Source organism: Elaeis guineensis, chromosome 6 (assembly GCF_000442705.2).
Source record: "Elaeis guineensis isolate ETL-2024a chromosome 6, EG11, whole genome shotgun sequence".
Taxonomy (NCBI): Eukaryota; Viridiplantae; Streptophyta; class Magnoliopsida; order Arecales; family Arecaceae; genus Elaeis; species Elaeis guineensis.
Window position 1 is genome coordinate 11770418 of NC_025998.2, and position 144179 is coordinate 11914596.

General features: G+C 39.7%; 9 protein-coding genes and 1 pseudogene across 15 annotated transcripts in view; 4 read left to right on the plus strand and 6 right to left on the minus strand.

Annotated features, from left to right (window-relative positions):
• The window catches only part of LOC105047252 (uncharacterized), a 31516-nt gene extending 24877 nt beyond the window's left edge, over positions 1-6639 (plus strand). The window contains exons 5-8 of one of the 2 annotated variants that reach the window (XM_073259181.1): positions 265-299; positions 3199-3284; positions 5379-5444; positions 6353-6639. In XM_073259181.1, coding sequence (XP_073115282.1) covers positions 265-299; positions 3199-3284; positions 5379-5444; positions 6353-6387 — 222 coding nt within the window. In that variant the 3' untranslated portion in view covers positions 6388-6639. The remainder of the gene's footprint in view (positions 1-264; positions 300-3198; positions 3285-5378; positions 5445-6352) is intronic. The other variant, XM_073259180.1, reaches the window with a different exon arrangement.
• A 2075-nt stretch (positions 6640-8714) lies between these two features.
• LOC105047251 (probable E3 ubiquitin-protein ligase ZFP1) lies at positions 8715-18574 on the plus strand. 3 transcript variants are annotated; one of them, XM_010926091.4, is made up of 8 exons: positions 8715-8924; positions 9056-9130; positions 13558-14183; positions 14349-14471; positions 14924-15279; positions 16582-16680; positions 16946-17110; positions 18232-18574. In XM_010926091.4, the coding sequence occupies exons 3-8, from the start codon at positions 13574-13576 to the stop codon at positions 18376-18378; spliced, it is 1500 nt and encodes a 499-aa protein (XP_010924393.1). In that variant the 5' UTR covers positions 8715-8924; positions 9056-9130; positions 13558-13573; the 3' UTR covers positions 18379-18574. The 3 variants fall into 3 exon arrangements, with proteins under 3 accessions (XP_010924393.1, XP_010924390.1, XP_073115283.1); XM_010926088.4 differs by having other exon boundaries at positions 13558-14471; XM_073259182.1 differs by lacking the exon at positions 9056-9130 and having other exon boundaries at positions 13558-14471.
• A 1419-nt stretch (positions 18575-19993) lies between these two features.
• On the minus strand, positions 19994-24345 carry LOC105047250 (ras-related protein RABA1f). Of its 2 annotated transcripts, XM_010926087.4 has the most exons (3): positions 23898-24345; positions 20410-20855; positions 19994-20148 (listed from the first exon to the last, which is right to left on the minus strand). In XM_010926087.4, exons 1-2 carry the CDS (start codon positions 24113-24115, stop codon positions 20423-20425), a joined length of 651 nt encoding a protein of 216 aa, XP_010924389.1. In that variant the 5' UTR covers positions 24116-24345; the 3' UTR covers positions 19994-20148; positions 20410-20422. The 2 variants fall into 2 exon arrangements, with proteins under 2 accessions (XP_010924389.1, XP_073115285.1); XM_073259184.1 differs by having other exon boundaries at positions 19994-20855.
• A 17652-nt stretch (positions 24346-41997) lies between these two features.
• LOC105047276 (WUSCHEL-related homeobox 9) lies at positions 41998-45907 on the minus strand. Of its 2 annotated transcripts, none has more exons than XM_029265374.2 (6): positions 45620-45907; positions 45363-45478; positions 44762-45139; positions 43407-44195; positions 42318-42523; positions 41998-42224 (listed from the first exon to the last, which is right to left on the minus strand). In XM_029265374.2, the coding sequence occupies exons 3-6, from the start codon at positions 44892-44894 to the stop codon at positions 42219-42221; spliced, it is 1134 nt and encodes a 377-aa protein (XP_029121207.1). In that variant the 5' UTR covers positions 44895-45139; positions 45363-45478; positions 45620-45907; the 3' UTR covers positions 41998-42218. The 2 variants fall into 2 exon arrangements, with proteins under 2 accessions (XP_029121207.1, XP_073116086.1); XM_073259985.1 differs by having other exon boundaries at positions 45363-45519.
• A 6144-nt stretch (positions 45908-52051) lies between these two features.
• Positions 52052-75677, minus strand: LOC105047249 (uncharacterized). The gene is given in 23 exon segments (XM_073259185.1): positions 52052-52393; positions 52475-52525; positions 55451-55534; positions 55630-55680; positions 55767-55853; positions 56076-56082; positions 58965-59007; positions 60358-60431; positions 62367-62491; positions 62573-62627; positions 66834-66897; positions 67092-67215; positions 68718-68740; positions 68743-68815; positions 69516-69650; positions 69752-69889; positions 70547-70719; positions 70826-70894; positions 74667-74699; positions 74702-74816; positions 74921-74995; positions 75248-75499; positions 75502-75677. Coding segments are annotated over 23 exon segments (2040 nt in total). The 5' UTR covers positions 75607-75677; the 3' UTR covers positions 52052-52309.
• Positions 75678-88847: 13170 nt separating this feature from the next.
• On the plus strand, positions 88848-90162 carry LOC105047248 (pathogenesis-related genes transcriptional activator PTI5). Its single transcript, XM_010926083.4, has one exon. It carries the CDS (start codon positions 89186-89188, stop codon positions 89723-89725), a length of 540 nt encoding a protein of 179 aa, XP_010924385.1. The 5' UTR covers positions 88848-89185; the 3' UTR covers positions 89726-90162.
• A 1170-nt stretch (positions 90163-91332) lies between these two features.
• On the plus strand, positions 91333-94469 carry LOC105047247 (glucosidase 2 subunit beta). 2 transcript variants are annotated; one of them, XM_010926081.3, is made up of 5 exons: positions 91333-91536; positions 91664-91783; positions 93584-93679; positions 93856-94041; positions 94126-94469. In XM_010926081.3, exons 1-5 carry the CDS (start codon positions 91440-91442, stop codon positions 94272-94274), a joined length of 648 nt encoding a protein of 215 aa, XP_010924383.1. In that variant the 5' UTR covers positions 91333-91439; the 3' UTR covers positions 94275-94469. The 2 variants fall into 2 exon arrangements, with proteins under 2 accessions (XP_010924383.1, XP_029121018.1); XM_029265185.2 differs by lacking the exon at positions 93584-93679.
• A 1172-nt stretch (positions 94470-95641) lies between these two features.
• On the minus strand, positions 95642-96418 carry LOC105047246 (ethylene-response factor C3-like). Its single transcript, XM_010926080.4, has one exon. The coding sequence runs from the start codon at positions 96416-96418 to the stop codon at positions 95642-95644; it is 777 nt and encodes a 258-aa protein (XP_010924382.1).
• An 18941-nt stretch (positions 96419-115359) lies between these two features.
• On the minus strand, positions 115360-117189 carry LOC140858676 (probable UDP-glucosyl transferase 73B6; annotated as a pseudogene).
• A 21679-nt stretch (positions 117190-138868) lies between these two features.
• On the minus strand, positions 138869-144173 carry LOC105036999 (scopoletin glucosyltransferase). The gene is made up of 2 exons (XM_073259187.1): positions 143832-144173; positions 138869-140221 (listed from the first exon to the last, which is right to left on the minus strand). Exons 1-2 carry the CDS (start codon positions 144171-144173, stop codon positions 139028-139030), a joined length of 1536 nt encoding a protein of 511 aa, XP_073115288.1. The 3' UTR covers positions 138869-139027.
• Positions 144174-144179: the final 6 nt, after the last annotated feature.

A 144179-nucleotide genomic window follows, 5' to 3' on the forward strand; every position in this document is an offset into this window, starting at 1 on the left:
TACCCAAACTAGTGTATTTCAGGCGGGTTGGCATATTTGGGTCAGAAATTGTGACTTCTGGACTCCATTCTATACATGGACATAATTTTTTAATAAAATCAATGTATAGTCAAAAATAATATTCTTGACATGCTGCCTATGGTTCCATTTATATGACACTTTTTGTTTTTGCCTATACATAAAGATGTATTTACAACAATTTTGGCACTAGTTAATCAATTCTATGTAAATCTGACATGTGCATATTTTTAAACTGACATGCAGTTGGAGAAGACAACTGAACTCTCAAGGCGTGAAAGGTGTGTTGAACATGCTACTTGTGTATCCATTTGAGGACTATTTCTTTCATGAAATCTGATAGTTATATCTGTCTATATAATTGGTGGATATAGATGTTCTTTTTTTCTCTGAGTTTTGTTTCTTTTATTTTGCTTTATTTAGTTATGTTTGATGTGGTTTGAGTATCAGTGCAATGTGGTAATGCTCAGTATGATATAGTTTCATACTTTAGTCCATAGCTAGTGATTACCAGTTGATATTGTAGAAGATTGTTGATATTAGTTGGAGTCTCTTTTGTTGAGTCAGGACATGCAATTCAAATATTAACTTAGGATTCATGTAAATGTTTTGAATTACAGAGTGAATTGGGCTTGAATGCCTTAGGTTAAAAGTCAAGTGGTCTAAGCATATCGGACAGGATACATAATATATTATTTGTTTTAAGGCTTTGTTTGTTGCTAAGAGAAAGTAAGAGAAGGTTAGGGGGATCTTAAAAGATTGAGGAGGAAATAAATGGTGGAAAACTTCTCTAACAGGCTTAAAATGTTTTCCCCTTTTTTGGCAGCGATTTTTGGAGAATTAGTAAAGAGCAAGCAGAGTATGATAACCAGCCTTACCCAACCAGTTACTCTAAAGCCTTTTCTACAATTTACTTTACTAAAGAAAAAAAAAAGAAAAAAAACTATAGAGATTTTTTTAATTTGCTTTCATCTTTATAAAAATTTTGATTACCATAGAGGGTCTATGAGGATAAACGTAGGTGGGCTAGTTTATAGGTCCACAACAACAATTGTTGGTTAGGTAACGAGAAGCAAGGATTTATGTATCATGTGCCAGTGGCAGGTTTTGCTGTGCTGTGCCCCTGCTTGGCAAGTATTGGCATGATAGCATTCTGGGCAGTGGCACTGAGCTGGTTTCATGCTACTGTTATATGTTGGAAAGGCACCAGCACATATGCATCACTACTGCTATACTGTGCCAATTGTCACTGAAATCCATGATAAGAAGTTCAAAAAGTTCAGTTTAAATGAATGATCAAGGTGAATTAGACTAAGCAACAATTACTGATGGATCATTACTAATAGACCTGTAACAAGTATTTTGAAGTAGCAGTCTCCAATGACGATGTTACATCGTAGGAATTACAAAACAATGCCTGATATTTTTTATTCTCTTGCAATTTATGGTGTAAGTATACCCAGTTCATATGTGGAGCGTTAAATGTATGCTAATCATGTATAGATTCTTCAATTTCCTTCATTCAGCTGTGAAATATCGTAATAGATGAATGAACTTCTAACTTGGAGAATTCTTAGTACTTCAGTCAACAAAAGCAGAAGAAAAATAAATGAAGCTTGCATATTAGGTGGCATACTCTTGAGAATTAAGAATAAGCTGTCACATAGTGCCCTTTTTAAGATAGCAAATGAGCCTGAAACACCTTTGTGGGAAAGTTGCCTCTGATAAGTGGAAATTGAGTGACTCTTTATAATATGGCTCCATAGCATAAAGGTACCGGAAAAAAGAAAAAACAATGGGAGAGCAAGGAACTGGATTGTAATTCTCTGTTCTTGGCTTTTTGTTTTTGAGACCTTATAATTTATTGGATTGTTTTCTCATATGTGATAAGCTTTATAAAAAATTGAAAATTGACAAAGTAAACAAAGGATGAAGATAAATTGATAAACTATACAACACTAAGACTTGCATGGCCCATCATAATGAATTACAATATAATCACCTGTCACTTGATACCTTGATCCTTTTGAAAGCTCTTTTGCATTACACCAGAAACCAAAATTGCAGCCTCTGACTCATGAAGAAAAAGAATAACATTAAAAGGAATGGAATTGAAAACCAGAAGCTAGAAAGAAGCCACCAAAAAGTTGAAGTGATCAGGTAATCTAGTACCATGTATTATGATAATTATTATCGGGTTTGGAATTTTGATTAATATCAAATTAGTACTAATGATGGGCTGAGTTAGTATGTAGCATGTGTGTCTTTAAACTTAAGAAAACAAGCTCTTCTATCAAAATTCATTCTTGCTCAGAAAAGTTTGACGTGTCTCCAAACCTTCCACTTCATTAACATCATCCTTTCCTCTATGGTAATGTACCATATCTTGATTCATCTTACACGTATGTATGATCAGAAATATGGCATAAGCTTCCAGTACTATTGAATTTACAGTAGTAATATAGATCAAAGAATGTAGAAAATTGTAACGAGTAAACCACGACATTTTTTTTTAAAATAGAAAAACAAACAACTGGGTAGAATCAAATATTGTAGATGAAAGAATAAGTTGGTTAGGTAGTGGAGCTTTACTGTTGAGAACAAAGATTTGATAGAGCTGCACCACAGAGATGGTCTCGAACTAAGCTAATGGAATCTCATAGAATAAGAAGGGAAAAATAGACTAAGCTTAATTCAAAAGATTATGTATAACTCTCATTCTACATTACGCATCCCTGGATATTAGAATGTGTTCATTTGTCTCCCATCCTTTTTTTCTGGAGAACAGTCATTGTCTGTTAAAATGCTGGAAATTGATTTTAGCTTTCAATCCTGCTTAGGTTTCATCAATTTACCAACATTAATAATTTTGCTTTGTGGTTTCCGACATGATTTTAGCAGTGAAGATAGTCTCTTAAAACTAGGCATCAAATGAATGGTTATTTCTTAAATATCTTTTTGAAAATTTGACATGAGCTTTCTTGAGCATTATGCATAATTGATGTACCCAAGGTTTGTGTTGTTTAACTTATTGATCCTGCCCTCACCTGATTAGGTGTGGGCTTCCACCCATACTAGGTCTCGAAAGAAAAAGGGGGGAAAAACACTGTATGACAGGCATGCTTTTTCATTTTCTTTTCCTTTAGCAATGTATACTTATGACCCCATTTTTGTTTATAGGGAGGAGATAGAGAAACAAAAAGCTCATGAGCGATACATGAGGCTGCAGGAGCAGGGAAAAACGGAACAAGCTAGAAAGGATCTAGGTAAAATTTAGAAAAGCTTGGCATAATTTTGTTTTCCTCTCTGCCTGGTGGTTATGTTGAAGGGCACAATTTGTCATGCTGATGGTGTGTCAATCTACTTGTTCTTTAATTGAAGATTACTTATTTAGGCAAATACAGGTATTGTGTTTCTACATCATGTTACCTAGCCATAAGCTGCAGCAATCACCACTTGCAGTCCTCTGTTTCATTATGTGTTCTTTCACAACGATCTGTGCTATTTGTTATTCATGCTACTTCAATTAAAATATCAAGTAATTATTTGTAATTTTAAAAGCAGACTGTGATGATAACTAGAAACCCGAGACATGGTCTCTAAGTCAACTAAGATGTAGACATCCTTGTATCCTTTGGTTGTTGTAGGTTTAGGTTGTAATGTAGTAGGATTCAATTTAAACTGGGTCTACTTTGGGAGTCTTATTCTAGAATGTGTTAGGTTTAGGTTATGTCAGGGTCGTAGCCTGTTACAAATATTTGTGTTGGGTTTGGATTGGGTTGCTTGAGTTATCAACTGAATGCCAACCTGACTTGAAATTCAGTTGGATGTTTTTCCAAACTAGGCTTGACCTGCAATGGGAGCATATCTGCCCACCTATCTGAAGTGTGGATTGGTTCAGACACTGGGGTTCGATTTGTCCTTATTCTCTCACACCTGAGGAAGACCTCAAGTATGAGAAGGTTTTGTCGGTAATTGGTTAAGGCGGATGATGATATGACAATATGTTAAGAATATGAAGACTTTGAGCAAGGTGATTTTATTTTTTTTATTGAGTTTTTTGATTGTTGGAAAGGAAGTGCTTCAAAGGGGAGTTCTACTATAGAAAGCAAATACCTCAAGAGTGTTTAAGGGTCCTGGAGTGCATGGCCTTCTTGGAAAATAAAATGTGGAGGGTGGGCAGCAGGCTACTCTGGGTGTGAGACGTGGATGGTAACAGATTGTCCTTATGGAGGTTTTGATGCAGTATCATGTTGGAGGCTTTAAAAGGCTATGAAATTGGTGGCACGGATGGATGTATGAGTTTCACATAAAAGCTGGTTAAATTTTCAGGCTTTTTGCATACTTTACGAGAGAGGAAATTTGAGAAGGTTGGTGGGCAAATGTAGATTATTGAACTGTTACTCAGATGATACAAGGTTGGTTTCACTTGGAAGTTCATGGGGAGAGAGTATAGGGAGCGGAAAGCTTTATTCCTCTAAATGTTGTCTTTGGCCACTTTACAGCAAATAAAGAGTAAAAAAGAAAGAAGAGAAGGATCAATAGACAAATGAAGATGGTTTTCTTGGCTCGTATCTTGAGTATCCTTAAGTATTCTAGCTGTAAAGAACAAAACTAATTGTTGATTATTGGGAGGAACTGGAGTATAGTCCAATTGCAGTTTATGAGGAAGCATGATTGTGGGTTTAGGATTGGTAGTCCACCGACAGAAATTCTGGCTGATCTCTGTTTATTGGATAAAATCAATACTGTTGTGGATTTACTACATTGTACTACTTCCTGAAATTTGTTTTGATGACTGCTTCATCTTGATATGCATACTGTGGTTGCTTCTTTCATCACTTTTTTGTATTCTACCTATGATGAGAAGTGATTTCAGAGTACGGCAGATAGTTTTGTTATTTTTAACTAATGGATCAAATCATAAAATATGCTATGCTATTTTTTACAATTTGTGACCGCTTATGAAGAGCCTTCAGTGCATCTTGTTTTTGAAGTATCATGGAATTGTTAGATTATGATCATTTGCATGAAATCGTGTTATAGATGTCATGGCCTTCATTTTGGCATAGTAATTTTATATGCTAGTTATGTCTAAAATGAGTGTTAAAGGCACACCATGCATGTATGCTCTCGTGCAGCATATGTTTATGTACCAGCACGCATGCCTGTGGTGTAAAGTGTGCGTGTCCTCCAGAACATCCTTGGTAGGTGCTATCTTGTAGTTCAAAGTCATTATTGTTATGCAGGCAACGCTAGTTTCTTGTTTTGGGTGACTAGAATATTTACTTACTACGTGACATTAATCATCTATGATGCATCATATCGTAAGGTTCTTATTAGCTTTAATCTTTTTGCAGAACGTCTAGCCTTAATACGACAACAAAGAGCCGAAGCTGCAAAAAAGCGAGAAGAGGAAAAGGCTGGTATGATGTCGTTTATTCCATCAGTTGTCTCATTGTAATGCACTTCAGGAATGTGGTTTTTGCTTCGATTAGTGCAATCTCACCTTGAATATCTAAATTATTCCATGATATTTTGGAAGTCATTACTGAAATTATAATCATGATCATTAGCAGTAAGCTTCTTCCCATCTATTTCGAACTGGCTTTACAATCCTTAAATTATTCAAGAGCTATCCCTAATGAACTGCAACATTTTTTAGTTCCTTCCTGAAGCAGTACCATGTGTCAAGTCTTGTACTCTTTTCAGAGACAGAGACTGACTTGCAAATTGCAGCTCTCTCATGGCCATGTTTTAAAAGATGGCTGCCTTTGCCACCTGAGCAGTCTGCTGAGTAACCTGCCTTAAAAGCATGATGGATGAAATTGATTTATAAATTAGTACTAGGTCACCGAGTTTATACTTTTTATTTACTTTCAATATCTTATTTGATAAGTTATCTTCATTTATTAGATTACAAGTATCCTTTTAGGTTTCTCCTTTTTATTATTGTTATTGTTATATTTTAAGTTATCATTTTTGGGCTGCCTTGATCTCAAGGACCTGCCTTGGTGCCCAACTAGCACCTCAGTGCTAGTTAGACTTGTCCGCTCATATGATACCTAGAGTCTTTTAAAATGCTGCTCATGGCCTACCAAGTATATTGTTCATCATTATCTTCTCTGTTCATTGAAGACTAAATCTTCTCGATTACACACCATTGTTATTTTAACTTTGGTGGTTTCCCTGTATTTACTTCAATAGTGTTATCCATGAAGTACGTCTTGTATGCAAGAATCTTTGTTGCAAACATATTTTTCTTGCTTAACACATACGCTTGCACATGCCCAAGTGCATCATATTGAGACTGATTGATCTTTTATGCTGCCAGCCAAGGAACAGAAGAAGGCCGAAGCTCGCAGGTGATTGCACCTTTGCTAAAGAAAGATGCTTGTCACCACAAAAATTTGCTTTTAGAGTCATCTGAACCATCTTTGTTTGTCAAGTGCAACATAAATCAGTATGCTTTATTTGACTTTCAATAACTATGCTTTTCCACGTGGGTCTCTCTCTATTATTTATTGAGAGCAGAAGAAACCGAAGTCAGTAATTAGTGCAGAAAGGGTAGTTGTTGAAAATGATATCAAAATATAATTGACCAGTAAGTTAAATTTGGAAGGTGCTGTCCTATGTGCTCTTGGTGATGCTTCACATGTTCTGTTAGAGAATTTAAATGTGTTCTCCTCTTATTAGACTTGTGAAAGCTGCGGCTAAACCAAGTTGTTTGCCTGTTGATCTTTGATCCATGGTCACTTTTTACAAAGGGTTTTAAATTTTAAGGCCCATCTCACAGGTTGTTCATGTAATTTGCTTGTAAACTGGAAAAAAATATTGATTGCACGTAGCTCTGAAAGCAGGCTGTTCGTTCAAACATCAATGGTGATCTTACACCAGGAAATAGTTTGTAATAGCTTCTCTTTGAAATAGATATGCGTCACATAAAAAAATTTAGCTGAAATAATTGTTTCTTACCGAAGTGAACATTGTTCTTGCTTAATTTTCTGACTACATCTGGCAGTGATGATAGAAGTACCCAATCCCTGTCGACCAGGTTGATCTTTTTATTTCTAAAATAACATCACGGAAGCATGATACATTTTGTCACATATTCTACGCTGGGATTCTCCTGCCTTGATGACGCGAGCATCATCAAGAGAAAGGATGTGACCCTTCAACAGCGGAGGACGTAAGGAGACATCATCATCATTAAATAACGCAATATTTTCTCCATTTATTTCTGTACCACGTCCCTACCACTTCTCCGCTTACCAACAAACCACGAGTTGGGTACGTTGCCTCCTCTAATTGGGACTCTCGTTCTGGACCCCAATTTCTCTTCCATGGTACCTTCTAGCCTCGCAAGCCACCGCATGCATGCGAGTATCCCAGGTACGAACTGACAAGGCAGATATGAGACGGTGATTTGCGTTACTGGGAACACCCGTCTTCTTTTTCTGAGACCAAATTAAATATGATACGAATGGCCGTGACATTACGTATTTATTTTTTCTTACATGTACGTCAATCTTCTTAAAACTAATTCATTGAATTACATAGACCTAATCCATTTGACTAAAATCGAGTTACATACTAATGATGCAAGCAAACAATTGAGGATCTGAAGATGAGAATTGGGTTCAGCTTATGGGTTATGCCTCTCCTCTTCGTCACATGCCTTTTTGAGGCATCCTTTTTCCCGTTTGTTTTCTCGTTTGAGCATCTCCATCATCTAATCTGAATCCATTCTTTTGAAAGATCAAATAGCCATATAAACAATTGCTACCTAGAGATGGTTGTTAGGGAATGTTCATAAAATGTTCCTTCTTAAAAAATGGCCCCCAGAGTGACGTGGATGTGCGAATTTTCATGTATGATTGTGCTATGCTGGAATGTTTTAACTAGAGCAAATCCATATGGTTATTAGCTAGAGAGTATAATTCACTATCTTTTGTGCAGGTATAAATCCGTGGGCTAGCAAGGTTACATTGTGCGTCCGGCAGCAAGGATTCATCCATCCCATTACTCACCCTTTAGCATCTTTGTATGGTTCAAATGAAAATAGAAACTATAAGTATACATTAAAAAATTTTGGTAAAAAAATCTAAATGGGTCTTAGCGTCCGATCTAGGGGAAAACAATCTCAAAAAAAAGTAGTTATCAAGATAGATATGCCATTAGCTCTCTTTTTTTACTTTGATATAATTTTTGAATTTTTTTTACTAAAAATACTTTTATCCAAAAAAAAAAAAAAGCCTTATGCCTTTGTTTTTCTAGATTTATCTTTTTGAAAAAAAAAATTGTTTGACAAGCATAAAATTTTATCCCTCTCCCCATCCACGCACCCTAACGTCCGTTAAACAGACCCATGAGATTTCTACCTCCCGGCATCCTCTTCCCGACCGTAATTCGATAAGCAATCACGACCGTCCATTCCAGCCCGACATGTGTCCTATCTCCATTGGTCCCATCCATGAACTGTTGTTTGGGTCGCTCCTGTCGTGACTCACGTTCCTCCCACCCGACGTGGCACCTACGGTTGTCACCACTGGCTTGTGTTAGAGTTATTATCCGAATAAAATTATATTATAGAAGTTTCCTGGAAAAATTATTTATTTATTTATTTTTGGTACAAAAAATTATTTATTTTTTAAGAATATTCCCCCTCTCTCTTAAAAAAATCGGTTACTTCCCTAATTTCTCTCTCATTTTTTCTTTTTAACACTTTGGCTCTCCCTCTCTATTTTATCCGCTCCTCCATGCCTCTATCTCTGGACCAATTTCGAGGGGATCTTGGGCTCTGTAAGATGCTTTGATTCCGCCTCTGGATTCTTTTCTTCTTCCGCTGCTCTAATGTTTCAGTGTCGGTTTGGGGGAATTCATCCCTCATTTTGGTTTTCCAGGAGGTGATAAGTTTTTCTTTATTATTATTATTTTTTTGTCTCGACTTTCTTTGCTTTCTGTGGATAAAAGGGAATCTTTCCACATGCATTTGGGGGGATTAGTAAAAGAATTCGAATTTTTTGTTTTTTTAAAGAAAGCGTTGGTTTTGAGATCAAAGAAGGTGTTTCTGGGTTGCGCTTGGGGCTCTTCGATTTTCGGATGATCGGAGGTATGCTTGCTGTTTCTTGAATTTCTATTTTTGTATCAATTTTTCGTCTGAAATTGTGTGTACATTTATGATTTTTAGACTTTTTATTTCAATTAGTGCTAATAATTGCGAAGATTGTGGCTCAAATTTCTTTCTTGTGATGAATCGGGTGGAATTAGTTGGGGGAATGTTGGAGAAGGATTAGGAGTAGTGAGTTTAGCAGAGGAAGTGATGGAATGAAAGGACCATGCCTTTTTAGTGACTTAAAAAAAAAAAAGTATATTGGGGAGGCTTTGAAGGCATGAGGTTTGGAAAAGCTCCCTGTGTTCGATGATATCATTTTCTTTTAAGCAACTCAACAGTCGAAGGGTTGTATTGATTTTTGGAGTAGAGGACATTAAGGAACAGTGGAACATATTATTGTCCAGCCAGGTTCTACTCTCCAAATTCTATTTTTGATCATCACAATAGACAGTGGGAAAGCCTCCATAATTTCTTTTTCCTTTATTCATACTCTTTTATCATTTGTTTGTTAATTATTCATTTATAACGGATACTTGAAACATGTCATTCACCATTGTCATCTTGTTTTCTTATAAAAGTTTGTGAGGCTGATTTTATGAAATTTCAGTTGTTTGCTACTATGTTCGACAATTTTGATCTTATTTTGAGCTGTCTGGTTTAACGCAGTGGTTACCAATTTGAAATTATTTCACTACACTAAACATCTGTTTAGTACCTGACCATATGACAATCCACACCTCATATTTATTCGCAGAATTTTACAGAATATCCACTGACTACTACTAGGTTTTACTTCCCCGCCTGCATATTCATATTCTATCCATGAATTTATGTTCTTAAGACTGTCATCTTGCTTATTAATTCACATGTTATGCAACCTTGTATGGTTGAACACGAGAAAGGCTGGATATCATTTTTGTGGTGCTTTTTTAATCCTTTGAACTTGTGCGGTCAGAAATTGAAGTTCTTGTTGCTTAACTTGTAAGAGCCTGAAAATAATTGAATCAGTAGTTTCTGTTGACAGAGGTAACTTATAAGCTCTAGATATGGGCAAAAAAAAGAAAAAAAATGATGAAAGATGAGTTCAACACTCTACGGTAGATTAGTGGGTGAATGCCGAGAAATCTTGCCTCTTGAGTTTGGTGTATCACAGAGGAAGTTCAGTAAGAATCCATGCACTAGGATTTGGAGTAATGTACAATTGAATGCATGACATCTTTACAAGCTAAGCTGCAAAAATGTGCAAAGTTGTTACTCAGAGGTCCAGTTGGTTAGGTTGCATTTTGATGGAGCACTTAAGGTGAATCCGTCACATAGAGGAAATAATCACATCTATGTAGCTGGGATCCCAGCTATGTTAGCTAGATTTTTTCTCACATTAGTTTTTAGCTCACCAATATGACAAATGCTTTTATATCAGAAAAAATGTGTCTGCATAACAAAAGGCATGCAAATAGTACCATATACTTCGTATCACTCATAGAACAGGTTTATCTATTATTAGACATCCATTGTGGTTGTATTATTGGGCCCTTAAGATGATGCACTCCAGTTTTTGAGTATTTAAAGATGGATCGACTGGATAATTGTATAGCATGAAAATCTCATCTTATCATGTATCTTAAAAGTACAAGCCATTTGTTGAGAACGAAGCGGAAAGGGCTTATGCAACATCTGATGATGGGAGAAAATAATAGAGGACTAAAACATTAGAATCTGAGAGCTCAAAAGATACATGGCTCACCATCTGTGTGGCTGCATCCATTTGTGAAGATATTCCCGAGAGTTTATTTCAGCGGCAAGCCACTAAATACTTAGAAAAAGTCATTGGTCCTTGATCTCATGTCATTTATGTTAGATGTGTGCCCCAGATGGCAGATCGGCTGACACTTTCCTGTACAAATCTAAGGACAAATTTGTAATTTTGACTATAAATGAATAAAAGGGTTATTCTTCTATCACATTGTGTACATTGTGTCTGTGATACATCTTTTGAGTTAGTGGGAATGTAAATTCATATTTTCAAGAGTTGAAAATTTAAGGCATGAATTTACATAACTAACTCATAAATTTCTCCTGACCATAGGATCATCACGAGGATGGTGATCGATCCGGAAGGTTGGTGTACGATCGCTTTCTTAGGGTAGATGAGTCTTGAGTCTACGGTGTGGAGACACCGGAGCGAGAGTACAGGTATTCGTTGAGAACGAGAGTACTGAGCGTGACCACCTCGAGCAGTCATAAGGAAGTCTACCTTCTCGTCAATGACTAGCTCGATGCTGCAGTTGTGTGTCTAGTTCTTTGACCTGAGGTGCATCGACGGTTCACCTTGAGTGTGTTATAGTTTGACTACACCATAACTCGGTCTCCTAGCCATTCGGAACCCTGAAGTGTATGTTGGCTGTAGCATATCCATTGTAGAACCAGATCGCACCAAGATGGGATCTATCAACCTCGGTAGATGGAGTACTCCTATGATGATCGAAAGATCGAGTCCTTAAGCCCATGGCCATGGCAGAGTGAAATAATGGAAAAGAGTTTTCCATTGGGTTTCACATCGGACTTGGATCGATCGATTGATTCATATGACTGATGTTGGGTTTGACGAGTTCACCTTAACCCTAATTCAGTCGGGATTCATGATAGAGGAACTCAATCACACAGGTAGCTGCACCAAGAGGTTCGTCTTCAGTTCTGATGGGTTACCATCATATACTGCTAGGTATCACTGGTGGATTTTGGAGCAATTAGAATGATTTTGATGATCGATCATTCTAATTGTCTGAATCAGAAGAGTTCTGGTCCATCGAAAGGAGTTTCAATGATGTCAATGATGAGATCACGACATGTCTCATTACCATACAGAATTGAACCTAACTGGGTCACACAAACAAGGGTTAGGATCTGGATGTCATCAATTGGGCTATCCCAATTGATTTGGATAAGATCCAATTAGGTTCAAAAAAATCGTGCTAGCACTCGATTGAGCCTAACTTTCTCCTCGTGTAATCTTTTCTGTCTCTACTAAGCCAAATGTGATCTGGCTCATCCAGAGAACTTGAGAAGGTTTCTCTCAGTCTAATTGAAGCTTGTCCAGCTCAGAAAAGGCTTATCTTAATTCATGAGATGAATTTAAGACAACACCTGCTAATTTCTAGCACCTACCAATTTCATTTTAGGACATCTGTCAAAAGTTGACATATGGGTCTTAAACTGAAGAAGATTCATTGGAGGATTTTTGTGGAGTGTCCACATGTCCAAACCACTTCAAATTGAGCACCATAATCAGATTATGGCGTGAGCTCAATTGGATTTAAGTGGGCGCCCCAAATGGATAAGAACCAAAGAGTCCTGATAAACTTGGACTCTTTGGCGCCACCTTATTTGTGCTTATCCAATGTTGGCGCCAACATAGGAGAGAGCATGGGAATTCTTATCTGATGTGATCAGATGACATCACTCCACCAATCAGAATTTTTTCAGAATTTATTGAAATTTTCTGAGTGGTCGAATGATGTGGCACTGCGCAGCATACAGGATCTATATAAATCCTGCTGCACCTAGGGTTTCATGATAGAACTTGTTTTATGCAAAAAACCCATTAGCTGCCGCCCCCTCCCCTCTTCTCCACATCCTCCCTGCTCTCCTTTCTCCCCTCTTCACGTCCAAGAAGTTGGACGTTCATCTGACAAAGGTACAAGACGTGGTGACGCCTGGAACAGAAGGCTGCAGGAAATCTTCGATAGGCTGCTGCTTCAACTTCAGAAGGAGTTCTGAAGTACTTCCAAATCAGATATTGATCTGATTTTTGGAGCGTAGAATCGCGAGGAGAAGACGTTCCAGATCCTACCCGAGTGGATACTGGTAGAGGCCAGGCGCTTGCGTGGCTACATGAAAACCTTAGGCAGTGCTGCGATCATCTACAGGGTAATTAGATTACCCTTGAGGTATGTCTATATTTTTATATTTTAGATTTAATTTTAGATTTTAAATATCAGATAATAAAATTAGATCTAATAGACATTAGATCTGAAATAGCGTAGGATAAAATTTTTTAATTTATTCCGTCCCAGATTTGATGAAATCTGGAAGATCCTACACAGGAAAAAGGCGGTTTTTTCTTCAATTTATTGTTATGGTGGATGAGATATTTGAGGGTGCTCTGTCACTTCTCTATCGTTTAACATTTTAGTTCTTTGCTATTGATTTTTCTGTGTATAACTGCATAGGCAATGGTTGTCTCATGGAAATCCATAATATGTGTTCATATTGTGTGTTGTCCCTTAAACTATGCATCATACTGTCTCTATATTATATGTGAGTCGCTGAAAACATGTTACAGTTTCCAAATTGATAATTATCTCCCAAATATTTTAATAAAGTTCATTAATTCTTGTTCCATTTAAATTTGTTTTTGTAAGCAGAGACTGATCTCCAGTGATGAAGGCCAATACTGATCATTGTTATATTGCACATATGGGACAGAGAAACACAATATTCATGCATCAAATGCTCGATCTGGAATCAGAACCAGGCTATAGTCATCTTCATCCTGATCACTGCATTCTTCCAGGCAACATTCTTCATTACCCAAGCCAGAATATACATCTTTCTCTCTCTGCTTCAGGAAATGTGGCAGGTCTTGATTGCCATCAATTTATAGACCAAAACAGAAGCATCTATCATGGAAACCAGTCTGGTAATACTCAGAGTCATCATCCAGGCCCAAATCTTGATGTTGGTGTTGTTGCTCATGCAAAGTTTTATCATCCCTGCATTTTACCTTCACCTTCCCCTGTCCCTCAGAATACTGCTTCTGCCAATCACCTGCCACCTTTCATCAATCATCAGGTTCTTGGGATTAGTGTGGATGAGCACAGTAGAAGTAATCATTTTTCTCAGAGTGTGAGAGGATCCTTCAAAAGGAAAAATACAGAAGCAATTCCAGGAAACTTTTACCATGCCAATGGATCTGCAAGCTCAAGTTTATCTTCAACATATCTCTCCCAAAATTCTGGACAGACACATTGGGAGGATTCATATAGATCTGGTATTAATCTGTCGGATTCCACAACTTTCAATCCACCATATTATCAAGTTAGTAGAACTTTACCAAGCCTAGAAGGATCTTTTACAAGTGTGAGGAACAGATCTAGTTCCATCAGCCTTCCGTCTGAAATTGCATTTGTACATCATCTTAACAATTTACTTCCAGGGAATCATATCGGCCAGTCCTTTTTTCCTGCCAGTAATGCATGGGTAGCTCCGGTTGGAAATAACATTTCTGATGGAGGATGTTCCAATTGGAACCACAGTTACACGATGCCTGGTTTACATGGTAAGCACTTTATTTTCAGGAAACTGCATCATAATCAATGAGTATTGCTGAACTATTCTTCATGAAGGCTTCAACTTCTAATATATAATTGGCAAGATCTGCTGTTTTGCCTGCCTAATTTTGTGTTACATTCAGAACCTTATTTTAATGTATTCCATAGTTTTGCTATGGGGTGGCTTGTATTTCATGTGCACTTTTATTCCATAGATTTCTTTAAGATTGTGTGGATGGGTGGGGTGGATGTGGGCTTTCTGTCTTTTTCTCATTGAACTGACAAGCTAACTGGTAATGAATAAGTTTTGAAAAAGTTTCTTGTGTTTTATTTAACTGATGAGCCAGATAATATAGAAGTGAAAAAAGAGGGAGATTTCCTAACAAATTTGTATAATTAAATCTGAAGCTTTCTCATATATAAAACTCTTTCCTAACCAGGATTTTCCTGCTTTTGATAGGTAGATCTGTCAGTTCAGGGGCTGTGGAGATGGCAAATATGAGCATGCACGGATACCAGGAAATCTCACCCAGTTTGCATCCTGCATCTTTACCTTATTTTCAACATGCACAACCTGCACAAAACATGCAAGTTCAGAGTCATAGTCATCATACAAGAATGCTGGCTTGTCCTTACCAGCATCCACTTAGCCATATGCAACCCAACAGTCCAAATCCTTCTAGTAACAGTCTCCATTCAGGTTCCAGATTACCATTCTTCCCATCAAATGTTGAACCAATCTATAGGCCTTCTGGGCAGCTAGTCGAGGCAACCTCAGCAGTCAGCCATGAAAATGAAAGGATGCTAACATCAGAGGTGAGTCTTCCCTTTCATTTTCCGCTTTCCTGTATTCAGCATTAGGCTGACATGGCATAAAATGCACATGGTTGCATCTAGTTATTAGCTCCAATATTTTGAAACACTTTCTTCAGTATTACAATAACGAAATTTGGAAGTGTGGAAGAGATTCAGCAGTTATTTCTCAAAGGCTTCCAAGAAATTGTCAGTGAACTGTCTGGTTTATAGGAAATCATGTTTCCTACACATTTTGTTATTTTTTCCGCACTTTGGTTGCCAAGTTTGTAATGGTTTTATTATCTCGTCTTTTTTATTTTTGGCTCTCTTTTCGGGAAGGATGATGACAAATACATATATAGTTTTTTATAGACTTGGCCAGTTGATTTCGAATGAAAAAGGAAATAGGAGGGTTAACTAGACAAAGACGAATGAACGCACCAAAATCTTGCTCATGGCGGGGATGATTCACATCCAAAAACGCTGGAATGGAAAGACTTCTTTCCCAGCGCTTAAATGCAGCAATAATGTTTTTTTTTTTTTTTTTCAGTTGTCTGGCATGTCTAGTGGTATAGAAGTATGAAAATTTTACTCTTATTGTTGCATATGTTCTAAAAGTTAGCTATATTTTATCTGGTTCCTGTTGGGATAGGATGTAAAGAAGTGATGCACAATTGTTTTGCCCTGTCAAATTCTGCCAGCTGAGATCTCAGGAAGTCAGTATTAGGATGTAGAGGCGACTTCTGAACAGCTACTTAATATTTCGTTTGTGGTATATATCAGAAAGGAAACAGAAGCAAGGTTCACTGCTGGTATGCTGCGTGATAAGGGAATGTGGAGGTGATGCTTGCCACTACTAAACAAAGGATGCTGTGACAGAGATTCCGAAATGTATATATGTTTGTCCAACTCTGAAACGAGTCCTTCAAGAATCAATGGAACAAGCGGAGAAAGTCATGCTATTTATTTATTTATTTATTGGGTCTTGAGGTGCAGGGGAATTACTGATATCAGGGAGTTACATGTTAAAGAAAGCACACCAATGATGAAATGAGTGCAACAAGCATATGTTTCCCAAAACTTGTTTGATTATTGCATATGTGGCCTCATGAGTTCATGACCTCTAGCAAACCCTGATTTGTGCAAGCTATGGTTCATATTGACTTTGCCGATATGCTATGTACATTGGAACCAGGCTCCTTACTGGATGGCTAACCTCTAGAATTACTGCTATACTTCATGCAACATTACTAAGCTCCACATTTAATTTTCTACCTCAAGGAATGGTGAAAACTTATTTGTATGCTTTTCTGGTTCATGTAGGATCGAGCTTTTGAGGAACTTTCAGGATTTTTTGGAGCAAGGAATATCATTGATGATCATCGAGATATGCAATTGGACATAGATGGCATGTCTTATGAGGTAATGAATCATGTGGTTTGTGGGGCTTCTAGCTTTGTTCTTGCACTTGTAATGAATTTAGTCTGAAATCGCACACTTCGAGTGAGTTGTTCTTACATCTGCAATGCTTTTACTTTTAGATGGTTGATAATGCATTTGAAGAGGTATCAAACCTTGCTTTCATTTCAAACACAGAGCTATAGCCAGTGTGCATTGCAGAATGACTGCAAACTTAGATTTATCACCAGTAGTTTTAGTAACATCTAATTCTCTCTAACCACTACAGGAACTTCTAGCCTTGGAGGAGCAGATTGGAGATGTCAACACCGGCTTAACAGATGAATTCATCTTAAAGAATCTGAAGACAATCATGCATGTTCCACAAATGTCCTCACTGCCAGACCAATCACTCAGATTTCCACCAGAGAATGAGGCTTGCATCATATGCCAGGTCCTTTTTCTTGATACACTCTAATATAGTTGCCTGTGGTGTAGATAACCAACAAGCTCTATCCTATGCATGTGGGGCCTTGTGAATCCATTAAGGCCTGTTTGGGAGAAATCCCGTGGGATCCAATGGGATCAGTTAAGGAAGAGGAGCCTGGAGAAGAAAGAGACTGGTGCCGGAGAGGGTAATCAACTTATCATGGGGGTCGCAGGGCACAATCCTGGTGGGATCAAAAAATACCTCATAGGGTGCCTTTTTTTTATCTCACAGGAATGGGGCACAAGGACCCCGTCCGGCTCTCTGCCATTTTTTTCTTCTCCAAAATCCCATTTCCCAACCAATCTCGCTAGATCTAATAGGAAGTTTGTGAACACGCCCTAAGGGCCTCTTTGGGAATTCCAGTTGGATTGGGCTGGATTTCCTATTGGATTCATGGAGAGGGCAGTCTATGTGGATAACCAATATAAACACGTAACTCTCTTTAGCCCAAATCCTATGGGAGGAAAAAAAAAGCGACCTCCATATGTCTGCAGTCCAACAGGTTTATAGATGGAATTCAGGCTAAAATTAGGATGGGCCTTTAGGGAAATATGGGCTAGGAAGGCCTACAGGCCCCGTTCCTGTAAGAAATCCAACCCAATCCTGCTGGATTTCCCAAACAAGCCCTCAACTAGGAGAACTCCCTATAGGAAGTTGATCTAGTCTTGGCCAAGGAGTCTATGGGCAATGTCAGACTTGACAACAAACTCACGAGGCCAGTTGGCGGGATGAGAGATTGACCTGACTTTAACTAGTGGCATGATAGGGAAATGCAACCATCTCTAATATGAAAATTGTTAGAGCTAATTGAACACTGCCTCCAGATCCTTAGTTTATATAATTGTAGCAGTTTGGGTGCCAATAAACCAGCTTTAGATGTTGAAATACACTACTGCACCAAATTAAACTGTAAGTATCCTAATGACAAGTTCACAACAGCTCAATGACACAGTGCTGTTCTGCATTATTCCAAATTAGCCATTTCTAAGGCCTTGGACATATTTGTACACCTCAGCATTTTTCCATCTCAGTATTGAGCAGCAGCAGCTGCTGCTGCTTCATGTGACAGTTTTTTGGTTTTGCAGGTGGAATACGAGGAAGAAGAGAGGATAGGAATACTGGATTGTGGTCATAACTACCACGCAGACTGCATAAAGCAATGGTTGTTGGTAAAGAACTTGTGCCCAATTTGCAAAGCATCAGCTTTGACCACAGATAAAATAGATGGATGATGAGGTTTGGAGCAGTATCAGTGATCTATATGCTTAAGAAACTCATTTATTTTGATTTCTGTAAATAGGGATGGTGGAAAGTTCTGCCCCTCACACCATTTAATGGCCCGCTTAGCCGAGAGGGTAAACTTTAATCCTTGCTATTCTGTAGAAACAAAATGAAATTATTTTGTCCAATCTCGGAATGTTTTTAGCATGACTGAAGTTTTATGGTTGGTGTTTAATGTGATCATTGCGGGTGAGACTGCTCTCAGTTCCTCCATAGCTTAATGGCGGGCCGTGAGAGACAGATGTATTGTCTGCCAACAGTTGATAATCTACTGAGAGGCAGCATTAGGGCGTTTTTTGGATGTGTTGGCAAAAATTACCATAGAATTTAAAAACCGTAGAAATAGTGTAATGCTGTTGGAGCCTTGGAGTATACCATGAAAAAGTTTTAACCACGGTTTGGTTTGCTAGTTGTTGTTTGGCCGACCGTCTTTTTAAGATATGTTCTTTCGGGTTCTCTCTCTCTCTCTCCTCTCTCTCTTCTTCTTCCACCATCCCAGATTGCCAGTAACTTATGAGAATATTGTGATACTCTGTGACTTCTGCTTATGCTTTAGATTCTCAGAAGAAATTTGATTTTACAAGTAGGTTTTTAATGGCAGAAAATAAAATAAAACTTTTCATCTTACTTGGCAAGGAAAAATCCAAATCCCCAATTCCTCATGTAGTTGTATCCATTCCACATCACGTCTTGGTTTGCGGTAGCAAGAAACTTGGCAAATAATGGTAGTAACAATTGCATAGAACCAAGAATTAATATACATAGAAGGTGAGAAGTAGTGATGAGAACTGATGATTTGGCCAAAACTAATATGCATAGAACCAAGAATGGTGAGAAATAGTGATAATAAGTGGGAAGTAGAGAGAGAGAGAGGAAGAAAAATGAGGAATGATACTGGAAGAGGAACAGGGCAATGCGAATAAGAGAGTTGGACAAAAGGTGAGAAACAAAGATGAGTAGGATGGGGAGTCGGGGAGAAGAGAGAGAGGGGAAGGGAAGAAACTGAGATTGGAGGAAAAGGATGGGGAGAGCGGATCCGGCCCTTGGGAGAAACAATTATTGAGAGAGAGAACAAGTCTAGATTACCAAACAAGAGTACTCTATACGAAGCAGGGGGGCTAAAGCTGGACAGAATTGGGAAGGATAAACTCTGGTAATATCTCAATATTTCACCAAACTTGGAAAAAGCTGCCTTCTTGAGAGTCTCAAGCCTCCTATCTCCCGCTTCAACGTCTTCCACAAACAAACCACAGTTCTATCCGACATTTTCCAGCTGCAATGGTTTGATCGATTAATACTTGTTCCGGTACCCTTCAAAATAATCATTTCCAACTGAATCTTATCAATAAACTGCCCACTACATTCAATCTATGAATCTATTGTCCCCCAAGTAAACCAGAGTTTACCCCATCGCTCAATATAAAGCAGCAGAAAAATAAAATATAAAAAACAAACTTCCAAAATCCGTATAACATGATCAGCTTTACCTGGAAAATGTAATGCTGGAGGGGAATCAAACTTTCAGTTTCTCAGGCTTATGCAACTTCAGAACTCAAAGAGAACATCTAGCAAGCAGCAAACCAAACTGAAGTTATCTGAAATGTGTAATTGTTTAATGGGCGATAAAAAGCCCGAGTGACCAACCAATCATTTAGCCACAGAAGAATTTTTTAATGGGTACAGAGTATTCCAAGAATCCAATGACTGTATCCAACAGAAGCCTGTATTAATCAAAAGCAATAAAATACATCAAATGAGAAACAATAGTCTGAATGCAACAAAATGACGAACCACAAAAATGAAATCCTGATCTCTAGCCATCTCTGGCAAAGTTTAAACCCTATCGAACCATGTAATCACCAGCAAAATTTGTGTGTGAGGACAAGCATCTTTTAAGTGCCATGCCAACAACATCCCCATACCAAGAGGCCTGGGGGCATGTGAAATTCTCCAGAGTTTTCCTAGGTCACAAGATCAATTACCTTGTTCGCAGACCTAAACTGAGCAGCAACCAACTTTCTTTACAGCAGATACATCGTCCTTGGTTCCCACATTAATGGTCTGGCCCTTAGGCAATGCTGCTGGGTCATCTCCTACTTCAAGTGCCTTCCTGCTGACCACACGATAGATCTGAGTGAGCACTTCAGTGAAGGCATTCTCCACATTCATTGACTCCAGAGCAGATGTCTCCATGAAGAAGGTGTTCTCCCTCTCAGCAAAACCCTTTGCATCTTCGGTTGAAACAGCTCTAAGGTGGCGCAGATCAGCTTTGTTCCCAACAAGCATTATTACAATATTGGAATCTGTGTGGTCCCTAAGTTCCTTTAACCATCTTTCCACATTCTCAAATGTGATATGACGAGTAACATCATACACAAGGAGTGCACCAACAGCTCCTCGATAATATGCACTTGTGATAGCTCGGTATCTATTGCAACAGGAATAAATGAAAAGAATTTGTTAATAAACTGCATATAGGCAGACGGTGCCAATATTTAGTAGTAACAAGGCAATATATTACACAAATGTGAGGATTGCCTGATAATGAAGGTAAATGGAAGAAGATTTAGATAATGCCAGTAAATTTTCCTACATAAAGAGAAACATGGCTCAGAACTTCACAACTTAATCAATCTCTTAAGTAGCATTAATTTGTGTTGGACATATTTGACACAATCCATAGAAAAATTCAATTTCAGCAAATCATCTGGAGATCATTTGCTTTTGCTACATGAGGCTAACCTAAAGTTTACATGGTATGCATCCATGCCCTTCATTCTGAAACACCCATTTGTTAAGTAATCTAAGCAATTCTTCTTTCTAGCCATCCCCATTTTTTCTCAAATGATGATATATCATGTTCATTGATCCATAGCTTCATATTATTTCACAGAAAAATCTGACTCCTTTATATTAGATAATCATGAAAACTGCTAGGGTAATTCTCCTCTTGATTGGGTGGGCCTCATAGATAAGCTTCAAGGGCATTTTCCATGTCTAGGTCTACCACATAAAAAATTAGGTCTTCAGGTTTTGCTTTCAAACCAACTCTTATGGTCTTGGATGGAAAATATTTAAATTATTTTCCTGATAAATTTCCTTGTTATTGTTTAACACTTCCGTGTGACTTCTTTCCATAAACTGCCTGAAATTCTGTTTTTATGAAGATCATGTTGAATCAGTTTTTCTAAACTGCTTAAAGATCCATCCAATACAATATTAGGTTTTGGAAAATAACAGAACTAGAAGCCAAAATAGAAGATGATACAGATAACTTTAGGTCTTATCGATATAAGACCTCAATAGTGTAGTATTTCAAGGATACATGATAAAAGATAAACTTAGCTCTTATCCATATGAAACCTCGATACTGCAGCATTTCCCGAATACAAATCAACTCAAATGTGAAAAGTGACAAAACAGATTGGTCAAAACATGTGCCTAACCTCTAACACATGACTAGTTTCTGTATGTTTCAATCCTGTCGTGCCAAACCCTTAAGCCTAGTTTGCATTGCAATTACACACCCAATTTGCATTCAGAAACAATTGTTTGTAATTAATAACAACTAATCATGATGCATCAAATAAAACTAACAATTCTATGCCGTCATCAACTAAATAACATAACCACACCAAATGAAACAGTTTAAGGAATATCTCATAGATCCTCTGTCATTTTCTTCGCTAATCTAATGGTTGAACTCAAAGATACATTTTAATCATCCAACTACATTAACTTAAATTTTCCAGTCACAGATGTTATATATCTTCTCTTTGGAATCTGTCATAGGTTAAAAATGTCATTCCTTCTTGGAGTATGTCCAATGTATCGATGTTCATCAGTCTCAGACATCAAGATTTTATGGTTCAACAGTTAATGAAGGAGAGGGAGAGACATGTAAAGAGTGCTATTGGAGTTAGTTAATTGATTATTATAAAAAAGGTAGAAGCATTAGCATGATTTTAAGTTTTCAACAATCCGAAACAAATTTTACATTGTAAAATATGATAGTTTAACATGAATAAAGTTTTCTAGTATATTTTTTCTCATTTTTTCTCCAGCACACTGAGATTTTATGTTTCCCTTTTTTTTTAAATGGAGTTATCTTATCTCGACAATTAGATGTTGGGTGCATGTATCATTTCTTTCTTTATGCATTACAACTAAAGATACATGCATCTTAATATATTTTTTAAAACCTAGATGAAGATGGAAGAGGGAACGAGCAAGGAATGATTAAATCAAAATACTTCACACTATGCAACATAAGAAAGAGATTTGGCAAGTATGACAATTGGAGAAAAGAATGTTCTCCCACTATCAGAGTCAAAATGAGACCAAGCCTTCATCATAAGCATACTGTAAGGTCAACATAATATTAAATCTTGTTATAAGTCAATGTCAGCCAACTTTAATGCATTTATTTGAAAGTTGCACACAAGTTGATGTGATGTAACAACAGGGATTACAAGCAAACAACTAGGATTTGATTTGATTTCGGCATCTAGATCATTTTAGTTTTCTTGTTTGAGGGAAAACTGCTTTGTTTTAAAATTATAACTAAGAAATCCTTCTAAATGATCACACCACATCACTTTGAGCACAATGTTAAGTTCTTGGTTACTATATTGAATATCCAGCCTGGAAGACAAGGTCAATTCAGGGAGGGGCCACGTTCCCAGCAAGCTATGTACTGGTTTTAGAATAACTGGAGTAATATTTAGATTCTATAGAACTATGTATGTATATTTTAGATATTGCGTTGAGACTGGCAGATTGCTTATTTTGCTAAGCATTCCTCATCTAAGGGTGTTATTGAGTTCAATGACAATAGAAAGAATTACAACTGGGATAAATTTCTTCAGAAATGATCAATGAGGCTGGTCATACTGAAGTAATTAACACCCTTTCCCTTTTCCACCTTTCCTTATCACTTTTTCTCTCTAAGTTGATCTAAGCTTGATACAATCACAAGTCAGCTATAGAACGTAAACACATCTAAGGAGAGGCTCCTATCATGTTATACCATCGTAATTCTCAAAGCAAGACAACATATCAGATCTGATTGCTATTTTTTTCCTGTCTCTCAAAGGAAAAGAATTGAGCAGAAAGAATTCCAAAACTAATTCCCTATTCCGTTATTCTGTAAGAAGCAACTTATTCAAGAGAATGCCAACAGATAGAAAACCAAACACAGAGCACCATCAATATCAAGAAAAACAGGGAAATTCAAACAAGAATCGATCCACAGCACCTTAAAATTCCGAGAAAACAGTAAGCAATTAATGGATCTGGCAAACAAAGCCACATCCGCGCCCGATCTGACGCCATAAAATCCAAAACCAATCAAACGAACCTATAAAAAAATATACGAATGGACAAAGAAGCTAACACCGAATCCGACGAGATTCAATCTAGATCGAGCAAAAGCAAGCAGGAGGAGATCGAAAGAGGTAAAAAATGGGACCTCTCTTGGCCGGCGGTGTCCCAAATCTGGGCCTTGATGACCTTATCTTCGACGTGGATGCTCCGGGTAGCGAACTCGACGCCGATGGTGGACTTGGACTCGAGGCTGAACTCATTCCTCGCAAACCTCGACAGCAGGTTCGATTTCCCCACCCCCGAGTCCCCGATCAGCACCACCTTGAAGAGGTAATCGTAGTCGTCGTCTGCCCTATACGCCATTCCTCCACCACCGCCGCCGCCGCCGCCGCTGCAGCCTTCTTCCGGCGAGCAGATCCGATCTCCCTCCGCCGCCCTTCGCTTGCCTCAGAAGAAGAAGGAATGGATCGTCAGCGTCGTGAGGATTCTTGGCATCGAGAGAGAGGAAGAGGAAGAGAAGATTCGAAGATTTGAGGGAGAGGAAAGAGATGGAAATAAAAGGCGCTCATGGAGTCACAGTTCGCCGTCTATGGGCGCAAAGTGCCTCGAAACGGATTTCGTTACGATGGTCCGCGGGGAACCCTGTATCTATTGGTTCTTCTCTCGTAGGATACTAGCGTCTGATTTCTGAGCGATCGGGTCCGTCGGATGCATCGATGCACGTTAACACGTACTCCTTGCGTGGTGGCTCTATAGAACTCAGAATTAGAAAGGTTTTCAAAGAAACTTACCTTTGGCATTGCTTCTAACATACTCTTTTTAATTGGTACCATATAGGATGCAAATTTTGTGATATTTTTATGCTCTTGAACTATTTCTCAAAAAAAAAAAAAAAGTGTTGATACTTTTAAGCGGGAAAAATTAAAAGCAGCGGTGCAAACACGCATCCAACCAAGCACTTAATTAACGGAGGAGTATTTTTCGGCATGGAGTTAAGAAATGAAGGATGTGCTGTAGCACACGGGTACATAAGAAAATGGGAAGTGGAAAGTAAAATATGATGGATATTTTTTCAGTGCCATAATAAAATTCAGGAGGTGTTTACGATCGGAATCAGGATAAGAAGAAAAATCAAAATAATTTGAAATCAAAATCAAAATGACTAAATCTCTTGAAATATTTGGTTCGTGATCGAAATTAGAATTGAAATCAGAATTAGAATAAAAATTTGAATCAATAAAAGAGAGTAGAGATTGATTTCTATATAAATTGAGCTATTTCTATTCTACTCCGAAATCGAAATCGGAATGGAACTCCTCTCAACCAAACGGTTGGAATGGAAGTTACCCATTCCGATTCCGATTCTGATTCCAGACCCCCATTTATTCCAACCAAACACTTTCTTAGTGCAAAAAATTTATAGTTTCTATATTCTTGATGTATGCATCTTTTGGCGTACGCGCGCGCGCACACACGAGTACAACAATATTGTTGGTGCAAAAATCCGCTTGCGCCGGAGAAGCTGGAGTCGAGGAAGTCGCGGTCGCCGCCGGGACCTGCAAAGGAAGTCTAAACCAGAGGTGGGGTTGCTCCGGCAAGACCCTCCGACGCTTAAGTCAGTTCTCTGCCTCAACAAGAATGGAGTGCTCGAACGGAGAATTTAGCAGAGTTTTTAGATGAAAGATGAGAGCTTATGGAATAACATATTTGGGGTTTCCCTTTTATAGACGGAGAGGGCAACAGATTGATAGCGACGTCTGTAACTGTCTGGTCGTGGGCCGCCCAGAGTCAGGAGGAATTTATTGCGGAGAGTAGTGGAGTGGGGTCGTGGCTATTGCCGTGGCTTGCCACGCGGGATCAGTTACGGGGAGTGGAGCGGCGTCCGCTGTCGTGACTCATCTGGGCGTAGTGGAATCGCACAGGATCCACCGCAGGGAGTGGAGCAGAATCATGGCCGTTAATACAGCCTGTCAGGGAGTAATGGGGTCGCGTAGGGTCCGCCGCAGGGAGTGGAGCAGTGTTATCTGTTATTGTGGCCCGCCATGGGGTCCAACTTGTCGGTCGGAGCTTGGTTGGAGTCGGTAGCGAGGTCCGGCACCCGTAGAAGTCCGGACGAAGTCTACTTGCAGTTGGGGTCGTGGGCAGAGTCCGGCTGTCTGCAGCGTTGGTGTCGGGGACGGAACTCGGCTCCCGTAGGAGACCGGGCGGAGTCCTCTCAGAGTTGATGTGGCGGACGGAGTCCGTCTCCCGTAGAAGTTCGGGCGGAGTCCTTCTGCAGTTGAAGTTGGTGATGGAGCTCGGCTCCCGTAGGAGTCCGGGCGGAGTCCTCCTGCAATTAAGTCAGGTGCGGAGTCCGGGCGGATCTTACCGGCAGTTGAAGTTGGCGATGGAGCTCGGCTCCCGTAGGAGTCCGGGCGGAGTCCCTCTTGAGGTTGGAGTCGTGGCGGAGCCCGGCTCCCGTAGGAGTCCGGACGGAGTCCCCCTGGAGTTGATGTTGCGATCGGAGCCCGGTTCCCGTAGGAGTCTGGGCGGAGTCCTCCTGCAATTAAAGTCAGGTGCGGAGTCCGGCTCCCGTAGGAGTCCGGGGGATCTTACCGGCAGTTGAAGTTGGCGATGGAGCTCGGCTCCCGTAGGAGTCCGGACGGAGTCCCTCTTGAGGTTGGAGTCATGGGCGGAGCCCGGCTCCCGTAGGAGTCCGGGCGGAGTCCCCCTGGATTGATGTTGCGATCGGAGCCCGGTTCCCGTAGGAGTCCGGGCAGAGTCCTCCTGCAATTAAAGTCAGGTGCGGAGTCCGGCTCCCGTAGGAGTCCGGGCGGATCTTACCGGCAGTTGAAGTTGGCGATGGAGCTCGGCTCCCGTAGGAGTCCGGGCGGAGTCCCTCTTGAGGTTGGAGTCGTGGGCGGAGCCCGGCTCCCGTAGGAGTCCGGGCGGAGTCCCCCTGGAGTTGATGTTGCGATCGGAGCCCAGTTCCCGTAGGAGTTCGGGCGGAGTCCTCCTGCAATTAAAGTCAGGTGCGGAGTCCGGCTCCCGCAGGAGTCCGGACGGATCTTACCGGCGGTTGACGTTGGCGACGAAGCCCGGCTCCCGTAGGAGTCCGGGCGGAGTCCTCCTGGGGTTGATGTTGCGGTCGGAGCCCGGTTCCCGTAGGAGTCCGGGCGGAGTCCTCCTTGAGGTTGGAGCTGGGGACAGAGCCCATCTCCCGTGGGAGTTCGGGCGGAGTCCTTCTTCAGTTGAAGTTGGCGATGTAGCCCGGCTCCTGTAGGGGTCCGGGCTGAGCTCGCAAGGGCTAATCCCGCTGAGAACTTCGACCGTGGGTATTTTATACCCAACACTAGTCCCCCTACTTCCGAGTTTGAATTTCGAATGAAGAAAGTACAGAGAGATGGGCATGGCCGAAGTTATCCCCTCGAATTCTGCGCATAACCGCCCTTGGATATGTTGGCATTTAATGTGCGCACGTCAGAGCCCTTTTTCCGGTTAAGGCGATCTGAAGAGTCTTTTCGGAACTCCCGCCGAAACGTGATCCCAAGCGTCGTGCTACGGAAATTTGCGAACAGTCAATCCTCGATAGTGGCGAGTGGGACACGCGGACACTTGGCATGCACCAGTTGGCCTAGGGACACCCGCCGCCATAACTGCGCTAAGATCCGTTGGCTATTTAAACCCCCTACCCTTTCTTCGGGGCTTCATCCTGCCGAGAGGACGGCACCTTCTTTCGTCCGAGAGCCTAGCTATTCAGCCACTTCCTCCGCACCGGTCCTTGTCGTCTTCAGCCCCTCGATTCTTCTCTAAGGGGTTTCCACGTCATGTCCACCCCGGAGGCCACCTCGAAGGGATGTCTAGGGCTTGGAGGAAGGCGAGGAGGAGAACAGCGGCCGGTGAGTTCTCCGGTCATCAAGTGGCCCTGAGGATCCCCGTCGTTTCAAAGGGGGCTCAAGGAAGAATTTCTTCAACAACATGGGTTTAATAACGGGGACCGCCGGTAAAGGTATTCTGCCCGAGAATTTTGGAGTAGTAAGCGGGATGATATCGGTCAAGAGGACAGAGCTGTCGTCACAAGCTGTGGCGGGATCCTTGATGCCGTCGGGGCCGAGGGACCAGAAGCTGTCGACGTCGACGGTTGGGCAGTAAAACTTGTTGCGGGGACGGTGGAAGTAGTGCATGCCGACCTTGCCGGAGCGTTTTGGACGGTGGCTACCATGGAGTATTCGGTGGCGACGCATATCTCCGGCGCCACCGTTGCCCCCAGGGTGACTCTGGTTCTTCTTGAAACAGGTCTTCATCGCCGCTGCCGTTGCCCTTACCGCCCCCAGGAATCTATCCCATCCTTTTCCCCCTGAGGTTGGGACTTCGGAGGTGGGGCGAAGCAAGGCGGGGTGAAAGTCGATAGGCTCGCCACACGCACTGGACACGAAATGGGAAGAGAAGTTTGCAGCTTGAAGCGGCTTCCGGTGTATCCTTTCCAAACTGTGTTCTCGATGTCGTCGATGATGTATTTATTATTTTTTTCTGGCCCACCGGGTCTTGTAACGTACACCTTGTTGGTTGAAAAATGAAAAGGAGATTTTGTTACCTCGTCTGCATCTTGCATCGAATAGTTGTCTGTCAAACTTCTTTATTCTTCTTTCTTCTCTCTTCCTCCTTTTCTTCTTTTCTTTTTCACGTCATCCTAAGGTCATCGACGACCTCTTTTATTCGTGTTGGATTGTTATCTGCCGAGCTCCTTTTCGACTTTTACGCCGTTCGAAGATACCCAGTTGTCATTTTTCCGTCAATGGCTGCAGGCTCGCTTGGGGCCATTCGAGCCTGGGGTCCCTCCTAAGGCTTGAATTCGGGGATCCGAGCTTCTGTCACCCTAAGTAAGTTGTCCTATTTTGTGTCGAAAACTTCCTCAAAAGCTGGGACTCCCGATGGGAGCCCCAGTCCTTGCGGTGACAGAGTTTTTTGTACCTCGACCGCTGCCCATTTTCCAATCGTAGCTGTCATGGTCCGTTGCCTTCCTTTTTCCTTTTCGCTCGAAATTTTTCTCCGCTGAAGTCAAGGTGAAGTTCGGCTCCCGTGGGAGTCCGGACGGAACCCTCCTGTGATTGGAGTCGTGGGTGGAGCCCGGCTCCCATAGGAGTCCGGGTGGAGTCTTCCTTGACATCGTGGTCGGAGCCCGGCTCCCGTAGGAGTCCGGGCGGAGTCTTCCTTGACGTTGTGGACGGAGCCCGGCTCCTGTAGGAGTCCGGGTGGAGTCTTCCTTGGCGTCGTGGATGGAGCCCGGCTCTCGTAGGAGTCCGGGCGGAGTCTTCCTTGGCGTCGTGGACGGAGCCCGACTCCCGTAGGAGTCCGGGCAAAATCTTTCTTGGCGTTGTGGACGAGCCCGGCTCCCGTAGGAGTCCGGGTGGAGTCTACGGGAGCCGGACGGAGTCTTCCTTGGCGTCGTGGACGGAGCCGGCTCCCGTAGGAGTCCGGGTGGAGTCTTCCTTGGCGTCGTGGACGGAGCCCGGCTCCCGTAGGAGTCCGGGCCTTCCACTTTGCTCGAGCTAGGGCGAGGTTCTCCTCCCGTTCCCGGCCCGATTGTGGGGGCGCGTTAGGGCGCTGTAAGGCCTCTCCCCCCATCCGGTCTAACAGAATCGGGCCTTTGACTTTGCTCATGTCAGGATGAGGTTCTCCTCCCGTTCCTGACATGGCTGTGGGGGCACATATGGGCGTTGTAGGGCCTCTCCCCCCATCCGGTCTAAATAGAACTGGGCCTTCGACCTTGCTCATGTCAGGACGAGGTTCTCCTCCTGTTCCTGACATGGCTGTGGGGGCACATTAGGGCGCTGTAAGGCCTCTCCCCCCATCCGGTCTAAATGGAACCGGGCCTTCGACCTTGCTCAAGTTAGGGCGAGGTTCTCCTCCTATCCCTAACAGGACTGTGGGGGCGCATTAGGGCGCTGTAAGGCCTCTCTCCCCATCCGGTCTAAATGGAACCGGGCCTTCGACCTTGCTCAAGTTAGGGCGAGGTTCTCCTCCTGTCCCTAACAGGGCTGTGGGGGCGCATTAGGGCGCTATAAGGCCTCTCCCCCCATCCGGTCTAAATGGAACCGGGCCTTCGACCTTGTCGGGACGAGGTTTCCCTTTTGTTTTTGATACAGTTTGTTTGCATTGTCCAAGGACATATAGGTATGTGATTTTCAATTAAAATGAAGTTACTGGTAGTACATCCGCAAGTTTTCCGAGCTCCACGGTCGCGGGAGGTCGGCTCCTCCGAGTTCCTTAAGATAATAAGTTCCGGACCGGACTACTTCTTTGACTTCATACGGTCCCTCCCAGTTTGGGGCGAGCTTCCTTCGATCCTGAGGTTGCGAGACAGCGGCTCGTCGAAGCACTAAATCTCCTGCTCTAAAGGTTTTGTTCTTAACCCGGGCGTTGTAATATCGAGCAACCTTCTGTCTGTAGGCTGCCATCCGAACCTGAGCTATCTCCCATCTTTCTTCCAGTAGGTCGAGGTTGGCTCTAAGACCTTGCGAACTTTGATGTTCGTCGAATGCCACAACTCGTGCTAACGGGAGTTTAAGCTCGATGGGGATGATGGCTTCCGTATCGAAGGCTAAAGCGAAAGGGGTCTCCCCCGTAGGTAGCCTCTGAGTAGTTCGATACGCCCACAATACATGATAAAGTTCGTCCGCCCAAGTTCTCTTCGCTTTTTCAAGCTTGTCTTAATTCCTTAAAAGGGTTCTGTTGGTCACCTCAGCTTCGCCGTTCGCCTGGGGATGGGCTACTGATGTGAAGTTGTGGGAGATGTTTAGGTCTTCACAGAATTCGGCGAATTTTGCTCCCGTAAATTATCGTCCATTATCAGTGACTAGGGTTCTAGGCAGACCGAACCTACACACGATCGATTTCCAGACGAAATCTTGTACTTTTGCTTCCGTGATTTTTGCTAGCGGTTTGGCTTCAACCCATTTGGTGAAGCAGTCGATCGCTACGAGGAGGAACTTTCTTTGCCCAGATGCCATGGAAAAAGGGCCAAGGATATCCATCCCCCATTGTGCAAAAGGCCATGGGGCACTCAAGGGTGTGAGTTCGGTGGTGGGCTGTCTCCGGATGTTGGCGTATCTCTGGCATCGATCATACTTTTTGACATATTCAATCGAATCACGATACATCGTTGGCCAGTAATATCCCTGGCGGAGCAGCTTGTGGGATAAAGATCTAGCCCCCAAATGGTTTTCGCAAATCCCCTCATGTACTTTCCACAAGGTGTAGTCAACTTCCAAGGGCCGGAGACATTTCAAGAGGGGCAAGGAGTATGATCTTCTGTACAATTTGCCCTCATAAAGGATGTACCGGGAGGCTTGATTTCGGAGCTTCCGAGCCTCCTTCGCATCCTGGGGGAGAACTCCATATCTGAGATAGGTTATAAGCGGGTCGACCCAGCTGGGCTCGTGGTCGATCTCCATTACGGGCCGCGATTCTTCTGTACTCGGGTGTTTTAGAACTTCAAAGAGGACGTCTTTGGACAATTCAGCCGGAGCCGATGTCGCCAGCTTGGAGAGAAGATCGGCTCTGGTATTCTCCAACCTTGGGATCTGTCTAATGTTGAAGCTGCTGAAGGCGGGGTGAGCTCCTTTACCTTCTCAAGGTATCTGGCCATACTGTCCTCCTGCGCTTCGTAACTCCCGCTGACTTGCCCCACCACCAGCTGAGAGTCACTGTGCACCCAGAACTGACTTATTCCCAGCTCTCTGGCGATCCTTAGTCCTGCGATCAGAGCTTTATATTCCGCTCCATTGTTTGTTGTGGGAAACTCGAAACGCAGAGCGTACTCCGCGATGACTCCCTCCGGACTGACCAAGATCAGGCCGGCACCCGCGCCCGACATGATGGAAGATCCGTCCACATAGAGGGTCCAAAAGCGATCGGAGGGATTGGCCTCTTCGTTAGGGGAGTTCGGTTGAGACTTCAGGTCGTCAACTTTGCTTTGCTCAGGTTCGGCTTCCTCTGGGATGGTGCACTCTACTATAAATCTGCCAGTATTTGGACCTTTACTGCTGGTCTAGATCTGTAGTTGATGTCGAATTCTGTGAGCTCGATCGCTCATTTTGCCATTCTTCCGGAGGTGTCAGCTCGGTGCAAAACCGCCTTGATCGGTTGATCGGTGAGTAGCGTTACGGTGTGCCCCTGAAAGTAGGGTCGGAGCCTCCGAGCTGCAACCAACAAGGCGTAGGTCAGTTTTTTTAATTTGGTGTACCTGGTCTCGGCGTCCCTCAGCGCGCGGCTAATGTAGTAGACTGGTCGCTGGACTATCGCTTCTTCTTTGACAAGGACGGCCACGAGGGCCATGGGAGAGACCGCTAGGTATAAAAATAGTTCCTCCCCAGGTTCAGGCTTTGCCAACAGCGGGGGTGAGCTAAGGTAGCTTCTTAACTCTTCGAACGTCTGTTGGCACTCAGAGGTCCAACAGAAGTTCTTCAGCTACTTGAGGGTTTGAAAGAAGGGCAAGCACCATTCGGCCGACCTTGCGACGAAGCGATTAAGAGCCGCGATCCTCCCTGTGAGGCGCTGAACCTCTTTGATCGACTTTGAGGCGGTCATCTCTTGGATGGCGCAAATTTTCTCTGGATTGGCCTCAATCCCGCGCCCTGATACCATGAAGCCCAGGAACTTTCCTGAGGTTACTCCGAAAGCGCATTTAGTTGGGTTTAGCTTCATTCTATACTTTCGGAGAGCGTCAAAGGTCTCCTCGAGGTCGGCGACATGATCTCTGGAAGACTTGCTTTTTACGAGCATATCGTCTACATAGACCTCCATGTTTCGGCCGATCTGTTTTTTGAAGATTTTGTTCACCAACCGTTGGTAGGTTGCGCCCGCATTCTTGAGGCCGAAAGGCATGACCCTATAACAGTAAAGGCCGCGATTAGTGATGAAAGCTGTCTTCTCTTCGTCTTCCGACGCCATTCTAATTTGATTGTAGCCGGAGAACGCGTCCATAAAGGTGAGGAGCTCATGGCCTGAGGTCGCGTCCACCAGTTGGTCGATTCTGGGAAGGGGGTAGCTGTCCTTTGGGCAAGCCTTATTCAGCTTTTTGAAGTCTATGCACATCCTCCACTTGCCGTTTGCTTTTTTGACCAGAACAACATTGGAAATCCAATCAGAATAATTGACTTCCTTAATGAATCCGGCCTTGAGGAGCTTATCCACTTCCTCGGCTATCGCCTTCTGCCTCTCCGGGGCATGACTCTGAATTTTTTCTTTCGTCGGTCGATGCTTTGGATCGACAACCAGATGATGCTCCATGACTTCCGTGTCAATCTCCGGCATGTCTGCTGGAACCCAAGCGAAAACGTCCGCATTCCTTCGTAGAAAATCAATAAGACGCGTCCGCACCTCCTCCCCCAGGTTGGAGCCAATTAGCGCCACATGCTCCGCGTTCCCATCATTCAAAGGGATTGGTACCAGATCTTCGATTGGGCCGCCCCTTTCTTCGGTGAGGTCATCGCGAGCATCGAGTCCATCGACGGGACAGGGGTCAGCCTGATCACTTCTTTGCAAGGCGATGTTGTAGCAGTGTCTGGCCAGGGCTTGGTCTCCCTGGACCTCTCCGATCCCCTGGTTGGTGGGGAACTTCAACTTCAAATGGTAGGTCGAAACGACAGCTCGGAGAGCATTGAGGCCGGGTCGGCCAAGGATTGCATTGTAGGCGGATGGCGCCTTCACCATCAAGAAATTCACCAGAGCCCTGGATTGCTTTGGATATTGACCCGCGGCCACAGTCAAAGCTATCATTCCTTCCGTCAGAACGGCGTCACCGGTAAACCCTATCAGGGGGGAGCAAATCGGCCTCAGATGACCGCCAAGAGCGGACATTCTTGAAAAGGCGTCGTAGAACAAGATGTCGCTGAGCTTCTATTGTCGACAAGAATGCGACGGACGTCGTAATTCGCTATATTCAAGGAAACTACGACTGCGTCGTTATGAGGGAATTGAACTCCCTGGGTGTCTTCTTCGGTAAAGGTTATGGGTTCTTCAACCTTTTGCCGCTTGGAAATACAGCCGGCGTGTTGGTTGCCTCCCGCTGGGATCCCCCGAAATGGTGTTGACGGAATCCGATAGAGGCCGATCGTCCGGCCACTCCTTGTCGGCGACCATAGCCGGAGGTAGTTGTGCGAATGCCTCGCGAGAAGGCATCAGATGAGGAAAGGAGGAGTGGGTGCCGGATAAGATGACCGGAGGTGGATCCGTTGAGCGCTCCTTTAAGAACAAGGGTATTGCGAAGACACAGCGTCCTTCCTCTAGCGCCAATCCTGTTGGTGCAAAAATCCGCTTGCACCGGAGAAGCTGGAGTCGAGGAAGTCGCGGTCGCCGTCGGGACCTGCAAAGGAAGTCTAAACCGGAGGTGGGGTTGCTCCGGCAAGACCCTCCGACGCTCAAGTCAGTTCTCTGCCTCAACAAGAATGGAGTGCTCGAACGGAGAATTTAGCAAAATTTTTAGATGAAAGATGAGAGCTTATGGAATAACGTATCTGGGGTTTCCCTTTTATAGACGGAGAGGGCAACAGATTGATAGCGACGCCTGTAACCGTCTGGTCGTGGGCCGCCCAGAGTCAGGAGGAATTTATTGCGGAGAGTAGTGGAGTGGGGTCGTGGCTATTGCCGTGGCTTGCCACGCGGGATCAGTTACAGAGAGTGGAGCGGCGTCCGCTGTCGTGACTCATCTAGGGTAGTGGAATCGCACAAGATCCGCCGCAGGGAGTGGAGCAGAATCATGGCCGTTAATACAGCCTGTCAGGGAGTAATGGGGTCGCATAGGGTCCGCCACAGGGAGTGGAGCAGTGTTATCCTTATTGTGGCCCGCCAGGAGGTCCAGACTTGTCGGTCGGAGCTTGGTTGGAGTCGGTAGCGAGGTCCGACACCCGTAGAAGTCCGGACGAAGTCTACTTGCAGTTGGGGTCGTGGGCAGAGTCCGGCTCCCGCAGGAGTCCGGACGAAGTCTGTCTGCAGCCGTTGGTGTCGGGGACGGAACTCGGCTCCCGTAGGAGACCGGGCGGAGTCCTCTCAGAGTTGATGTGGCGGACGGAGTCCGTCTCCCGTAGAAGTTCGGGCGGAGTCCTTCTGCATTTGAAGTTGGCGATGGAGCTCGGCTCCCGTAGGAGTCCGGGCGGAGTCCTCCTGCAATTAAGTCAGGTGCGGAGTCCGGCTCTCGTAGGAGTCCGGGCGGATCTTACCAGCAGTTGAAGTTGGCGATGGAGCTCGGCTCCCGTAGGAGTCCGGGCGGAGTCCCTCTTGAGGTTGGAGTCGTGGGCGGAGCCCGGCTCTCGTAGGAGTCCGGACGGAGTCCCCCTGGAGTTGATGTTGCGATCGGAGCCCGGTTCCCGTAGGAGTCTGGGCGGAGTCCTCCTGCAATTAAAGTCAGGTGCGGAGTCCGGCTCCCGTAGGAGTCCGGGCGGATCTTACCGGCAGTTGAAGTTGGCGATGGAGCTCGGCTCCCGTAGGAGTCCGGACGGAGTCCCTCTTGAGGTTGGAGTCATGGGCGGAGCCCGGCTCCCGTAGGAGTCCGGGCGGAGTCCCCCTGGAGTTGATGTTGCGATCGGAGCCCGTTCCCGTAGGAGTTCGGGCGGAGTCCTCCTGCAATTAAAGTCAGGTGCGGAGTCCGGCTCCCGTAGGAGTCCGGGCGGATCTTACCGGCAGTTGAAGTTGGCGATGGAGCTCGGCTCCCGTAGGAGTCCGGGCGGAGTCCGTCTTGAGGTTGGAGTCGTGGGCGGAGCCCGGCTCCCGTAGGAGTCCGGGCGGAGTCCCCCTGGAGTTGATGTTGCGATCGGAGCCGGTTCCCGTAGGAATCCGGGCGGAGTCCTCCTGCAATTAAAGTCAGGTGCGGAGTCCGGCTCCCGTAGGAGTCCGGGCGGATCTTACCGGCAGTTGAAGTTGGCGATGGAGCTCGGCTCCCGTAGGAGTCCGGGCGGAGTCCCTCTTGAGGTTGGAGTCGTGGGCGGAGCCCGGCTCCCGTAGGAGTCCGGGCGGAGTCCCCCTGGAGTTGATGTTGCGATCGGAGCCCGATTCCCGTAGGAGTCCGGGCGGAGTCCTCCTGCAATTAAAGTCAGGTGCGGAGTCCGGCTCCCGCAGGAGTCTGGACGGATCTTACTGGCGGTTGACGTTGGCGACGAAGCCCGGCTCTCATAGGAGTCCGGGCGGAGTCCTCCTGGGGTTGATGTTGCGGTCGGAGCTCGGTTCCCGTAGGAGTCCGGGCGGAGTCCTCCTTGAGGTTGGAGCCGGGGACAGAGCCCATCTCCCGTGGGAGTTCGGGCGGAGTCCTTCTTCAGTTGAAGTTGGCGATGTAGTCCGGCTCCTGTAGGGGTCCGGCTGAGCTCGCAAGGGCTAATCCTGTTGAGAACTTCGGCCGTGATATTTTATACCCAACAAATATAATCCCATGAATAATGGATATATGTAATATCACTACGTTGTTATAATATGTAGGATGTGTCTCGTGTCCAACGAATTTGTTGAATTGTGATATGCCTCAAATCTGATCTCGTTGATATCATCCAACCAACCAATGGCAACTCACTACATGGCTATCAGTAAAAACGTCATAAAGTCCTTTAAATCTTCTTCAATAGATGATGGCTACAGCTTAATCTGCAATACCATGCAGTTAAGCTGACACGCGTAGTATGCAAATGGTTAACGAGCAGTGTCTATTAACCTGCAGATATGTTCTCTCTACACTTTTCTTAATCATCGGAAGGCGTCCCATCAAGTAAAGTGGACTTTTTCTTTCCGCTTTCAGGTTGGAGGGTTAATGCCAGGCAAACTTGTTCATTTAAGCACGGCCATGGCCAACCACTCTCACTAGCCACCTTTTCAACTCCAGAGGTTGTTTGACCTCTCTAAATTCGAAACTTTGGATTTTGGCGACAATAAATTGAATTGACGATTCCTTTCAACTTTGTTGCCCATCATATTTATACCTGACTTGACATTGCTAAATTTATATTTATATTTCAACTCTAATCTAATATAAATATATATATATATATATATGGAGGCATCTGCGTTGATGGTACTTCCATTTGATATGTGAAATTTTAGTGGTATGTGGCAGAAGCACGATCACAACACCCCAGCTATCATCTAAGCTTCCTTGTTTGGCCGGTTCAAGCCTCTTACCCAGTTGGGACTCCTGAGGATAAAAAAAAAATAGCATTTTAGCTTCTCCTGCTCCTAAAGATAGAAAAGATAAAAAAAAAAAATAAAAAAAATATAAGAAAAACAAACGATAGTATCTAAGCTTCTCTATTTCGCCACTCCAAGCCTCTCATCTGATTGGCACTTAAGGACGGAAAAAATAGAGGATAAATAAGAAAAATATAGGAAAAATCAATGAAAACGGAGGAAAGACAGAAAAAATTTAAGGATAAGACCTTTACCCACATAGATGATTTTTTTTTTCCCTTTTCATTTCATAATTTTTTTCAGATATCTGTGGGAAAAATGAGCACTTGAAAGAAATTAAAAGGATTTCTTAAATTCTGATTGAATTTTTTCTTCCGCTTCCTCCATAACACTAACAAAAGATGACAGATGACTGACTACACCAAGTACGCTCTCTCTCTCTCTCCTTCTTATTCTCTATCTCTCCCCCTCATAGCCTTGCTCTGCTCTGACTACTCCCAACGCTAGCTGTGGGAGCTCGGAGGCAGGCCCGCTTCCCCTCAGTGTCTCTCTTAATATAGGATTTTTTTTTTTTTGGATTTCTATATATATTTGTCCAGAAAAATTGAGATCTAATTCAGATTTCACAATGAGAAGTTCTTCGATCAGTGGATTATAGAATCAATTATTTTATTATTTTAATTATTTTTGAAATACATATAAAATATGTGATCTTTTTCCACATAGATGATTTTTTTTTTTCTTTTTCTTTTCATTTCTTTATCATTTTCAGAGATCCGTGATAAAGGAGAGCACTTAAGAGAGATTAGACGGATTTCTTAGGCTCCAATTGGTTTTATTTCTAAAGAATATTGGATTTTGAGCGAGTTGTGGTGGTGTGACTTGGTCTTTGAGATTTTTGAGATCTCTCGAACTTCCCCAATCCTCACATCCCATGCATCGCATGGGATTATAATCTAGTATATTAATAAACCATTATATGGACATGTGATGGATTATTATGTCAACATAGAGGCATCATAATCAATTAAATATAATTAACTTAATCAGTGACATGTCCAGACACCCACCTTGCAGTCTAGATGATCTGGGTTATGATTGGGCCTGGCCAATTGAAGTCTCTTCATCGATCAACGTGCGTCACCACGGGCCAATTCCGATAATGCCACTGCACCAACGTCCTGCATATCCTGGTTATAGCGATGCTATAATCTCACCATCTGTTATTTTTAATCCATGCCATAAGCTGAGCCATGTCACCAAAAATGGGCATGACTACTTCTTACTATAGACATGCCATGGCCCAGCTCAAAAGCAGTGGGCTTACATTTAGTTGTGGGAATGCTTTGATGTAACCAGCCAGCCCATGCACCATTTTGGTGCTAACAATGCAGGTAGCAGCATCACAGCTTGGTGAGCAGGCTTATCGCTGTAACAAATTATTAAACACTGTTATTTAATTATGAAAGGGTATATAAAAATAGAAAGAACTATAAAACAAATAATTCATGACTCAAAGATAGCATGATAGTCATAAGTTCAACTTTTTTGGAGCAACTAGCAGTTAAACTTGAAATTTATGAAATTAATTTCATAAATTTAGGGGCTTATTTAGTGAGCCCCTAAATGCAGAAAGCTCGGATGGGTTGGGTTGGAAGGATTGTTTGAGTTGAGAGCTTTGTTCATCTTTTTTAAGCATTGCTCATCTATATAAAAATGAGTGCAAAAGCAAGGATGAGGGAGGCAAGGATTCTACAACTCTTGTTAATGTAGTTATTTATGAATTTCAGTAGCCTGTTGTTAAATCTCAAGCATGACATATTGCAAGCTATGTTGCTTCGCTTCTTTTTCCCCCCTTTATTCTGTGATTGTGGGGTTGTTGAGACGATTTTGATAATTTTAAGAAAGGCAAACCTAGCACAAAGATATGTGAATAGAAAATAATATTTCTAATATGATATTAGGATGAAGTTTTAAAAAATATTAGACAAAGAACACTTTTGATATTTTTTCTCCCTCATATGTTGCATTTACTCTCTTGAAAGACAATTTCATTGGAATAATTAAAACCTTGAAGGATCATTATCAACACATTGGCATCCTAAAAAACTGTTAAATTGCGCAAGTAAGCCCTCCACCAATCGATGTTAGATAAGTCTAGCAATTTAATGCAAGAGGGCAGATTATACATTTGCATCTGATAAAACCTACCATACTGAAATTATAACATGTTTGTTGCCTTTCCCTTCAGCATTGGGCATGCATCTTCTTTCCTTCCTGATTATTTCCTTAATTAATTCCATAGGTATTTCCCTTCCACAGCCTTCTTTTTGGTCCTTTCAAAGCCTTCTTTGAAGGGCAAAATTGTTATATGAAGTACTTAATGAAAATATGCATCAAATACAAAAACCTAGGTTTATAAAAAGATACCACAAAACAACAAGGATAATAGACACAGCATGCATGCATGATGTACACGTATGTATATACATACATATATAATATTAACTTCTTTAAAAGAAAACAATAATTTAAAATCAATGATAGATCATCCAAATTTGAAGATTCACCATTAAATATAATCTATACTGCAAAAAGTTCCTAGAAACCAAAATCCATGTATTTTGATGGTCTCTAAGCTATATATTAAAATCGTGCAAAAATAAATGGTATCAACTTGATTTAGATTTAGATTCTCTAGATTTTGATGATTAAATCGTAATAAAATATAATATTATACTTTAAAAACCAGCCATTTTAATAGCTATTTGATGATTAGGTTACCACCAAAACATATTATAAGGTCTAGTTTCTTAATATTTTTTTTTATTGTGTAGATTATGTTCAGTGATTTGGATCTTGAATTAGGATAGTACATCACTGATTTTGAACATTAACTCGTTGATCAAAGAGTTAATGTAAAGTATATAAACCATCTCATATATATCCCTCTATCAATTTATCTTCTCCTTGCAAAAAGTCATAACATGGCCGCAAGGAATAAGATACCAAGAACTTGGAGCCTACCAAGGCACAAGCACAACATCCATCTTTGAGTTACAAATTTATGGGACAAGATATTAAAATGCGTTATAAAAAAAAGGAAAGAAGAAGAAGAAGAAGAAGAAATTAAAGATTGAGTTGTAAGGAGGCATGCAAAACCACACGTCCCTTGAGAGCCCCTTACCACCTTTGGCAAAGTGGGGACCAAAGAACTAGGTCAGCTTTTAAGATGCTAGGAGGAAGAGGGTCTAGCTCGGGCTTTGTTCAGGCCTAAGACGTGAAATTATGGTTCTTTATTATACCCTACATCTTTTGACGACAAACCCACCTTTTGATGGCGGTTTGTCAGTCAACCTTCGTTTGGTCTGCTGAGGGCTGAATTCCTGCTGTCATGGAACTGTAGTTGACACGTTCTACTGTATGTTTTGCTCGTGTTCTTCTCTACCATCTGTGTACGGAGAGTATATAGAGTATAGATCACTATAGAGGTCTAGTAAAACATATATGACAAGTTGATAGCATAGCCCTCTACTGAAACATGAGAAACTATCTCCCAAATAAATTAAATATATAACAAAGCAAGTCATGCTGTGGAGTGCCGCGAGTATACCCATGCAATCACCGGTCCGATGTGGCATGAGGGGATTGGTGCAATTCATGGAGGTTGGCTATTCGTGGGTTGCCACGCCAGCACAGTGCATGCACGTTGGCCGGATGGGTAACTGAGTGGGTAATACTGTTGTAACTCGTCGCATTTTCCTAAGGAAGTCATGTGACAGAAGTTTCAGGGTAATCTAAAAGAAGAATAATATATATCGGGTTAGTGGGTATTTTGTACAAGAGCCGGCAGCTCTGTTGCATGCAAGCCTTCTAAAGGGTTCTGTGGGCAATGTAAAAGTTCCAGGAAAGCTAAAAAGCCAAGGCATCCTAAGCACTTTGTTTATTCTTATTTTTAGCAGGGCTAAAAAGTGAAAACCCAGGGACCAGCAAAAATTTCTCAGATAAACTGGGGAATATCTCGAAAGAGAGCTCCTTTTTAAGATTGTGAAACCTTGAAAAGTACCAGGTGCATGCCACATGGAGAACAACATAATTTCATTGTAAGATATGAACACAATACAATTTTTCCCCCGTGTTCTTTGGCTATTGCTATATATGCTTAGCAAACCCAATTTTAAGAGTTCATGTGTGGATTTTGTTCTTGAAATCACTGGGATAATTACGTCGGTCACCTATTTGGAACGATTATGTGATCAGCGTCTACATAGGGAGATCCGGGTTTCCTCTTTGGCTCATGTAATCACCATGACAATCTTGTTGAGGGACCAATATATGTAGAGACCAAAGAGATAACAGTTTATGGTGAGATGGAAACCTTAGAAAGAATTTTCAGATGCAGTAATATATTGCATTATCTCAGGTGATATGCAATGACCGAAACATCCAAATATCATCTAGCTAATTAAGTTAAAAAAAAAAAGAATTAACAATCCTTTAAAATATTATTTTTGGATTTAGTGATTAAATTAAAGACACTTAATAAAATTATTAAAATATCTATTGTATCAAATAAAATTCCAGGATTTAATTCAACTGACATCAGCCAAGATAAAAAGAGACTGCATTTCATTGGGAAATTTTAACACCCTCTCCTTTATTTGGCTGCCATTTAAGTCTAGTCCAATACGGGTTTACAATCTTACTTTGAGTCGCGTAGATAATGAGACCTGTTACCCGTGCCCAGTTATATGCGCTTTCGTACACACATGCATGCACGTGCCAGCTAATTGAACGTAAAATGACCATCAATATATACGATTGGGCATGAAATTCTCACCATGAACTTGGACTATTGGTGAAATGGCAACCAATATTCATCAATATTCTCCCCCATATATAGAAACCAATATAAATAAAATGGATATCTAAACCGAGATCATAAGCATCCAAGCACAAGCTACTTTTTTCCGGTAAGCAAACACATAAGCTACTTTTCTGTCCAAGGTTAATGCTCCAATAACACTAACCCCTCTAGAGCAGTAGTCGAAGTCACGCTTATTAGTGTGTATGTGTGCGTGTCCGTATCAAAGTATCAATGTCCAGCAATAACATCATATTAGCTACATATATCTACATATAACCTTAGCAGAGAAGGCCATATGATCATATTGTCCAAGAAAAAAACTACAAATTAACTGCAATACATTAGGAGAGAATACCAAAGCGAATTTAAAAGAAAAAAAAGAGAGAGAGAACTTCAGACTAACGAGCAGAATCACCAACTTTGCAAATCTCTTCCTAGCTCCTTGTGATTCTTCTAAACCTGTACAATGATGATGATAACAATGAGAATAGCTCCAAGAGAAAAAATATATACAGATTTTACCAAAAAATATATAGAGAGAGAGAGAGAGACCACGTAGTAGGAAGCGCCATGCTGAAGGGGCTGGAGGGTGACGCCTTGCTCGTTGGTAAGGACAGGGTGGCCGGAGGAGTGGAAGAGGATGGCCGCCTCCCCAAACGCCTCCCTCACATTGAAGGGTCCTGCCACCACCTCGAACGCCACCTCGTTTATGAACACCGTCGACCTCGTCGCACCACCACCTCCGGCCCCTCCCACCCCTGTGGACAAACCAAACACTCCCCATTGCCATCAGTAGTTGAAACTTTGGCTCACCAAGTATGTCACTAGCTATAATAAATACTAAAAACTGAGCGATCCAAAGATAATACAAGTGCTCGCATTTACGTGCTTCTGTTATCCGTAAGGAAGAACTTTTAGCTCCCTGTTTCAAAGCCATGCACACGTCCAATCTAGGAAACAGCGCCCAAATGTGCAGGAGGAGCCGGTTTTAATGTGCTGAGGGTGGAGTGGGGAAGCAAGACCACCATCCCTCTATCTTGTCAAACAACGTACGCATATAAGCCTCTCTCGAGAATCTCCATGACATGACCACACACCACGGCGCCTGTGCGAGGTTACCCCTTGATGGATCCCCTTAATCATTGTTCCCCCAACATTTTTCCTCTCTTTCCTTTGTCTTACTCTATTTATTACCCGACTTATCCATTTTATTATATATTTCATGACACCTCTGGTTCTAAAGTGATCTTTAACCAACTCATTCAACGGTGTTGTCTTCACAAGCATTTTCTGGGGACTTTCCGAGCCCTTACTACGGCTGGACATAGTCTGGGTGATAAAACGAGCGGGGTCCACGTGAGAATAGGACGTGTCAGGCAGCACCAAGTTTTGGGAGTATGTACTACGCGGACATATAAACCTACGCCCTACTTTCTATTTTCATGTGCATAGCCATAAAACAAAAGTTTAAAACTTGGAAGCCAACAGCTTTACGATCATAAAGACATGACTTTGAATATATAGAAGGAAGGAAAGACAGATTGATGATGGATGTATACCGATAAACAAGAGAGAACGCATCATATACATTGGATGAAACAAATTAAGAGAAACGTATCAGGAGTTCTTAATGTCACATACCTTGTATCTCACTGAAAGGACTTGCAAAACTAGCAGAATTAGCAGCACCAACTGTGGTTGAACCACCACTGACCCCCACTGCAGCACCAACACAAGCAACCGTAGCACCGGTAGCAGCTCCAACACTAAAGCTATGGTGCAACTGCGTCTTGGTCTTAGCCCCATCTTCATCACCCTTGCATCCCACCTGCCCCATAAGCTCACTCCACAGAGCCGAGCCCACGCCGGTCCCTTGCTCAGGTACACCCAAAATCCCTGTCATCAGCTCTTGCGGCGAAAAGCAGTAGGTTTGTGGACCCTGAACAATGAATGGGTCGCCACCAAGCTCCATCGGGACATGGAAGCACGGCTGGCTCACCACTACCGGCGTGGTCACCGGCATGTGGGTCACGCCCGAGAATCCACCTATCGAAGCCACTGATGGGACGATCTTGTCAGACCCAGAAGACCGGTCGAAGGACGAGGAGGTGGCAACGGTGGTCGGAGCTGCGGTGGTGGGTGGGGATGGAGCAGCGGAGGCGGTGGTGGCTGACCGGGGATGAGACCGGGAAGACTGGAGGTGGCGCTGCTTGTGCTTGCTTCTGGACTTGCGGTTCTGGAACCAGTAGAAGACGTTGGCATCGCCGACCTGACCGTACTCTTGGAGCTGTGCTCGGATCTTTCGAATCTCGTCGCGAGGGGGGTTCACCATGCCGGAGTTGAAGATGGCCTCCAAGATCCGAATCTGCTCCGGCTTCGGGTTCCACCTCGGCTTTGGCTCCGGGCTACGCTCTTCACAACCCGGCATTGCTATAAATTTTTTTTTTTTTTGTTCGTTAGTGCGTGAAAAACCCTAACCCTAGTTATGCACTTCAAACTGCATGCTGAACTGATAATAGCTATGTGGAAAGGAAGAATTAATTTAGATAAAGAGGTCATTATAATTGCGTTGTGACCAGTCTTCGTGACATCTCTGTGTGTGTGTAGGTGTATGCGGGTGTCTGTTTGTGTGTGTACTGTCGGCAGTAACTTGCACTGAGAAATCTATTTGGATGATGAGAGCATGACTTCTTAATACAAAACGTACATATAGAATATAGAGTTTTCAAATTAGTCATCCAATAAACAGTTAATAGTGAAGAATCCAGGACGACAACGAATAAAAAGTTAGACATAGTCGAAGTAAAGGGAAAGCGAATTAACGTTAAGACTCCACACGTATCTGATATGAAAGAAAGGTGGATATCCTCCCTAGCTCAACCACAACCATCATTTATTGATATCAAATGCACTCGTGCTTTCGAAGATAACAAGGCTAACATATTAGCGAACCATAACGACCATTGAAGGATAGAAAAAGAAAATAATTTTCAAACCTGATGCGTAAGGAGTCTTCTGGCAGCCACCTGATAAGAGGGATGATGGGTTGATCTCGTGCTGCCATTGGTGGTGCGCGTTGCAAGGCTTGGACTTGAACAAACTAGGCCAGTGCTTGTTGGAAGAGGGCATGATGATATCGTCGATTGGATTATGACGATGCTGTTGATGGTGGTGGATAGGAACGGTGGGAGGGAAGTGAGTCTGATTCGAACCAGGCAGGCAGTACAAATAGTAGATAGGAGACAGAGAGAACTCTTGGTGGGAGACCTATATATCCATCAATATATCTATCCAACTATTTTGCTCTCCGGTTCTGGAACCTCCCTTGGAGGTAGACAGAAAGCCCCTCTTCTTATAAAATCTTCCACCTACCCCTGTAGACAATTTATCACAATTAATAACGAATAATTTTTTATGCACAGATATAAAAAGAAGGAACAGTTGTTTCCCTCCTCCCAAAGGAAAATAAAAAACTACAGCAAGAAACTCCTGTGAAGCGAAGTCCAAGAACGTCAATAACGCGAACAAATGAAAGGTATGAGTGGTGAACGGAGACTGAGAGGAGGAGAAGCAAGAGGGTGATACTCTCCCATATACCTTTGCACTGCATTAAAGCCCAAATGCTGGTGCCCCTTACTCAAAGTACACTGCAATTCCCTCGTATGGCAAGCAAAGGGACAAGGAAAAGCTCGTCTGCTGGGGCTTTATTCGTACTACCATCAGAGGAAGGAAAGAAAGAGAGCTTTTCAGTATGCTGCAGAGGGATGGTCAGTAAAAGTGCTTCCATTCTTTGAGCTTAGAAAATAACTAAAATGGTGGCCAATGACAACCTGAATATGGGAAAGTAGACTTACCTATCAAGTTATGCAATTAAAGAAAACAATACCCAATCTCTCAACAAAAAACTCATCCATGAAACCTTGCTGGTTTCTGGATCATAACTTTAAGATCTTTGGTGGCTTTGGATAAGGAGAGAAAGGTTAGTCGGATATGGGAGAGTAGTTCTGGAATGGGAGCTTTTGTTTGAGTATCCACGACACCTTCCTCCTGTTTGGCTTTTTCTACCAAAGGGGTCTCTCTTGTGGAGGTTCGCTTGATCGGTAGCTTGCAGTAGGGTATTAAATGTCAGGGAGGTTGGGAGGAGCTATAAGTGTGGGATTATTCTAATGGAAAAGGTTGTTGCAGGAATAAATGGGAGTGGGGTGGAGGCTTTTGAAAGTCAAGGAGGCACCAAGGGTTTTGATTGGAAAATGGTGTGGGGTGTAGTAATTGCAGGTTTTGGTCATATCGGGCTTGGTGAGGTGAGCTTGGATTGACTCGAGGGGTCTACTTTTCTTCTTTTCTCTCACATTTCTTCTTTTCTCTTAGAAGTCTTTATTTTTTTTTTCAAATTATAAACAACAACAGCAGAAACAATAAAAAATAATAATAATAATATAATATATTATTATTATTATTATTATTGTGAAAAAATTGTATAGGTCAAATTGGCATGCTTTGATGGTAATATGGATGCTGTTGCATGATAAAGTTGAACTAATTAATTTATATCGATAATCTAATCACAAATAGTATGTAGTTTATCCAATTACAAGTTACGTGAATTAGTCTATGATGGTTATAATTATAAATTTATATTACACATAAAAAAAATATATAATTTGAAGATCTATAGTCTACACTAGTGGCATCGTAGCATTAACTATGGAATCACAACTACCAATAGGACTTGGCTGCATATCTCTCCCTGAAAAAAATAAAAAACTTCCAAGTTTAACTTTGAAAAGTGCTATATATTCGAGGATTTCTTTCTAAAAGCTTGAGATCTTCCCTATTTTCATATGTTGTTGATACCAAGATGTATGGATCTTAATATATCTTCCCAAAGCAGTGATTTGAAAAAATGTAGAAAGCATTGAGATACATACATAGTTTAATTTCTGAATTTCCTGGCACCTTATTAATATTATCGAAACATTCATCAAAATGCGAGCAAATTTACTAACATTTATGTTAATAATATTTTAATATATTTGTTTTAATATTTGATGTTTAAAGCAATTGTTTAAAATTATCAAAGAAAGTTTCAAAAATCCTAATCAATATATAGATGGATTTATTATTATCCATTTATATCATATATTCGGTACTTAATACTGATAGTACCTGAGATCTCACATTTGCCACTATATTCATCAGAAATATAAAATAATAAGGTTCCATCAACCATGTCTTCGTTGAAAAATTCATACATGCATACTATACGAATGGCTCTGGATGGATCCAGGAGACCATCACTCATATTTTTTTGTACTACAGTAACTGTGTTTTTTGCTCTTTTTGTTTTTTTGATGAAGAAACAAATTAAAAGGCTACCACACCCGCTTGCACCAAATTGCCAGTAGTCTTAAACAAGTAAGAAACTAATGTAATAAATACTCTAACTTGTAGATTTACACTGGCCACTGTGCTTATCGATAAGATGAGGAGGGTATATTTATGATTCTCCTTGTGCAGTGCATCACATAAGCTCATATGGCTCCTCGTGGGAGACTCTGACACTAAAACATGGGATGCCATCATCCCAGACGTTTACTTCCTGATATTTTTGGTAACAAATCGTAAAAGAAGCGTGGATTAGCAGGAGAGAGAGCATGTTTGGGTAGATGGGAGGAGAAGAAGAAAACTAGAAATAAAAATGAATAAATGAATAAATAAATAAAAGAATGGATTCATTGAGGGGACGTACGGTGGAGCACAAAGTGCGGGACGCAATCCCATCACGACCAGAAGCGAAGGTGACGGGTGGGCGTACGGCCTTCTTTGTGTATGGGATCCCATCAGACGGTCCTTCCAACCGAGGCAAAAAAAAAAGGGAAACAGAGAATAAATATTAGAAAAAGGAGGAGCAAGAGAGAGAGAAGAACGAAGGCTGGCTCCTGGCCTTCTCTTCTGCTTCGCTTTTCGCGTTGGGTGGCAATAATAAAAGCAGCGGGGGCGGGAACGCTGGGGTTGCTCTGAAATGGCGGGACCGTTTGCAGTTGCTCTCTGCCCCACCCCCTCCCTATTTAAAGCAACTGTGCCGGGAATCTTTTCTTGCCGTGTAAATGGCGACATTATTTATTGGGGGATCGGTTCCAGTCGCCCACAACGTTGGAAAGAGATGATGCATGGGTGAGGGACGTGTCTCCTGGCTAATGAGCATAGGCTCCATTGAAAAGTTTTGAGTACTCTGTTCTGGTTCATGTTTCATCTTGGACTACAAGTTCGGATACGATCATCCATCATTCATGTATTGCATAATGGTTGGTGATCGAACACATCAAAAAAGATGGATGCGCGTGTCTCTTTGTTCACTTAAGATTATCCATCATCTACCATTCATGATCTGAACTTTAGATGAAATGGTACACTCTAATTAAATTAAAGGTGATGATGGGCTAAGAATTGAACTACCATTTAGTATTGTGTCCTCGATATATAGTTAGCAGTTTAAAGTGATTCTTTGTACATCTAGAACTGTGTTTTGCAAACAGTTAGATATGTAAGGTAGATGATTATACCCACTTATACATGATTAAGAGATTGAACATAAAATGACCATCAAATTCAAGGATATAAAATTTTTAGTCAACAAAAATTAACATAAAGTACAAATCAATAAAAGAGGTGGACCTCAATTTCACCTATGCGGAATTTGTAACATATAATGTGATGACTTGGATGCATGCCATGTGTCTACTGAAAGATATGGAGCAATAGGGGCAGGTTGCTTATCTGAAGGTACATAAACAAAGTTCATATTAGGGAAACCTAAGAGACAAAATCTTGCATAATCTTTTTTTCTCCTTGTAAAGCGCACAAAAGTGGTAACTCGGTACAATATTATTAAAGGGTCCAAAACATAAAACACAATTAATGGGACCATCAAGGGGAAGATTGCTGAATAATCTTGACATTTTAAGACTTCATGGTGTATTTTTCAAGTGGTAGGGTAAAGTGCCAACTCGGTGGGAACATGAGAGGAACATTACCTCTTACACACACACTAATCTCCAGATATAATTATAACCCTCAGATTCTTTTCTATACCACGGATAGGGAAAATGATCAGTGTGTGACTCCAATTTTCCATCTTCCAAGAGAGAGCTACGAATCCTTTCTAATTCCAGTTGCACCCTTGGCCCATTTTTCCTATTCTTATCCTCTTGTTCTTGGATCTGGAGATCAATAAATGCATTTATTTTTTATATATCCTTTCAACCGTTTTTACAGAAGAATATATCTAATCTATTCTATTATACATCCATATATTAATATAGAACGCCAACTCCTTCCAATACGCTGATTCGTGAGGTGAGATGTATCCATCGATCCATGTTTCCCTTCCCGCATTTGCATTTATCCATCCCACTTCTCCATATTTTCCGAGACCAAATGCTCGGGATGGCTTCATTTGATAGACATGTGTCCATTAACCAGAAAGCCAAGTAAAGGTTCACATCCTTCCTCTAGGTTTTTATTTACTTGAAAGTATCTCACTATTTCTTTTTCTTTAAAAAACAAAAGCATGCATCATACGTGCCCCATTGTAGTGTTATATCACACAAACTCCCCAAAATATATGCTAATGATCGATGCGATCTGTCGTCTGTCTATATTTCCAAATAATTATGTTATGAAAACTCCACCTAGTAGCCCAAACTAAGAAAAGAGAGAAATTAACCATACACATTCCAGGAAAGAGCATATAAAATTTTTCTCTTTCTATGCATTTTGGTAGGGATATCAGGTCTCCTCTATGGTTTTTATTCTTCAAACCTATTTTATTACACCAAGATGATGAGCATAGCACATGCAAAATTATAGTTAAATAGTAATGCAGGTCTAATATTTTAGTTATATTATAATGCAAACCCAGTATTTGGTGTCATATTGCTTGATTCTTCACTTTAAATTAAATTACCATTTACACTCCATGTATCTGATGAGATCATGACCATCACTCATGAATCATAACCGTTTAGTAAATTACCCACCACATGTCGAGTCGATTTCAAAATGAGTACAAGCACCAAAGTTCTATGCATCAAACTTAACTTAGCATTTGGACTTCGAATAGAGAAGATACAGAGTTTAGATCTAGAGCAAAGAAAGATAATAGAGACTGAGGTGCATGCAGTATGCTACGATACGAAGCATGTAAACCTTGCTTGCTTTCAGGAGCCATGGCAAGCAAGTGGTTGTATTTTTATCATAAGAGGTCTCATAAAAAGTTGGCCATGGAGGATCCATTACCTTTTCCACATGGATCACAGTGAATACCTCCATGAAGCATGCATGACCAGCATATATAGTTCAGGAACATAGGACGTAAATGCAGTCAAGCTTACAAGAGCAACATTTAGCCACTTGCTCACATGCATGACGTAAATGCACCAACATGCTTAAAACCGTGCACCCCCATGCACATGGGAATTAAATTGGTTTTTAATTAATAAAAAACCAAGTTGATATATTGGCCGATTGAACGAGGGAGACAGGTAGGCTACCATGTCCCTAAAATTTTAGGAGACGATAAATGCTCAGAAACTAATGTGAGTATTTTTGGTGCAGTAAGATATGTCACAAATCGGTTTAGTGGGGAAAAAGAAAAGAAGTAGCCTCATGGCTTGGCATAATGCGAAGAGCAAATATGACATTATTTAATAATATATGTGAAACCATGGAAGCTAACATTTGACCTAAATGTTCTTGCCAAGTTTTTTATGGCCGGTTTTGTCCCTCTTGGTGCCCCTGCGTTCCTCACTCGGTATATACATATTCTCTTTCAATCAAGGGAGATCCGTCTTACCAAAAAAACAAAAAAAAAAAAAAAAAAAGAAAAAATCAAGGGAGATCCGTAATGAATGAATAGAAATATGTGAGAAATGAAAAATGTGCTTTGAGCACCGAACTTTGGGGAAGCTCATCAAAATTGGGGTCATATTTTCAATCAAGTACCTAAATTTTATTGAACTTTTTACGTGTAGACCCCTTTAATATGCTTCAGTGCATATTTACCCTTCAAAAGCTATTGATCCCATCTCACTGCATTTTACACATTGGCCACCATTATCATAAATGTAGATACACCCATAACCGTAGAATAGATACACCCCTTTTATGGGTTATGGGTGTATCTACATTTGAGAAAAACCAAACCCCAAACAAAAAGACATAAATTTGGAATCAAATTCCACTATCACATGTTTCTATTTTATATTCTCCTATATCCTCAACCCTATTAAGTTATCCCTGAGGAAGCTTTTGATACATTTCTCATTTCTTGCTGGTGTGAAAGCGTGTGACAAGCCGAGAAAACATGTGAAACAATAAAAGTCAACTAGAATATATACAGCTACAGAGGGATGTCCTTGTTGAAAAATCGTTGATCTGTATGCCCTATGGGCAAATCCCATCCATAAGCGAAACCGGACCTACAAAACAAGCTATATCTGCATGAGACATTGCTTTGTCGTATAAGTTCATAGAGATGTAGTTGTTCTTCTCTTGCCTTCAGGTATACCATCCTCTCTTTTGCGTGCAAGCATTCGAGAGGGGCAATCAACGATAATACTTGAATTACTTTAACAAAATAAATAAAAGTTAGGACGTAAGGTATAAAGGTATAATTTTATATAGTCCGTTCCTTGGAACTTACCCCTCTTATCTCTCGATAAGGACGGAATAGAATATTAGGCAGGGGATGACTGCAAACACTGTTGGGAATTTCCAGAGGATTATGATTACCCAGTTGAAAAGGCTATCACGAAATCACTCCTTCCACGCCAAATCTACTCTTATAACTCCAACAGCAATTAGATTTTTCTTTTTTGTTTTTTTTGGGTGTAGAAATCTAGATCCCTTCACAAGCCATGACCGGGTTCTTAGTCAAGTCTGGCCCACCAACAAGGGTTAAGGCAGACCGAGTCAAGCTTTTTCAGGTCCCAAGTCCCAACTCTGGGATAAAGCCTGAACTTGATCTACATTACTGGAACAGGACTCGAATTTGGTCACAAAATGAATCTATGACTTGGTTTCAGTTATAGCACTTCAAATCTTCCTAAAGAGAAGGTTGGGGTGAGGAGGGGGTGGTGGCGTTGGGAGGAGTAACCCCACGTAACAAGTTCGTAGAACATTTGCTTCTTGAAATAACAGGAAAGACTTCATATGCGCACCCATGTAGCCCTGTGGAGAGCCTAGCAAATTATTTCTTCCAGCAAAACGAGAGTATTACAGAACAATTTAACCATACTTTTAAGAATGTTAGCAGCAGTAGCAAAGACAATTTTATTTATACTACGTGTTTCTCTTTCGTATTTCCATAAATAGCAACATGAAATCTTGAATCAATGTATTTTCTCGTACAATAAATGGTCAGCTCATATTTTAATATTATTTTCAAAATTTCTTGGTAAAAAATGTCATAATGAATAAATAACATGTAGCTATGAGAAAACCTTACATAAAAAGTTTACGAAATTATCTTGGTGGCCTTGGCTTCAATCTTTTGGCTTATTTCTCATCATCTTCCGCTTGGTGGCATCAAGGTATCTTTTCCGCAACCTCACAGCCTTCGGTGTTACCTGCACGGGCCACATGCATTTATCAGTGGTCAATGTAAATGACCGATCGCAATAAGCTTGCAAATGAAACAGGGGACTTGCCTCAATAAGCTCATCGGAAGCAACATATCCAATTGCCTCTTCTAGAGATATCTGCAAATTTATTGCTGTCCATAGTGAGGGACTCATCTTGTGCATTTACCAAAAAATACCAAAAGACTGACTTGACTAAAACAACGTGAAAATGTGGCATCAATGGTTCACACTTACACGATACCTCAGTTCCACATCATATACAAAAACTAGAAGACGATACAACAACTCCCCTTTTAATTCTCACACTTGTAGGGCATATGTGTGACTTAGTCCAATCTAATAATTTAGTGAAATGATAGCTAATTTGTATAGCGACTTTCTTTCAGTAACTAATAAACCATAAAAAGAAGAGTTTTAAGAGCAAGGAGCACACATCAAGATTCCCCTCAAAATGTATAAGTGCATGGTGAGAAAACGGTGAAGCACGGATCCCATTAAGTTCTTACTGGGAGTGAACGTGCTCGGTATATAAGCCACTTTGGGGGGCAATAATCCATATGCCATTCAAAAGTTCTGATATGCCTTTTTATTTCCCAAGAACCTGTAGCATTCAAGATATGCCAAGTCTGGATCTCTTATTGTTCATGACACCTACCGACCTATCATCCAAAACTAATGGAAGTAACTGAAATTCTTCTCTACAATCTGTATTGCCTGCACAAAGTAATCAGTATGCTTAGGTCCATGTTTGTCTCCAAAACCCAACCTAAGGAATCTAAGATCAAGTTTCCCTATGTTTGATGCTCCAAACACATGGGCCTTACTCAAGTACACCAAATCAACTCTGTACGTCAAGTGCAACTAACATCACAACTCAAGTCATGCAGCCTGACCCATAAGTTAGGTCAGGTGCAATCTCAAAACAAACATAGGCACCCTAGATACCTATGTTGGCACAGCCCATAAGTTGGGTCAGGTGCAATCTCATAACATAGGAACCCCAGATACCTATGTCAGCACAACCACAAGCAAACAAATGGGCTTCTCCCTAGCAAGTCCTGGTTGAAATATGATACAATAGATGTCAATAGACTAGAATAAAGCAGCATTGTTAGCACCATAATTTGTCAAAAAATGATCTTGGATAACACCATATGGTTTAAACAGACTGTCGAAATATGTGATCGAGTCAATAGAAAGACATAAGAAACACAGCATATGAGCGCTGCTACACTCGAAAAGCCCATGTATGGCATTTCCATTGGTTCGGTTCAAAAAGAACATCCAAATACCAAGATGGCAGCACCAAGTGTTGCTTGTTCTGCAGAAGTGTCACAAATTGGGTGCAGGGACAGCTCTAAGCTTTATTATAAGCAGCACTCAAATTCTGATGTGTTATTTTTCAAGAATAAATCTTTGTTGTAGCTAAAAATGGATGCTAGGCCCTCAAATGAAGGTTACTCATGGAGAAGTTTGTAAGGAAGGCACCTAGGGGTGTTGCAAAATGAGGAGACATCATAATCTAATCCAAAATTTGAACGTATATCACTGAATTATCAAACTAAAAGATCTCGACTTTTGGACCTGTAAAATGTGACCTTATGGATATCCAATGTCTCTGATGGAGCACATCAATTGGGAAGCATATAAGGGTGATGGAAAAATGAGGAACAAAACATTTATTCAGTTCAATAAGTAGGAATTCTCCTTTTTATAAGAAACTGAAGAAGTAAACCCAGGATGTGGTGGGACAAGGGGTCAATGGTAGGAAATGGCTCTGGCTGCAAGTGAGGGGAAGAGGACTGAAAGATGGTGGGAAGAGAGACATGGAGCAGAGGAAGAGGAAGAGAGGAAGGAGGAGAGGAGATTGGAGGTGAAGGCAGAAGATAAAGGACAGGAGTCAGGTTATCAGAGGATAGGGTAACTTTTCCCCTTTTTTATAAGAAAATAAAGATACAGAATATAAAAATAGTATCATAATGTGACTGCTTCTGACCTGCCAGGTCATAATGTTTGACTCCAAGCCAACACGACAATGGGTGAAGGTTGCTGGAACCATACCTGACCAATGAATCCAATGGGTTTTGAGTTAGACAGGTCAAGTTGGGTCAGGTGAACAGGATCTGGTTATGGTTGCTACCCATATTAAATTACTCTATGACAAACTTGTTTGGATCTTTAACAAGTAATGGGAGCCCAGAAGAATTCTTAACCAACAAAGGTGTGTATGCTTTGACAATTGAAAACCAAACTCTTTTGGATGTTAATCCTATTGGCATCACTTAGTACAGTTTACACACTACACAACATTAGTGCTTTTACTTATAATTTTTCTTGTCTATGACTCCAGTTGGAATGCATCTTGCTCAATGCACTTTCCAATGGAGCTGGCTCAACCTTGAATGAACAAGTTTTTCCAACTTCTCTTTCAACAGCCAGATCATTAGTTATGAATTAAGAATTCGGATCAATTGGATCTCAACTATTCAAACAAAGCTTTTCTTTCGAACAAATAAATGAGTTATATAACAACTACACTTATAAATGTGTTAAATATTTGATTAAAAATTTTTAATATTTGATATTGTTCAACATATGCATATATACGTACATAATAAAAGCATTGATGAGTGGTGAGGACCCATATTGACTATCACGAGATCTTTTCTTGTAGCCAGTACAGTCTTTTTTTCCCCTTGATTTATTATTTCACCAAGCCTCAAAATGAGGTTCATCAAAATGAAAAAAATATAATAAAATTACATTTAAAGAAATTCAAGCTATTAAATTAATGAGGCTTAGCTCCCAAATATCCTACGATCCATTAATTTCACACAGAATAAGTCCGGCAACAGTGAATGGCTCCTAGACCTAAGAAGTCATTCAACTTCTCTATGTATGCCTGCTCTGTAGCCAATTTGAATTTTGTGTGAATTAATTCAAAGAAAAGTTTGGTTGGAGATACTTTTGACATCCTGATCCAAAAAAATCATGATGCAGTAGATTCCTAGAAGAAAATGCAAAATTTGATAGGAAAATTACCAAACGAGGTGGAGTCAGCTTGACATTTTCATCTTTTCCTGGAGCACGAATATTCGTCAGTTCTTTTGTTCTTACAGGATTTACCTGTCAACACAGTTAATTGTTGCAAAACTCAGTGCTGACAGAAAGAGCAAAGTTGGAAACTGAACTTCCAAATGTCAAGAGTACAAACTACTTACATCAAGATCAGTATCACGGGAGTGTTCACCAACTATCATGCCTTCATATGTCTTCACACAAAAAAAAAACAAATAAGAGACACCTCAAAAATGTATCTGATAATCTTGAACAAATTATGTATACCCAGATTACGTACCTCCATGCCAGGAGAGACAAAGAGAGTTCCACGGGCTTCCAAACTCATAAGTGCATGTGCAGTAATGATTCCATTGCCCACTGATACCTGTTTATGAAGCAAATTAAGATGAATATTGAGTCAAGATGTAACGGGCACATCAATTGCAAGTCTAATTTTATAAAGACAGGAGATCAACATCCGTGAAGAAGGAAAGCCATAAGTTGATGAATTGCAACCAAAGCAGCATTTCTTTTCTTGTTAGTTTTAACATGTAATCAATCAAAAAATACAAAATAACTGGGAGCACGGTTTGATGGCTTGTTTAACTAACATGCTCTTGAATCCATCCATCAGTTTTATTCATCTAACCTCACATAAGTATATTGTCATAGATTGAAGAATACTGGAGGCTAGTGCACTATGAACAAAGAACTACTTGAGACTAGTACATTTGTCTCTTATAAGCTCCAATGCAAAAGAATGATAGGACCAAGGTATGCTGTGCCTGTATCAGGATTCATCCTGATTGCTCGGCGGTACGGTACTTGTGTCATGTCATTCTGTTCTGGGACCGTATCGACACAACCAAAGCAGGAAGGGGGGAGGGAGGAAGGGAGGGAGAGAAGTGGAAGGGAGGAGGAGGAGAGAGGGCAAGAGAGGGCTTTTGAGCCCCCTTCCTCCAGCTGCATGGAAACAAGGGCGGAGGCCCTGTTTCATTGAAAAGAGAGGGAGGGAGGGAGAGAGAGACAGAAGATTTTCGAGCCTCTTCTCCTCCGACCGAATGAAAACAAGGGCAGAGCCCTTGTTTTGAAACAAAAGAAGGACCCTGCTTCTTTTTTTTTTTTTGACATCTTTTAAGTGAAGTCAGAGACCCTGCTTCATTTCAAAACAAGGGTTCCACCCCTGTTTACATGCAGCCAGAGGAAGGAGACTCGAAAACCCTCTCTCTCTCTCTCCATCTCTCTCATCCCTCTCTCCTGTTTCACTGGATTTCTTGAACGAGGGACAGAAAGAGGCCGGTCCTCTCTTGATACAGCTCTGCACACCCCAGAACCAGGCAGCACAATATTCCACGGGTAGGACAAATCGGTTCATGAAGCATTTTAGTTTTTAAGTCCATAAGAAGGTGTAGAAACAGGATTTTTCACTGGATACAGATTCCAAGAATATTATCGTATGCATAATTATATGTAATCTGTAAAGCAAACAAGCTTTGTCCTTTGTTCTAGTAATAGAAACAGAGAACACTACTCCAAGGACACCAGTGACTTGCTGAATGACATCAAAATTCATGTATTGTTGCATGCAAAACCTCACTTATTTTATAAATTTAATACAATTTGTTATACAACATACCAGCATTAAAACTAAAGGATTGAACATAGCTGGTTCTGTATAAAGGTGTGTCTATTATTCTATGGTTGGTTGAGCAAAAGTAACAAAATTTTAAGTATTGGATTACTTTACCAAAGGGAAAAGATCATATTTCATTGAAAAATTCAGGTGAATTCAATCAAAATGTCAGAGATCAAACAATTAAAGAAGAAAAAATTGGTATAGAAAACTTGGAGATATCACAAGGAATAGGTGAATTCTAAAATATTCAGAATGATTTGTCAAAGTTATGCCTCAATTGTGATGCATCACAAGAGTACGAAATATTTATATAAAGACCTTCTTCAAAAAAAAACATAACTAGCAGAATTTTCTCTCCAGGTTATGAGTACTTTGACCAGTAACCAGGTTAAAAAATCTTTTTGGATTTTGGAAATATATAGAATGTTGATAAAAATTACTTTTTGGGAGAACATTCATATACCCAAATAAAATAAACAGTCCACATCAGTTAAATTTCACAAAACAACACATGAAAGGTTCTGAGAACTATGGCATAAACAAATGATCAGTGCCGTTCAAAGCATGAACTTGATTCCTGCTTAAGACCTTGATCAATTTAGATAACTTGCATACATATGCAAGATTTCAAAAACCAGTTGGTTGCTACATGAGTGCATAGAAGACTATATGTTTCAGGTTGATGACACACTTTCAGTTGGAGCAACAAGTGTCCTCGGAAGTCGGCAGAAACTGCAGTCATTCAGAGGTGCATCTCTGGCTTCAGTGTCCTTACGTAGGCCTGTGATAAACAGGCCATCCCTAGGCTTGCAATTTCCTTTAAGCAGGCTCTTGCAAGTACATAATTGAAATTGCTCTATAATAGATTAATTTGAACAAAACCATGTCAGCCACAAATTGTGGATGGTACATTTAATGGTGCTCTAACAAATCAATATAAAATTCCATGAGTAGTAGAGAATGAAAGAGGAGGTAAATTAAACCTAGAGAGGTAATGTCAAACCTAGGGAAGTATTGTCTTGGTATTCAAAGCCAACTTCTGAAGCACAACTAGAAAACCAATTCCAATCATTATTCAAAGACTTAAATAAGGCATAGTCAAAATTTCAAGAAATGGAATATATAAGAGTAGATTACGGCTTCCATAGGAACATCGAGGCAACAGCCCTATAATCCAGTCAAGATATGGCAAATTTCCATCATCTTGAAGACTATTGGTACCTGTTTTCACCGATGTCCTGGCTACCAGGCCCATCAAATATACAGATACAGAATATGGTTTAACATTGACTCAATATAATAACTTTATCACAAGGTATAAGAAGGATTCACACAAGAACGAGAATGGTCCAACATGGCAATCTCATATTTTGTTATCATGAAACTTAACACTTGGACTAAAGTTTCACTAGATCATAAAGCAAATATGTAAGGATAAACAAATGTTAAACCCTATTAGTAGGATAACACATTAAAGATAGTACACTTAAGTAGTCTACACAGATATCCAAGTAAATACCCGTTGCAATAATGAACCAGTATTCAACAATACCAAGATGTACATGCCATAATGCATATTCTATCACAAGCTATGAGTTAACTCCCTCTGACAAAGGGAATTTTGTTTATATGCATTTGCATGCAAACAATTTCAGATTAAACACAAATTCCTTCTTTCCATATTGTGTGAACATTATTAAAAAAAAAAAAAATTGCTTGTTTCATATGTTTATATTCCTTCAAAATAGTGAATAACAACTTTGATGTATAAAATCATATAGTCTAGCTTACTTTAACACCAGTCAGATTTATCTAAGAATCGGATCTTCCAAGGGAAATGGAAAAGAGACTTACCAATACCCCTTTCCTAACTTCCCAAGTAGACCCCGATATTTAGAATATGCTGCAAAAGATATAAAACGATTATTTCAATCAAATATTAGTCACAAGATATGAAGGTTATGCTCATTAATGAATGGTTTATCCACATGTCAGTATAACAAATTAGATGCTCCTGTCCATCAGCCGGGCATACTAGCAGAATCATTATATAAGCAAACAGAAATTTGATTGATGCACAATATCAGATGTTCTCCTTAAAAGTATGTGATAAAACTAATGATCTTAGGACTCATCCATAAAGACTAAAGTATGTATGACCATAGACATCATTATCCTTGGTTATACTTGATCAGGCTGAGTATCTTAAGCAAAGTTACATATGTTTAATTATTTGTATTTGAAGGTTGGCAAAAAGTAGGGTAGAGGTGGCAAAGAGCACCTGCAAACCCGCAAGAACCTACCCAAAATAAATGGGTTCAGGTGGAACTCTTTCTTACTCAAGTCGGTCTGGGTCAACCCGGAATCAGTCCAATTATAAATGGGTGGGTCAACCTGTTGGGTTGCTCGTGTTGATTCAGTCAGGAACCAAACCTAATATAATTGATAGTTCTCTGATTTTTTTTTTCCCGCATGATTTGTTTTCTCACAAAAAATATTATAGAGTGATAGATGGGATGGGCCACAATATTTTACAATTTGAGTTGCATTTTAGCTAGTTTTATCATTAACTAATTTAATTCATGACTGTTATATAATATAATGCATTTGTATGTATATTTAAATATTGAAGTTATTGCTAGGAGGATGATATATTTAAAGTTAAATTTGATATTGCTGTTTGTAATCTTTAAATAACACGTTTTACTACAAGATTGATGAGTCAAAATTTAAAAGGGTTGGTGGGAAGGTATGGGCTTATATAAAATAAATGGGTTTGGCATGGGTTTTACATTTTCCAACCTGATTATAAATGGGTTTGGATATGGGATGAGAGTTTTTTGACCCTAACCCAATGCAACCAAACCCAATGCCACCCCTAGAGTAGGGTGCTATGTATCTACTATATTACTGCTATTTGGATTTGCAATTATCGCTCTAAATTCCATTATTTCATGGTATCTCCATAGCTGTATTCGAGGCTGGTGGAGTAATTACAGTAATGTTTTCTTACTCTACTTCTGAGAGCTTCTGAGTCTAACCATCTTATGGTTGTGGCAATAATGCAAGCTCCTAATACAAGAAGTCTTCATACTACATATAGCATTTTCTCTCACATAAATGATGACCTATAATGGATATTTATATTGTTTATAGGATGACAAGATCCATGTAAGCAATCAGTACACTTAAAATGTTATGAATGATGAGATAAATGCATAGGTTTAGTATCTGCTGAAAAACGCATACTTACATGAAAAGGCACGGTGCATGAATCCAGTGCCACGTGTGTCACTGCTAAACACACTTTTGTAGCCGACTAGGCCCCTGTCCACATAAGAAAATAAAACTAAAAAAATGTTTCCCTGCTAATGTCATTGTCCATAAAAAAGACTTGAAAAAGGGCTCCATCATGTTAATTCCTTCAGTTTTAATATTAGCAAGTGGTTCAAAACTGCCAGAATAGTAAAACTCTATATAGAATAACCAATTACGGTGATATTACAATCATGTTAAAAAATGCATGAGAGTAAAATTCGTAATCTCAATACCAAATCCTGTACCGGTATCATCATGATATGGCACCAGTATGCCCGGTATGGGGGTCATTCGGCAATAACAATACTTGCACACACACACACACACACAAAAAAAAAAAGCATACTTATATGGTACAGTATGGCTGCTATGCACCAGTATGGACCGGAACCACCGCTATGCACCAACACAGGATGGTATGGCATATCATGCATGAGACATTACATGTTTGTGGTGGCTTACTCTATGGTCCTTGAAGGAAATGGAGTCTGCTATAGGATATACACATTTTTCCTCAAAACCATCAATACTTTAGATTAACTACAATCCTTTTCTAGTCGAAATGCCCACCAATACGTAAATAAGAAATGACATCTTCACTGATTTTGAATCCATTGTCAATCCTAAAATATGGCTGAGAATGCAGCTAAATTTCATAGGGTTCATATATTCATGTCATCAAGTTACAATTTAAGATACACACAACATGTGCCAGCTTGACCTCAACTTTCAATTTCGCTTTATTTGTCATGACAGTATCATTGGATAACATTTCAAATTAGAGACAAGTGAGTGACATATCAGGTGCTAGTGTCCTGCCAGCCGGGCAGGGCATAATATATAACATGCTTGACATGCACTGGCACAGGAACAAGCCAGCACTGGTCTTTAGCCAGTACTGTGCCAGTGCAGCATGTCAGTAAGGCACTAGCACAGCATGCACCTTTCCTTATCAACATGCTTATCAGCACTTTAATCCATAATTTTAACTCTTTCTGCTGTACATTAAATGTGATATCTTAAAGCAACCAATCATCTTAGCAGAAACAGCTAAATGGATGAACACATGCAGCAATAGAGATATGCGAAGGGAAGATGACAATAACGAACAAAACCCAAAACAAGCCACAAATCAAGCATGTGCGAAGATAGAACATGCATGACAAAGACAGTCTTCAGGCATCTCTGACTGCCATAATGGTCGTTGATTGGTCCATTCTTTCTCCTCTTGTATCAGCAACAAGATTTTCTCATATAAACATAATTTCACTCCATTTCTTAAAATTCAAATATGTAGAATCATAGATCTTGTTTAATGGGCAAAATCATTACACTAGTTGCATATGATGTGAAAGGGTAGAGATGCTCAAGTCTGGCAGCATAAAAGGGCAGATGAGCAGAACAAACAATGTAGACAAGCTCATCCCATCAATTTTGGGTTTTCCTATGTGAATCAAGTTAAGATCCACCAAAGTTTGAGAGCATACAACAACTAATTCTCAACTTCACATCAATTTCTTAAACAGCACCAATTCCCAAAGTGTACAGCCTTAGGCAAAAGAGCAGAACATGCAATGAAATCCAGGAGGGCCAATAGGTACATATAAAGAACTTTTTTGTTGACCAATAAATCCTAAAAGCACAATTGATTAATTCCTAGATCTCAAAATAGGCATAGAAATTATATTGCATAGTGGTATACACAAGGAAACATGCAACCTTAGATAACATGTTCCCAAAGAATAATAAGCAACAGCACAAATGAAAAACTAATGAGAGAACATAAATTCTCATCAGAATGAAAAGAGAGAATGCACCAGAAAGTCAAATTATGATTCAACAAGACTTGATCCCAAACAGCTGAACAAACTTTGCTTCCCCCCTCTTGATTATCAAAAATGCTTTTAGATTGAAAAAGTTAGTGAGAGGTTTGAAGTCACTAACCTAGATGGACAAGTCAGAGATATTCTAGTCCTTCCGATGCTCCCTGGAACAGGACCCATGTCAATCACCTCACCCCGCCTGTGTGAAAGGGCTTCCATGACAAGGCCCACATGCTCGTCATTCACCTGTGATTTTCAACAATTGATGAGCTAATAATCCATTGAGGAAAAAAAGGGATCACAGAATTAATCCAAACTTTTCTGTACCTCAATTGTTACTTCTTCTATAGGCTCTAGCTTTTCACCATTCTCAGTTTTATACCTGACTCCATAAAAGGAAGCCATCATTACTTTGTCTAAGAAAATCAGTAAAATAATAATCAATAGCCAAGGTACCCTAAGTAAAGCAGCTTTTACTTGCATAGAACATCAACAGGTTGCACAATACCAATTTTTCATGCAACAAAAAGATATTGGCATGTAGAGGAATAATAATGGTGACTAATGTGTGTGCAGGCCATCATGCATAGATGCATGCACAAAGTTTTCAAAATTTAAACAGATGTTACATTCTTAGACATCACAAATATTCCAGATACTATATACTCCAAGCCAGGGAAACAAAATCATGTCATTTCAGATTACAGACAACATGAAGTCGAACATTTGATGGTAAAATAATTAGCAATATTGACAATTTATATTATTTAAAATATTCAAGTGACGAGAATTCAGATGGTTCCCTTCAAATTACATATACACATCTTGAGTTATTCCAGGTGTTAGAAATAGAACATCTAGATTTGTATATCCATTATATTGAACATATAAAACAACTATACCAGTGCTGCATATTATGATTTTATGAATATTTATATGATTATAATTATAAAAGTATGCACATAAGTTGTGCAGAAGCAACCTTTCGGGGGCTCATATATGGTTTTCAATGACAGATAGGTGGCTAGACCTCGTATAAAGTGTGTACCTTCTCAATGCATGCTGGCCAGAAGCACAACCTAAGACAATTTGCAACAACAAATCTGTAGACCTAAGAAAATCTGCTCATCCAATGGAAGAACTCCAGTGTTGGATTTGACTCATCACGTCCCTGTAACTGTCATACCCTTGCCAGACTCACAGAAAAGATCTTTTTTGAATTCAGGTGACCACTCAGCAGCTGGTCAGCAAAAATTCATTGGATGGGAATAGTAGCACCTAGGTTCGAGTTTGCTTAAATGGTGCAAGATGAATTATCTCGAATGTTTCGTTGAAATGGCTTTATACAATCCTCTCTATTGCAACATAAATAGTGCATGGAGTCATACCCTGCACGTCCCTAGCAAGACTTGAGACTCTGGTCCCTTCCAAAGGTCTAAAAACCACCTTTCCTTCTCCTCAAGGATTCCAATATTGAAAATTATATTATACCGATGGTCAACCAGACAGTATGATCCTCAATATGGAGATGTATACCTCAATACACCTCATTGAAAAAGAGCAAAAATAAAATAAATAAATAAAAGAAGCATACTGGGGGTAGAGATCTGATACACCTCAATACACCAAAATTTGGGTCCAGTTTGCTAATCGTAGGTGCACGACAGCACCTATGTACTGGCTCATGGCCAGTATAGAATGTGCCACCAAGTACCACATGACATCTCAACCATGCTTTTATTGGGGACTAAAACACCTTTTTCTTCCTATGTTGAGTTATCACACTTCATTCCGTCTAATCCAATCTGATTTGACTCTCTTCTATCTGCATAACCCTTTTCTCCACTCATATTAACATCTATAATCTTACACCTTTATCAAATATGAAGCATATAAGTTGCATTCTTATTGTGTTTTGTGCTTCCATATACAGATTTTCGGTGCTTCGAGTTTTTCAAGTTTCTATTTTTTGCTCTTTAAACATTGCCTACCTCCTTTTATCCTAGGATGTGACATTTCAAATGAAAATATGCCATCTCGATACCAGGCCCCATATAGGTGCATCCTATCACTGTGTCAGTACGTCTAGTATAGAGCTGGTTTGGCTACTAAGTGTCAGTACGCCCCCATACCATGTGCCGATACCAAATCGGTATAGTATGGTATACTCTATACCATCTGATTGAGTATAGTATGGTGTACCATGCTTCAAACTTTGCCCTTTTAAACCCATTTAAAAGCTTTCAAGATCCTAATTTGGTTTTTGTCTGCCAAGGGGAAGCTTGTTTTCTCTTTATTCAATTTTGTTTAGCCTCTATTTATAAAATAGCTCTCAAGTTCTAGGGATGGCAACATCTTCTTCATAGTGACAAGACTTTGCCATTCAAGCACCCTCTAAGCCAATCTGTCCTATGGCTTCTTTAATTAGACACACCGTTTGCCAACGGGGATACCAGTTCAATTCCGGTATGAAAAATAGCACAGTGACCATCTCGGAGGGAGGAAGAAGAAAGAGAGGAAGAGAGAAGGGGGGAGAGAAGGAGAGAGAGAGGAAGAGAGGCCTCCAGTGGCTAAGAAGAGAGGGAGAGAGGCCTCTGGCAGCTGCCGAGGCATCGGAGCTCTTTTCGAGCTCGGTAAGCTAGAGGGAGGGAAGAAGAGAGGAGGGATCTCACCGGATCATCGGAGCCCTCGAGGGCTCCGAACGACGATGATGCTGCAGCGAGCTTTCCGACGCCGATGAGCAATGCCGAGGAGTGAAGGGCGGCTGAGGCCAGAGGAAGGCAGATTCGAAATAGGGATTCACCCTTATTTCGATTTTTTTTATTTATGACAGGCACCTTATTTTTTTTGGAAAAAAATTTTGGCTGAAGTCGCAAACGGCCAAAATTTTTTCAAAAAAAAATAAGCGAAGTTGGCAATGCACGGTTGCCGATTTCTCCCTTATAAATAAAAAAAAAATCAAAATAGGGCGAACCTCTATTTGAATCCGGCCTCGCCCCCTCACTCCCTCAGTGCTGGCTCGCCGGCCATTGAAAGCTCGCGACAGCATAGTCGCCATCCGGAGGCATCCGAGGGCCTCTGGTGATCCAATGAGGTCACCCCTCTCTCTTCTTCCCTTCCTCTGGCCTGCTGAGCTCAAAAAAAGCTCTGACGGCTTCGATGGGCCGGAGGCCCTCTCTTCCTCTCCCTCTCCCCCCTTCTCCCTCTCCCTCTCTTCCTCTCCTTCTCCCCCTCTTTCCTCTCTTTCTTCTCCCACTCCCCTTCTCTGCCCTATTGGTTCACACCAATCCAATCGGTACGAACCCGTATCGACTCATACTGCCGGTCGGCACAGATCCCAATTCTGGCTTCGAGAATCTTGAAACACGATAAATGTATTATCCTTGGAATTTTGTATCTTAATCACATCTAGAACACAAATTTATCTTGTTTCCCAATTCAATCACTTTCTTCAATTGAATGGCTTGGCCAGTAGTCCTCCAATGACTTCTCAAGCCTTTAGTATCAGTCTCCATCTTGACCATGCTATATTATCTCTTTACATATTAGATATCATTATATTTTTTACATATTCCTAGCCAAGAATGTTCTTCAAACATTAAAGGTGTTATCTCACTATAACCTTCAATCACACTTTTAGGCTGCATGTTTTGAGTTATCCTTAAATGAACGATATTACCTTTTCTCAAGGACGATGCCTTCATACTTGGTGATCTTATTTAAGTTGGGCTTTCTTCATGGTATCCAAGTGTCGCCCTTTTAGTTATCATCATAATTTGCATTAAGGACTCAACCTATTATCTGATGTGAGTGGCTTTTCATTTTACTGCGTAGGTCTTGGTTCCAGCTTTTGCATTGCTTCCAGAGTTTGCATTGCTCTCATTACTCCACATTTTCTTCATTCCACATTGTCATTTTTAGCTATTTTAAAATTTAGAGCCAACTTTATTGGCCCTAGCTCATTTGCTTGGTGGATGCAATGATGCACAACCATCACTTTGTTCACTAATAGGCATGTACTGTGTGTTCAACCATTTATTACTGCATCCATCCCTCTATTGCCTCATTATTCATGTGGCTTCATAACTACATCAAATTAGCTTTTCACCCCATGCTTGTCTCCCTCCCATTGAAACATCTGCCCTCAAAACTCAATCACTTTATGTCACGCATTGGGCATCACTTCACCCATAAAGGTAATGACTCCTGTTAAAGCAATGAATCCCAGAGGTATGACAATTAAATCCATCCTTCTGTGGTTTTATTTATCGGTTATCTCTAGGGATATCAAAATGGGTTGACTAGAAGACCTCACCTCATATTCTTCCAGAATAGGACATCAGGTATGGCTAATTACTCTCTCTCCAACCCTAACCAGCGTCAAGTATATTATTCCTACACCAGACTGCATACATTTGGCTTTACATGCTAATAAGAATCACTCAGACATTAGCTCTAAAAGTTCTGTTGACAACATAAAAAGAACAAACAATATAGAAATGTACAAGACACTAAATCTAAGAGACGAAATAAAAGGAGAGGAACAATGAAGAGAAGGTAATATTGCATTGCAATACTAAATACTCACATGACTCTTGGGGGTGAAACGGAGAGTTCAAAACCTTCACGCCTCATGTTTTCAATCAAAATACCTGAAGTTTCACAAAGACATCACATATGGACCATGTTGCCATAAGGATAGATTAAAATAAATCCAAATCAAAGCAGAACTCTTTATAAGAAATTGATAAGAAAAACTATATATAAAACATGATTAGCAAAAAAGGAAAACAAACAAAGTTAAATGCCTAAAAAAAACTGAAACAAAAATATCGAAGATACAGACCCAACTGAAGCTCGCCCCTCCCTAGAACTTCATATGAATCTGATAATGCTCCAGGACGAACATTGATAGCAAGATTTGTTTCTGCCTCTGCCATCAGACGATCACCTATTTTTCCTCCAGTCAACTGTCAATTGTAACATTCATGAGGACGAGACATAAGGATAAGAGGTGGAGATTTAAGAAAGAATACAAAGGATAGTCAAGACCTACATAAGCAATATTAGAAGAAAACTAACCATATAAGAAGTGGACACAGTAATCTACTTCATATTCCATTGACTGACAATAAATTCTATAAAAATATAAGCAGAAAAGTTGAAAATGGTGTGTAAAGCAAAGGTTATGAAGGTTATCTGAACACATCAAAACTAAATCAGATTAGACACAAAATGTGTAATCAATAAAGTCAAATATCTCAAACATGGAAATCAACAAATGCTATTATCAAATGAACCACCTTGTAACCAAAATCTTCAGATTTAAAATTTTTATAACCACAAAGATTATTTATGTTAATGATATATTGTAATACTATAACCCATGCACATAATACTATAACCCTATCCACCTCTCCCCATTTTTATCTAAAAGCCCTCCATCCAAAACCCTATCCCATGGCCCTCCTCTCTCTCTCTCTCTCTCTCTCACATATGCATGCGCATGCATGCATGCATGCACACACGAACACACAAGCATGCAAGCATACACTAGTCATGCAAAGGACAACCCTCACTCTCCCTCCTCTGTTGCAACCGGAAAACATGGTTTTGACCCATGCTCTAGGTATGGGTGGGTGAGCAGGCTTGTCTGCCGCTTAGAATTTCCCAGACTGGCCAGGCTCAGGCCAGCATGTTGGTTGTCAACACTAAGCTCAGGCCTGGACCAAAAAGTGTCCAGTTCTGGGATGCAAAGATGATTCAATAATTCATGGTTGATGGTACAACTAGTCCAACTTTCAAAACCTCAATCACTTGTCCTCCTGGTCCCATATCTAATAAATATATATAGAAAAGTATTTTACATGGAAAAGTTCATGATAGGAACGTCTAAATACCTCGGATTACAAGATTGCAAACTGCAACCAAATTTACAGGAACATCCAATCAATAAATGAATTCCTACACCAAGGTAGATCGGATTATGTACCTCAGAGTTGTGATGGTGCAAAATTCATCACAATGAACAGATATTGATTTTTTTAGTTGGTTTCGTTCGATGACCATTCAGTAATTAAGTCAGTACCCAAAACAGGCACCAATATACAATATTCATTTATTGCACATTCATCCTTTGAGAACTGCATCTTAAATTCAGAAGAAAGCCATGCAGCACAATAAACAAATGATGACAACTTCTATTTGTCAGTCCCAATATGGTGCTTCATAAAGTGTCACAACAATCAAGAATGTGTGTTAAAAACAATGACAAGGCTAATTCCAGTTTAGCAGTCTAACAAATGTAAGCTCAAGCGGAGAATTATGCTTTCATACATATCATGTTGTCTGGAAATAAGACCGACACAGCACACAAGAAGTTAAAACAATAGTATCAGGAGATTGAATTGCCCATAATACATACATTAGATAAAACTAATTAAAGATTAATTGATTGATATTTGCCACTTACATGGATACCATCACGGCCAGCGGTGGAGAATCATTGACACCAAAAGTCATAGAAATTGTTGGAGGATCTAACTCAACAGTCGGCAATGCAGTCATGACCTGTGTTGCAATCATCAGTCAGCACAAAGTAGCCACATACTCTATATTTCTTGAACCATGTTGTGGTGCAAGAAATAATCAACAAAGTAATATTGAAAATACATACTTATAAGATGTGCTGGCCCACTTCAATGGACAGCAACCCAACCACCCACGACTATGTGCCCATGTGCATGTAACATTCCTATAATTATACTGATGAGCTCAGAAATTTGGAGAAAGGCTTGACAGAAATGGCTATGGGGCTATGGCAATAAATAAAGAAATATCATGTCTGTGAAGTGACTTTCTGAGGGTACTGAATCTGCCTCTTAATCATAGGCAACTGTCTATCAAGAAGGTTTCAAAAGCATAGCTGTCTAGGCTACCAAATATGCTTTCAAGATCAATAACATGCCACACAGTCCATTCGTGCCATTCATAGAATCCCACCAAAAAGAAAATTAACAACAGAAACCCTTGTCAGCAATCGCAAGTTCGCAAGACTGCTAAATTCTAACGTATCTAGGGCAAATCCTCTCCTCACATTACAGCTTTTATGTATTTCCAGTACATAAAGTAATAATTAAATTGAAGGAACAACTTCGTCCACAGAACAAATGGAATGAGTCAAGATTTCCTTTGGCAAGCTTTCTAATGAAAAAAATAAATAAACAGTTTAAGAAATGCATAAATTAAATCTGTAGAAAGGGTAAGTGACATATGTCTACCTCCACATTTGCACGGTGTGACCAATTGATGGATTCATTAATCCAGCCATTGAAATTATATCTCCAGCCCCTGCGCTGTCGATCATGACCATGCTAGTGCCCTTCTTTTTCATAAGCTTTGTGACCTATATTGTTGGTTAATTCACAAGCTTGAGTGGCTTTAACTTGTTAAAACATTAAAACATTTGAGACCAAAATGCTCTAAATATACAGATTGACATCAAACCTTTCCTTCCTCAATTTTCTCAACTCCATCATCTGTGTGACGAAGGCCATGTATTTTGTCTCCAATATGAAGAGCCCCTGACGATATGCGTCCCGTCAATATTCTTCCAAGATAAAAATCACGCTCCATCATGGAAACCTGCAAGAGACTATAATCATGTCTTTCAAGGTTTGAATTAAAAAGGAAATGAAATCAAAGAGAGCCTTCAGAATAAAAAGGCTAGGATATTCAAAACTGCACACTTCTTAAGATACATAAATGATTTCTCCAATAGCTGCAAGAATATCTTACTATGAAGGTCAAAAGGTTCTATTTAGTCATCAAGCTAGAAAATATAAGGGAGATGCCGGCACTGCAAAACCAATCACGTCCACATTACAAAACAGTTTCTGGAACTTTTCATTACTACCAAAAAAAAAAAGTTTTAAACCAAATTTAAAGAGAACATCGTATTAGTACAGCTGATGACAATCAAAGGAAATTCCTATGATGACAAGCTTAACTAAATGCCTATCATCTCTACATGTAACTTTTATATCCATTGCAAAAGTCAATAAATCAAAAATAAAAGGTTACAGTCAATATCTTGTGTTTCAAATCCCTCCAACAAAAAAATTAGACAAATAAGCTATGGACAGGCACAGCAGAAGAGTGAAAAAACAGCAAAAGTACATGTCATGATAGGTGAAACAATCTTGTTCTATAAAAAAGCAATTTGATATGAATAAATAAAGAAATAAAAATAAACAGTATGGCAGATTGAAACTATGATTGCAACAGCACACTCAGACTAACCAGCATTTGGAAAGGAGCCTCAAGACTTGCTGATGGCGGAGGCACATGTCTTATAATGGTATCAAGCAATGGTGACATGTTCCTTACATCATCAGCAGGATTTTTGGTATAAGTTAAGGAAGCCCATCCTTCTTTGGCAGATGCATAAAGAACTGGAAAATCTAGCTGTTCCTCTGTGAAGCCAAACTTAAATGGATGTCATCAGGATTTAACTTTACAAGTTAATAATATATTAAGGTTATGTGAGAAAAGTTAATATCTTTGAAAATTTAAGCACACCTGTGGCACCAAGGTTTGCAAACAGATCAAATACCAAACTCTCAACTTCATTGCATGTCTCCTCAGAAACTGCAAAGGTTAAGCACAATAAAGTGATGAACAATTGTCAAAACAAAAATAAATAAATGAGTAAACAAAAGGAATGATGTCCTTGCCTCAACTTTTAAAGAACAAAGAAATTTATTCTTATACCACTCCTTTACTATAGGTCTTAACTAAAGGCTAAACAGCAGCATATGCATTTGTATACACACATGTGGGGAGACACATGTGCCAAGAGAGAGAAAGAGAGGGGGGAGGAAAGGGAGAGAGAGTTCATGTGAAGGTCTCGTAGGAAGCATCCAGCTAGCAAATATATAAGATCACTGTTACTTAGCTAGCCTCTAGAGACGATTAAGAAGGTCTTAAATGTTTACATGGAGATATGCACTTTTTGTTTTATTTGTTTGTGTTGGGAGCAAGGGTTTGAGGTTGCGATCCAGTGGCAAAACTGGCAAACATAATGGACAGCTCTTTTATGTGGAAAGTTGAAAGAAAGAATGTTCGCATTTTGCCTGTCATGTGTGTTTGAACTTTTAAGTACCAGCAGATTTCCTACCATCAAGCCTTCAATATACCATAATTTAATTGAAATTAGTTCAACTTTTACAGAGGTTCCCATATAACTTACCTAGTTTGATGTGCATCTCGATCATGTACAAAGACTTTAATCCCTATGCAAAAATCCTGGGAAAAAAAATTCTTAGGAAACACTCCACCAAGTTTCAAGTGCAAATCAAACCTAGGGCTGGAGTCGAGCTAGGTCTACCCGAGCCCAAGCCAAAAACCTCTTAGGGGGCTTTCGAACAAGCTTAGACCTGAATCTTTCCAAATCATGGCCCGAGCCTGGCTTAGCCAAAAGCCTAAGCCCGTTTGGGTCAAAAGGTTGGGTCCGGCCCAAATGGCTCAACTGACCTGAAATTCTTGGCCTGATTGGCCAAGATGCTAAGGCCCAATCGAAACACTACTGGCAAAAGATCCTAATAATAAAAGCAGGCCAAGATCGGTCGGGTTTCAGGCTTGGACATGAAGCCAAAAGTTGGGTTTGAGCTTTAGGCTACGCTCAGGCCGGGCCAAGCATCAGCCCAAGCCTAACCTGAAATTTATTCAGGCCTTATTTTCATGCTCGAGCCCAACCCAAATAATCTCCTGCTTACCCAGTGCATGACCTGAAGCCAGCCCGGCCCAACAAGTCTTGGACCAACCCAAGCCCATTTTTAACCCTGATCAAGGCTCCACAAAGATTTGTAAATTCCTGTTTCACATGATAGCACAGCTCCTGAGCTTCAAATCCAAGTATTCAACTTCACAAGGGATCAAATTGCATGCAAGCTAGGCTCCAAAAAGTTTGTGCACCTGATTTTGCCTCCTCCAAGTTTGGGATTTATGAATTCTTTTTCTGAAAAAGCTAAAGAGACAAGAGTTATAAAATATACAAAAGTTATATAGACAAGTATTAGATCACCAATTATATATGTGGGCTCCTGATTGTCTCGAGTCGTTTCTCATTAGGGACAAAAATGTTACAAAGAGGTCGCTTGTACAACCCCACAATAATCCTTTGTAACTTTAGCCTATGTGTGCATGTGAACTTGCAAGATAGAGAAAGGTGGGATAGCTATCCTTGTTGCTCAGCATCCCTCCAAAATGTTATTGTTCTTGGATTATAAAAAACCTAGGTCATTGCATATATGCATGCACAAGCACGTGCATGTACATGCATGGAACAAGAAAATTGTTCTAGTTACAAGAGTTTAACCCATATTTGGATAGCTTATCATATAACTAAGTTTATCCTTCAGCCAAATGCAGCCTTAATGGATTCTACACCATTTTAACAAGCATGTAACCCATATTTGGATCCACATCCTAAACCCCCATCATCTCACCTCCAATTAATAGGTGACATAAGAGTGGCAAATAAAATCTGTCTTTGATTGCAAAGACCTGGATGTGCATTGGTCCTCCATGCATGCATAGGGGGCAAACAGAGTAAATACCAAAGTAAATTCCCCAACAGATCGGATAGCTAGATGGTTAAGATTAATATTCAATTTTTCATTTACAATCAACTCAAAAATAAAACTTAATTACTTCATTACATGTCAAATTTACAAACTTGACACATACTCCCTCTCTTTCTCTCTACCGCTTACACCCATACAGAAGCACCTTTGACCCACACAAATATGAACCAACAAACCTTTTTCCTTGTGGAAGAGGCATTACCACAGAGGATATCATCTACGAAAAGATATTTCCGCAAAGTCCTTCTAAAGGGTCATATGATTCCTAGACAGAAGGCCTTTCAACATCCCAGGGTCCAAGGATTTGACAGTTCAATGCCCATCTTCCTTTAAGACAACTGTTATATGCAAATACAAACTTAACAATAGAGTTTCAACCAATAGCAAACTGTCACTGTCTAACTAAAGCTCCACTTGGGACCATTACACGTTGTCCACGGCACATGATTGAGTACAATCTAGGTTCACTCCAGAGCCCATGCATATGATGAGAACATGCTAGCCACTGAGCTGATGCATCAAGATTGCTTGGGCATGGTAGGCGGAATCACACACCTAAAGTGCTTCATTGCAACGTCAAAGTATTCTAAGTTGGGATTCCTCATGTCAGACTATATTTGGTTGGTACGCTCACTATATTCCAATCACAGCCAGCTGAATAATGCTCTTAAGAAGTGATTCATGCAAACTGAAAATATTGAGTTTCATGTCACAGAAGTTTGCGTATGTTGTAATCCACCCATGCATCACATAATGGAACATGTAATCAATGCACCCGAATCAAAGGAAGCATGAGATGTTAATATATTTATCCATCCACTGTCAGACTGATGAACATCAAATGGCAGTTCATATTGAGAAGAAACCATAACAAGCATTTGTGCATGCTGTTGTTTAGTAGAAACCATAACGAGCATTTGTGCATGCTGTTGTTTAACAGTCCAAAAAAGTATCTCTTACCATCTCATTCCCAGTGATAAAATAGTTATAAGAGTGTGTAGAGAAGCTTCAATGAAGTGTCCTCCGGGCTCTATGCATGGCCGAATGTTGGTAAGGCTTGTTGTTTTGTATATATAGTAATGGGCTATTGTGGGCTTAAAAGTAAACACGATCTGATCAGGGACTTTTAGGGACAGTACCAGCTAGCCTTTGGCAGATTTTCTGTTACCATGCAATGTGATGTAATGAGATGAGAAAAAGAATTTAGTTTAAATGACAAAAAAAAAAAAAAAAATTAAAACTTTAGCTTTAAGAGCACAAGTAGGGTCATAGGCAGCAGATTGTTTCCTTCAATTATATAGGAAAAGGAGTCTTTCTGGAGAAATAAATAACAACAGCTTGCTACTTTTTTCCTTCTCTCTGTGTTAACTACTCTGCCACATCCAAACAAACTTTCATTCTCCTCTTTTCCTTAGTTTTCATAAATGTCCTAAATTTGTGTAAGGGATCTGCCAAACAGCAGCTTTATCTTCTTGAAGACAATTTTCCTAAAACCTGTAGCAACCTCATGTCTTGAATGTGAAACCTTCAATATTGGCAGTTGCATACCCCTTCTTCCAATATCTTAAAATTGCAAAATATAATGCCTAGAAAACTTCACAGACATACCCTTTCAGCCCAGTTCTTAGGCTCTTATGCATGCACCTTCATAAGGCCACAGTGACTTCTAGAGAAGCCACAGTCCAACTGGTTACTGAGGCATTACTTTGGACCCAATTACTTTTTCATATATCATAATAATATCATATCCAATATGAAATCCAAGTGAACCATACCTGCAGGTCTGTCAACTTTATTCAGAAGGAGAATGGACGCAGCCCATACTTCAAAGCTTTCGCAAGAACAAACTTTGTTTGTGCAAGGGGACCTTCCCCAGCATCAACAACTAAGACAGCTCCCTCAACCATTCCCACAACTCGCTCGACCTATGCATCAATACCACATATCAATAGCAACAACTTGCTAAGTTCAAGAAATAAGTCATATTCATATGATAAGCAGTTCAGAGGGATTCAACAAGATCACTTACTTCACCCCCAAAATCAGCATGGCCAGGAGTATCAACCATGTTGAGCTCATTATCTCTCCAAGAAATCGATGTAACCTACAAGACAAACATAAAGATAAAGAATTATATTCAAGAGTTGATTACATAGATCCTATGATCAAAACACAGAAACAAGCTGTTTGATGAATTGACTGCAGAACCAAAATTACATAAAATTATCAAATTCGAAGGCCATCATTCATTCAACTCAAAATCAAGATTCTTGGCCAAGAAATCCAGCTTCCTCCAGTTCTAGGAAAACTAAAGAAAAAAAAATGCTATTCTCAAGAATTAGTGCTAGTCGCTTGCCTTGGAAGCGATGGTGATGCCCCGCTCACGCTCGAGGCTGATGGAGTCGAGGGCCCGCTCGTGGGGGATGTCGGCGCCGCACTGGCGGAGGAGCCGGTCCATTAGGGTGGTCTTCCCATGGTCGACGTGGGCTATCACGGCCACGTTCCGGAGCCTGCTTGGGTCGAGCGAGCTCCCGGTGGCGTCGGCGGCCGAGGCGCGGGCAGCGGCGGTGGAAAAGAGGCGGAAGGGCGGCAGCGGAGAAAGGGAGGAGTAGGAAAAGTTCGGGAAGGGGATGGAAGGGGAGAGAGAAGGGCAGAGGCGAAGGGAACGGTCTTGCGGCTCGCCGACCGGAGACCGCGGAGAAGGATGCCCGCCATTATTTCCTTCTCGCGGCGGCGGAGAAATCTCGCTGAGTGGTTCGCGCTTCGCCTTATGGTCGCGAGCGCAAGGGTTTTGGACTTTAGGGCAGCTAGGGCTGTCGGTGGGCTGGGTCGGGCGGGCTGCCGGACGCCCAGGCCAATCCAACCCCGCTTGCCATCTGGGACTGGGTTAGAATATATGGGCTAGTCTTAGACGGGCTGCAGCTGTAGCATGGAATGACCATGGGTGCTATCCCAGAAAAAATAAAAATCATATGGGATAGGCACCAAAGAAAAAATTCTGGGTGGACTTCATAATTAGTCATATTTCTTCTAATATCAATCTTAAAAGATAAATCTAAAAATCAAAATTCATCCTACTAATAGAATCATTAATATCATAATTAAAAAAAAAAAAATATGATATTCTCTTTTTTCCTCATTTTCATAATATACTAAGTCAATACATACCTATAGATAAACTAACATATAATTTTTAGAATATGAAGTTCATTAGTACATAGTACACAGTCAGATGATACACACTTAATAAATTAATCATCTAGCAATCTAATATGTGCCTCAAAGTAGATTGACACATGATGTTCAGAATATTTTATTTATTAATACACACTACGTTGTATAATAAAATATTTATCGACTTCTGATACATGCTGTCATCTTCTTCAATATGCACCTATCAATAATTTTATACACACCTCTAGATAAATCAGTATATAATTTTAGAATATAAAATTTATAAATATATAATACACGATTAGATGATACACACTCAGTAAATTAGTCATCTAGCAATCCAATATATATCTCTAAATAAATTGATATACGATTTCCAAAACATTATATTCACTGTATACATTACATGATATGGTGATACATACTCATTGACTTTCTGATATATAATACAAAATTTTTTTATACCTACTTAACAACGATCCAATATACATATTTTCAAGTAAATCGATACACAATTTTTAGAATATACTTTTTACCTAGAGATATATATTAGATCACTATTATGTGTGTATTAAAGAAACTTACGGTATGTATTAGGAAGTCAATAAGTATGTATTACTGGCCCATATAGTATGTATGGATGAACATAATATTTCAAAAATTATGTATTAATTTACTTTGAATATATATTGGATTGCTAAATGACTAATTTACTAAGTATGTATCACTAAGTCATATATTGTATCTTCATGAACTTCATATTCTGTAAAATATGTATTGATTTATTTGAAAATATATATTAACTTAATTAATAATTAATTTATTTAGTATGTATCATCTGATCATGTAGTTTGTATTAGTAAAAAATGTGCTGAAAATAAAGAAGAAAGTGAGTGCCATATTTTTTTAATCACGAGGCTGACGACTCCATTAATAGAAAAGATTTTTAATTTTTAATTTTATTCTTTAAGATGGTTTTAAAAGAAATATTACGAATTATAAAGCCTGTCCCATAATTTTTTTTCTAATGCCTGCCCTATATGATTTTTGTTCTTGAAGAACCTGATTATTCATGCAATGTGAGATGGAGTAATATAGATGGTTGTGATTCTTCAATCTAAATGAATTGTTCATTTATTTCATAAATACATATCTAATTTTAAGAAATAAGAGGATGAAGTATAGCATATCATCTTAAATTAGGTGCAACATGATTAGTGTGGAGATACATGACCATACGCCATAGAGCTTCATGGAGAGATTCAGGAATTTAGATTTCATGCTAGAATTAAAACAAATAGATGTGAATTGATAATTAGCGGTTTGTTTAATACAAACAAGTTATTCACATGATGAGAGAATAATGTAATAAGTGAGTATTTATATCCTTGGCATTGTTCCTTACATCAACAACTTAAGGGACGCTTGGAATTAGAATTACAATTGAAACAAGTTAGAATGGAAATCAGAATGGCTATATCCTCTAATATATTTAGTTCGCGATCAAAGTTAGAATGAAGTTTGAATACTCAGAAAAAGATAGGGATTGGATTTGGGAAAATTAAGGTATTTCCATTCCATACTGAAATCAAAATAGAAATAAAACTTTCTCAACTAAATGGTTAGAACGGAAGTCACTCGTTCTTATCTTAGAGTCCAATTCTTTCCATCCAAATATACTCTTGATATCTTGATTTAAAAAAAAAATCTATCTCCTCAACATAACAAGATCTAGAATGGTTTTTATTTGGAAGGCAAGTGGGTCATTACAAATGGGAGATGTGGTATAGATGGCATGTTTCTTCAATTGGCACTTTTCTTTCATAGTGGGAGGTCATTGGTCCAAAAGGAGGAGGAGGAGGAGGCTGCCATCTTGAACAATAATTAGTCCATTATTACTAGATATCTAGACACTCATTTTTTTGTTCACTTTCTTTGAAGCAATATATCTGCAATGAGATAAAGAATGACATAGAATGGGTGAGTCTCCCACGCAGTGTTATACTTTCAAATTCCATTTGGGTCACCAAACACCACCTAAACTTAAGGTTGCCTGTAGCTTGGCTATCGGAATCAACGTGGATTTGAATGGTCTAAAGTGTGCATATAGGATCTAGCCTCACATTTATAGTGTTTATGATAAAAAAATAATAAAAAAATACTATAGTACTCTTTTATAATAGAATATTATAAAATATTAATATTTTTTTATATATTTTATTATTATTTAAAAAATATTTTATTATTATATATTTATTTTTTCTTCTTTCTTCCTCTGCCCGTGGCTTCTCCGCACCTCTCCCCCGCCCAGTGCCACCCGAAGCTCCTCTGTGCCTCCCGACCCTCCACCTATGGCTCTCCATCTCTTGCTGTCTATGCCTCTGTGCCGCCACCACCTCCGACTAGGCACCATGGCTCCTCTACGCACTCTCGTCTTCCTGCACACCACCTCCCCTTCGACGATCTGTGGCTTCTCCACGATTCCCCACACCCCCTCTGGAGCACGTGGCTAGTGGCTTCTCCTCCCCCCCCTCCACCATACCCCCTTAGGTGTGGCCTGTGGCTTCTCCTCTATGCGGGGTGCCTCATCTCCTACCGGTAGCCCATGACTTCTCCATTCTTCGTGGTTACCCCCAGTCCCCCATGCCTCCTCCACCTTCAGTGGCCCACGGAGAAGACGTTTATACACACACATACATACATAACAATCTTAATCTTTGAAATATTTATTGCACCGGTCATACATATTGGCACTGCAATTGGTTGAAATTCGAGTGATTCGTGTTTAATCTTATGGTCAAAAATAAATAAATAATAAAAAATTAAAATATTTTTTCAAACATCATAGTAAAATTTTAAAAAAAAAATAAAATTATAAAATACTATTCAACTCTTCGATCATACAACATAAACACTTGCCATTTTAGATAGTGCAAGACATCCATATTATTAGTATTAACTAATGATTTATCTAGAAATTATATTATTACGATGATTATCATATCTTAGAAATAAAAGTGATGATTTATTATTTTTTATTCATCAGATAAAGTACATTTTTGAAATTCAATTCTTCAACTTAGATTGAATAGTAAATCCTTTTTTTTTCCGTAAATGAGTATTTCTTATTAATGTACCTGAACCGTCAAGGATACAGGCTATGTTTCCACAAAACAAGCTTGCAGGCCATGAACAGAACCGGGCCAAATTACAAACACTAAGATCCCAAAATTTGATGCCATAATAGATAGAAACCATTAAACTATAATACAGAGCAAAGTAGAAAACAGTATTGAGAAGTTTGAACAAAATCGGGCGCTGGAGTTTAGAGCGTTATATGTGAGAGCAAGTACAGAGCAACCTTTTAAGCCACTGACTTTTGTATCCAAAGAATCAAAAGCAATCTACTTGTCTCCCAGAGAAGGATAAAATTGACACATAAAGGGGTTATAAGCAAGATGACCGGCTGTTATTAAGTAGTAGATGGCCAAAAGAGAACTCCACAGCATAAACAAAGTAAAGGAGTATGGAGCAACCCACACAGTATCATTAGGCCACGCACCGAAAATTGATATGAATACCTATCGAAGTGAGAATAATAGGAAAACTTCATTGATGAGCACAACAGCATATCAGAAAAAAAACCATATGAAATGAAGTAGCCAGTGTAGATAATCCTGAAACAAGAGCCTCTTTAATAGACTCAGCATGAAGACATTGTAAGACCAATACCATATAGAAGCCATGTAAGGAAAATGATGCTTTGGAACCCAATTTGTATTGAAGCTTATAAGTGAAGGCATAAGATCTACTCTATCAATTTGCGAAGGAAAAAGCACGATGCCATAACAGTTGTACGACTTTTGAGCCTGCACCTGTGTAATGGAACGAGAAGTTTGGGGCTAAAAAAACCATTCAAAGTATTCTTGCTGAAAGAGTTGTAAGAATAAGAATTGAACATCAGTAAGTATAAAACTTGCAAGAGAAAGACAATAAAACATGTTAGAGATAATATTTCATTCTTCCTTTTTTCTTTTTTTTTTTTCTGCTGGAGATTTTTTATTTTTCTTATTTTCTTTTTCTTTTCTTTTTTTTGTCCTTTCTTTTCTTATCATATCAGGCACCCTTTCTTCCTTTAACGGATAATGTTTCATTACACCCGCCAACGAGCATGTAGAGCCTTCCATTTAGTGTTGAAGAAGTCTAATCTAACTTCTCGAATTTTCTTAAAATTTTGATTGAATATCCCATTGTTGTTATGAATTCCTGGCATTGGAGCTTGCCTTCCCCTCCCCAATGAAGAAGCGTCATCCCTCCAGATAAATGACAACCCCATGAGAAGAGAATGCTCATTCAAGGTGGTGGAACTCCTGTGGATGCAAAAGTAAAGTCCTTGCAATGTTAGAAAATACGTCTCAAGATTTGGTTTACATTGAGCTTACAACGAAGTCCAGAATGAAAAATAAAATCCAACGAGCTCAAAAACAGTACAAACGGAGTCCATACGGAAGAGATACGCACGAAAGAGGATGGTACGGAGCACGAGGTGGTGACGGCCGGCGGCGGGCCGACGGGGACCGACAGAGCGCCACCGAGCCCGGTGGAGATGCACGCGCATACACACGCACACAGCCCAGCTTGCGGGAGGGCCCAGCACGGGCCCGTGCAGCCCAAGCGCAGGCGCACACATGGGCCGGCCTAGTGTGCACGGGGCGCTCAGGCCCAACGCTCGCACGATCCACTGTAGATCGCGGGGCGCTGGTGGCTCATGGAAGTCGTATGGATCGAAATCACAATCCACGCACGGTTCAAGGCTGGATTATACGATTCGACAGTCCGGATTGCAACCGATCGCGATCAGATGGTTGAGGATGGATCCGGGCCAAATCAAGCATAATCAGAGAGTATTTTGCACGATCGGATGGCTCTAGTGTGAGCTGGTCACGATCTGATGGCTACGGATGATTCTAGACTTGATTGGGACTTTGTTTCCTACTAAAATGATGTTTTTGTGATTCTGAAGTCTATATAGCTCCGATTGACGAACCGTTTATTGCGTTGGAGAGCTGGTGACATCCTGAAGGTGCAGAAATGCTTCAACAGAGATTTCAGAGAGCTTTTGTGAGGATTTTGAAATTTTTTTTTGAGAGACTTTTGTATAAGGATTGAGTGGTGAGTTTCTCTTGTATTGATTTTATTTTATTCTCTCATAGTAAAGTTTGCACGCCCCGTAGAGATAGGCTTGAGGCCGATCCACATATTTGTATTGTATTTCTTATTTTGTTTCTTCTTTCTTTCTGCTGCATCGTGTGGTACCGGATCCTGGTGGTGCAACAATTGATATCAGAATAAGGTGGTGCCAGAGCGTAGGTTGCAGCGGTGGTGAACAAGATAAAAGATGGAGAAGACAAGCACAATTAAGGTGAAGATCAACAGGTTTGATGGAAATAGCAGTTTTTTCTTATGGTAGGTAAGAGTGAAAAACGTGCTCATCTAGTAAAGGTTGATCGATGCTCTTTTGTGCGATGAGAAGCCAACCACCGTAGAGATGTAGGATTGAAGGCGGCTCCAGATGCAGGCGGTGAGTACGATCTGTTTATACCTAGCAGATGAGGTGGTGATCTATGTGCTTGGCGAGACTTCTCCGACGATGCTGTGATCGAAGCTCGAAGAGTTGTACATGGTGAAATCTCTCACCAATATCTTTTTTTTCTAGAGGCAGTTCTACCAGCTGCAGATGACTGAGGGACAGAGCATGCAGAAGCATCTCAGCCATTTCCAAAAGATCTTCACCGACCTCCTCAGCGTTGGCGAGAAAGTTGAGGAGAAGACCAGGGCCCTGGTCTTGCTAGCATCACTCCCTTCTTTGTATGAGTCTTTGGTGACTGCTCTTCTAGTGGGGAAGAGCACCATCAAGATAGATGAGGTCACCGCGGTGATTCTCCAGAATGAGGTTCTCAGGAGGGAGAATCCAGCTTCGAGTTCAGGCGGTAGCTCAACTTTAGTGGTTTATGGAGGAGCAAAAGGTGGCAGACAAGGCGACAGGAGATCACGATGAGGGCGGTCCAAGTCCAGGATGAGAGACTTGAGTAAGACCAGATGTTACCGGTGTGACGAGTTGGGACATCTAGCTAGAGATTGCTCTCAACTCAGGGATTGAACGAGGGCTACTGCAGCGACGGTCAGTAGCGACTCAAAGGGTGATGTCCTAGAGATATCTGATGAGGTATCTACTTCTTTCCAGCAGTGGATTTTAGATTCTGCATGCATCTATCATGTATGTTGCAGAGAAGAGCAGTTTGACTCTCTGAAGAGTAATGAGGGCACTATTTATCTGTCGGATAGATCGAGCTATGCGATCTGAGGCATCGGGATGGTCAGCTGGAGGACATATGATGGTGCAGTAAGAAGATTGGGGGAGGTCCGATATATATCCGATTTCAGGTAGAATCTTATCTCACTGAACAGACTGGATTCGAGAGGCTACAGGACCGTAGCTGATGAAGGAATCCTGAAGGTGCTGCACGGTGATAGGATTGTTCTATAGGGAAAGAAGAATATAGGAGAACATTACTACCTGCAGGGAGCCCAGTGCGAGGTGGAACCAGGAGGAGCCCAGAGCGAGATGAAGCTCCAGGTGGAGGTGGATCAAGCACGAGACAGGAGACTCGAGAGGACGAGAGGCGACGTCGCAGGATGAGATTTCTATTACTGTAGGATGATACCCTGAGCAAATCTTTGGTCAAAGTAGACACAACCCATGATGAAGGTGGGATCGAGTGGCCTGGCTTGACTTCCACGTTTGTCCATCCTTGAGACAGCAGGCATGCCCCAGGATATGGGGGTAAAATGGATCACAGACTCTTAGAGATAGATAGAGACCGAATATTGAGTTGAGATGAAGATTATTAGAAAATACGCCTCAAGATTCAGTTCACATTGAGCCCACAGCGAGGTCCAGGATGAAAAACGAAGTCCAACAAGCCTAAGAACAGCCCAAACGGAGTCCAAACAAAGGAGATATGCGCGAAAGAGGGCGACACGGTGCATGAGGCGGCGACGGCCGCGGTGGGCTGGCAGGTACCGACGAAGCGCCGCCGAGCCCTGCGAAGACGCACGCCCATGCAGGCACGCACGGTCCAGTGCGCAGGCGAGCCCAGTGCGGGCCCGTGCAGGCAGGCCCAGTGCGGGCGCACGCGTGGGCTGGCCCAACGTGCACGGGGCGCCCAGGCCCAGAGCTTGCGCGGTCCACCATGGACCGTGGGGCGATGGCAGCTCATGGGAGCTGCGTGGACTGAAGTCGCGGTCCACACACGGTTCAGGGGCTGGATTGCACGATCCGATAGCCCAGATCGCAGCCAATTATGATCGGACGGCTGAGAACGAATTCGGATCAGATCAGGCATGATCAGAGGGTGTTTTGCATGATCGAATGGCTTTGATGCGAGCTGATCACGATCGGACGGCCACAAATGATTTTAGGCTTGATTGGGACTCTGTTTCCTATTGAAACGATATTTTTGTGATTCTGGAGTCTATATAGCTCCGATTGACGAACTGTTTGTTACGTTGGAGAGCTAGTAACATTCTAGAGGTGCAGAAAAGCTTCAACAGAGGTTTCAGAGAGCTTTTATAAGGGTTTTAAGATTTTTTTTAAGAGACTCTTATATAAGAGTTGAGTGGTGAGTTCTTCTTGTATTGATTTTATTTTATTCTCCCATAGTAAAATTTGTATGTTCTGTAAAGATAGGCTTGAGGCCGATCTACATATTTGTATTATATTTTTTATTTTTTTTTATTTTTTTTTGCTGCACCGTGTGGTATCGGATCTTGATGGCGCAAGGGAAATCATATCTAGTGTACCATAGTGGAAAGCCGTGCTCATTATTTGAGTCCCTAGGGTAAGTTGTAGACAATATCTGAGTAGAATAGGTATTTCACTGAACAATCAACAATGTATCATAGGACAAAACAGCAGAATGAGCCACCGGTTGTCGAAGAAGATATATTCCCATAGGATCCTGATTAGGAAAAAAAACTTGAAGCAGTCACAATAGACCTGACATCCTCATCTAGAGTTTTGTATGTTTTCATTTCCTTTCTCTAATTATTTTTTCTTTCCTTTCCTGTTGATCCAACTTTTTTATCCTCCCTGTATTGAAACACCTCTTTGTGGATCACATACCACGAAATTTGAAATTATTGTTATGATTTCTTTTACCACACAAAAACTTTTCATTCATAAGCATATGGTTTAGATGATAGTGAAGGTAGGAACAGCAATAGTAAGCACAACTGAGACGGTAAAGAAAGCAAAGCCAGAGGGGCCCATAAAGGCATGAAAGAAGTAGGTCAAGAAGAAAGCCTCTAAGGCCTCTCTTCCCATTACTTTGAAGTTGGTGCTCCCTCAACTTAAGGATATATGAATATTCCTGCATATTAACCATGATTAGTAATTCAAACAGGCAATACAGAGCAAAATCTAAACCCTGCTTATCCACTGACAGCAAGAAGATTATGAAATCGAGAGTAAGAGATAGATATTTGCTCAGAATTCTCCTAATTGGCTGAAAGAAATTTTGAGTAGATCTGAAGAAGAGCATCTGCAGGCCAAAACAAGCAATATAGTCATATAGAGTATAACAATAAGCAAAGCATATTAAAAGAATTTGCCAATAGATATCAACAACAGATCTCCGAGGTTATTTTGTATATCGAACCCTATAAGCATCAGCTTGTAAGAGAACCTACCACGAGAGTCCATACCAGCCTCAGAAGACCAAGAGAAATCTCATGCAAAGCCTTATTTGCCCTGAAGTCTGCAACTTGGTCAACTTCTCTATAGGTATGCGTGATTTTATGAAAAAATCCAGCAGATTTCCAATGATACAAATCTTTAACATACGGAATATGGTAGAGACCATTGACTGTATGATTGTAGAACCATGATACCATAGTAGCAGAGTCTCCTTCTAGCCAAGTAAGAGAAGCATGAAATTCTAAGATGGCACCTGGACCCCATACCATGGAACAAGTAACTCCGCAAAAGAAACAGAAACATTTGAAATTAACTTACCCCTAGCCCGAAGCAAGATAGCTTCATGATTTCGAATGACATATCCAACTGCCATCTTATCCTCAGCAACATATGCATCAAAGTTAATTTTTATAAACCCAATGGAGGGAGTAGCCAGGACACTAATGGGTTTGACAAAAGGAAGAATTTTTTGTAATTGGCTACCCTAGAGCCGCTACAGGGCATGGTAATGAAGGACCTGAAGGCCATCATGGTCGTTAGCAAAGACAGGAGCCCTGTAAAATATGAGTAGGAGTCATCTGATTGTTATCAAAGATATGCTCATTTCGAGCCCATCAAAGCATCCAAGCTGCATATGCAAAGTGATTTCTGCTCATTCGCAACCAAGGCATCAGATAGATGGTCCATCAATACGGCTGTGAATTAGGGCAAAAATTCAAATGGTACATGTAGCTTATTTGTGTCAAAATATTGTGAAAAATATAGTGAATAATAGTACGAGTTCTCTATTGATTTGTGCATAAATCACAAAACCGTACAGTTACAGAAATAATATTACAGTGCTCAAGCAAAGCTTTACACGGAAGTTTTTTCCAAATCAGTTTCCAAATAAATGTTTTAACTTGTGGAGGAATTTTTAAAGACCAGATCCAACCAAAACTAACCTGGGGAGGTTGAGTATTATTGGAAATAGGCAGATTCTTCATGTCTTGTAAGGAGACATGCATAGTTTGTATGAACCCCATACTAATTAATCCGATCAAAAACCTTGAGACACAGGAATAATAGTAATGAGCTTGATTAGATCATTTAAAAAATTGGCAAGATTCTGGATATCCCAAGTTCTGTTAGAAGTAATAAAATTATGAACATACATATTCAGGTTAAGATTTTTCATGTTTACGTAGGTTGGCGAGACCATTATGAGTATAGTTATAATTTAAGAGTCTTTAACACATTAATCAACTTATCGGAACCTACAGGCCATTGGATCTGAAACTTCAACTGAGACCCAACCTTAGATATCTTCCTCCAAATAATGGAAGCTCTCCTATGACAATTGTACTGAAACCAAGATCCGTAGAAATGATACTTGGCTTTAACCGCTAGCCTAAGGGAATAGTAAACCGTTTAGCAGACAATAAAATGATCGAACAATGTCTTTTTTTTTTTCCCTATTATTTTCTATTATTTCCCTTCAATACACATAAAATTAACCATCTTAACAATAAGTAGCTTATTTTGAATATTTCTTGTATTTGATCCCTTTGATCAAACCATACGTTAGTCTAATTGGAACTCCATGTGAGCCAGGTATCATCTAAGTCAGATTCATTGATTTCCCATGGATTTTTTGTGGAAATATCGTCTTCAGTCTCATCACTCGGATGCTCATCTCACTCCTCTTGACCAAAAGATGCAAGAAAACAAAAAAGGACAAGCATGATGATCAAAGATAGTCTTCATAGCATAAACTCCAAGGGTTCAAATATTCCCCCGTATGTCATACTCCTCAATGAATTTCCCACTGATAAAGGCACACAATTTGCTAAATGTCAAACGTTCCACCTAGCAGCTGCATGGCCTCCGCCAGTCGCTTACGAGGTTGCAATACGTGGCAACTTAAAACTACTTATCTCAAAGACATTGCAACCCCATCCATTCCAGCATATCTTCTTCTTTGCCTACCAAAGAAATATTGTTTTCATTTATTTATTAGAGCTAGATGTTTCCACATCAAAATTCCATCGTCACACGCACGTGAGTCTAGTCCACCTTTTTTTTTTTTGGTTAAAGTAGTCTGCTCTCCGACTCCGCCTCGTATCTTACACGGCAACTTAGGAAATGGATGTATCTTTCGCGCGAAAAATGATCGATCTTCTTTCGCGACGTCGCCCGTCGGATCTCGCTCCGCATAGATCTCAAAGCAATGCAAAAGGCATCCATCCATATGCGCAGATCTCGAAGCAACCAATTCGCGATCCAACGGCCGATGCGCCAAAGGAGGGTGAATCGTTCTTTCGCTCGAAAGATACAACCCCGTCTTCTCTCCAACCAGGCTGTTCCCCGTCGTTGATGCTAATTTTGGAGAGAGCAACAGCTGGAATCCGCAGCCCGGCAAATTGGACGACGTCAAAAGGCCACGGGCCCCAACCACGACCCCGGGCCCCACACCTTCTGGAACCGTCGAACGCTCCCGCCAATCAGCGGCGCGGTTCCGAGGGTTGGATCTCATCGCTGACCTCATCTCCCCCAACCTCACCGGCAGATGCGATCGGACCAGGGGAGGTGGAGACATTCTTGCCATCGGCGTGTTTATTAAATCTCTGGAATCCCGTGCACCAAATTTTGGCTTGGTTCTAGAAGTCTTTTGACAGCAAAGAGAAAAGTATTTCTTTTTGTTTTTAACTGCGCTAGAAAATGATGAATGGAGGAGTGTTATGGTGACACAGAGACTTTTGCATAAAGATTAATGCAAGTGCCATACCATTGTGATCGCTGTCTTCACTACTGCTTTCTATTACATCATGTTTAGGTTACTAGTCAATGAAGCAATCAAAATTTTATGTATTAGATGTTTCACTTTTTGATGTAAGATTTTTGTCAATGTAGCACTTTTTTCTTGAATATAGTATAGAGATGGCGGAAATTCCAAATATTGACTTAGGAGATTGAAGACCAAAGCTTTTTATGGGTTGGATTGGATTCCACTGTCTTTCCAATCAATATCATAAATTGAATATTGTCAATAAGTAAATTTACACCTGCATCAACCCTTATCTTAATTATCCAAAATTAATTATACGTGTATACAATGTAATGAAATGTATTATTTTTATTGGTGCAAGTTTTGAAAAAACACTAATAAAAGTTCAGATATTGCTCCAATGACATATAAAGGAAGATTCGGAGAATGCAACTAGGGTTGTATATAACAATCCTTGCCAAACTTCAAGTAGATAAATTACATATGCAATGAGATACCAAACTAAATACATATTTTTTTTATTTTCATAATAATGGCAATAATTCCAATAACAATTTTATCAACAAGTCTCAATCCAATGATTTGGCACCATTTTATAGTGTAAGATGTCCAAAACTTGGGATACAACTAGAATGGGTAAGATTCATTACATGGACTTAGATAAAGTAGTAAAAATAAGATAAAATTTAAATTTTCACAAGGACTACACTTGAGGCATTACTTGAATCATGACCTTTTTTACTCTTGCCTCTCTTGAGCTTCTCCACTCAAGTGCTTAAGTTATTAGAATTTGATGTATAATGACATAAAGAAATCATGGATGTATGTGCCTTAAATACTTAAAATATTTTAATTATTTAGACATATGAACTTTAAAAATATATTTCCACATTCAAGTGAATAATTTCCATTATTTTCTCCTCGAAAGATAGCAAGAACTTAAGAAAGAAAAACGAATTCCTATTAAAAGGAGTTCTGATAGCCGGTGAAGACTTGAGAATCAGACTTTTATCATCATCACATGAAATGAATCAAGGCCTTTCGCATTATCCACATAGACAAAAAAAAAAAAATGAAGCCATTAAGGAATATTGCAAGGATGTAAAGCCAAACCAAACAGACTCATAAAGTAGATACAGCATTAAATCGTCAATGAAGAAACATATATAATAACTTGTGGAGCGACGACAGAGACATTCAACGCATCTCTCTTATTCCTGTGGCCCTGGTAGAAAGGTAAAAGGGCAATTTCCAGCATGACGAAGCCATCAAGCGTGAATTGACGTCCTCAGTCGTCAAATAGAAGGACAAGCAGGGGATTGGCTGTTGCTGAATGCTAAAGCCACCTCCCCTGGTTCCTCCCTCTTTCCTTTTTTTCCAAAGCGAAAATTAATCAAACGGGCCCCGGGCACCTTCCCCCCATCCCCGAGCCATTCAAATACCTCTACCCTCTCCCTCCCATGGACCAGCCAAAGCCTCGTGCCTTCCACAACCACCACCACCACCGATAAGAAACCAAAACACCATCCTCTTATTAGAAGAACCTTTCGAAAGTTGGAGAGAATCCCTCCCCTTTGTCCTCCTCTTGTTCTTCTATGGTGACCGGAGGCCACCTCCCACTTAACGAGAACGACTCGCAAGACATGGTCATCTTCGAGGCTCTTCGAGAGGCCTCAGCGGTGACCACCGCGGTCACCGCGCCGTCCCCTGCAGCGGCGGCGGGCGATGCGGGGTCCATCCGGAAGCGCATCGAGCCAACCGGGCGCGTCGGGAAGAACCACTACCGGGGAGTGAGGCGGCGGCCGTGGGGGAAATACGCCGCGGAGATTCGCGACTCTTCGCGGCACGGCGCACGCCTGTGGCTCGGGACGTTCAACACGGCGGAAGAGGCGGCCCGGGCGTATGACCGCGCCGCTTTCCGGATGCGGGGCGCCAAAGCGATGCTGAATTTCCCGCCGCCACTCGCGATGGGCGGCGGCGGCGGCGTTGTCGCGGCGCCGGGCGGGGGTGGGGTGGTGGTGCTTCAGGATCTGGGGCCGGATTACCTGGAGAGATTGCTTCGGGCTTCTGAAGTGGGTGAAGGTGCAAGTGAGTGTTCCCAGTCGGCAATTCAGTACCGTTTGATGTCCCAGTGAAGCCTGGTGATTGGGTGAAGCTATTGTGATATCTGGACTCAATTTATCCAGGTTAGGATGGAGAGGAGTTCTTGCTGAGCTATGTAATAGAAAATGTTACTAATTAAGATGGACATGGCTTTGATAATGGACAAAATTCCAAAGATCACGTATAAAACACCATTTATCGATTAAATATAGATATTGGTGATTAACCGAGAGGAAGGCAAGTCCAACCAGCATCATTGGTCTGGCCATGTACCGCATCAATTCCGAACTACTGTGTCGGTCTAGTAAATTGAGTGGAGATCTGGCAAGCAATTGATAAAGATCACCAATGTATTCTTGATTGTTCCAAGGGCTTTATGTGGTACATGCCTGATAGGATAGGATATTGCCCACTCTGCTCCTTACTTCTTTTGGAATTCATAAAATTAGTGAATCATGTTGTTCGATCATTCTTCTCCATTTGCATATATTATTTTTTTAAAAAATACTGCAATAATCCTCAATCTCTCTCTTTCTAATTATTCTATCTATACCCGTGACAAGCAAGCATATTCTCGAGTATATGGGCAGGTTTGTAATTCCCCAGCACTATTTCACCGATCCTTGTCGGTCCCTCTGGTTACGTTCCTCTTCCTTTAATATTTTAATTTTTGTTAAAATATGGATATTTTAAGATACATCATCTTAAGTTCTTAGTGCAGATTGTATCCAGTCTAGCATAAAGAGGTTGGTTGACGATATGGACTAACCACTAGCATGCGATGAAATACAAATTGGATGAGTAGAAGCTAGGAAGAAGGACAAGCTACCACACAATAATGAAAACATGGGACCTATCATTAACCATACAATATATAGGTTATCAATGTATGCTTAGATTGCATTCTAATGCAAGGGCCAAATCTTATCAGATGGGCAATGCTAAATCCATCACTAGCAATGATGCCCAAGTAGTGCTAAACCACTTGAAATATTGCCTACAGGTGGTTTAACCACCGGGAAAGTTAACTTCACCCCACTCACAATTAGTTTTGTGCTAACTGCTAATTTTGTCTTCTAAAGATATCTTGTAATAATTTGCATCCATTTGCTTACCAATCAAGAGGTTTCAGATTCAAGATGAGGAGGATTATTCATATTTTAAGTCTAAAAGTAAATTGTGCTTTTTGGAGCATTATGGATGATTAGTAGATATATAAGGAGTGCAGAGTAGGTGGGATTGTTTTGCTAATTTTATATAGAGAAGACAGGAAAAAAAAAAAAAAAAGTGTAAGCTTCTTTGGGGTGGATAAATACTTTGGATATCGATATCATTAAAGAAAAGGATTTCCAACCCAGATATTTTGCATGAAGAGTTTTCTGGAGTGCATCAAATTGACTTGAGGTAGTGGGTATACCTCTCTGCCTACCAACCATAAATTTTGCATTTGAATTTTGGATGGGGAACCCTCACGTGATAGTCCTACATAATTCTAGCATCGTTTTTTTTTTTTTTTTTTTCCATTTATTTAAGAAAAAATCTAAGACGGACTCAAAGTTTTATTTTCATATTTTAAGAAGCCGAGCCCATATGCAACTTGGCCACGTGTACGTGGGGCCTATATGCTTCTACCTCCTCCAATAGGAAGCTCGTTGCAGCGGAAGCGTTGCACGAGCTGATGCGACGAACAACAGCCGGAAACAAATAGCCCAGGCGTCAACGGGTGCGGTCTGCCGGCCCGCAAAAATGGGAACGAGAGGCCTCCTCTCCCTCGTTCCCGCCTGCCTCCTCGTCGCCTCCTCCCTCGTCGCCTCCTCTCCTCTTCTTGGCGTCTCCCCGCAAGGTAAACCTGTGTCCCCGTTCCGAACGATCCGACCGTCCGTTTCTGATCCGACGCATCTTTTTTTTTTTTTAATTTCATTTTTCAATTCGTCTGACCGATTTCTATATAAATAATCGGGAAATTGTAGACGAGAAGTATTTCGCGGTCGCGGGGGCGGTGATCGCGTGCAAGGACGGGTCGAGAACCTTCTCGAGGGATCGCCTCAACGACGGCTACTGCGATTGCCTCGACGGAACCGACGAACCCGGTGAGAGCTAAAACCCACCCAAAACCCCTAATCCACTTCATGTGGTGTCGACAAGCCTTGGATCGATTTTCTTCCTTTTTTTTTTCCCGTCAGAGGTAATTAGGAAGATCTAACAAGTTATTTTATGTGATTCATCTGTGAAATGCGTAATGGATGCAAGAATTATTGATGTCCATCTTTAGTTGTCTTCATTTAGGAATTTTTGTATTTCCATATTCATCATAGCTGTTTGGTGCTTGAAACTTGAAACTACTACTACCAGTCAGTTCCATCTCAGTATTGTGCATGCGCCTGCTATGGACCTTGAGATTTTTCATCCTTAAATGTTCCATTTGTATGAGTCGTCATTATATCACTGCTATATGTCGTGAAGAAGTTTGGTTTTTAGATATTACGTAGGTCGGGTGACTTTTGCACACTCAATTATCTTTGTTAGGTGCCATGTAAAAGATTCTAGATTCTAGAAATCTGCCCTAATTGACCTAGTGAAAAAGTTGGTTGCTTGTTACTTGGCTTTCTAAAGATTTATGGTGTTAAAAGAGATCTTAAGTTGACCTTGATGGTATGGTTGACCATTTGGCATGTAGTTATAACACCTGGATGGTTTCGGTACGAACTGTTTAGTGCAGTTAAGAAGATTTATTTGATTAAAGAAGGTTGCTTATGCTTGCTTTCATCAGAGAGACAACTCTTTTGGATTGATATGCAACTTGAATGGAGAAAACCCCTGCCAAGTGAAAACGCAACGCATTGATTCATCATTATGAAGTGGTCCAAGATTGTTGCAAGCTTGGTGATGTTAAGTTTTTGAGTAGTTTATTTATAGTTGATTCATATTGCAACGGTGTGTTGGCCTTTATGTTATGGCCACATTCCATTTTTGGATATTACCTCATGCATGTTCATGTTCCCTTGCATATTTAAATCATTACAAAATTATCCAAAAAGTTGTGATGTCAAGGCTCATTAAAAGGCAGCCCAGGAGTCATAGTCTAAGAGCCATCGAACAGTCATCTAGAATAGTCAGAAGGTAATGCTACTACCAGGACTAATATTACATATCTTCATCCCAAATCCAAATCCTGATTCACCCAGAAAAGTTCCTTTTAAGGAGGGGGGACATATACATGTGGTGCTTTACCTCTTATGAAGGTCACTTTGGGTGCTAAACTGCTTCACTGGTTTTTTTGAGTATACATCTCATTTGTCATGGTCATACCATTGTTGAAGATGTCATTCATTTTTCAGAAGGCTCACCCAACCTTTTTCCCATCTCCACTTTCTGTTGTCTTGAACATAAATCATCTATGCAGCAGCAAACAAGAATGAATTTTGTGTTTCATTATGAACTTTACTATTACAATCCATGACTTCTTTTGCATGAGCCAGCAACCTTGCGAAAAAGGAAAACGTATGCAAACTAAGGTAAATGGGTACCACCTTTCTTGGGAAAGTCTAATTATACTGTTACCAAACAAAGGGCTTATCCTGATTAGTAGTGTCAGTGCTACTTAAGTAGATAGTGTATGGAAGTAAACCTGCTTATGTTTTATATCTTTGGGATCGTGTATTAATATGCCAAATCCATGAAGAAAGAGACAAATTCTATTTTGAACATCTTTTAATAAAACATGTTGATAAATTTAAGGGATTTAGATGAGTTAAAAAATCTGTCTATTATTTACATTACCTTTAAAACTTAAGCTTATTTTTTTTGCTCGGAAGTGGCCACAACCTCTCTTGATTTTCTGTTGCATCCACTTACTGAATGCTTCTTCTCTATCTTGTTTTGTGCTGCAGGAACTTCTGCTTGTCCTCAAAGCAAATTCTACTGTAGGAATATAGGAGATACACCTCATTTCTTGTTTTCATCTCAGGTTAATGATCATATCTGTGGTAAGTAATGTGTATAAAGGTCTTTTGTGTAAACATCATTCCTATAGGAGATCTTCAATGCTGCCTTCTTATATTCATTACTTGTTAACATAGCATATGATTGCTTTCCGTTTTGTTGGCATTTTGCTTTTGATTTTCATTTTCTGATCAATATCAGATAATTCGTTTGTCTCTAGATTGTTGTGATGGAAGTGATGAATATGATACTGGGATGAACTGTCCAAACACATGCCTCAAAGATCAGAATGTTTCTGAAAATAGAAGTGGTGACCATGATGCAGAAGCAACAAAAATGAACAACAGTGACATACAGGAAACAAAAAATAGAGTTGATTTGGATGACTTAGTCCAAAAGTTAAAAGGTAAACCTTTAAGCGCTAATGAAGGAATCTAATGTGGTAAAAGAATGGCTATGATATTTAATTGGCCTTGCTATTTATTCACAGGATTGAAATTACTTATAATGATACAAGTGGGTTCTGCAATGTGTATAATGGCCTTTTGCCTGTTCTATCGGTGCACTAGATCTCGAAGGAGACACTATTTGAGGGGAATTAATAAGCCTGCAAATTCAGTAGTCTTTGCTGTGTTGTGAGCAATTTATGGTGTAATGTCTTTTTTTTTTAATAATATATCTCACGGATAAAGAAAAGTATTTGTAAATTCTATTTAGGTGTGTCTAAAATATTGCAGGCTCTTATGAATCACAAATCACTTCTGAAACTTTTCTTTGACATGGTGGCAGCATGTATGATTAGCTTGTAATGTAATGTGGAATTTGGCCCTTTCAGTAGTATCCAGTTCTGAGATGATGTTACAAAGTAATAGATGAAATAGAATATGTTGTCAGGTAGAAGGATATCTCCAATCTTGGGATATAAACCATCAGATTGGAATAGGAAGTATTATATACTTATATCATTATACATACATACATATATACATACATACATACATAATTGGGGTTGCAATTGTCTCTTACTTTTTGGTCTTAAATTTCTGCCTATTGTTCGCATAGAAGGGAATATCATTTGCTCTCAATTTTCTTTATGAGGAAGTCCTTTTTGCCAGAAATGCTCATCTAGTCCTCATATGCAACAAAGGATTATCCTGTTTAATTTTGTTGGATTAGTTTGTTGAAACTTCTTGACTTTAAATTTGCTTGCCGATGATTAGTATAAAGCACAAATTGAAGGTAGCGAAATGGAATTGCAAAAGATTGTTTGATGTAAACACCAATTATGGTCCCTTTTATAATCATGTGTACATTTTGCTATTGTTAAATGCTTCTAGTTTCTTTCTTATCATCTGGTTATCAGCAGCTTGTATATATGAAATATATTGGTCTCATTAGTAATCAAGCATCATACTTAGACTAACTGAGCATCCTGAAGTATTATGTGGAAACCCTGTTATCAAATCCTCGCATCGTTAAACATAAACCCTGTTTTCCTCTCTCTCTCTCTCTCTCTCTCTCTCTCTCCACCAATTTGCTCTCTTCCTGTCTGTTGATTACATATAACGATGACATTAAATTTGTTTTAAAAAGGACCAGACTAACTGGCCAGACATGATTGGTTGCTATCCTTCTACCATACACCCATGTACAACCATCGTTATGTTATAAACTTGTAATTTTTTTTTTAACCATAGAGTGGCAGGTTAGCAAAAATACCAGTTCTCTATGTTCGGTAGAGTTTTAAGGAGTACAGAACAGTCTCTACGCTTCTCATAAAGATATTAACTGCTACATGCTTGAGCACAAAAAGAGCAATAACACATGCTTGCTCTCTTCAAATCCAGTAGATTTTTTGTATACATCCTGTAAGCATTACTTCACAAAATGTACATGACACAGCTGTATATGAATTCTCATTCATTATCCTACCTACAACATTTTGTGAGCCTTGTTCTGTATTACAAAGAAGACAATAAACTTTCTAAATCATCGCTGCCAAGGTCTTATAACTCCACAACATCTACTTTATTGCGGACTATCCCTTTGATGCCGCTATTCCTCTTCCCTGCTGGTGTTTCAGCTCGAACCTCATCATAGATGTCCCATTCCCTTGTTGTTCTCTTTCTTGGGCCATAATTTGTCCCAGCACAGCCATACACTGGGCAAGCAGTGCCACTCGTGGTGCATGCCAAGGCCTGTTTAAGGTGAGCATCTTCAGAAGCCTTGGCAACTGCCTCCATGGGGAAATTGAGGTGAGCTTGTGGTCCTCTCATTCGCAAAGCAGCTTTGTCATATGCAAGGGCAGCTTCTTCTGCAGTATTGAAAGTTCCGAGCCAAACCCTGATCCCTTTCCTTGAGGTGTCCCTTATCTCTGCTGCAAATTTTCCCCATGGTCGCCTTCTCACCCCTCTAAAATGCTTGGGAGTAACCCTTTCTGCTGCTAAAGTCTTTGGTGTTGAAGATGAGCAAGCATGGTATCCTGAATCATGAGTGGTAGTTTCACAGTTATTTGAGGCTATAATTCCATTGAGCAGTTCATCCCAGATTTCAGCTCCCATAGATATCCATCTGCCAAGGCTTGGAAGCCTCTGTAGGACTGCCAGATTTCCTTCCCCTCCTTCCAGACAAGGCATTTCGTTCCAGTCTCGGGAGTCTGCAGACTTCTTGTTGGGTTCATCATTAGAACTGCAGCTTTCTGGGGCATTGCCAGCGAAGAAACTAGCCCACACATTTTCCAGGAGCCTATCATTTGCTTCACACCTCTCCAATTCATTGGTCATGGTGATGGCGGAGATCTAGAAGAGCATGTTTTGGAATAAAACACAGCCAATTGGAGAAGGGAGGTTTGGTGTTTGGATTACCGTGATGTTATATAGAGTTGCCAGCAGTTGAACAGCGCAAAGCTTTGGCTCAGCCTATGGACAAGAGAACCTGTAAGAAACTTGGGTTCCAAGCTGAAGAACCCTTATCTTGTGTGTATGTGTGGACTCCATATATTATCAGGTAATCATTATGCCAATAGGTGATGATTATAAAATTATATGGTTGACTTCTTTTGTTGTAGCAACCTTTCTTGTTCTCTTTTTACATATTAGTTCACCATATTAGAAACCAGTATAAAGTGTCTAGCATCTTTATTGACATGGGAAGGCTGTTGAGTTTTCTTTCAGTGTGTGATGGACTCACATCTAAACTAATCCTGATGGCTCAAGTTTGATAGCTATAAAGGTACCTTCTCATCTTTTTGATATATGATTTTCTTCTTCCTGCATCAACAAGCTGCCTTTTGGAAATAGATAAAATGAGAGAGTATAGGGGTTCATGACCAGTTCCTTGTGGGTTACCTTCTCCTATGGATGCATACTGAATCCTTGCTTTTGAAGCCTTCTCAATGCTGCTATTCTCTCAGGATATCCATTCTACGTTCTTAGCTTTTGTTGTGACGAGTGTCCTATTCTACTATGTTTGTTTTTAAAGTGTATCATATTTGATAACATTATATCTGGAGTAGGCAAAACCAAGGAACAGGATAGCACCCGGAATTTTATACATGAAAAGCTGCTGATCTTCCAATCTGTGGTCTTACCTAGCCTGAACATCTTTATTAATTCTAGATAACCATGAGATGGAGGTTTTGTGGAGGTTTAAGTTTTCTACTGAGCCAAAAAAAAAAGTATTAGGTATTGCAAACATTAGAAGGAAGAAGGGAGCTCATGTGAGAAGCGTAGCAGTGAAGGAAGCCACAAGCGCTTCTCCACATTATTCAGCCATGACCAGTAGGAAGGAATACTTGGCGCTTTGGCAATGGATATAATAATGCTTGTAGTAGTGGATACGCTTTCAGATTCAATGCATGAGGATGTCTTAGTAATGTGTCACCCTTGAAATTGTTGTCCTCAGAGCTTTCAAGAGTGAAGAGAGAATGTTTGGTGGTTTGGTGTTTAGATTGGGGTTTCCACTTTGTTATTTTTCAAAACTTTTGCTTGTTTGCTTGGCAAGAAGTAAAAGGCTGTGAGATGGGGAAGCCAGCCTTGGAAGCTACGGGTCTGGTGAGCTGGGAAGAATTCTAAGTTCTGACCATCGGTTTTGAACAGTCCGCTGGATAAATTGCATTTTGCTCTCCTCTTTCATCTGCAATTTTGGTGTGTGAAAGTGGTGCAATTGGTGTCAATTAGAGTTTCCATTTTTTAGGTTGAAAGGCTAGAAACTGAATCGTCTCCTGGTTAACAACATAAATGGTAGCAATTTATCTTGGGCCACTCCAGCTTTGATCATAAACTTTACGATTTTATCCTTACAATCAATGTGGAACTAATGATGTTCTCCTTTCTATACTACAATATAAATTCTCAGTCAAGAGAAAATCTATGCATGAAAGAAAAGTCCTATAATTGCAGGAATGATTCCTTATCTGATGCGCTGTTGCGGCCAAGGGTTCATAGTTCGGTACATGAGGTATTGTTTGCTTTGATCCATGGGTCTTATAATTTTGTCTTTCAAAAAGCATCTCATAGAAGAGAGGAAGTCTCATTCTCTATAAGGTAGAGTTTCCTTTGACTCAGAACCAACGTGGGATTAAAGATGTTATTCTCCTGCAGCATATCCTAATTAAGTTTTTTTCACTTATCATCCCTCCGTTTGTTTTATTAGAAAATTAACAATATGCCAAAGTGGATTAAAATTAACAAGACTCTGCTTACCCAAAAAATTAACAAGACTCGAAATCATGAGCAAAGCAGGGAAACCAGCCTTCCCTTATAAAGATACAAAAACCTCCAAAGAAAACAACTGGATGGCTCCAACCCAAAGATGCCAAGATCCAAAGCAATAACAGCACTAGTGAAACGTGACGTACAATCGAGACTTCAACCATATCCATCCTAACCACCACATTAACTCCATCTTTGAGGCCAGGAGAAAAATAAATGGTCTCAAAATCTTAGAATTTAAAGGGAGGAGTCTGATTGCCCCCGGGAGCATATGGAGCTGGTCCAAGGACAACAGCTTGCGAGCTAACCTTAAACCAGTTGGGCCGAGCTGGGCTTGTACTAAGAATCAAAGGCTAGTTCTCGCCTACCAGTACAACTTAACCTAACGTATCTCAAATCATCGACAACATGGCAACGGCAACAAATCATGAAACAAAAATCTATATGGCTATCTAAGTATGGTCTTACTTCCAGCAATCCAGCTAGATGCCTATCATTATGTTCTACCCTAGAATACATGCATAACAAAATATGTGTCTGTAGTTCCCATTCACTGGTCCAAACAGAAAAGTTATGTTTGGTTTTGATTAATTATTCATTTAGTGATCATATGGTGGCTAGGTAATTAATCGCGATAACATATTAAATTTTATTTGCAAGCAGCTGAGATTGGACATTTTAAAACGCGATACACTGCGAGGATTGTCAATTTGGGGCTACCCAAATAACATCGCAGGTGAAGCCAAGATCCGGAGGAGAAAAGAAACAGCAAAATAGAGTACTAATGGGAACATGTTCAAGGGAGAGTTGAAAATACATATTTTATCATTTCTTTTCATTTTATTCTCAATGATTCTCGGCAACTTTGTGGACGTCAGAGTCATTCAACCAGATTCAAATTTTGTAGTTGGACAGACATACTGCGGCAACAACTCTGTTTAAACCTAGTTTGCTTATTAAATTGCAGTTAATGGTGACATGCTCCGTGCTCTATGGAAAGAGCATGAATCGGTGCTTGTGGTTTAGCTCAAGTGACCATGGGCTAGCAAGAATAGATCAAGTCAGCAATTTATTCTGGGCCTTGCATGCCTAGATGCTCAATTGTGACATGCTCGATCTCAAGATATGTACTCTAGGTGCAATTAAGCATAATTAGATGATGTATTATGGTCATAAATGAGACAAACCGAGTTTTTAGCTGCTAGAGCTTGGGTTGGCTAAAAGCAGTATTTGATCTTGAGTGGAGTTGTAACCAGCCTTCACTATACCAAGATTCAATTTTGATAAACTTTCTTAGACCTTTGTCATGCAAGCCTAAAAAGTCTGGGCTTAAATAGCTGGCATCATATTCCAAACATCTGAAAATACTACCAGTAGTTGATGAATATGGTCAATCACATATCAATAATGTGAAACTAAAATCACGCAATGCATTGACAGACATACATATAGATGACCATGTCCATGAATTTTTTTAGCTCTAAAGCTCGCGCCATCTTTCAACTTTTCCATCTAGAGCCGTAGGATATTTGTTACTTGGCTATAGTTAGAAACTATCGGTTAGATGATAAATAGTTAAAAATTATTGATATTAGTAAAATAATTAAAATTTGTAATTAGACAATTCTTATTATTTGTGAACGATAAATTACTTTATCATCTTATGAAATAAGATTGATATTATCCAATAATATTGAGATTGTGATAAATTTATAGAGGCATTGTATATTCCTTTAGATCTTGTAGCAATATAGCTAGAGTTGGGCATCGGATCGGACCGCTCATAGGTCGGCACGGCCCGCCAAGCACTGTAGCAGGCTGTGCCATGGTATGGCCCAATTCTAAGGGCGGGGCTGGGGTTTAGTGGCCCACGGCTCAGGCCCGGCATGGCTGGTAGGCCAGGCATGGCTCATGCCCAGGCCCGGCATAGCCTGCGTGCCAGCCTATATGGGCCTTGGCACGGTCCATTTGGCACGGCACGTTTTTAAAATTTTTATTTTAAAAAATAATTTTTATAAAATAAAATAGATTGGGGATAAATAAAAAAAAATAAGAGATATTGAATTTTTTTTTGTTTAAAAATCATCTTGTAATGATAGAGGATTTGACATAGACTCCTACTAGTTTATTAATATAAATCAAAATTATACAAAAGAGGAGGGGGGCTAGGCCTGACCTCTAGAATACAATAAGGGAGAGAGAAAAAAATAGATGTGAATTGTCTCAATAAATAAAAAGTAAAAATATAAAATTTTAAAAATTAAGAATTGAAAATAAATCTTACTAATTGTCTGTTATTTTCTGTCGTCCTCATCATTAGATCCAGTATCATGTCTTCCTTTATCCTGAAGTCTCCCTTCACATCCAGTCAATCTTTGAAGTAGAACAGCATTTCAATTATCTTGCCTGTCATCTTGCTCCTCTTTTCATCCAGAACGTGCCACTTGTACTAAAAGCTGATTCTGATGCTACTGTAGACATCGGTATAGCTAAAATATCACATGCAATTACAGACATAATAGGATATTGATTTTTCATACTCTTTCATCAGGCTAAACATTAAGATTTCTATTTATTTTCATCTAATACAGAAGAGATTTTATTTCGTAAATAAAATTTTAATTCGTTGCTTAAAGATGAAGAAGATGCAGATGAAGAAGATACATGTGAATGTCTCCTATATGTAAGGAATAATAAAATAGATGATGAATGAGAGTACTAGAAGTAGATTGTAAAGATGATGTGGATTGTCTAGATCCATGAATCTTTTATCATATAATGCAAAAATATCATAAAGTAGCTGAGTTATTTCAATTTTAGATGCTTCGAAATCATGATTCATATATTTATTGATTTCATCAAGTAAAATATATATGCACTTAATTTGATCTGTGAATCAAATATAGCAGCTAAGTTATACATGAGATATATCATGTCCTAATACTGATTTTATTTATTTTTTATTTCATAAATAATAGATATTAAAATATCATTATATCTATATTATGCAATTAACCATAAATTATATATGCTTGCTGTAAAAATACACAAGAGGTTGGAAAATAAATACTAGAAAGAGTATTTGTAGCATTATAAAAACTAACTAAATTTTTTTAAATTTTTTTAATCATTTTTAATCAAAATAAAGTATAATCAATAAATATTTATATATATATTTAATAAATTTTTGTATAGATATGCATCATGAATTATTGTATATATAGAGTTCTAACAGATAACTACATCAAATTTAAATTTTTTGAAATGTTTACCATGGTTTAGACATAATTATTTAAATTCTTGTAATCGTGCTCTTAAAGTATGAATAAAAAATACTGCATTCTTAATTTTTATAATTATATCTTAAACCATACACATTCTAACTTGAATAGAAAGATTCAAAATATGACATGTACATCTAATATGAAATAATTTTTCATTAAGAATAGGATGAAAAGAGTCCTTCAATAATTGGACACCTATATTATTATTAGATGCATTATCAAATGTAACAGATATAATTTTGTTACAATACCATATGTAGCTGCAGTTTGATAAATAGTATTAAAAATTTGTTGGCTAGAATGGAGATAATCAAAAAAATGAAAAGCAAAATATGCTTATTTAATTGTCAATCATTGTGATATAATAAGCAGTGATAAAAATAAAAGATATACTATGTATAGTTGCAGTCCATATATCAGAAGTTAATGATACTTGTGCATTTAAGGCAGAAAGAGTTCGAATCAAATTATCTTTCATTGCTAAGTAATTAGTCATACCTATTCTTCTAAATGTACGTCTACTAGTTCTCCTATAAGTAGCTTGTAAGACTAATTGAACATACTCTTCAAAATTTAAAGATTTATTTAAGTTAAAAGGTAATTCATCTCTAACTATCAATTTTATAAATATTTTTCTTTGATTTTTATGATTATAAGCAAAAGTTCTACAAGAGCACCCCCTTGTATATCAAGGGTACTTTGAAGATGAGAATCACTTATCCTATGAGACTCTTGATGTCTCTTCAAATGTCTGGTTCCTCCAGTACTGGCACAACTATATAATTTGATATATTTTTATATTTTATCTTATAAACTCCATCAACCAAAATTCTATCAAAATTATTCCATACAGTGCTAGTCCTCTTACGGGAAGAGGATCTAGCTTTGACAGAAGGAGTTTCAGAGGGAGTAGGAAGAGTTTCTTCCTCCTCAAAAATAAGAGAAATGCCGACATGTATGGTGGCAATGCTCTCATCATCATAAGTTGCCATCTAAACTGAGTAGAAGGTAAAAAAATAAAAATTAACCCATAATCAGCAAAAAAAAATTAAGTAGAGCCGAAGAGGAAGAAGAGGTAGGCGGAGAGTTGGAGAGCTGAAAGAGGAGAGTTGGGACATCGGAGAGTCGGATTTGTAGAGCCAAAGAGATAGATTGGAGTAGAGCCAAAGAGAGTAGAGTGGAGTAACCGAAGAGCTATCTCTTAAACTCTGACCTCCAAAAAGGGGACGCTTCCTCTTCTTATATAACTCTTGAATTACTAAACTATAATTGCTACTTGCTAAATATTAAATAGAAGAGAGAATAATTACTAAAAGAGAGAATACATAGGAGTAGAGAGCTTAGAAAGGAAGAGAATTGATTGGATGAATTGGTGTGGTGAGAATAAAAGAGGAGGGCCTTATTTATAGAAGTCCCAAAATTTTTATTTTTTCAAAATACCCCTCAATTTAGCCATTTTTTGGCTGTTGGATGGGTCAAAATGGTAAAAAAAAAAAAATTAGCCATTAGGATACCTTAAAAAATAAAAAAAATCTCAAATTAACCATTATGGGTCGTTTCTGGCTTGTTTGGACTCGTCACAGGCTGTGCCAGCCCATCAGTCATCGAGCCTAGGGCCATGTCGAGTGGAGGGTTTAGGCCTTTCGTGCTGTGTCGGTATGGCCCGTTTATCAGATGGGCCGTGCCTGGCATGGCTCGCTACAGTACTTGATCCGATGGGCCTGGGTCGGGTCGGGCCAAGCACGGTCCAATGCCCAAGTCTAAATATAGCATATGTAGATGATGGGTTTGGATTGCAAGAGAAATGCTGGCTCATCTATGGAGTTGATTCGCTTATTTTTCAACTAATCAAGCCAAAAAAAAAAGAAAAAAAATATCAGAAACTTAGGATTTCTAATGAACAGCTCAATTCATTTCTAGCTCTTTATTTAATTCAATGTCAGAAACATGATAAGCCATTTCCGATGGTTCGCAAACCACAATGCTCATCGGCATTAGAATATACTAAAGCAGTTCCACCTGAGGCATTTAATGAGGGTAGTTGAGGCTTATGCGTCAAATTTACAAGCCTCCACCTCGGTTGCACATGTAGATCTCAAAAAAATGACATAACCCAATTAGTTCTCTCTATGTATGGCACCTCTCCATCTCAGCAGCTTTTGCCTCAAATTTTTTAACAAAAACAAATTCTTTTAAAAAACTTCATTCCCATATCATATAATGCATTTATTAATATATTTTAACATAAATGAAGAATTTTTTTAGTAGAAGCTCTCTTCCCTTCTCAGTGTCTATAGAAATGGAACAAACTGAACCCTAACTCAATTAACAAACTCAATGATGATGATGACCCACTAGCTCTGAGCTTTCAAGCTCTCACCGCCCTCAAAGAAATCATCGTTGAGTAGAACCACTTCATCGCCAACTCTGATGTGGAAACTGACGGAGACTCAGAGGTTGCTTTGGTATCCAAGGATTGGAGGTTAAGTCAGTTTTGGTACAGTGCAGAAATTGCTAAGATGCTAGCTGAAGAGGTTCTTACTATCTACCAAGGCATCATCGATTCTCGAGTTCCTTCCATTGTTTGCCCTACCCTTTATGCCTATATTAAGATAATTCCTGATGTACACTTGGATTTTGTTTTCTCCGGCTTCGATAATGTTTCTATTTTGTTGTTAATTTGCCAATAAAATTGTAAATTTGTGACGGTTTAATAGTTTTATCCATAAGATTAGTTTTCATGCAGAAACTGCTAAGACGCTAGCTGAAGAGGTTCTTACTCTCTACCAAGGTATCGTCGATTCTCGAGTTGCTTGCATCATTTGCCCTACCCTTTATGCCTATGTTAAGGTAATTCCTGATTTTCACTTGGGTTTTGTTTTCTCCAGCTCCAATATTATTTCTATTTTATCATTAATTTATCGATAAAATAGGAGATTTGTGATGATTTATTAGCTTTATCCATAAGATTAGGTATTTTCAGTGAATTCTGTTTCATGTATGCTAAATACTCTACCAAAATTTTGTTCAATCATGTTAAAATTCTGCTGAATGTTTCTATTTTAACAAAAAAAAAATTGCAACATTCTGCTATTATATGCTACTGTTTTGCTATGAAAGGTTCTGCACAACATGCTGCTATATGATTCTATTTTACTGTATAACTAAATATTTTTGCATCTTGAGAGCACGTACAATTTTAAAACTAAGAATTGATTGATTTCTAATCTTTTGAATGAATACTGATGAATAATAATGAGTCAAATTAATAGATTTTTATTTTTATTTTTTAATTTTTTTAATTAATACTAACCAATAAGAATTATCTAAATAAATTGATCTCTATTTTGGATTTTGATATTTAATATTTGAGTATTTTGTTGGTATTTATTAACCTTTTTTTGTGTTGTTATTGACTGTTTTATATATTATTAAGTAATTATGTGATATATTTTGATCAATCTTAGAAAAAAGAATTAAAAGTATTATTATTAACAACTAGCCATCATTAATGCTAATTCTACAAACCATTAATGAAGATTTTGAAATAGACCAATTATCCAGGTAGGTGTGAATAGCAGTTCTTAATTTCTTTTCAACCTATTAAATGGGTTTGTCTGGATAAAGCTCCCACTAATTTTTCGAAATCATACACCTAAAATTAATTCATATTTCGTCAACCATTACCCATGATTTTTAAATTATTTGTTCTATTACGACTAATTAATAGTATGACCAAATATTTTTGCATCTTGGGAGCATGTACTATTTTAAAAATAGGAATTGATTGATTTCTAATCTTTTCAATGAATACTGATAAATAATAATGAGCTAAATTAACATATTTTCATTTTAGATTTTCAATTTTCTCAATTAACTCTAACCAATAAGAATTATCTAAATAAATAGACTTTCATTTTGGGTTTTGATATTTAATATCTGAGTTTTTGTTAGTATTTATTAACCTTTTATGGTGCTGTTATTAACTATTATATATATTATTAAGTAATTAAATAATATATTTTGATCAATTTTGAAAAAAAAATTAACAGTGCCATTATTTACAACTGGCCACCATTAACGCTAATTTCACAGACCATTAATGAAGGTTTTGAAATGGACCAATTACCTAGGTAGGTGTGAATAGCAGCTCCCAATTCCTTTTCAACCTATTAAATGAGTTTGTCTGGATAAAGCCCCTACTATTTTCTCGAAATCATGAACCTAAAATTAATTCATGTTTCTTCAATCATTACCCATGATTTTCAAATTCTTTGCTCTATTATAAAGCCTAACAGATAGAACAGTGTTTAGACCAAAATCCTCATCTTATCCATTACATTGAGTATTATTATTATCTTTCTACATTCGTATTTCAGCATGGCCATGAGATTTGATTCTATAAAAGACATAACTCCGCTCAGAGAGAATTGAAGGATCAAAGCAAGAGTGGTTCGAATGTGGACGATGCCCAAATTCAATCTTCCCAAAGAGATTATAGTATCAAAATGGTTCTTCAAGATGTAATGGTGAGGCACTGCCATTTCAAGCATTTTTACATTTTTTTATTTGTTAATCAGTAGTTAATCTTCATTTATTTTTTTACATCAAGAATCGAGGATTCATGCAATGGTAAAATATTCTTTTGTTCAAAAATTTAAGAATATTATCTCAGAAGGAAAAGTTTTTATTATAAGTCAGTTCGGGATTGGTCAAAACAGTGGTTCTTATAGGACCACTAAACATCCCTTTAAAATTAACTTTCAATACTCCACCAATGTGCATGTCATTGAGGATGATTCTGGGATATCCATGTATGGTTTTGAGTTTACTCGGTTCATAGAGATAACCTCAAGACAAATCGATGAGAATTATTTGGTTGGTAAGATCACTTCCTTATATGCTATTTTTAGTATAACTATCACAATATTCTTTAAAATATCATTCTATTTTTTATCATATATAAATTAATTTTTATTTCATATTTGTTATAGTTCTTATAGATGTTATTAGCAAGTTATCCACTGTTGGTGAATTGAAAGAAAACTGTAAGGATGGCAACAATCAAAAGAGAATGGGGAAAGAGCTTCAAGATACAGAGTAATTTTTAATTTTTTGAAAATATGATAATGGAGCAAGTCACTCTTGATGCACATGTATCCTGATCATGTATTTAATATTTTTTCATTCTGTTGAGATGTATTCTTTTTCACTCTTGATGCACATGTGTTTTGTTTACTATTATTTTATGCAAAATGGGCCGCCAGCTATAGAAAATTATTGTGAAGTTTTTTTATTTTGTTTGTTTATCCTTTCATTAGTTTTTACTGTGTGATTGATTACTATAGGGGAGAGAGGAGTTAAAGAAAGGTTAATATATTGATTATATTATAATGTAGTAAATCACTCTTGGCCCACATGTATTCTGTTCATATGTTTAATATTATTTTATATGGTTAAAATTATTTTTCTATACTATTTTTTTATATAATTTATTTTATATATAAATAAATTAGATACCATCTTAAAAGGTGCATATAAAATTAACGATCTTTTTTGTCATGGAAAATGGGCCACGACCTCAAAAAATCAAAAAATTCTATTAAACATAAAAGAGACAAAATGGGCCAGAGCTATGGATAATTGTTGTGAAGTTTTTAACTTTGTTTGTTTATCTTTTTTTTAGTATTAAATTACACGTTCATATGAGTGCATTTCTATACTTTTGTCTATTGAATAGATCATAAAATAGTAAATAGTTCACATAGCTCTGTAATGGGCTAGAAGCACCTTTCCATCATGCAACTAAAAAAAAAATACTAAATATATGTATGTAATATAAATTTGTTAATATTCTCCTTAAATGTCCATAGGTGTAGAAAAGGACACTCCACCCAAAAAGATAAATATTCAGCACTATTTATATTTTTGTATTAAATTATTCAAATGTTTACAGAGGCAATAGAATGATTTGTACATTGTGGGGGGTTTTTTGCTAATAATATTGCTGGAATTATGACCAATACCCAAAAAGGTCCTACTATTATTGTTGTCCAATGGTGTAAGATTAAAGACTTCTCTGGTATGCATTCTTTATATATGAGTTTTGACTTATGAGTAATTTCATTAGTATATGATTTTATGTATATTTAATTATTTTCAATCTATTTTATATAGGCAACAAAAAGATATCAAATTCTCTGTATGCATTTAGGATGCTCATAAACCCTATAATTCTAGAGATCACCAAATTTCTATCTCGATAAAATACCAAATTCTCTCTATGTATCTATAGATATGTGAAAGTGTGTAGCATGATAATCCTCTTTGATATTTTTTTTTGTAACAGTCCATTTTTTACCATGCTTCTTTTTTTGTTTTAATAAATTAATTATATAGATTTAATTGATCTTTAACTCGAATGAATATTGAAAAAAATGATAGTACCGATATGATTAATAGATATATCAGAGTTTTGGATTCTCGATCCTTTACACGTCATCTTTATTTGTGCAGATCTAAAATTGATGAGGTTGCTTTATCACAGCAATTTAGTCAGCTTTGTAGTCAGATAACTATTTCTATCATTGATGATCTTTTGCAGATTTAGGAGAGAAAGACCATTGAGGAGATAAAGGAGTGTTGCCATGTATGTTAAACTCTTGATTTTAAAGTTGACATCTACCTTTCATGTTATCTTTAATCTCTTGTTGATGCATTTCAGGAGACTATGTATGTGACACTCGCTACGATGATGATCATCGATACAGAGCGTGGGTGGTTTTACAACTCTTGCAAGAAATGCACCAAAAAAGTTGTTTCGGATGGCTCTGAATTTTATTGTGGAAGTGCAATGCAGTTGTGAAATCTAATATACCTAGGTAAAAATGTAAAACAAATTGAGTGACAGATATTTGTGTTAATATCATTTATACTAATTTTATCTTCAAACCATTTTGTATAGATTCAAAATTGAGTTGAGGGTGATTGATGAATCTAGCAGTACTATTTTTATTATTTTTGACTATGAAGCTGCTAAATTCCTCCAACTCACTGCTGCTGAATTAAAGGATTTTATGTATACAGTATGTACCTAAGAGATTGAGTGTTGTGTAGGATTTGATATATTCTATTCTTTTCACTATGGTTAATTTTTCTTTTCTCCACTCAACATAGAATTTTGATGATATCATTCAAACTCCTGAGCATTTAGACCAATTTTTTGACAAAAAGTTCATTTTCAAAGTGCAAATCACTGATAGGAACATTAAGGGCATATACTTAGTAATGCATATGACCAATGATGAAGATTTGATTGCAACCTATTGTTTTAATAATAATTCAGCATAGATACATATTTATTCAAAATAGTGTTTCTTTTTCTAGTTATGTATTCCTTTTGTCTCTAGAATTCAAAACAAGATAAAGACAATGAGTCTTAAACCATTGTGAGTGTGGGTAAGCTTTTTGAATAATTTCTGATAGATGGATACACAATGGTCGAGTCTGAAAGGCTATCTTATATAAGAACGCATCAAAAGAATTTGAGAGTAGACCTTTACAAAGACCTTGCGGATGCTGTGCTTAGAGGAGAGATGAATCCATCATCACAAGAAAAATATATTGTCTTATCTTGGTCCTTCACAGGAGGTGCACGGTACACTATATAGAATTGTTAGGATGCAATGGCTATATGCAAGTAGGTTGGATATCCAGATTTGTTTATAACTTTCACATATAATCCAAAATGGCCTGAAGTTTTTTGATTTTTAGAGTTAAACTATTTGAGAACAGAAGGTAGGCCTGACATTATATGCAGAGTTTTCAAGATCAAACTCGACCAGTTAATCAAAGATCTAAAGAAGAATAATATTTTTGGAAAGGTGAAAGTAGGTAATAATTTATAACCAGTTCGTATCATTTTCACTCAACATATTATTTTTACTTAATTTTGTATGCTAAGTCATTTGTCTTCCTCTATGCAGTGATATATATAATTAAGTTTCAGAAGCGTGGATTGCCTCACGTGCATATATTGTTATTTCTTTACAAGAAAGATAAGTATCCTACGGTGAAGGATATTGACAACATTATATCAACTAAAATACATGATAAGTAAAACTTTCCTACATTGTTTGAGGCAGTAAGTAGTCTGATGATTTATGGTCCATGTAGTTAAGCTAATGGCAGTTCACCTTGCATGGTTGACGGTAAATGTTCAAAATATTTTTTAAAAGTATTCAATGAGTTTACTGTCATTGACGAAAAAGGCTATCTACAGTACAAGAATTCAAATAATGGTGTGACGATAGAGAAGAATGGAGTGATTTTGGACAACAAATTTGTCATACCTTACAATCTAAAGTTGCTGACAAAGTACAAGGCTCCATAAAATACCTTTTTAAGTATATGAATAAAGATCATGATAGAATCACTGCAGTCTTTTATGGTGGTACAGAGAATTTAGGATCTGAACAATGCAGGGATGACATCAAAATGTTCTATGATTGGAGATACTTATCTCCATGCGAGTTTGTCTGAAGAATTTTTGGATTTGACATTAACTACAGAGAACCCCTAATTGAAAGACTATTATTTCATTTGTCAGACCAATATATGGTGGCTTTCCCTGATGATGAGCCGATCGATTCTGTTGTTGAGCGTAATGCACATTGGACCATAATATTCAATGCTTGGTTAGAGGCTAACAAGAAATATCCGGAAGCAAGAAAATTGACTTATGCTGATTTTCCCACAAGATTTATCTTCAAAAAGGATATTCGTCAGTGGTCTCCTAAAAAATGTAGTTTCTCAATTAGCAGATTATACTACACTTCACCTGAAAGTGGAGAGGTTTATTATTTATGTACTTTGTTGAACATAGTCAAAGGACAAACATGTTATAAGGATATCAGGACAGTTGATGGAGTTCATTATTGTTTATTTAAAGATGCATGTATGCAATAGATGATGAGAAAGAATACATTAATGAAATAGTAGAAGTAAGTTCTTGGGTGTCAACTGAGTACTTAAAGTGTTTGTTTGTCATATTGCTTTTTGCTAACACTTTGTCTAAGTCAAATTTGTTTGGAAGAAGATTTGAAAATTATTATCCGACGACATTCTTCATAGGCAAAAAATACTATTGGGACATGATTGTAAATTTCTTTTTAATATCCCATAGATTTAAATATTTAATTTAAATATTTTGATTGGTATGAATTTATATTTTTCTTTAATAGGTAACTATTACATATATTACAGTTTTACAACTTACGGATGAGGAGTGAAAGAATTATGCTCTTATCGAAATTGAAAATTTGTTGCAATGTAATGAGAGAAGTCTTGTTGACTTTGAATCAATGCCTTATCCAGACATGAATAGATCACAAAGAGACAGTAACAGTTGATGCATGATGAGCTAAGCTACGATAAAAGTATTTTAGTTGAAGAGTTTCAACCCTTCTAAATTCACTCACTGATGAGCAAAGGTGTATCTAGGATAAGGTAATAAATGATGTGAATTCAAATGATGGTAGTGTCTTCTTTGTTTATTGTTATGGGGGTATAGATAAGATATTTGTCTGGAAGATCCTCTCAGCTTCATTGTGATCACAGAAAAATATTAAATATTGCTTCTAGTGGGATAGCATCCCTATTGCTCCCCGATGGTAGGACTGTACATTTTAGGTTTGATATACCATTGTAAATAAATGAAAATTTAGTTTGTAACATAAGGCAAGGAAGTGATTTAGCTGAGCTATTAGTGCATACTCAGCTTATTATATGGGATGAGGCACCAATGACAAACAAGCTCTGTTTTGAAGTACTTGATAAGAGCTTAAGAGATATCATGAGGTTCTCAAATCTAGAATGTGCAAATCAGCCATTCAGAGACAAGGTAATAATATTTGGTAGAGACTTTAAGTAGATTTTACCAGTAATACTGAAAGGAACAAAGTAAGAGATAGTTTTCTCAACTATTAATTCCTCATATATATGGAATCATTGTAAATTGTTAACATTAACCCAAAAGATGAGGCTCTATTCAGAACAGTCAAGCATTGTTAACCAAGAGATTAAAGAATTTTCAGACTGAATAATCTCAATAGACGAAGGAGCAACAGATGAAAGCAATGAAGGTGAAGCTATGATTGATATTCCTAATGATGTTCTCATAAATATCTCAGATGATCCTATAAAGGTAATTGTTGAGAGCATGTATCCTAATATTTTGGAAAATCTAGATGACCTCAATTACTTTCAAGAAAGAGCTATTCTTGCTCCCACCCTATTGAATGTTGACATTATTAATAAGTATATGCTTTCAATGATCCCAGAGGAAGAGAGAATATATTTCAGTTCAAACAGTATTTGTAAAGCAGATGCAAATGTTGATAGCATGGATAATTTGTACACAACAGAATTCTTGAACAACATAAAGATATCAGTCCTATCAAATCATGTGTTAAAGCTAAAAGTCGGTGCTCCTGTAATATTGCTTAAAAATATTGATAAATCTTTGGGGTTGTGCATGAAGCAAAAATTCAGTGCAGGGGCAAAATGATAATTTTAAAACTTTTTCAAAATTACTATTTTACAGTGAAATTATTAATTAATCTCATTAATTAATACTAATTAACCCTACACTAGGATTTAAATATGATACAACAGTATACATTTAAATTTGAAATTCAAATTTGAAACAGTAAACTTTTTACTGTACTGTGTTCAGAACACATCACCTTTTGCGGGTAGTCGATCACCGCAATCTGATCATCGTCGGAGGACTCTGATCATCACGTCGCAGTCACACTAGTGTCTGACCTCTGCGGATCGTCCACACGAAGCTCCCGTCTGATCGGCTCCTCACGAATGCTAGTTCGTGATTTCACCCTTTTGATGGCTGATATTGATCGAACTCCTTCGATCGATGTGTGCCAACTCTTTGGATGCTTCAGATCGTCTGCACGATTGGTTGAGAGGCTGATGGATCTCTTCCTGAAATTTGGTGGACTCACGACACTCGTGGCACACCAATCTCACTTCCGAACCCTAGGTAGAAACCCTAGGGTACACACCAAAAACCCTGCGCCCAATTTTCTTTCTTTTCTTTCTTTTTTTCTTGGAAGGTTTTGGACCTTTACCTCACGCAGAAGGCTTCCTCACGCCCCACTTTCTTTCTCAAAATTTTTCTACGCACGCCCCGGCTCCCTATCTCTTTTAAAACAGTTCAAAATATGTCTTATCCACATGAGAGGATAAAGACAAGTGGTTACATATTTGAATTCAAATCAAATTTGAATTCAAACTAAAATCAACTCATCTCTATCCACTTGTGGCATGAGAAGAGGAGGGCGTGGACTCTTTGTGCGTGGAAAAGTTTCACGAGAAACTTTTTCTCGTGTGAATTATGTGGCGCACAAGATGGATAAGCTTGAAGGCAAAAGAGATAAGTTATCCATTCAAATTCAAACACGCTTTGAATTTGAATGGTTAACTAATCAGCTTTATCCATCCATATGGTGCACAAAAGTGGGCGTGAGAAGGGCTTTGCATGAGAAAAAATTCACGAGAAATTTCTTCTCATGAATTCAAATGGGCGCAAAGATTTAAGGTGGTGCAGGGATTCAAATTCAAATGGTGGTTTGATCTTAATTGAACCAACCTAATCAAAATAGGTTAAGCACAATTAGACTAAATTAAACCCAACTTAATTAGGCTTAATTAAGCTCAATAAAATCTTAATCAAATCAGAAATTGACTAAGCCCAACTCCTGATCAAATCAGGGACCAAACCATCTCGACTATTAGGTCAATTCTTAATCTAATCGGGTCAAACCCAACTGAATCCAATTCAATTGGACTTGATCCAAAAATAATTACTCAATCAAATTGAGTTAATTAGCGATCAAATCACTAATAAAACCTCTCATAATTATTGAGTCCAAATCTGATGGGCAATTGGGCATCAGAGACCATCGATATGAAACCCTGATCAAAGAGTTCAAATTTCAAATTCAAAATTTGAAATTTAAAATTTTGACCCTGGTACCCAAAATGTGTGAAACTCATGATCAGAGAATCTTAATTCTCAATCATAGAGTCCTAGACACATAAGACTCATAATCAGCCACCAGATCAGAAAGGAACCTCTAATGTGTGTGACCCCGCAGGTTCGAACCTAAGTCGGTAGCACAGGAACCAATTCCTGTACTAATCGAAGTGACCATCTAGCAATGGTACTCGATGATCGGATAGGTCGAATAGTCGCAATCGCAACATTCAGAACCTACGTGAATATGGTTACTGTATAATTCATCCCTTTTGACCCCTGTGTTTAGGACGACTCAGGGTTAAACTGTCAACCCTGATGAAATCATCCGAATCGTGCTCAACTCAATTAGTCCTGTGACTCCTCACTAGAACTACCCTGGTCAAGATTTTGCTAAATTGAAACACGACTGTACACAGCTCCTAAACTGGAGTGGTCAATCCCATCTTGACACACGCACCGACAAGTCAAGTACTTGACTATACCCAGCAGCCTTCCGTCACTGAATTAGAAATTCAGGTAGTCCAGTGCCTAAGTGCAGTGAGTTGCTTGCAAGTCACCGTGGCAGTCTCAGGTCGGAGGGATATTTATACCCATATCCCATCGGAGCAAATCTTGATAGCAGAAATAGCTCCAGAGTCGGTCACGTTCAGTGCAGATGTACCATTACATCTCACCTGTATGCCATACCAGTATCTCCACACTCCTTGGTTATGGGGACAACCAACCCATATGGCACACAACGACCTATGCTCGATAAACATTGTCGTCCTTGGTAACAACGTATCATTTGGTCGCGAACAGGTTTAAGGACTAAGTGACAAATTCTCTTTTGTCGAGTCTAAATAGTCCTAAGGACTTCACCACAACACAGGAGTTCATTAGAAGATGAAACATTTGTGATGAAAAAAAATGTCAAAATAACTTTTATTTATTTATAATTCATGTACTAATACAAAAGGAGCACAACCGTCAACAGGCTGACGATTGGCTTTGGGACACTATTCCCAACAGTGCAATGGTACAAGATTAATTATCAATCAACTAGAGAAGCATGTGTTTGAAGCAAAAGTTATCTCAGGAAGTAACATTGATCAGAAGATTATCATTCCAAGGATGGTAAATGCCAGATTATCTTTTAAGCTTCGTAGGAGAATTTCTCTTAGTAGTATATTTTGCTATAACTATAAATAAGAGTCAAGATCAGTTTCTTTCAAATGTGGGTTTATATCTATCTCGTCCTGTATTCACTCATGGACAATTATACGTTGTCGTTTCAATAGTATGGAGTAAAAGTGGACTAAACATTTTAATTCTTGATAAAGACGGAACCCTTCGAAGAGTACTACCAACGTCGTGTACAAAGAAGTATTCAACAATTTATCTTAAGTTATTATATATACAACTTTTTTTTACATATGATTATTTATAATTATTTACTATTATTTTTATATTTTAATATTATTTTACTAATTATATTTATCTTTCAATTTACAATCATTTTTATACGTATGGATCTACAATCAAAGATGGTCTACAAAATTATTATAATTTTTTTTTCTAAATAGCTATACCTGTTCTATTCCAATTACGTATACAAAATATTACAGTACTAATTAATTTTCTCTTTCAAATTATAGATATTTTTTATCATATTATATCTACGACCACGAATGAAGTACAAAATTATTTTAAATTCATATATTATTTATTTTCAAAATAACTATAAACAATATTTTTAAATTATTAAATATAATTTATATTTTTTTAATTAAATATTTTTTTATTTTATAATATTGCCATATCATAGTCCGTGTGTCGCATCTGCCTATACTAGTTGTCATCAAAGATGGAGCCATGAACATGGGTAGCCCCCATCCATCCGATGCACATTTATTATTATCAATGGGATTCGAATCACGCGACCATTTCGGCGTCGTTCTTGGGCCATCCACGTATCTCATCGATCAAATCGGTGAGCCCCTTGTACGACGAACCTCCTACCTTCACCGCTGCACATGACATCTCCCCGTACTCCCTCGCCCTCCGACGCATCCCCTCCGCCTCCTCCCCTTCCCCCATTGTCCTCCCCACCGCCGCCCCTACCTCCACCGCCCCCACCACCCCGTTCTCCTCCACCGCCGTGCCCTGCCGCGCCCCCTCCACCGACATCACTCCCGTCTTCAACATCTCCACCACCAGCTTCTCGTTCACGAACTGCTCCGTCGACAGTGGCCACGTCACCACGGGCAGCCCCGCGCTCACCCCCTCCAGCACCGAGTTCCACCCGCAGTGCGTCGTGAACCCCCACACCGTCACGTGCCCCAGCACCGCCACCTGTGGGGCCCACCCCTTATCACCAGCCCCCTCCCCTCCACCCGCCTCTCGAACCCCTCCGGCATCCACCATTCGCCGTCGGCCTCCCTCACCACCCAAACAAACGGGTCCCGGGCCAACTCCAACCCCAATGCCATCTCCTTCAGTTGCTGGCCGGAGAAGCGGCTCCAGCTCCCGAAGCAAACGTACACCACCGAGTTTGGTTTCTTTGTGTCGAGCCAGGAGAGGCAGCGCTCGCGGTTGGCGGCGGCGGCTGGGTCGTCGCCGCCGCGGGCGGCGAGGTCACCGGCGTCGGCTGAGGCGAGCGCGACGGGCCCACGAACCACGACCGCTTGCGGTCGATTTTCAAGTAGAGGTCCGCGTAGGCCGACTCGATCTCGGCGAAACTGTTGACGACGATGCCGAGGCTGCCGGACTCGGCCTCTCTGAGGTCGTCCATGGCGGCGGTGATGGGGCTGTCGCCGCGGAGGAAGTCGGGGAGCTCGCGCCGGACCATATGGATGGGGTGGGGGAGGTCCGGGACAAGGAAGGGTTCGTCGTCGCTGGAGACGGCAAGGTGGGGGAGGTGGCGGAGGAGGGCCCCCATGACGCAGACGGGGAAGAGGCCGACGGCGTGGAAGGAGAGGCGGGGAACGCCGAGGTCGCGCGCGATGGCTGTGGTCCAGGGGAAGTGGGTGTCGGCGACGACGGCGTCGGGGCGGTGGAGGCGGTCGTGGTCGGGGCGGGTGAGAAGAGAAGCGGCGTCGATTTTGTGGCATTCGGAGGGGGGGAGGCCGCTGATGTTCTCGACGCCGGGGGGGAGGCCGGAGGCGGCGGAAGGGAAGGGGTAGAGGAGGGTGCGGAGGGGGAGTCCGGAGGCGGCGGCGCGGTCGACGGTGGGCTGGACGAGGGCGGCGTTGGCCGGGGTGAGGAGGACGGTGGAGTCGACGCCGCGGGCGGCGAAAAATCGGGCGATGTCGACCAAGGGAATCATGTGGCCCGTCGCGAAGAACGGGATAAAGAAGACGCGTAGTGGGCGTGCAGAATCCGCTTCGCCAGCGACGGAACCCATGGATCGAGGGTGTTGGAAGCACAAGAACTTCTAGCTGCTGCGTACTGGAGATTCGATAAGAGTGGGACGGAGAGTCAGTAGCAGAAACGATATTATAAAAAAATTAAATTTCTGGTCACTTTGAGAATGATATTATTGTAATTAACAACAATTCAGGACCTAGATTTTTCCTTTTCGGGATAAATCTGCCGATATTATTACATTACAGCTGGTATGCCAACCAAATCCATCCGAACATGGTGGTCGTAGCTATAAAGGAAAGGCCGTAAGCCGGAGAAATTATTGCATGCACCGCGTCCGATGAGGAGTCAAAGTCCTATGGGAGAATTATATAGTGAGAAATTTTTTTTATATCATTTTTTTTTTATTTTTTAAAAAATTTATAAATCAAACATGAACGAAAGCATTTCTACTAATGAAATCCGTTAGTCTCATAATTTTTTTACATAATAATTTCATGCCACGCCATCAGTAATTATTGTGGTGCACTTGCATGTGGATGAAGACATCCATAGATATGGATGGAAGTAAAGGTGAAGGATCAGTATGTAATAATTCACCGAATAGATCCACAGAAGATCTCGATGATCAATACATAGGAGGAGACGACACAACATTAAGAAGATTAAATGTTAAGGGACCAGTGAGATAACAAGAGGCTTCTGAGAATCATCAACATGATGGACAGCGGGTGGTCCAACTATTTTCAACTTGGCATTTGATTCGATTTTATACGACGTTGTAACTTGTGTTTCTTCATCATTTTTCCACACCCCAGCGCATATTTATTATTGCAGTTACATGGACTGTTTATGAGTGTCAAAATATAGTGGTTACCCATTGGATATGGTGTCAACTTATGCCATGCGCATTATTTTGGAGAGAGAGAGAGATGAAGAGAGATGAAGAGAGAGAGGGAATGGGGAAGGAGGAGCGAGAGAGGCGCATGCTGTCGGAAAAAATATTCATTGCAACAGTGATATTATATCAAATTTATAACAAACTAATGACAATCTTTATATTTCATTGATTGTCCCATATTTTATCAATTCACATGGATTATATCCTATACTATCCTCGTATATTTCACTCATTTCTAACTGATGATTGGTTTGTTACAACGGTTACGTGATATTATTGCAGTGAATATTTTTTTATGCTGTCGACCATACAAGTTTTTTTTTTTCTTTCTTTTTCTGGTAGAAATTCTTGTCCTTGAAAGAATCACTAAATAAAGCGAGCGAGAGACATGATAAATGGAAGGATTTAAAGATAATTTTGCCGGTCAGCTCTAAAACCATTCCAACTATTCAAATCCAAGTGAAGTCAAGTCATTTTATTTGGTTTAAAACAGTTTGGGCTACCTTGCACCAAGTCCAGTACCAAATTGCTGAGAAGATTTGATTCCACATCGATTTAGTTTCTATGCTTTTGGATTGGTTTGGTGGATTTTTGCTTTAGGGCCAATATGTGAGCATTGATTTCCAATTTCATTAATTTTGACTTCAATTTTTATAATTAAATTTTTTTGAAAAAAATAAGTTAATAGTTTGAGTGCTAATGTACATATGTTTTATTGCCGTCAATTCCCTGTTGCGTCTGTTACCGGTGAAGAGCACCTACAAAATAAAGTCCACACTGATCGAAATTATATCCGACGGGATCCTCCGATGCTTAAGTCAATGAAAAGTGATGAATAACAGATAAGTATTTAGAATGATAGAATATCAGCTCAGAATTGTCTTATCAATGCTGTTCATTTACCTCCTTTTATAGACGAGTGGTTGATAACCATTTGTAACGGTTGGATATGTAGGTCCCGCTCGTTCCGATATTATATGATCGTGGGATAGAAGATTATACCTGCCACTGATCATATTCTGTCCATTATGTACTTTTTGTGCTAGTAGTTTCTGATAAGCCGACTATATATCGATGAACAAAGTATGTCGATAGTATGTCGGGAGTCGTGAAAGTCCGAATGAGCATTGATCAGTAACTCTGATATGTCGATGGTCATCGGTCTGAGATTAGACGAGTTATGGCTAAGTTTGTTGATGACTGAGGTTAGCCGACTATCAATCGGCCAATCGATTGATAGTCAGCAGGTTGAGCTAATCAGACGATCGAGGGTCAGAATCGGAGAGTCAGCTGAATTATCCCAATAGTTGCCCCCCACTCTCAAGTTCAAAGTAGTCTGGTATGCATGTTGTCACATGATCTATCATGTTGGATGAAGAGAGTTGTCATGTGTTGTCTCGAGCTCTGATTCGGCTGCAGGCATTAATGATTTTTCGAAATACGAAAGGTCTCCAATCATTTTGTTGTTTCGATATCTGAGAGATCATCATTGGGATATCATTTGGAAAGATAATTTGATGTTCGGAGAATCTGGACGATTTGATTCTGACTAGTAATTTTAGCCACGTGTCCAGATGTCATTGGCTTTATACTGTTCATGCTGATGATGATGAGGTGGCATGATCTGGGAGTAGGTGCGTCAAACGTTCAATCAATGGTCGGTTCTGATGTAGTCACGTGTCGACATATGAAAAAATCTTGATTTGAATGATTTCATTCGGACCGTTGAGGAGTCCTATATATAAAGTCAATTTCATTTAGATTTTCTGCTATTGCATTCATCATTTTTCTCTGCAACAGAAGGTTTTGCCCCAGTATTAGGAGCTTTCTAAGTTTCTCTGTTCTTCACATCATCCATAGTTCCAAGTTGAGTTTTAACTCCTTAGGTTTTTGTTCTTTTTCATTTTCAATGGCCAGTAGGAAAATGAAAACATCATCTTTTTAGGATAGTCAGTCGGAGAATCTGATTGACGATTCTCTTTAGGTCCGGAGACGGAAATCTCTTCTTTGTTCGGGCCCAATGTTGAACGGCTTCGAAACAGTACTATATCCTGGAGCAATATCAGCTTTCAACTCTTACTTCGGACGGTCGGTGAACTCCTCTCTTCTGGGCCAGATTGCATTTTGTGTCGAGGATCTTTGGATCGGTCTTCGATTTTTGATTTTGAATTCGTCCAGAATCTTCTTGATTATTACAGTCTTTGTCTTGCTCAGCTGGCTTCGAACTCCATCCGATTGATCATTAGCTTTGTCTTATTGTGTCGTCTTATCCTGACCAATCCTCACCCTTCTTTGTTTCAGATTTTTTTTGTTCTCCGTCCTCATCCCAAAGCTAAGGGGTGATGATTTTTCAACCCGAGGAAGGGTCTTTCTTTCATCTCCGATCTTCTATCATCCATTCATGGATGGAATAACTAATTTTTTTTTGCTTCTTCTTCATCTCCTTGGGGCTTTCCTTCACATTGGGGTGATCCAAGAACTGGTCCCAACGAGCATAGTCAGATTGATATTATTGATCAGGAAGACTTTCTCTGACTAAAAGATATGGAAGTTCCACCGCAACGAGAGCTGATGACGAGCAGGCTCTCTATGATGTCGGACTTAGTTTGGTAACTTCTTTAGGTATAGCATAGTTGGTCACATCACTTTTCTCTTTGTTTATTTCTAAATTTTGTACTAAACTTTATCTTTTGATTGCAGCTATGCGGACGAGGGCACATGTTTCGACTATCGACATCTGCTTACATGCTGCCAAGAAGAGGGCAGCGACCGACGCTGGATCCTCCGACCATTAAGAAAAAATTAGGTTGATTCCCAATCGGTACTGGCAAGGAAACCCAACATTCTATCGGTGATAGCTCTCGAGCCGGTTATTGCACTGTCGACTCCGACAATACTTCCTCTGGCTGAAGTGCCATCTGTTGGAGTCGAGACGATGAGAGATGAAGATGCCGCGACAGAACCATCAGCGGCTCCATCAATGGGGTTCGGGCCAAATCGAAAGTCGCGATCGAATCCGAACAATCTGCTGCTGTGCCAGCTGTTCCTCTAGCGGAGCGGTCTCGTGCGCGTCAACCACCGACTTCGTGGCAGTCTCGAGCATGCGACTGTCGACTGGAGATCGGGGGAAGGCGCCGGCTACTTCTGCCAATGATGGGTCATCTTTGGGCCTCTCCACCTTCTTCGACATTCGTATTCCTATTGATGAGTCGGTCTTGACCAATCCGTCATTAGCCAGATGACTCATCGAAGTTGCACTTCTCCCGACTGATAGCGAGAACAGGAGAAATCGGACGGTGGCCAAAATGTTTCCTTCATTTTACTCGACGATGCTTGGGGTAAGTTTCCGACATTCCTCTCCTCTTTCTTTTTTTTTGATCTGACTTGACTTGTCTTTTTCTTTCAATGGGCGCATGATATGTATGCTCTAGAGAGCGAATATCGAAAAATCATCGATCTTTGTCGGACATGGATGGACAAGGTGGCGGTCGCCAACACTGAAAAGACTGTTGTCGTTGAACAGCTTCAGGCGGCAATTGAACGGGAGAAGATGCTCCAAAAAAAGATCTCTCATATGATGGCCGACCTTCAGTCCTCTAGGGTCGAGCTTAAGTCGGTCCGTCAGGGCATCATGCCTCTCGAATTTCGAATCAAGAGCAAGAAGCATTCCACCAGTTGGCTCCGGAGAGAGAGAGATGGATGCATCAAAAACTGGAAGCAGAGTGCAGAATGCGTTTGGCCACCATAGAGAGGCTGGCACTGGCCGACTCTGCATTGGCCTCTGTAAAGGCAGAAGCTGAGTCAGCGAAAGGCGCTTTGAGTCTGGCTATCAAAAATTTCAAAGATTCACAAGAATTTAAGGATGAAATTCTCAAAGACGGATTTGCCTCTTACTACATCAGATACAAGGACGATAGAGATGCAGTCAGAAAGTTGTATCCGAATCTGGACTTGAGCAGCATCGTCCCTCTTTGTTCGGAAGAGGAGATTGCGGAGGAGACCACCGTGCCAACTAAAGGAGATGCACCGACTGCACCAAAATCTGCTCCAACTACCGAGGCTGTGCTGGAGTAAGGTGATGAAGAAGCCGACTGGTGACCGGTGTCATATTTTTTTCTTTCTTTTGTAATCAGACAGTTCAATTTTGTAATCAAGCCTTGGGTCTAATTTTGTAATCTTTTCTTCAAGAATGAATTTTTTTTTAAGTACAGAATCTCTTTTTATATTTATACTTTCAATATCGTACAGTCAAATTTCTGATCATCCATTAGTCAGTTGAATGTCGATCGATAATTGTAGTAGAGTTTGTCCACTAGTCGGGTGTCAGCCGACTTAGTATATATATTTTTTAGATATTTGATAGACGGTGGTAAGTCAATATCTTCGATTGAGCATAGTCAAATCGATATATTTTTCACTCGATCGGAGTCGAGTCGCATAATGTTCTGCTTAGCTAAAGCTAAGTCGGTATGAGTAGTCATTCGACTTAAATTGATTTTTACAATAAAAAATTGAGATATAGTCTGTAAGTTAATTTTTACAGTGAAAAATTGAGATATAGTCGATAAAAATTGATCGATTATTTATCGATCTAATATTATTTTGTTGATGTAGTTGACTGAAGCTTTCGCGATTCTGAATTCTAATATTTCATTCCGAACACTGTACACGTGAATAATTTTATTGATAGTATATTTTTAAATTATCGATATTCAAGTATGAAAAATAGTTGTTCCATCAAGAGTTTCTAGTCGCTATGCATCTGATCGAAATATCTCGATTATTCTATTGGGTCCTTCCCAATTTAGAGATAATTTTTTTTGATCCAGAGATTTTGAAATTTCTGCTTTTCTTAGGATCAGATCTCCTGGATGAAAGACTTCGCTTGACTTTTGCATTATAATATCAGACTATTCTTTGCTGGTATGCTGCCATTGAACTTGAGCTTGCTGTCAGACTTTCGAAAGTAAGTCTAGATCGGCTCTCTAATATTCAAAATTGCTCAGCTCATTATACTGTTTCACTTTGCCGATGGTAATCCGATCTCAAGTGGAATCATCACCTTTGTCCAATAAGCTAAGTTGAATGGCGATTCTCCGTCGATATGCGAAGAGTTGTCCGATATGCTCATAAGATCAGATATAATTCTTCCACCTAGAGGTCTTTAGCTTCGTTCAGTCTGGTCTTAAGACCATGTAAGATTGTTCAGTTTGTTATCTCTACTTCACTGTTGGATTGTAGATGATCGATTGATGTGAGTTTGTGCATAATATAAAATTTTACACAAAACTCTTTGAAGTTCTGATTATCGAATTATTGACCATTGTCGGTGATGATGGTGTATGGTAGATCGAATTATATATGATCGACTTCTCAATGAAGTCTTCCATCTTACTTTCAGTGATTTTGCCAAAGGTTCAGCTTCTACCTATTTGGTGAAGTAATCGATGGTAACTACAATAAATTTTCTCTGATCGGATGTCGAAGGAAAAAGACAAGTATGTTGATTCCTCATTGTGTGAAGGGTCACAACAACAAAACAGTTATTAGCGATGAAAAAATTCATCGCTAATAAGCTATTTTCGTCGCTAATAGTTATTAGCGATGAAATTTTCGTCATTAATATTTAGTCCAAATAATTACGTCGTTGATAATATTTTATGATAAAAATTTTTATCATAAATAATTAATATTATGATGAAAAATTTTTATCGTTAAAAAAATTAATTTTTTCGAAAACTATTTACGATGAAAAACTTTAGTCATAAAAAAGAATATTTGTGACGAATTTTAATGTCATTAACAAAAAATAAATTAATAGAATAAAAATATTTTATCACTACTAATTTAATTAAAAATTTTTATAAAAATCAAATTTTTAAAAAATTTTAAGAATGAAAAATTTTCATCGCAAATATGATTATTTGCGATGAAAATATTTCATCACTATTAATTTAATTAAAATTTTTTATAAAAATTAAATTTATAAAAATATTAATGATATAATTTTTTATCATAAATATAATTATTAATGATAAAAATATTTTTATCACTATTAATTTAATTATAATTTTTTTAAAAATTAAATTTAAATAATATTAGTGACGTAAAGCTTAAGTCGTAAATATAGTAATTTTTGATGTAAATTTTCATCACTAATAAAATATTAATTATTTATGATAAATTTTTTTCATCATTATTAATTTAATTTAAAACTTTAATATTTTTAAATTTATTAAAAATTTTATTTATGATCAATTTTTTATCGTTAATATATTTTTTGGTGATCAATATTTTATTGGAAATAATTTCATCGCTAATAATTTATACATATTTTTTTTAAAAATAATTTATGAATATATATTTTTAATTTATATTTATAATATTTTTTATAAATTAAAATAAAAATAAAAATTTATTCAATAAATTTATAAATAAATTTATTATTTTATTATATTAAATTAAAATTATAAAAATTTAAATAAAAATAAAAAACTACATAAAGAGACCGTCAAGTATCGACATCTACAGAAGGAGAGCGAGCTAGGAAGGGAGAGCACTCGAAAAAACTCGGACCGACCTGCTGGTGCCTCATCAGTTGTATCATCCGCTCCATCTGCGCTATCTACTCCATCATCTGGATTTGAAACAACTGATACTCATCGATGTATGTAGTCAACTCATCAGCTTGCTGCTCAACCCACTGTCGATCCTCAGTAGCCTGTCTTTGCGCCTCCGTCAGTCAAGAATTGCAGGCAGCATGGATGTCAGCCCTAGACGAGCGTGAGGATGAGAAAGCAGCGATCCTATACCCTAGACTTCTAACATAACAGGATCTCATACCAAGCATCTGATCACAGATCTCATCATTTGTAGGTGCGGTTGAGTCTCAGGGGTAGGTTGGGATCTGATATCTATCATACGATCTTGAAAAATTAAAGTTATAGCTATTTTAATTTTATACTAAAAATCAGACTGCGAATGAAAAAATAATTAAAAAAATTTATAAATAGCTCCTGGTTCTCCGTTGTCCACTCTCCTGACCATCGCTGGTAGGTTTATTGGTAGATATCAATCCTATGAGAAAGCTTGTCACTCTCAGCATCTCTCTGCAATTTAAGAATAATTAATTAATTTTTTTTAAATAACTAAGAATTATATACTAATTAAAAATTACTTACCATTGCTCATGTGACAAGCGAACGATCTCGAACTCCCACAATGTGGTCCGATCTGTCTCATCCGATTCGTGATGTTCTGGACACATCTTCTCTGTATAGTTACCAGTCAAATTAGTAGATAACAAATTTAATTTAAGAATAAATGATTCAATCATTAAACTCTAAAAAAAAAATTTGGATGTGTAACCTGATATGTCAGATTCTCGTAATGCCGGCATATAACAGTCCAATCATCCATAGTGATGCTGTCATAGGGCCGCTGCCGCACTGCCTCCATCCCATGATCCTACATCATATGGTACCAATGCTGATGGATGCGGTTGCGATAATGCTTGAAATACAAAGATAAATGAGTATCCACATCTCGCCGCACGTGATCCTCCTCAAAATCAATGATGTCAAATACACCCTACCAATAACAAATATTAGAAGAATACCATGCAATTAAATATTCACAGTATAATTTATTTTATCTGTAAGTGAGTATAAAAAATCTCTCTCTGAGCTGGTATAACGTGATACCAATCGAAAAGCATTACAGGGGCATAGCTGTGGCATATGATGCCTAGCTTGGTCTGCCATGGCTCGCACCATCCCCTAATGGGCCTGGTATAGTCGGATGGTATCTCAATACGAAGATGCTGTCCTAGTTGCTCGCATCTCCAACGCTCTAAATAAGTTTCTTCGATGGACCTTGCCCTCGCCTCACTACTGGTGAAGACTGACCTGAAACAACAATAAATAAATCATTAGTATGATAGCTATCAAATTAAAAAAATTAAATTTTATTATATAAAAAATATAATAATACCACTCAGATCTACCTCACTCGAACCCACCTCACTCGGATCCGCCTCACTGGGACCTGCCAATACAGGATCCTCTGGTGATGGAGCTGGTGTGGTAATAAAAATCGATGAAAGCACCTCAACCTCAGGGTAGATTGTGAACGTGAACGTCGTAGTCTGTCTCCTGGTGCCATATCTGCAATTCTTGACATATAAATGAATATAATATTAAAAATAATAATAAATAAATTATATTCTAATGAATAGAATTATATCGCATATCATTATTATAACAAAAATGAACAAAGAATATAATCTATTCATCAATATTGTGTCTTCCTCGACGTGTAGATCTTCTTTTAATCACAATAATCAACATATGTATCGTCTTCTATCTCATCATTATTTATGAATGATCATCGTCCTCTGACTCATTAAGATTAAATGCAAAATCAGCTTCAACTTCATTGGACAGCAGATCAGCCCTATTCAAAGGTGCCGTTACAAGTTCTTCATCAATAAGAAGCTCGGCTAATGTTTGTTCTTCTGCTGAAAAGCTTCCTTGCATATAAATATGAATTTTCATCTATCTTTAATCGGGTTTGTATGTTATATACGTCACTAGATGTTATTTTTTGTACAACATATCAATTACCTCGATACTTTAGATCCTTCAAATATATTACATGTTTCGCTTGAGTTGCTAATATATACGGCTCATTTTGGTACCATATTCATGTAAAATTTATACGATAAAGTGTGGATCAATATGAATATCGATCTTTTTATTACTAATATCCCACCATTTACATTGAAACAAGAATACAGAATTACTGGACCTATACTTCAGTTCTATGATATCTATCAGTACACCATAATATTAATCTCTTCTTCTCCTTATATCCTATTGTAGCAATCCCATTATTCTGGATCTATCGTTGCATCTCAAGCTTCTTGTGTGAAATTTCATTCCTCTAATGATACAGGGTGCGTAGTGGTTAACCCTTCGATCGGGACCATATGCTAAATCGTACAACTCATCGTCACACCTACTTTTTATTAAAATATTTATATTCATCTACACTATAGCATAAAAAATTATATTGATTCAAATAATAATTATTATTATAAATAATATATTACTAATGCAACTTACAAGATCACCAAATTATTTTGTAAATTTCTCCTATATCAATCATTAGCATCTGTATTATTCTCTCTGCATAGTATATTCTTGTGCTCACTGCAGCAAGTTATGATTTTTAATTTTACATCAATATGAAAACCTTACTTAAAAATTAAACAGTATGCTAAGATGGTACTTACTCAATAAAATCTTCAATTTTTCACAATTATTTAAAATGTAGAAGTGTACCTTGGATAGCTCGTTTACGTTCATAAATTCACATCTCCTTGCACCAATGAGTCGAACCATTTGTTTAAATATGGACAGTATTGGTTATTATCACCCATTCACGATCTGTATTATGATTTGTATGATTGAATCTTATTTCATATCATCAAGATAATCGAACCGAACATGACATACTCCGTAGCTGCATATGCTTCTGCTATAGACCCTTCAGACCTACTTTATTGCACACATATTTTTTTAGGATACACAAAATCTGCAAATAAAAATAAATTTAAATTTAAAAAATATTTATATCTTATAACTAAATGATAAAGTACGTATAATTTTTTTATCTTTCAATAGGATACATCCATCGATAATGTATCGATCCATCAAAAAAAATTTTTTGGAAGATGAACAGTCAGATGCACCATAACATTAAAAAATAATGATGAAAATTTTTTTCTAACTTACAAAGAATGAGTATGATATCTTTCTCAAATCTCTCAAGTAAGTTAATCTTCAATTTTCGATAACACAGTTCACGAAAAAATACTCCAACTCAATCAATGTAGTTTGAACATCACCATCCAAATAGCCACGCATGATCACAAAAAGCAAACGTTGCATCATCATATGGAATCATAACTATTTATGTCAGAGATATTACCGTCATTGTTTCCAACACACCACGATACGTTTGAAGCGTATGCATCAGAAAACTTTACAATTTTGAACCATCCACAAAATTTTTTTTCCTCACCAAACAGTGAATAACATGCAAGTGGCATAAAAAATCTATCACCTCGATGAGCTAAATGCAACTTCCGATCAATTTTTATTTTTGTAAATCAAGATGAGCTTTTGTACCATCTTTTATTTTCACTGGATGTTCAATACAGTACCGATGATATTATCACAAATATTCTTCTCAATGTGCATTACATCCAGATTATGGTGAAGTAGTAGCTGCTTCCAATATGGTAGTTCGAAAAAGATGCTTCACTTCGTCCAATTTAGTTCAGCTTCAGTATGCTTCCACTTGCAAGTATCCGATATTTTTTTAAATTGGACGTTTTCAATGACTTCAAGTTGTTCTAGAATTTCTGCTCCACTTTACTCCTTAGGTGGCGGACATCGGTCGACTTACCATCAAAACATTGATTATAATGGGTCCTCCAAGAATGATTACCAGGGAGAAACCATCGATGATCAATGAAGCATATTTTCTATCCATGCTTTAAATATAAAGAGGATGCATCTTTTTTGCATATTGAACATAGTGATATCTTTTGGTGCTCCATCCAGATAAGTTTCTATATGCAGAAAAATTATTTATGGTCCATAGAATCAAGCATGTAACTTAAAATTATTTTGACTCGTAGAATCATATGTCTGTACCCCATTTTTTATGGCTCCTTCAAATCATCGATTAAAGATCGTAGATATACATCAATTTCAGATCATCGATGATTTTTTATTTTTTAAAATATTTTTTATCAAAAATAATAAATATATTTTTATTTTTAATATTTTTTATCTAAAAATAATAAATAAATTTTTTAAATATTTTTTATCCCACACCACCAGACTCGACCCCCACGACCCCCGCTCTCACGGTGTCGGTGCCGTCACACACCCCTCACGAGCCACCCCCCACGGCACGCCCCCTCCCCAGTCCTTTTTTCTTTCCTTTTTTTTTTTTTCCCTCCTTTCTCTCTTTCCTTCCTCCCTTCCACTGTCACCCATCCCTCCCCGCCGCCGCCCCCTCCCGGCCCGTCTCTCCTGGTCGCCCCCTCCCTGGCCCCAACTTCGATGCCAGTGACACCCTCCCGGACCCATCTCCGTCGTCGCTGACCGCCCCCTCTCTGGCCCCATCCTGCCCCCCAAGCATCCTGCCCACCTTTCGCCTCAGACCCCCTCCCCGCCGGCGACAACCTCCCCACCGACCGACCCCCTCCTCAGTCCCATCTCTATCGCCGTCGGCCACCTCCTCTCCGACCCCATCCCTCCCTCGGCCCCATCCCGCCCTGCCCCCATTTCCATCCACCCCCACCCTGTCGGCTGATCATGCCTCCCCACCGATTGACCCCTCCCCGACCCCATGGCGCCGCTGGCTGCCCACGGCCCCGTCCACCCGATGGATGGCTCTCCCCCAGTGGCCCGATCAACACAAAAAAAAGTGTTGAAAACCTTACCTCCGATGGACGACGGACGACAGGTGGCACGGATGGCGGACTGCGGCGGCAATGGTGGAGAGGGGCTCACCGACGGGAAGAAGGGGGAGAGCACGGAGAGAGGAGAGCTCAGGGAGGGAGAGGAGAGCTCAGGGAGGGAGAGAGATCGGAGAAAGGAAAGAGGAGAGAGCAGAGAGGGAAGAGGGGAGGGGAGAAAAAAGGTTTCGTGCGGTTTCACATGAAGGGTTGTCGATTTGACGTGCGTTGAAAGTAGAACTATTAGCGACGTAAATTTTCATTGCTAATAACGTTATTAACGATAAAATTAATTTTCATCGTTAATAATTTCTACCAAACAAATATTTCCTACTAAAAATTTTTTATCTCCAAAAAAATTATTGATGATAAAAATTTTTCATCGTTAATAATCTTATTAGCAACGAAAAATGATTTTTGTCGTTAATAATTCCTGCCAAAAACAAAATCCCCACTAAAAAATTTTTCTTTAAAAATTATTAGTGACAAAACAAAAATTTTCATTGTTAATAAAATTATTAGCAATGAAAAAGTTATATTTGTCGCAATAATTCTCCTCAAAAAATACCCATTAAAAAATTAAAAAAAAAATGGCAACGAAAAGTATTTTCATCATTAATAAGTTTATTAGCAACAAAAATTTTATTTTCATCGTTAATAATTCAAAAAAAAATTTTACTAAAAAAATTTTCTCTTTAAAAAAAATTTACCAAAAAAATTATTGGCGACGAAAGATTTCATCGTTAATAATCTTAAGCAATATAAATTTAAATTTCATCGTAAATAATTTCTGTAAAAAAATATTTCTCCACTAAAACTATCTTCTCATGTATATTCATGAATTCTAGCAGCCTTGAGATATGTTCATGCCAATCAGGATTTATGAAGATTGCAGATCTGTGCAGAAGAATGAGATGAATATGAGATAACCATGATATGGATCAATTTGATTCTCCTTGATCACAAAAATAAGGCAAGTTCTCTGATATTCTGATCCAATCAAACATAATTTATAATAAAAAAATCTAACTAATTAGATTTATTTTTTTGATGGCAACACTGCCATGAGTTGATCGAAAGTTTGAATGGATATCCGAACTCAAATTTAATCTGCGAGCAGCTAAGACTCTTGAGATCTGACATAAAATGAGCGTAGTAGAAAGGATAATACCTGCTCAAGAGTATGTCAATCTCAGGATAAATCTTAAATTAGATAGCAATCATAAGAGTTTAGCTAGTTAGAGAGTATCTGTGAAAATAATCATCTCATATCAAGACCATGAATGCATTCTTGAAAAATAATATGAAGGACCAGCAAAGGCCTTCCACATACTTTTCACCTATGTAAATGCAAAAGGAGCATTAAGCAATAAAAATAGAAATAGGAGAATGGTTATAATAAATCAAACAAATAATCTATAATTTTTATATTTTTTAAATTTTAAATTTTTTATTTTTTGAAAGATATATTGATACTGTAAAAACCTATAGAATATTATTCTCTCGAGTTTTTTTCACTGATCTATAGAAAAAAAGCAATATTCCTTGTAAAATAAGAGGAAAGGGGAGAGCATTTAAACTCAAATTCAAAGACAGGATCTAAGCCTTAAAAGTAAACTTATCTTATCATACCATCATGTGAATAATCTTTTTGTGGATTATGTTTTAACGTTTAAAATCCTGTATCATCTTCTTTCTATTTTCTGATCTTAGATTCGATTAGAACTAACAACCTATACAAAATTGAGCAATAAGATAGATTCAGAAAAACTTAGAGACTGATTCCTTTTCACTATCGAAAGTATTTTTTTAAATTTTTAATTTTTAATTATTAATAATAAAATTATATTATTTTAATGAAAATATTCATCAAATAAATTTTCATATTTTAAAATATTATTTTTTTCAAATATTGACAATAAAATATTTCATCGTAAACAATCGATTATTTATGATGAAAATAAAATTTTTATCATAAATAATATACTATTTATGATAAAATATTTTCATCATAAATAATCTATATTTTTAAATTTTTTAAGTTTATTATTTTTTTTGAGATATTGATGATAAAATTTTTTATCATAAATAATGAGCATTTACGATAGAAAGATATTTTTATCATAAATATTCAATTATTTATGATGAAAATATTTTTATCATAAATAATCTATAATTTTTAAATTTTTTATTTTTTTCAAAATATTGGTGATGAAAATTTTTTATCATAAATAATCTAATTTTTATAATAAAAATTATTTTCATCATAAATATTAAATTATTTTTGATGAAATATTTTTATCAGAAATAATCTATAATTTTTAAAATTTTTATTTTTTTAAAATATTGATATAAAAGTTTTTCATCATAAATAATTAGTATTTATGATGAAAATAATTTTTTATCATAAATACTCAATTATTTATGCTGAAAAATTTTCATCGTTAATAATCTATAATTTTTAAATTTTTTAAATTTCTTATTTTTTTAAGATATTGATGATAAAAATTTTTCATCATAAATAATTAAGTATTTATGATAATTTTTTTTTATTGTAAATACTCGATTATTTATGACATAATATTTTTATCATAAATAATCTATAATTTTTTAATTTTTTAATTTTTTTTTCAAAATATTGATGATAAAATTTTTTTATCGTAAATAATCTATATTTATGATAAAATTTTTTTCCATCATAAATATTAAATTATTTTTGATAAAATATTTTCATCAAAAATAATTTATATTTTTTGAATTTTTAAAATTTTTTATTTTTTGAAATATTGATGATAAAATTTTTTTATCGTAAATAATTCAGTATTTGTGACAGAAATAAGGTTTCATCGTAAATATTTATTGTTTACAATGAAAAATTTTATCATCAATAATCTTAAATTTTTGAATTTTTTAAGTTTCTTATTTTTTATAAGATATTGGTGATAAAAATTATTTACGATGTAAAATTTTTAGCATAAATAATCTATAATTTTTAAATTTTTTAACTTTCTTATTTTTTAAAAAAATTTGGTGATGAAAATTTTTTATTGTAAATAATCTAGTATTTATGATGAAAACTTATTTTCCTCATAAATCCTAAATTATTTTTGATGAAATATTTTCATCAAAAATAATCGGTAATTTTTGAATTTTTTAAATTTTTATTTTTTTAAAATATTATCAATAAAAATTTTTCATCGTAAATAGTTTAGTATTTATGATGAAAATATCTTTTCATCATAAATACTCTATTATTTATGATAAAAAAATTTTATCAGCAGTAATCTATAATTTTTAAATTTTTTAAGTTTTTTATTTTTTTTAAAATATTGATGATGAAATTTTTTATCATAAATAATTGAGTATTTATGATGAAAAAATATTTTCATCATAAATACTATTTATTTATGATGAAATATTTTTATCATAATAATCTATAATTTTTAAATTTTTAATTTTTTTTTTAAATATTGACGATGAAATTTTTTCATCAGAAATAACTTTATTACCAATGAAAATTTATGTTTTATCATAAATACTTAAATTATTTATGATAAAAGTAATTTCATTATGAATATTCAAAAAATTAAAATTAAAATACATGATGCATTATTTATGATGAAAATATTTATTGCTATTAACTTGTATTTACGATGAAATTTTTTTTCATCGTTGATATTTAAATATTTATGATGAAAATTTTTTTCATAGTAAATATTTTATTATTTATGACGTATTTAATTTTTCATCATAAATACTATTATTAACGATGAAAATATTTTTATCATAAATAATTCCATCGTAAAAATACTGTTTTCTTATAATGGCCATGGTGTAATGATTGATGTCCGCTGGCTCACTGGTTGATGTTGTATGTTACCATACTTCAGTCAAAACTTGTGTCTTCATCGGCAGTTGTGGATGATATTGAATATCAAACTCGCTGAGTTTTATTGCCTATTTTACTATTCGACCTTAAGTATCAGATCGATATAAAGTTGCCTTCAATGGCTAATCTGTCAAGACGACTATAGGATGTGCTTGGAAGTACGGACGAAGTCGCTGTGATGATATGATTAGAGCGTAGATCATCTTCTCTGCCTTTGAATATCTCACATCAGCATTATGAAGTACTTTCTTGGTAGCTGTTGAATTCGATTTTCATCCTCTTGGACAAGTACCGAACTAACTGCTTCTGTCGAAGTCGCCAAATAAAGATTCAAAGTTTCTCCGACCTTTAATTTTGTAAGTAATGGTGGAGATACCAGATATCTTTTTAGATCTTTGAAAGATTGTCGGTACTCATCTGACCATAAAAAATCTTTTGCTTATCTCAAGGTCTTGAAGAAGGATAAACATCTTTCTGCCGACCTTAAGATGAATCGGCTAAGTACGACGATCCTTCCATTAAGTTGTTATATCTCTTTTTTAGAGCTTGGATGCTTTATATTGATGATAGTCTTAATTTTCTCGGGATTGGCTTCAATTTCTCGTTATGATACAAGAAATCTAAAAAAAATTTAGGAAGTTTCTCCGGTTGCACACTTAGTCGGATTCAATTTCATCTGATGTCGTCAAAGTATGCTGAAGGCTTCTTTCAAATCTCGAACATGATCAGAAGTTTGGAGACTTTTTACCAGCATATCATCAACATAGATTTTCATATTTCGTCTGATTTGTGTCTTGAATAGTTTGTTGACTAGCTGTTGATAAGTAGTTCTGGCGTTCTTTAAACCGAATGACATTACTTTGTAATAGTAGATGCCTTTATCGATTATGAAGGCAGTGTGCTCTTTATTTTCGGATGCCATCCGAATCTAATTATAGCCCACAAAGCATCCATGAAGCTTAAGAGTTGGTGTCTCGAAGTCGCATCAACTAGTTGGTCGATCTTTAGCAAAAAAAAATCATTCTTCAGACAAGCTTCATTTAGATTTGTATAGTCAATGCAGATTCTTCATTTTCCATTGACTTTTTCACCATCACTACATTGGCGAGCCAATCGGGATAATGGCTTTTCTGCTGAAGCTAGATGTGAGGAGTTTGTCACCTCTTTGTCGATGACCTTCTGCCTTTCAGGAGCAAAAAATTTTTTTTTTATCTTAGCAGCCTAACTTTAGGATTGATATTCAACCGGTGTGTTATTACCTTCGAAGGAATTCCTGACATATCAGTTGCTGACCAAACAAAAATGTCGACGTTCGCTCTTAGTAGATTCATTAGTTATTGTCGCTTCAGATCAGACAATTGCGATCCCAATTTGGATCATCTTTTCGGAATCTTCTTCTTTCAACGGGATAGAAACCAGTTGCTTGGTTGGTTCACTCCTTCATTTTTTCTTTGGTCCAATTTATCGATGGACAAAAAGTCTTCAGATTGATTATTCTTTGTGGAGATCAGAAAGCAAAGGAGAGCAAGTTGTTGATCTCCACATATTTTTCTGACTCTATTTTTTATTAAAAATTGGATCAACAAATGGTATGTTGAAACCACTGCTCTTAGGACATTAAGTTCGGATCGTCCCAGTATGACATTGTAAGCCGACAGAACTCGGACAACTGTGAATGTCAGGAGAACAGTACTTTATTGTGGATTTATTTCCACGATTAGTGAGAGAGTAATTTCTCCTTCCATGATAACTGCATCTCCAGTAAAATCGATTAATAGCATGAGACTCTTCTGAGTTAATCAGTTGATAATCGCATTCGAAAGAAAGTCAAGTAAAAGAGAACATTAATTGAGCTTCCATTATCAACTAAATTTTTTTTTACATCATAATTTGCTCTCATCGTCAGACGATGACAGCATCATCATGGAGAGTTTGTATTCTCCGAACATCATCTTCCAAAAAAAAAATTTACATTGTTGAGTCATCGTTTCTTTGCCTACTCTTCTTCAAAAGTTGCCCCCGAGTCCGATCGTTCAGAGATCATATTGATTACTCCTACCATTGGTCGATTGTTGATCGTTTCCTGAGCTTGTGGCTAAGGTGTTTGATCAATGGGAGGTTGAGTCGGACAATCTCATAGAAATTTTTTAAGGTAGCCACATCGAATCAAACCTCTATTTCATCCCTAAGTTGAATGTATTGTTCGGTATCATGATCGTGATCATGATGAAATCGACAATACTTTTTTCTGTCACAACTCCTCGATGGCGCTTTCATCGATGGAGGATGTCGTAGATACTTTCTCCTTCGATCTCCATTAGGATCTGCACATGAGAAGCAGAAAGAGGAGTATAAGAGTCATACTTGTTGCCAAAATTACTCGACCTTGGACTCCGTCATCGAGGTGAAGCTCACTTATTGGTTGTTGACCAACTTGATTCGATCGGAGCTTTATTTTTCTTTTGCTTCTTTTTCTGACCTTTTTTTCTGTTTGACGTCGGTCAAAAGTGCCTACGTCCGCACGAATATACTTGTATGCGCACTCCAATAGTTCAGCATAGGTCCAAGAGAGATCTTATCTAGAGAATAAGTGAATCTGGATCTCCTCGACCCCTTTTCATGATCGATATGGCCATATCTTTATTGAGATCTCTGATCTCTAGTGTGGTCACATTGAAACGAGCCACAAAATCCTTCAATGTCTCTGTCTTACCTTGTTTGATGGAGAAGAGGCTGTTTGATGTCTGTGGCACCTTTCGATTAGTGCTGAAATAGGCCACGAAAGAATGTTCGAGCTGCTCAAAAAGTTTATGCTCTCCAACTGCAGTCTAGAATACCTTGCTCAAACAGCCTTCCGAATAGTCATCGGAAAGTCAATGCATAGGAGGGCATCAGTTGCCCCCTGGATCATCATAAGAGCCTTGTAGCTCTCCAGGTGATCAATTGGATCAGTGGAGCCATCGTATGGCTCCATCTGTGGCATCTTGAATCGAGACGAAATTGGCTCGTTCAGGATGTACTGAGAGAGAGATTGGACAGTGTGGAAGTGCAGTCGGTAGAGGACTTTCGACCTTCCATATGAAGTCGGGCAAGTTGACAGTCAATCTCTTTGAACTTATACTCATAGTCGTCGAGCCACCGTTGCTGAGATAATCTGGGGATAAAATCTTTTGAAGAATTTGAGGATGGAGAATAAGAAAGTTCACACAGCCTTTTCCCCTTCTTGATGCTATATACATGGAAAGAAGAAGGAGATCGCGAAGGATGGGTGGTGTGATGAGAATACGAGAATGTGGTTGCTCGACTCGATGAGAATGTCGAGACGATCATCATTCTGGAGATGAAGAGGGTGAATGCCGTGGAGGACAGTGGCTGTGCCTAGATGGCACTGAATGAGCCATCGACGGTCGCTACTGTTATTGTGTTTGTTGCTGTTGGAGGCTGTGAACTGCCTCCATTAACACTTTCTTTTGCTGCATTAAGACAGCAATTTGTGCATTCGTAGTGATTACAGGATGCGAAGAGCTGGGCTCTGCCAGTAGGGGAGGAGGAGGAATATCTTCTCGATGGAAAGATTGCCTCATGGATTCTATTGAATGTTGAGCTCTAGTCTTAGCCATGGTTTCTTGTATTCCTCTCCTACCTGGCGCGTCAATCTGTTGCGGCCAATCTCCTATTGCGCCTGTTGCTGGTGAAGAGTATTTGCAAAATGAAGTCCACACTGATCAGAATTGTGTCCGAAGGAGATCCTCCGATGCTTAAGTCAGTGGAGAGTGGTGAACAGCAGATAAGTATTTAGAATGATAGAGTATTAGCTCAGAATTGCTTGACCAAATGCTATTTATTTATCTTTTTATAAACGAATAGTTGGTAACCATTTGTAATGGTTGGATACGTGGATCCTACTCATTCCGGTATTATATGATCGTGGGATGGGCGGTTATATCCATCACTGATCATGTTCTGGCCCTTATATATTTTTTGCGCTGGCAGTTTCTGATAAGCAGACTATATGTCGATGAATAAAGTGTGTCGATCGTATGTCGATAATCGTGAAAGTCCGAATGAGCATCGATCGGTTATTCTGATATGCTGATGGTCATCGATCTGAGATTAAATGAGTTATGGCTAAGTTTGTTGATGACGGAGGTTAGCCGACTATCAGTCGGTCAATCGATTGATAGTCGGCAGATTGAGCTAATCAGACCGATCGAGGGTCAGAATCGGAGAGTCGGCTGAATCATCCCAACATATTTCAAACTGGTGCTAGTATTTAGCAAGCATGAGGCTTATGAAATGGAGTCGAATAGGAACAAAGACATGAGATGGAGTCTCTCGTGGAAGGAAAAAAAAAAAAAAGCCTGGAAAAGAATAAAAGGAAATGGAAGTAAAATGAAAGAAAGTTAGATTCTCGTAACACAATAAAGTGGAAAGAATGCAACGTTCATGCAAAATGGAACTCACTGCCTGAAGACACTCTATTGTATAAGTAGAGCTACGTTTTGCAATTGAGCTCGATATCTATCAACCATTAGAGTAGGCAAAAAGTGCAATTTTAGCACATAAGCTACCCATTACCACCAGAGGCGAACCCAGACCTTTAAACAGCATGGTATATTCAAAGCCCATCCAAGTAAGATTTTAAATAACAAGAGGGATACAAAATTCTATCATTTATACGCTGCCGACAGTGTTCTCTTAAGATTTTGCTCTAGTTGTTGGAACCTCAGGTCATTCTGGCCATGCAATGAAAGTTAAATCCAGATATTCGACCGTTCTGAGGTGGTCTGTCCAAGGTAGGTTCCTAATATGAGAGGAACTTAACTGTTGAAGGAACCTCGAGTAAAAAGCGTTGAAATCATCTTGGAGATGGATACTTTAAAAGACCTTTAGTAGTTAATTAATATGTGTAAAATTCAATATCTAGTTTTCTTCATGTAATATTAATAATAAGTGATAAAAAATGACATAATAAATAATTTTAATCTATAATTAGCTGATATGAGAATAATTAGCAAAGAGGCAACAAAGAGAATACAAATCAAACTCTGTTTTTTATACAATGCATGTTTTGTTGCATAGAAAGCTTTGCATATCCATGTAGCTGCCTACCACTTACATTAGAAACAGAGTGCCACATCACTCATATCCATCTAATTGTCCACACATTCAATCCCAATATTTTTTTTTTAAAGGATTCAAATAAAAAATAAATATTTTAATAAATATAATCATTCTGATTATCATTTTAATTCATTTTGATTTTGATTTCGATTTCGATTTCGAACGGAAATCAAATTTGTTCTAAATAATTGTACAAGGGCTCTTGATTTGCAGGGAAGGCTTCATACACAGCAGCTATCCAAGCATGCAGCTCTCTGCAATGCAAGATGCGCAGAATTGTTGATCTGCTCAGTTGGATGAATGCATTTCTCACTGGTTAAATATTCCATTAGTAAGTATAAAAAATTAAGTATCTAAGCACGTAGCGGGGAAGGGAAAAAAAAAAAGAGGGTAAAGTAGCGGAAAAACAGAGGGGATCGCTTCATTACACACACCAAACGGGTACTTTAATCTTACAGCGAGTCCAAATCCAACGACATAATAGATGCTGTCTTCTAGCGAAAGTACGGCACCAGCACCGCCCGTCGGCGGTTGCCGGAGTACTCACTCCTCCTTCCGCTTCGCCTGGAGTTCCTGGATCAAAGCGGTGACGTCCTCGTAGGTCGCACCCCCCTCCTCCATTGCCTTCCCTGCTGCCTCACCGTACTCCCTCGCCTTCCTCGCCACCGCCTCCACCTCCTCCCCGCCGCCGCCAACCACCCTCCCAACCACCGCTGCCACCTCCTCCGCTCTCACCAGTACCTTCTTTTCCTGCAGCCGGTTCCGCCGGAACCCCTCCCACATCCTCACCCCGACCCCCATCACGTCCACCACCAGCGTCTCATTTATAAACTGCTCGTGGAATAGGGGCCAAGTAATCATCGGCACCCCCGCGCACACCGATTCCTGGAGCGAGTTCCAGCCGCAGTGCGTCACGAACCACCCCACCGCCGCGTGGCCCAGCACCTCTACCTGCGGCGCCCACCCCCTCACCACCAGTCCTCTCCCCTCCACCCGCTTCTCGAACCCTTCCGGCATCCACTCCGCCTCCGCCGCCGCATCCTCCGCCGCCTCCCTCCGGACCACCCACACGAACGCCTTCCCCGACGCCTCCAGCCCTAGTGCTATCTCCTTCAGCTGGGGCCCGCTGAAGTGGCACAGGCTCCCGAAGCACACGTACACCACCGAGACGGCCAGCTTGGAGTCGAGCCAGCTTAGCACTCGGTCCCGGTCGGCCGGGGGATCCCCGCGTTCAGCCCGCCCCTCGGCGGCGCGGCAGCAGAGGGAGACCGGGCCCACGCTCCAGGCCTTGATGCCCTGAAGGTTCTTGTTCTTGAGGTAGTCGACGTAGCTGGGTTCCATATCGTAGAAGGTGTTCACGACAACGCCGTAGCTCTTGGCCTCGGCCTCGCGGAGGAGTTTGAGCATGAAGAAGTTGTCGACGAGCTCCGGGAGCCCGTTTCTGTAGAGGCGGATCGGATGAGGGAGGCCGTTCATGATGAAGGAGTCGGTGGAGGGGTCGAGGGGAAGGTAGTTGACGAGGTTGGTAAGGACGAAGAGGGGGAAGGCCCCGGCGCCGTGGAAAATGAGGTGGGGGATGCCGAGCTCGAGGGCTAGGTCGGCGGTCCAGGGGAAGAGGCAGTCGGAGACAAGGGCGTTGGGGCGGAGGTCGCGGAGGAGGGCCGCGAAGGGCGGCTGGAAGTGGAAGAGTGCCATGACGAAAGTGTTGAAGTGGGCGGTGGGGACGGCGGAGAGATTCTCTGTTAGGATTTGATGCCTCGAGATTCAGCCCACATTGAGCCCACAGCGAGGTTCGCGGCGAAAAACGGAGTCCAACGAGACCAAGATCACCTGAATCGGAGCTCGGATGGAGGAGATACGAGCTTTTGAAGTCGGCACGAGAATCGAGGCGGTGGAGGACCGCCGGCGACCGGCGGCGGGCGGCAGCGGCGCGGCCGCAGGCGGCGGCGCGCGGGACGCGCGTCCCAGGCCCGCGTGGGACGCGGGACCCAGGCCCGCGCGGGACGCGCGACCCAGGCCTGCGCGGGACGCGCGTCCCAGGCCCAGGCCCGCGCGGGACGCGCGACCCAGGCCCAGGCCCGTGCGGGACGCGCGACCCAGCGGCCTGCTGGCCCATCCCCGGTCCACCGTGGACCGGGTGGTCCACAGCGCGGTCTGTGGACCGCGTGGGCGATTCCCACGCGTTTCTCGCGGTCCACGGCCCTATTTCGTGGACCGGAGCGCGATCTAAGGGTCGAGGACGCTCCCGGTCTTGATCCGACGGTCAGGAGGGTTTTTGGCTTTGTTTAGGATTCCTAATCCTTCTCTAATCATGATTTAAAGTCTGTTTAAGCCTTTAAAAGGCCTGAGACACAGCAGAGAAGGATGGGCGGTTTGGTTTCTCGCCGAAGGCCGTACGAACCGTGGAGAGAGAGAGGCGAGGGCGCTGTGAGAGAAGGAGCAGGAGGCTCCTGGACAGCGGTCGTCAGGCTCTTCAGGGGTTCAGGGGGTCTCCAAGAGAGAGAGAGAGCTTTTGTGAGGGAAACTTTATGTGAGAGAGAATTGGGTGTACAAGGGTTGAGGGTGAGGTCTCCTCTTGTAAAATTTTCTTTTCATAGTGAAGTTTGCATGCCCCGTGGAGGCGAGCCCTTTTGTGGCTGATCCACGTATTTTGATTGTTTTTCCTTTTGTTTTGGTTCTTCTTTCTTCCTGCTGCATCGCGTGGTACTGAAAGGATCTTGGGAGATGGTGTCCTGGCCAGACATCCACCCAACAAGTGGTATCAGAGCAAGGCGGTATAAGGACGCAGATTGCAGTGGTGGTGAGCAAGACTGAAGATGGAGAAAACAGGAACAATCAGGATGGAGATCAACAAGTTCGATGGTAAGAGCAATTTCTCCTTGTGGCAGGCAAGGGTGAAGGACGTGCTCATCCAACAGGGGTTGATCGATGCTCTCTTGTGCGATGAGAAGCCGACCACCATGGAGGTGCGGGATTGGAAACGGCTACAGATGCAGGCGGTGAGTACCATCCGCATGTACCTAACGGATGAGGTGGTGATCCATGTGCTAAGCGAGACTTCCCCGACGGTGCTGTGGTCGAAGCTCGAGGAGTTGTACATGACGAAGTCTCTCACCAACACTCTTTTCCTCTGGAGGCAGTTTTACCAACTGCGGATGACTGAGGGACAGAGCGTGCAGGAGCATCTGAGCCACTTCCAGAAGATCCTCACCGACCTTCTCAGTGTTGGTGAGAACGTTGAGGAGAAGACCAGGGCGCTGGTTTTGCTGGCGTCGCTTCCTTCTTCGTACGAGTCCTTGGTGACTGCTCTTCTAGTGGGGAAAAGCACTATCAAGATGGACGAGGTCACCGCGGCGATACTCCAGAACGAGGTTCTCAGGAGGGAGAACCCAGCTTCGAGCTCAGATGTCGATAGCTCAGCTTTGGTGACTTCTGGAGGTGCAGGAGGCGGTAGACGGAGCGACAGGAGATCGCAACGAGGGCGGTCTAAGTCCAGGAGGGACTTGAGCAAAACCAGGTGTTACCGGTGTGAGGAGTTGGGGCATCTAGCCAGAGATTGCCCTCAACTGAAAAATCGGACGGTGGCTGCTGTAGCGACGGCCGGCAGCGATTCAGATGGAGATGTCCTGGAGATATCTGACGAGGTATCTACTTCTTTCCAGCAGTGGATATTAGATTCTGCATGCCCCTATCATGTGTGTTGCAGAGAGGAGCAGTTTGACTCCCTGGAGAACAGTGAGAGCACTGTATATCTGCCGAATGGATCGAGCTGTGCGATCAGAGGCATTGGGACGGTCAGCTGGAGGACACATGACGGTGCAGTGAGGAGATTGGGGGAGGTCCGATACATACCCGATTTCAGGCGGAATCTTATCTCACTTAGCAGACTGGATTCGAGAGGCTACAGGACGGTAGCTGGTGGAGGAATCCTGAGGGTGCTACGCGGCGATAGGATTGTGCTGGAGGGGAAGAAGGGGAGCAGATGACATTATTACCTGGCAGGAAGCCCAGTGCGAGGTAGAGCATCGGGAGCCAGGTGGAGCCCAGAGCGAGGTGGAGCTCCAGGAGGCGGATCGGGCACGAGACAGGAGACTCGGGAGGACGAGAGGCGACGTCGCAAGGTAAGATTCCTATTGCCGCAGGATGATGCCCCGAGCAGGTCTCAGGTCAGGAGGAGCACAGCATACGACGGAGATGGGATCGAGCAGCCTAGCTCGACTCCCATGTTTGCCCATCCATGATCAGCAGGCGATTGCCCCAGGGCATGGGGGCGAGGAGATCCAGAAGCTCTCGGAGTTTGGAGGAGGCCGAATATCGAGTCGAGGTGAAGATTGTTAGGATTTGATGCCTCGAGATTCAGCCCACATTGAGCCCACAGCGAGGTTCGCGGCGAAAAACGGAGTCCAACGAGACCAAGATCACCTGAATCGGAGCTCGGATGGAGGAGATACGAGCTTTTGAAGTCGGCACGAGAATCGAGGCGGTGGAGGACCGCCGGCGACTGGCGGCGGGCGGCAGCGGTGCGGCCGCAGGCGGCGGCGCGCGGGACGCGCGTCCCAGGCCCGCGTGGGACGCGGGACCCAGGCCCGCGCGGGACGCGCGACCCAGGCCCGCGCGGGACGCGCGTCCCAGGCCCAGGCCCGCGCGGGACGCGCGACCCAGGCCCAGGCCCGTGCGGGACGCGCGACCCAGCGGCCTGCTGGCCCATCCCCGGTCCACCGTGGACCGGGTGGTCCACAGCGCGGTCTGTGGACCGCGTGGGCGATTCCCACGCGTTTCTCGCGGTCCACGGCCCTATTTCGTGGACCGGAGCACGATCTAAGGGTCGAGGACGCTCCCGGTCTTGATCCGACGGTCAGGAGGGTTTTTGGCTTTGTTTAGGATTCCTAATCCTTCTCTAATCGTGGTTTAAAGTCTGTTTAAGCCTTTAAAAAGGCCTGAGACACAGCAGAGAAGGATGGCGGTTTGGTTTCTCGCCGAAGGCCGTACGAACCGTGGAGAGAGAGAGAGGCGAGGGCGCTGTGAGAGAAGGAGCAGGAGGCTCCTGGACAGCGGTCGTCAGGCTCTTCAGGGGTTCAGGGGGTCTCCAAGAGAGAGAGAGAGCTTTTGTGAGGGAAACTTTATGTGAGAGAGAATTGGGTGTACAAGGGTTGAGGGTGAGGTCTCCTCTTGTAAAATTTTCTTTTCATAGTGAAGTTTGCATGCCCCGTGGAGGCGAGCCCTTTTGTGGCTGATCCACGTATTTTGATTGTTTTTCCTTTTATTTTGGTTCTTCTTTCTTCCTGCTGCATCGCGTGGTACTGAAAGGATCTTGGGAGATGGTGTCCTGGCCAGACATCCACCCAACATTTTCCTTGCCGGTGGCGAGGCCGGTGGCGGCGGGGTCCGGGAAGGGGATGACGTGGAGGGAGAGGGGGAGGCCACGGCCGGCGGAGGAGTCGAAGGTGCGGCGGAGGTTGGCGGCGTTGAGGGGGGTGGTGACGATGGTGGAGCGGACGCCGCGGGTGGCGAAGAGGCGGGCCATGTCGACCATGGGGATCATGTGGCCGGGGCTCATCAGGGGGAAGAAGAGCATGTGGAGGGGGCCGGTGGAGGCGGCGTCGGAGCCCATGGACGGCGGCGTTTGCGATGCTTTTAGCTTCGAATTCGTAAGACAGAAGAAGCGGAGAAAGGGAAAGTGAGTGGGCATTTGAGT

What these genes read in the sequence shown, in the direction of transcription:
- LOC105047251 (XM_010926088.4), top strand. Translation starts at nt 13,574, where the DNA reads ATGAAGGCCAATACTGATCATTGTTATATTGCACATATGGGACAGAGA. An exon ending in CACGATGCCTGGTTTACATG is followed by an intron (nt 14,472 to 14,923) that starts GTAAGCACTTTA and finishes TGCTTTTGATAG; the next exon opens with GTAGATCTGTCAGTTCAGGG. An exon ending in TAGATGGCATGTCTTATGAG is followed by an intron (nt 16,681 to 16,945) that starts GTAATGAATCAT and finishes TAACCACTACAG; the next exon opens with GAACTTCTAGCCTTGGAGGA.
- LOC105047250 (XM_010926087.4), bottom strand. Translation starts at nt 24,115, where the DNA reads ATGGCGTATAGGGCAGACGACGACTACGATTACCTCTTCAAGGTGGTG. An exon ending in GACACCGCCGGCCAAGAGAG is followed by an intron (nt 20,856 to 23,897) that starts GTCCCATTTTTT and finishes CTGTTGCAATAG; the next exon opens with ATACCGAGCTATCACAAGTG.
- LOC105047276 (XM_029265374.2), bottom strand. Translation starts at nt 44,894, where the DNA reads ATGCCCTCTTCCAACAAGCACTGGCCTAGTTTGTTCAAGTCCAAGCCT. An exon ending in GAAGACTCCTTACGCATCAG is followed by an intron (nt 44,196 to 44,761) that starts GTTTGAAAATTA and finishes AAAAATTTATAG; the next exon opens with CAATGCCGGGTTGTGAAGAG. An exon ending in TCCTTTCAGTGAGATACAAG is followed by an intron (nt 42,524 to 43,406) that starts GTATGTGACATT and finishes GTTTGTCCACAG; the next exon opens with GGGTGGGAGGGGCCGGAGGT.
- LOC105047248 (XM_010926083.4), top strand. Translation starts at nt 89,186, where the DNA reads ATGGTGACCGGAGGCCACCTCCCACTTAACGAGAACGACTCGCAAGAC.
- LOC105047247 (XM_010926081.3), top strand. Translation starts at nt 91,440, where the DNA reads ATGGGAACGAGAGGCCTCCTCTCCCTCGTTCCCGCCTGCCTCCTCGTC. An exon ending in CGACGGAACCGACGAACCCG is followed by an intron (nt 91,784 to 93,583) that starts GTGAGAGCTAAA and finishes TTTGTGCTGCAG; the next exon opens with GAACTTCTGCTTGTCCTCAA. An exon ending in GGTTAATGATCATATCTGTG is followed by an intron (nt 93,680 to 93,855) that starts GTAAGTAATGTG and finishes GTTTGTCTCTAG; the next exon opens with ATTGTTGTGATGGAAGTGAT.
- LOC105047246 (XM_010926080.4), bottom strand. Translation starts at nt 96,418, where the DNA reads ATGACCAATGAATTGGAGAGGTGTGAAGCAAATGATAGGCTCCTGGAA.
- LOC105036999 (XM_073259187.1), bottom strand. Translation starts at nt 144,173, where the DNA reads ATGCCCACTCACTTTCCCTTTCTCCGCTTCTTCTGTCTTACGAATTCG. An exon ending in TCGCCACCGGCAAGGAAAAT is followed by an intron (nt 140,222 to 143,831) that starts GTTGGGTGGATG and finishes ATCCTAACAGAG; the next exon opens with AATCTCTCCGCCGTCCCCAC.